The sequence below is a fragment of the Cheilinus undulatus genome, linkage group 12 (genome assembly GCF_018320785.1).
Source record: "Cheilinus undulatus linkage group 12, ASM1832078v1, whole genome shotgun sequence".
Lineage (NCBI taxonomy): Eukaryota > Metazoa > Chordata > Actinopteri > Labriformes > Labridae > Cheilinus > Cheilinus undulatus.
Window position 1 is genome coordinate 31,307,045 of NC_054876.1, and position 117,944 is coordinate 31,424,988.

At 38.7% G+C, this 117,944-nt stretch overlaps 6 protein-coding genes across 21 annotated transcripts; 3 read left to right on the forward strand and 3 right to left on the reverse strand.

Annotated features, from left to right (window-relative positions):
* Nucleotides 1–518: 518 nt before the first annotated feature.
* On the reverse strand, nucleotides 519–20,723 carry slc46a3 (solute carrier family 46 member 3). Of its 2 annotated transcripts, XM_041802162.1 has the most exons (7): nucleotides 20,616–20,723; nucleotides 19,698–19,910; nucleotides 17,887–18,769; nucleotides 15,469–15,552; nucleotides 15,090–15,246; nucleotides 12,466–12,616; nucleotides 519–902 (listed from the first exon to the last, which is right to left on the reverse strand). In XM_041802162.1, the coding sequence occupies exons 2-6, from the start codon at nucleotides 19,887–19,889 to the stop codon at nucleotides 12,505–12,507; spliced, it is 1,428 nt and encodes a 475-aa protein (XP_041658096.1). In that variant the 5' UTR covers nucleotides 19,890–19,910; nucleotides 20,616–20,723; the 3' UTR covers nucleotides 519–902; nucleotides 12,466–12,504. The 2 variants fall into 2 exon arrangements, with proteins under 2 accessions (XP_041658096.1, XP_041658094.1); XM_041802160.1 differs by lacking the exon at nucleotides 519–902 and having other exon boundaries at nucleotides 10,501–12,616.
* A 151-nt stretch (nucleotides 20,724–20,874) lies between these two features.
* synj1 (synaptojanin 1) lies at nucleotides 20,875–59,086 on the forward strand. Of its 13 annotated transcripts, XM_041800522.1 has the most exons (34): nucleotides 20,875–21,115; nucleotides 22,148–22,305; nucleotides 22,516–22,602; nucleotides 22,997–23,264; nucleotides 23,491–23,716; nucleotides 25,673–25,756; nucleotides 28,627–28,688; nucleotides 31,493–31,589; nucleotides 34,479–34,654; nucleotides 34,734–34,815; nucleotides 34,910–35,062; nucleotides 38,459–38,624; nucleotides 39,021–39,044; nucleotides 39,517–39,708; nucleotides 39,942–40,026; nucleotides 41,050–41,190; nucleotides 41,288–41,480; nucleotides 41,563–41,721; nucleotides 41,849–42,005; nucleotides 42,549–42,675; nucleotides 42,913–43,125; nucleotides 43,225–43,303; nucleotides 43,417–43,582; nucleotides 43,704–43,886; nucleotides 44,026–44,061; nucleotides 46,249–46,377; nucleotides 46,563–46,601; nucleotides 47,193–47,240; nucleotides 50,802–50,840; nucleotides 51,523–51,575; nucleotides 51,666–51,855; nucleotides 52,244–52,512; nucleotides 52,794–52,817; nucleotides 55,675–55,811. In XM_041800522.1, exons 2-33 carry the CDS (start codon nucleotides 22,182–22,184, stop codon nucleotides 52,812–52,814), a joined length of 4,068 nt encoding a protein of 1,355 aa, XP_041656456.1. In that variant the 5' UTR covers nucleotides 20,875–21,115; nucleotides 22,148–22,181; the 3' UTR covers nucleotides 52,815–52,817; nucleotides 55,675–55,811. The 13 variants fall into 13 exon arrangements, with proteins under 13 accessions (XP_041656456.1, XP_041656444.1, XP_041656445.1 ...); XM_041800510.1 differs by lacking the exon at nucleotides 52,794–52,817 and having other exon boundaries at nucleotides 55,675–59,086; XM_041800511.1 differs by lacking the exon at nucleotides 52,794–52,817 and having other exon boundaries at nucleotides 38,468–38,624; nucleotides 55,675–59,086.
* A 1,747-nt stretch (nucleotides 59,087–60,833) lies between these two features.
* cfap298 (cilia and flagella associated protein 298) lies at nucleotides 60,834–64,312 on the forward strand. 2 transcript variants are annotated; one of them, XM_041801175.1, is made up of 8 exons: nucleotides 60,834–60,964; nucleotides 61,246–61,403; nucleotides 61,735–61,902; nucleotides 62,889–62,956; nucleotides 63,040–63,198; nucleotides 63,390–63,521; nucleotides 63,632–63,727; nucleotides 63,818–64,312. In XM_041801175.1, exons 2-8 carry the CDS (start codon nucleotides 61,265–61,267, stop codon nucleotides 63,926–63,928), a joined length of 873 nt encoding a protein of 290 aa, XP_041657109.1. In that variant the 5' UTR covers nucleotides 60,834–60,964; nucleotides 61,246–61,264; the 3' UTR covers nucleotides 63,929–64,312. The 2 variants fall into 2 exon arrangements, with proteins under 2 accessions (XP_041657109.1, XP_041657107.1); XM_041801173.1 differs by having other exon boundaries at nucleotides 60,850–60,964; nucleotides 61,243–61,403.
* On the reverse strand, nucleotides 64,021–77,113 carry eva1c (eva-1 homolog C (C. elegans)). Its single transcript, XM_041801172.1, has 8 exons — nucleotides 76,665–77,113; nucleotides 74,216–74,409; nucleotides 73,844–73,967; nucleotides 73,293–73,445; nucleotides 69,828–69,971; nucleotides 67,965–68,042; nucleotides 67,779–67,883; nucleotides 64,021–67,696 (listed from the first exon to the last, which is right to left on the reverse strand). The coding sequence occupies exons 1-8, from the start codon at nucleotides 76,777–76,779 to the stop codon at nucleotides 67,314–67,316; spliced, it is 1,296 nt and encodes a 431-aa protein (XP_041657106.1). The 5' UTR covers nucleotides 76,780–77,113; the 3' UTR covers nucleotides 64,021–67,313.
* Nucleotides 77,114–81,896: 4,783 nt separating this feature from the next.
* haus1 (HAUS augmin-like complex, subunit 1) lies at nucleotides 81,897–85,353 on the reverse strand. The gene is made up of 9 exons (XM_041801865.1): nucleotides 85,168–85,353; nucleotides 84,899–85,073; nucleotides 83,600–83,735; nucleotides 83,379–83,513; nucleotides 83,170–83,293; nucleotides 82,489–82,554; nucleotides 82,323–82,394; nucleotides 82,115–82,162; nucleotides 81,897–82,018 (listed from the first exon to the last, which is right to left on the reverse strand). The coding sequence occupies exons 1-9, from the start codon at nucleotides 85,186–85,188 to the stop codon at nucleotides 81,974–81,976; spliced, it is 822 nt and encodes a 273-aa protein (XP_041657799.1). The 5' UTR covers nucleotides 85,189–85,353; the 3' UTR covers nucleotides 81,897–81,973.
* Nucleotides 85,354–86,883: 1,530 nt separating this feature from the next.
* mis18a (MIS18 kinetochore protein A) lies at nucleotides 86,884–113,500 on the forward strand. 2 transcript variants are annotated; one of them, XM_041800534.1, is made up of 6 exons: nucleotides 86,884–87,169; nucleotides 87,371–87,437; nucleotides 89,305–89,427; nucleotides 91,180–91,282; nucleotides 110,113–110,218; nucleotides 112,310–113,500. In XM_041800534.1, the coding sequence occupies exons 1-5, from the start codon at nucleotides 86,935–86,937 to the stop codon at nucleotides 110,191–110,193; spliced, it is 609 nt and encodes a 202-aa protein (XP_041656468.1). In that variant the 5' UTR covers nucleotides 86,884–86,934; the 3' UTR covers nucleotides 110,194–110,218; nucleotides 112,310–113,500. The 2 variants fall into 2 exon arrangements, with proteins under 2 accessions (XP_041656468.1, XP_041656467.1); XM_041800533.1 differs by lacking the exon at nucleotides 112,310–113,500 and having other exon boundaries at nucleotides 110,113–110,755.
* The last annotated feature ends 4,444 nt before the right edge of the window (nucleotides 113,501–117,944 follow it).

Here is a 117,944-nt window from a genome sequence, read left to right on the forward strand (position 1 = left end):
TAGAATCTTTGAAATAAAGGTTTTTCTCCTATTTTATGCATCTGTTATTCTTTTATCCTTTAAACATAAAGGAATATCATTTATGCGATACTCTTGTAAGCAGAACATTTACATGCTTTTAATAAGTTAGTTTAAATTTCTCCTTCTAAAAACATGATCAGGAGCATTAACAGAGCCATGGTTTAATGTTCATTGTGAAATAATTCTGAATCTGGATGCATGCCTTTGGAGTAAACTGTGTTTATAATCATGCACAGCAAACTTCTTTCCTCATAAGGGGATGAAGACTGAGACTAGCTTCAGCAGTAACCTTTCAAAGGTTAGTTTATGATTTTTTTTAACCAAGTAAAATAACTTGAAGGGGGGTTCTGATTAAGTGGCATAGACAGCTTTATTGGTGGTCAGGATTAAGGTTACAGCTTTGCTTGAGAGAGTGGAACAATGAAAATAAATTGACATAATTGGAAATTTGAGAACCAAAGCTTTAACAATGAAAAGAAGTTTCCTTAAATTGCAAATTGATACTGTAATAACATAAAGTGTGATATAAATAGACATGTAACCACAAGGGTTACAGTACAAGACAAAACCATCAGATTACATACAAAGCAGATAATGCAGTTTAGCTTTATAGAAACTGTGCGTGCAAAGATGGCTCGTAATCCAAATCAAGCTTGTTGTTTAGGAGCTGACAGCCAATAAAGCCATCATGTGCACGTCTGGTTGTCTACATGTGCAGCCATGTGTATGGACACACGTGTTCCCTGTATACTTGAAATTCATATGTTCGTGTGTGTATGTGTTTGTGATGTTGCTGGTAACTCACAGGGCTGACATCAATCACGCTCCGACAAGGGACAGATGTTAGCACTGCTCCAGCAGACACAAACACGTCTGAACAGCTGGAAGAAGAAGAGACTTCTTGAGAGGAAGATAAGGACAAAAACAACCCACAGGGAAGCAATCTGTGTCCTGAGACTCGAAGAAGCAAAATGCCTCTGCTTCAAGGCTTCACACACTGCAGGAGGCTTCTGTCTCAGTGCCGTACGACTGGAGATGACAATCAGAACAAAGAAAGGGCTCAAGGACGGTGCGGTAGTTGTACTTCAGCTGTAAGTTTTCACTCTTTGGAGAGGAAGAGAAGAGAGGGGGAGGTAGCCCAAGGGACTCTGAACTGTAAATCCACCATATTATCCTTGTATCCCTTCATCCTGACCCCCAGTATCTACTATTATCTACAACAAACGTGATTGAGACTTCCTCTCCCCTGTTTGGGGTCAGGACACTGGCGTGATAGACAAAATACAAACCTATATCAAATAACTGCCTTTATTAAAACTTGCTGTATCAGCTGTATCATTTGACTCCATTGTTTAATATCAAGGGATTTGCTAATTTAGACAAATGAAAGCAAAACAATAATGTTTAATGGGTCAGTGGTGGGGGATTTCCAGTCAGATTGTTGTCTGTTAAACTTTTGGCATGAAACTGAGCTGTAAAGGTGGATTAAACACTCATGCTAGGAGCTAACATATAGTTAATGTGGGTTTAGGTTAACCCTTGGAGTACCCTCACCACCTTCTCCATGCAGAGTTTGGATTTTTGACAACAGCTACAAAGTTCACCAATGCAAGGGGGACCAAATCTCTAAGAAATCATTCAATCAGCAGTTTGGCTTTCTAGGAAGCTGAAGGCATTGTTGCGAGAGCAAATTTATGGATATTTGGATGTCCACAAGTCTATGATGATGTCAATAGGAGGTATATACTGTATTATGAATATATTCATGCCTTTGTGCATTTCTTATGATCCTGTGTGTACTTCTGTTGAAAACTAAATCATCCCCTGGGGACGATAAATATTGACCAATCCAATAAAAACACAAAAAGTTATAACGGAATTGTGCCCTAAAGATCCGGATTAGTTGAATTGAAAAATAAGGATTTGGTTTTTTTTGTTAGAAAACACTACTTACACATGACCAGGGAAGGATAAGTAAAAAGATTAATCTTCCTGCCTTGTCCACAGGGGGCGCCAAAGTTGATACAGCCTGAAAATTTCTTACTGGAGCTTTAAATCTGAGGGTCATAAACAGAGGAGAGGATCCAGAAAGTCTGATGAACTGAGACACATTGCTGGCTTTAGTGCTTTCATGGGATTTGTTGAAAATAACAAAAACATAGAAAATAGCCATGTTTATCCTTTAATATATTATCATCCATTTTTGATTTTTCCAGGGAGTTCTGAGACCGAGCGTCCTGGACTATTGAATTGTTGGATAACTGTAAGAAAATATCTTGATATAGCCTTTGCTGCTTATTTTACTTTTGTGTGGGAAATTTCCACTGGCAGCCTTCGATCAAAACTTTAGCCCCTAAGCACTGCGGAAACATCGCTAATGCAAAGTGAAATGAAAATGCCTATTAATAAACCAGTGAAATCCTGAGGTAGCCAACAGCAGGCTGTAAAAAAAATGAGCTCATGTGAAGAACAGAGGCATGGGCTGGGTCGCAGAAAACCTGATAAATACAGATGTGACTGTGTGCTCACACATCACTCCACAGTGGGCTGGTTTACTGTTTGCCAGAGGGTTTACTGGCCTTGTGGTTCTTGTAATGTTAGAGTGAAACTGGAGAGCTTCTGGTTTGACCTGAGATACCTCTGTCGGTCAGTTTGAGAGCTTGTGTGTGTGTGTTTAGCAGACGCCACAACCAAATGCAATTAGTGTGAGTCTACTTAAGACACACATGACTGTTAATATACCCAAAGAGACAATAAACAGCCACATGGATAATTGAGACCAAAGGAAAAAGGAAGGCCATCCTAAGCTTTGCAGTTATAAGAACGATAAAGAATATTGTAGGGGAGTCGTGACAAGGATAATGAAGACAATAACTATGTGAGCAACTGAATGTGGCTCGTATATCCCTGTTATTCATGCCTATTCTCCTCCCATTCCTCTCTGATTATCAGGTCCTGACGTCTCATCCAGCAGCCTGATTAGTGTGACGCACTGAAGCAGAACCAGGCAGAACAGAGAGTGGTGTATTGATCGTCACGGTGACCTTTCCTTTGCCACTGCAGATGTGGGGGTTGTCATTCTTTAAGACTCCGACTCAACCAACAGCAGCCGACGTGGCAAAAAACAGGAATGCTGTTCTGCACAAATTACATTCATTGACTTCCAAGCAATGATTTGTAATCACTGTGGTCTCAGTGGGGTGGCAGCATAGCACAACAACCTTGACTCAGTCCTTTTAAGTAGGGGTGGGATAAATCAATATAACTCATCATGTTGATGGAAAATGAAAGCCTGCAGTCATGAAAGAGTACACGGCTTAATGAAGAAACAAAGCTTTAAGGTATAATAAACCAGTGTGGAGCTATCAGGGCCCTCTAGGTCTTTCTTTGCCCCATCACAACCACAGAGCCGATAGGCAAGGCTGCCTCTAAAGGGGGAAAAAGAAAGAGCTTTCTGAGGTCCAGACAAAAGGGTGGCCCATGGAGAGCAGAAAAATCCTGGTCCATTGTAATGCTGTGATAATCATATTTGCTTATTTTAATCCTGAATTTTCACCGCTCTTATTAAAGCAACAAACACTATTTATACTTAGTGATGTCATAATATAAAGCCTTCTTCAAAATGTAACATATCTTTTCTTGAAACAGAGTTACACATTAGTTAATAGTGTCAAAAATGAGTAAAAAAAGTGTCAAAAATGTGTTCAAAGTGGTTAAAATGTTTTTAAAAAGATTAAATGGGTTAACAGAAGCAAAGAAATAGATGGGAAGTAGCAAAATGGGTTATAAGTGACAAAATCAGGCAAAAAATAATTGATGGAGAGGGCTTACAAATTAGTATAATGGCTAAAATGGGCCAAAAATGGACCGAAAATGTGGTGAAAGAGGAATTATAATTGGCAAAAATGGATTAACAGTGCAAAAATGGATCTAAAGTGGCAAAAATAGATTCAAACTTGGAAAATGAATTTTACATGGGCAAAAGAATGGGCAGAAAGGGGTAATACAGGTTAAAAGTAGCATAAACAGGAAGAAAAAGTGGTAGAAAGATTAAAAAAGTGGCAAATGGCTTGGGGGGGAGGGCATAAAGGTGGTGAAAGAGGATTAAAAGTGGCTAAAATTGGTTGACAGGGGCAAAAATGGGCAGAAAAAGTTATGAAATAGAATTTGAAAGAGGTAAAAATGAGTTAGGTTATAACATAGATCATTAGTGGGGAAAAAATTGGCAGTTCTCACGTATCCTCCCTCTTAAGAATATCAATGGACTCTAAGGACTGTGCGTGAGTCATATCCAAGTATTTGGACTTTTGTGTACGTCGTTGGTTATTGTGCTTTTACAACATTTGCTTATATCTTTAGCAGTAGTTCCTTTATTTCTTCACGTCGATTCAGATTTGTGGTTGATATTACTCATAACTACTGACACTTATCAAAGTCAGCCAGCTGCCACTCACAGGCTCCACTTGTTTTTCTTTACCAAATATTTGGAAAAGGCAACAGCTGATGCACTGTAGGTGAGAGTTTTCCTCACTAAAATTAAAAATGTCCATCAAAATACAATGCAACAGTTGTATATGGTGCTGGTCGAACTTAAATTAAGTTACAGTAATAAATCAGATTTCCTTTTTTTTTTTTTTGTTTTGGTGGTGTTTTTTAAATTCATCTATAATTCTCCTGACAATAAATAAGTGACTGTAGTTCCTTGCACCAATAGAGTAACTTTGTTTAAACAGCATTACTTTGTTTGATGTAGATTTCAGATTGGGCCTTAAAGCCCACTTTAATGTCACTTTTGAGAATACTTGGCTTTCTTTCAATTTAGTCTAATGAGATTAATTTTAAATATGTAGGTTGATGCTACCTTCAATATCAAAACAAGTTTGTTATTAATAGAAAGTATTTTACAGCAATTAAAACTCATGTTTGAAAAGCTTTAACATGTAATGTAAAACTAAGAAGTTTTAATAAATTTCTTGTATTCATTGCAGCTCTGACTATTTTTATTTTACAGGTGAAGTGACTTTATAATGTATTTTGATGCATTTGGGAATTACAGTTTGGTCTTTGAACTATGTTCTGGGTTTAATTAAAATTGCCTATTATAGTGGAAAAAGTTTCCATAAAATATTTAATGAAGGTCAACATGTTATTTTTTGAGTGTGGGGCTCTGGCAGCCCAGAGCCCTGATGATAGATACCCATGTCTCCAGATGCTGGAGTAATGGCATTCTTAAAAGAGAGAACTCTCTCTGGGTTTGTTGTTTTCAGCTCTGTGTTCACACTAGCAGGACTGTGCTTCCTTCAGTCTGATTCACAAATGTATGTAATAGTAAAATATAATAATAAGGGGAATAATATGGCAGAGTCTGAAAGAATCTTTATCCCTGCAAACTTGACAAGTCCAGGTATCTTTCCATTTGATGGGAAATTAATCTGGTTGTCAGTTTGTCATATGAGTTGCTTTTTAATGTGGTTAGACTTTAGAGACCAATGAAGAAGTTGAATGAATATCCAAGGATTAAGAAAAAGCTGTGTGAATGTGTCTGAGATAATATGCAAGGGAAAGGAGATACACAGTAGATCTGTAGGGTGGGGGAGGTGGAGGTCTGACTGTAAAACCACTTCTGGAGTCTTAAGCACGGTCGGTTGGATGATTGGCGATGGCAAAGAAGAAAAGAGATGAGGGGTCTGTGGTTGAGGCGCACGCCAACAGCGGCTGTTATAGATCTATATTTGAAACAGATCACAAAAAGCCAGTCAATTCTCTCAAGTGAAGAAGTAGAGAGAAAATAACGAGGATGTGGAGAAGCAAGGCTGTAGGAGCAACAGGGGAATCAACGTTATTGGCAGTGGGGACTGGGAAAAGACATCTGGGGAAGGAGTGTGTAACCGCATAAGGACATGCGATCCAGATGGGACAGAAACAGGTACATTTGGCAAATGTGTTGATCTCAGTGAGATGAAAGCGTTCATCAAAGAGGGAGGACAACCGTGCAATATGATGAAGGGGGGAAATCAAAACAGTGATGTGAAGATTGTTGATTGCCTATGCTGTATGATTATAAGCCTTCAAATAGAAAGAGTATGACAGAAAAGGCAGTAATTACAGGTCAGGGAAGGAGCTCCTGGACTTTTAACACAAATCAACTAAAGCACAGTCTCCACCAACATAAACATACATAGCATGTGGAAAGCAGTGGATGACCGTAGCTTCAGGAAAACAACTCAGATTATCTGCAGTTCACTGACAGGAGTAGAAAACCAGTGCAGTAGTATGATAGTGTGACCCTTTCAGATGGTAAAAGGAGCACCAGGGAAATAAGAACATGAATGACCTCAAAATGCAACTGATCCTCTATGCTAATACCCCTTTCACATATGTACTGTACCCTTAAAATTCCTGAAATCATATGCAGGTACTGACGATTATTTTCACCCCTTTACCCTCGTCAGAGCAAAGGTAAGTAATTGCCTGGGGTCCCATGCTCCAAAGGGCCTAATGTAGCTATTATAGGTGTACATCAAATGCAAAGTGCACTTCTAAAACTACTTTGAATGATTAAAATGTGTAGTTTGAATGCATATAAGGGGCCAATAGTGAATTAAAAGCATCATAATCTAATTTGATTATCTGAAAGAGTCCCTTGCAAGTATATGCAAGTATATACAGCTTGGGAGAAGATTAATTTTCCAGCAAGAAAATGACTGAAGCATACAACGAAAGCTTCACCGAAATGGTTTAAAGACAACAAAACTAATGTTATAGATTTGTCGAGTCAAAGCCCAGACATTAATACAATAGAGAATTTGTGGCTGGATTTGAAAACAGCCGTTCAAACCGGATCCCTGAGCAATCTGAATGTTCCGGCAGTTTTGCAAAGTAAAATTGCAGTGTCCAGATGTGCAAGCCTGTTGAGACCTATCCACACAGACTCAGTGCTGTGAATACAGCCAAAGGTGCATCTACTAAATACAGATTTGAAGGGAGTGAATATTTATGTAGTCACTTATTTTACAAGACATATTTTTATTTGATTGATATGACTTTGTAGAAATTGTTCTCATTATATATATATATATATATATATATATATATATATATGTATATATTAAGTAGGGAAACTGTACATAAAGCAGCTGAATTTATCTCTGCTTATGGAAAATAAACATGGAATTCCCACAAAAGTCATCAGACACTTCTGAGGTATGTAGTCTATCAAGTAGAATGCACTGCTGACACCAAACTGTCACTAAAACTTCTGCTACTTGTCTTCTTCTGAGTTATTCCACCATTCAAAACAATACACCATGACGATGACACCTGAAATGTTAGTAGCGTGTAAATGTTGATGTAACTAGGCTACCTGTTCATACACAATCAAAAATACAGAATGGCTATTCAATGCAAACATAGCTTTTAAATCTAAGACTGTCTGGGATTGCAGGTCAGTTTAATTAAGGTTAAGGGTTAATTTAAGGTCTACTTAATCATACTGCACACTGCAAACTACACAGACTTAACAAGGGCAGTGTTTCAATTATGTTCTACTCCTCTTCAACTATGAAGGTGACTTTGAGCAAAAGTTGCTCAAAAGCTGCTCTAAGAATACTGCTCCTTAAAACTTTAAAACACTGAACTATCCAAATTCAGTGTTGAAAAGCAGAAATATCTTTCATGATCTGTATATCTCTCTGGGGTTGGTGTGTATAAAGAACAAGAAAGGAAATCTGCATATTAAACCCAACCCACATTCATATTAGTTGTCGTTTTGTGTAGTGAAGTCCCAGTGCTAGTGAGGCTGTTTTCACAGTGAAGATTAATATGCATTGAATCCTGGTGTGATCAAAATGATTGAATCACTCCAGACTGGGACATTCAGCTTTAGTCACACAAACCACCTCAAAAAGGTTATAATATTATAGTGAATTATCCCCTCTGGGACGTCGAGATAAAGAGAGGTCTGTTAGCAACTTCCTGGATCAACATCAGACCTAGGAGATGTGATGTGGTGTGGTGCAGATGATCACACTGCTGATTCAGCCAGCTTGGAAACCCGAAACTAGAGACCCCCGCGATCCTCTGCCTTTAAAACTCTACTGTAACCCCCTTTAATCCTTGAAGACACCACAACTGTCTCCCCCCTCTGAACTCCTCTTCACTCCTGGGAAAAGCTGCAAACTATCGTCACTGCTCACCACACCTCCATCTCTAATTTAACCAGAAAACCCACATTTGGTGCCACAAGAGACCCTGCCTCAGATGATCCCAATAATGTGACCTCCAGCACTGAGAGCTTTGTTGAAACTTTCAGTGTTGATGTTAGTGTTCAATCAGGCTGCTGTCACGCTTTCCTTACGGGTGGAAATCAAATAAGTGCACTATTTTGATCATACGTCATTCTGGTTTCCGTGAAAGATGCCAATTCAAACTACAAGGAAAGAAACGGCGCGTGCTCTCGATGGCATGTTTCTGCTTCAAAAATGTTCAAAAGATTGAATTTCTCTGACGTGAAAGAAGGAAGGCCTCATGTTCTCACACTTAACCAGCTTGTACTTCATCTTAGACTGGCTTTTTGTTGTTGATTTTCTTCACCACAAGTGTCTCTTTAAGACCTTTGCATGCAAGTCTCTTCTTTTAACACACTTACAGATAAAGAGGAATCAATATGCAGCCAAGAGACTGCATGTGATTCATCAAGGGTAAGTGTAATCAGATTTTGTGTGGCACATTCAGTGCAGATTCATGTGAGAGAGTAGCATTAAATTGCCGCTGTCTCATTTGTCTTTCATGGTGGCAGACGTTGGTGATATATATGTCTCTCTAACAGTTTGGTGGTACGGTTACTAGACTACAATCTGATGGGATCCATGCCAGGATGTGACGTTCATTTATCATCCATAAGGCACACGCTTTTAGCATGCTAACACACTTTATTTAAAAATAACATTCATCCCAAAGAAAGGCCCATGCTTGGGGAAAAAAAAATGACATTACATAAATGTCTGTATGCTCTTCTCTGTGAAGGACTGAGAATTAAAAAATGGGGTTAGGTTGGGGTTAGGAGATTAGCGTTAGTGTTACATGGCAAAGTGAGATAAAAATCTAGATCTAGCTATCAGACAGTTAAAATAAAACCTGGCTGCACTGGCAGGATAATCAAGTTTGTCATGGTCAAAAATAGAGAAGTCAATAGTCCCTTTGTAGCTAACAAAGAAAAAGAAGTTGCACTACGGAGCAAACTAGTATATGTGATGAACAGCAGAGTATTCATATATGTGACTGATCATTAATGATCCAGTATTAATGATTTTAGCACAGCAAAAAGGATGTGTCTTCAAATCTTCACTGAATGGCAGCATGTGTAGACCATCTTTGAAGGATGATGGTAAAGTATGCCTGCAATACTGAGGTGAGAGTGACACCTGGTGGTCAAAGTAACAATTACAACTTCACTCAACCTCCAGAGACACCTGCTTTTATTTAGAACACATTTTTAGTTTCTCCAACTTATTTTGGACATGATAAGTATAAAACATAAGCCTTGGGTTTTTGAACAGGAAGTAGTTTTCACTGAAAATTATGTCTGCATATGAGAACAACTGGCTTATTTTACTGTACAACACACACACAAAATATATTTAAAAAATGTTTACACATTTTGTGCGTGTTTGTAGGGAGGCATCAGTCAGTAAAAAATGGTGTTAGTTGTCAAGAGACATATGGTGTCATTTTTCTGATGATGATCCACAAGAACTTGTTAAGTCAAGTAATTAACAATATTATATATTATATGTAATATTATATATATCTATATCTGAAGTTGTGGAGGTAACCAAAAATTCCCTTCAAAATATTTAGAGATTTCTCAAACATAACTATCCCCTCAATTCTCCAAAGCTCTTAAAAAAAAAAAAAAAATAGATATATGCGTAAAATTGTCACCAAAAAAACTCTGAAATTTTCAGGCAAATTCCCCCAAATTTTAAAGGTAATTCCAGCCAAAATATGTAACCAAACCCCACAAAATTTACAAATAAATTCTGCAAAAATTAAATGGAAAATTATGCAATGTTTTCAAACAAATTCCCTCAAAAGTCAAACCAATCATCTAAAAATTATATGAAAATTAGGGAACATTGACAGTAAAATGACAAGTAAAATCCCAAACCAAATTTTTCAAGAAAATTTCAGAATATTTAAAAGCAAATTACCCAAACCTTTTTTTTGGAAACTCAAAAAAAAATTCAAAAATTTTAATAGCAGAATTTATTACTTTTTACAGGGAAGCCAAAATATAAAAATGTCCTCATATGTACATGCAGGGTCTCAGGGACCCTTCATTTAAAGGTATATTGACTTTGATGGAACAACATTAGCATCTTTTATATGTATATTGTATAAAGAAACACACTAAATTTTAGAGAAAATTTAAAAAATAGATTCACCTTTAGACTGCAGTTTTTGTGCAATTCATTCTGGGTAGTGGACACCCCTGGATTAAAGGAGTTTGGATCAAGGAAGTTTCAATAAATTGTCCTTTAACACTTTAGAGCTGTTGTTTTTACACTCTAATAAATAAGAGACAAGGTCCTAACACATCTGAAAGAGCACACAACATGTGAAAATAAGCAAAAGTTGTTAAATACTCAGAAATGAAATAAAGATAGTTAGATAGTAAAGCAGGAGACAGCTGATAACAGAAACATTGATTCTACAATAATATACAGCAATGCAGAACAATACTATAGAGCACAGCTGAACAATTGTTAATGATTTTAGAGCAGGGTTAAAACATTGAGAAATATTTGTTAAATCTTACCTAACATTAAAATAGTAATTTTAATTTAATTTTCCCATCATGCTTAAATTACTAAATTATTGTTGGAAATGGTGGGATTGTTTGCATATCTTTGCAGGCTGGATGTCTGATCAGTAAGTAGCCTTCCTGTGAGGATAAAGGTTCCCTGGAAAAACAGCTGATTCTTGAAAAATACAGGTCCAAGCCAATATTTCTAATCACATTCACAGTAGTTTTCGAAAGCAGCCTGACCAATCATTCATTCAAATTTAAAGTGACAGAGCATGTTCAGCTTCTAATAAAAATTTAAAAAGTTATTGCTGATTGGTTGGTTGTTTGAGTCAATGTAAGAAAGAGTCACCAGATATCCCAAACCAAACTTTTTCACTTAAATTCTTTTGTTTTATTTTTTAAGTGCTTGTACAAAGACGTGACAAAAACGACAGAAGAAAAGGACTCATATGTCAAAACCAAGCATGTTGCAAATTTATTCATTCATTTGACTCTGGCAATCTTAAAAAGGAAACAAAAAGTATCTTCCATGAGATAGCAATTTAAAGCGAAACCTTTGTGGTTACAGAACATTTAACTGCATTATTGTGGTCGAGTAAAGGTAAGACAACTTGCAAAAAGAAAGTCACAAAACACTTCATACAGTGTCTATTATGTTTAATTTTTTAGGTGCAACATGACCCCCCTCCTTCATATGAAATACAAACTCAAAAATGTTATTTTGATCCCAGATGTTCCTTATCTATATTCTTTATTAACAAATGCAAGTTAAAGTTTGCATTTAAAATGTTTAATCCTTATCTTAGAATTATGTGTGCTTTTTCCATCATAGGAATCTTGTTTGTGTTCTTCCTTTATTATGATTCCTTAGGTCAGAACAAAATCAGCTCAGAGGGCAGGCCAACTATAAAAATGTTTCTAATAGAGCACTGCTTGGTTCTTTTTAAACCTATTTCCTCACTCGGGGGATAACTTTATTCACTGTTTGTGTAAGGCTAACAAATGTAGCATAAATTCACATACACACTGCGGTACTTGCTTATTTTTGGTGATTTGAAATTTGTAAAAAAATGCATACCCTTAAAATTGTTTGACACATGGAATCTCAATAAAAGCATACAATGTTAGGGTATTGCTTGAAATTACTGCTTAGAAGATGAGCCATTAGGGCTAGTTTAAAGTCTTTCCTGACATGGCATTGAAGACAAAAGAGTACAAAAAAGAACCAGTGTCTGGCAAAACTGACTCCATTTCCACTGCTGAAACTGCAAAACATAGTTGCACACAAAAATGTGTGAAAATACATGAATTCCTTTCAAATTCATTTGTAAATCACAGACAGGCCACTTAAAGGCATAAGGAATTCCCAGCAAATCTCACACACTATTCAGAACAGTTTATTGATTTGATGCACACCTCTGAAATCCATTCATTGATATGCTTTGCATTCTATTTGTCTAATGCAACAACATCCTTTTAAAAATGTACTCCCTTTGTATTTTAATATCAATCAACTTCAAAAGAAAAACATCCTGAGCAACAAGACCAAAGATGAGTCTGCATCTTAAACTTGTGAAAAGAAAACAGAGATACTTTTCGGCAAAGTAACAAAAGCCAAAAGAGGATTTAAAAACCTTATAAAGTGCCGGTGAGGTGTTGGAGGTCTGTGCTGCTTAGCTTAGAAGAGGACTGTGTTCATCGAGAACTTCATTAGGGTTTTCCTCCACTGAGACAGGCTCCTTCTTATCCTCAACGGGGACATCCACTCCTATGAACCCAACCACCCTGAAATGAGGACAAAGTAGTGTCAGAAAAACAGAAAAGCAAGGGACACAGGCACTTGTATTATCTACTTCAAGTACATCAAACACAGCATTGTTTGACTAAAGTGTTTGATGAGAAATAGAATTGATAACTACTCTTTCAAACTTGGAGTTTGTTAAGTGTTATTTCTTGACTTTTTCCTTATTGCTAAAATCTTAAATGGTAAAAAGACTGCAAAAACTCTAATCTAAACAAATTTAAATTAGTGCAACTCAGTGAAAGTTCAAGCAGGAAGATTGTTTCTACTCATTCATTTGTCACCATGTGTTCATATTTCCCCCTTCTTCCATTCCACTCTCCTCCTGCTCTATTGATCAGTTGATTATGGGCATTCACTCTCTTAAGTACTCAGCCAATCAGATTCTGTCACAACCTCATTTGATCATTCATCATGCACCTGTCATATTTTAAATCTGTCATCCTCTCTTTCCCAGTCAGCCTGTTGTTTCAGTGTGAACGCTGCAACCCTCCTCCACCCCAGCCACCTCCATTCAGTTCCATCTGCATCTAGTCCAGATCCTCACACGACTTTTGCTCATCTCATCCTGCATGCCTTTGCTCCTCCTCCAAGCCACCTCACTTGTTCCTGGTCCAGCTTCTCATAAGTCTATTCCTCATCTGATCCTGCATCCCTTATCAATACCAGCATCAGTGTCTAGACTCCATGGAGGTCTAGCAACTCTGCCATAAGCCCAGATCAGTGGAGGGCTGCAGGGATGGTTGTCTTCACTTTTGTTTGCTGATTATATACAGTAATTGTTCACTACTATTGAACAACAATATGTACTTAATGATTTGAATGGGTGGTGTGAAACATGGCATAGCAAGGGACACAAGCCAGTGTCTGACAATGCCGGCTGGGTGTCTGATGATCCACGACCTGAAACACCTTGGTTCATCTCTCAGGATATTTTCTAGTTGTACATGCTGATGTTTCTAGAAACTTTTTTTTTTATATTATATTTTGATTAATTTCATTTATGTCTTTTAGCCTACCTTTCATACTCTTAATGTCATAAATGTTCTATTTTTACTTCTGTAAAGCATTTTGAACTGCTTTGTGTATGACTGGTGCTCTATAAATAAACCTGCCTTGCTTTTGTGTAATTATAATATTAGTGCTTTTCACTCTTGGTAATAAGAGCACCATGGAACAGTGTGGTTGTAAAAGTCAGGTAGTGGAAAATGGCTTCAGTGTGTAGAAGTTGTGTGCATCAGCTGTATTTGACTGACCCTCAACTCATCCCAGCTCAGACCAGTTCTTTGTTTTCATTTCCTGAGCAGTAATATCGTTCTAAGATTCCTTAAAGCAGGGGAAAGATTAGACAAAATCTCAGCGTTAACAGACTTTTGTTTTTCAGTTTTTGTTCTGTCTTGTTTTTGTGCACTCTCTTGGTTCATTTCAGCTTGTTAAATATAGATTTTTCTCATTATTATTGATCCCCTCTGCAAGTGTTCCATTAAAATCTTGTAGGCATCTTTCTTCAGCAATCAGTTTCCACCACAGTTGTTAAATCTAATGTGATAGCAGCCAGACTTTATTGTACTAGTGTACTAATCAAGACTTGCTGCAAAAAGATCATTCTTTTCACCAAAGAAAGGATTTTTATGTGTGCTCAGCTTGTAAAGTGAGATTATTGAACCAGTGGCTTTGTTATCCTTTGACTACTCAGAATAAGCACAGCATGTGACAGAAGTGGATACCCTTTTAAGAGTTTTGGGTGTCACGCTACACCTTACAGGCTGACTCAGCAGCACTGGTTTGACAGTAGTGTGACAATAGCATAGGAACACAGTGTACCTTCTAACCTTTTCTTTACATGTGAATGTCCATGTCGATGTAGAATTACACAGAAAAGGACAAGACAGAAGTACAAGTCAAGCATCTATTCAAAAAGGGGAAGTGTTTAGTAAGGGAAGTTGAATATGGTGAACTTAACAGTGAGGAGCTGGTTTCTGAGAACCAAAATAAGCAAAGCATTTCCCCTTTCTTACAAGCTGGTAAATAGTGACTCAGCAGGATAAATGGGCGGTGGTAATGCAACTCAGTCCACAGAGTAAAGCTGTATACCTGAGTCATATTTACACAGAATAAGATGATCTCTTTTTCCAGATTATTTCCCAGTAGCAAGACAAAGTAACTGCATTAATTTTGGATTCTTTTGGATCCCTCTGGTGGGACATGGTTATTTTAGGGGTTGTTTAAATTGACGTATTCAGGAAAGCTGTGAAAATGCATAGTGGTTCTTCACTGTATAAAACAACAACATGAGATGTGACCTATCTGCAGCTAATTTAAAACTACTAGACAATGATTTTTCTAGTTGACTAAAAACAAAGACTAATAGGAAATACTTATAGTACGCATGTTAATTATGTATACAGAAGCAGTAAAATATGAAAAAGCTATGGTCTGCTAACTTGATGAACTTACCCAATAAAAAATATAGGGATGACGCACAGCCCTGCAGACAATAGGAAGATAAAACCTGGGTACCATGATACCGTAGCAGCATATATACTGTTGAAAACTGCCACTGATACATTGCTGGTTAAACTCTCCAGAAAGGAAACACAGGCAAACAGGGCTCCTGCAAGAAAATACAACAAGGGACAGAATTCAGTGGTGCAAAAATTTAAAAAAAGTTTCTGTGAAAGATCTCTTTTGTTTTTGCTTTAAGGACCACACAATTGGAGTGTTTTATTTTCAAGTGCAAGGGTGAAGCTGCTGGGGCAGCAAACTTCATGGACTCTGACTCTACAAACACAAATACACGGTTCTGTGGCTCCTAAAAAGCTCTAAGAACACTCACCCTGCTCAGACTTTGAGATGATCTTTGACATCATGGAGCGCAGGACAGGGAAAGGAACAACAGCAAGGAGCATTGGCACCCTCACTGTGGAAAACAAGTTACATGGCTGATGTTATATCATACAGTACAGACAACATAATGTAGGCACTGTTATGCAGTCACATCCATTGTACCTGCAAGTATATACCTTCATAAATAAACTGTTTATATTTTATAACTCTATATCTTCACTCTGTAATTAAGAAGCTCATCATTAACATAATTTTGCAGTCATATTATTTTATGATACAATTATCTCATGTAATTCAGAAGATATTGTGGCTATAATAATCTTTAAAACCTTACAAAGTTTTTTGGTAACAATTCTGTCAATCAGTAACTTCAGCAGCCAGCCTGAGGGTTACTGAGTTTCAACATAATCAGATTTTTTCGATGGAAGTCAATGCCCTCGGGAAAGGAACTAGAAATTTAAAAGAAAGTAGACTCTTCCTCTGAAGCAAAATCCAAAGAGGAAACAGGAGTATTTGAGTCACTTTTATTGTCCTGCATAGGGCTAACGTTTCAATACCCACTGCAGCTTCGGCAGAGTCAAAAACAATTGTTATGCCTCTGATAAAGGCACAGTGCATGTGAAAATGTTAGTACTTTGTTTTTTAATACATTTCAAAAAGTGACTCAAGTGCTCCAGTTTCTTCTTCGGATATTGCTTGCAAGAAAGAGGCCATAAAATCATGGTTTATATCTCTAAGTTATTAAGTTTTATTCTGTTCTTGCTTCTTTGCTGATAAAATCTGTATCAACTTGTGATACATATTTTTTAATTTCACATGAAGTTGCTAGGTTCAAAATAAAAATGACCAAATGTCACTTGCTTATCAGCATAGGAAAAGCAGCAACATGAGCTGTTTCCATGTAGACTTGTGGAAGGGCAGGGGATCCCTCAACAGCCACACTGGCAAACATAAATTCCAACATAAGTACCAAGTATACCTGTTAATAAAGAAAGATTTATAGCTGCAAATTGTGTGTTTCTTGACAAAGTGGACCTGACATAAATGAAATGTAATATTTATAAGTAGATCTAACTAAATTAGATCTAATACAAATATTTTAATTAACTCAGAATAAGCCTTTTATTCATACATAGGGAGGGTCTCCTCCATGAATGCCGTCATCTTCAATTTTCGTATTTTGCATGTTTCTATGGTTCCACAGAAGGAACCAAATAACAAATGTACATTCTTTAAATTCCACTTGTTTCCACAGTACCCGCCAGAGAATAGAAAAATCTATTTGTAGACATTGTTGATAAACAACTAATAACATATCTTACTTCACATTTTCAAGTAAAATGGGCAATTTCTTAAATTAATAGTTCCACTAATGGGATGTTAAATCAATGAGCCCGTTAATGGTGATTTCCATAATGTGTTAGCATCAAGCTAACAAACCAAGATGTACATCCTAATCCATCTGAGCCACTGGCAATTATTTAAGTTGTAGAATTTTATCACATTAGTGTCTTTATGTGAAACTAGGCCAAGTAGAGCAAGACAGGGAAAGGAACGACAGCAAGGAGCATTGGCACCCTCACTGTGGAAAACAAGTTACATGGCTGATGTTATATCATACAGTACAGACAACCTAATGTAGGCACTGTTATGCAGTCACATCCATTGTACCTGCAAGAATATACTTTCATAAATAAAGTCTGTTTATATTTTATAACTCTATATCTTCACTCTGTAATTAAGAAGCTCATTATTAACATAATTTTGCGGTCATATTATTTTATGATACAATTATCTCATATAATTCAGAAGATATTGTGGCTATAATAATCTTTAAAACCTTATAAAGTTTTTTGGTAACAATTCTGTCAATCAGTAACTTCAGCAGCCAGCCTGAGGGTTACTGAATAAATCTGTGAGCCTGTTAATAGTGATTTCCATAATGTGTTAGCATCAAGCTAACAAACCAAGATGTACATCCTAGTCCATCTGAGAGTCACTGGTAATTATTCCAGTTGTAGAATTTATCACATTAGTGTCTTTATGTAAAACTAGGCCAAGTAGAGCCTAATCCAGGGTTTCATCTTTCTTTAAATCATAATATAAAGCAGTAAAATGAAGAATTGAGAGGAAGTTTCAGTCCTACAGCATGTCTTTTTTAACACCTGCCACCTTTGTATACTCCAATCATTGTGTAGGGAAATAAACTGGTGCCCTGATTAGACAGTTTTACTTCCCTGTTTTATGAAGAAACGACACTGAAGCGTTCCGTAGAACCCCTTTGGGCTTGGTAAGCATTTACCAAATGCATGAGGATCCTACAGTGATTTTTCTTCAGTAAACAGGAGGTTGAAACTACTGTACATTATAATTTTAAGCAGGACAAATTTGTAAGAGTTTTTCTCACCTAAAAACATGAGTAAAGTGGTCTTGGTGAACCCCAACAGGAGCATGCCTGATACAACGGACAGGACCCCTATCAGGACAATGACCAGCTGTGGAACACCGCAGTATGTGAACGCTGACACTCCTGCGAAACTGGCAAGGAACACGGTGGAGGACAGCGCTGCGCCGTAGCCAATCAGAATCTCAGTCCAGCAAAGTGGCTCATTAAGCTCATAAAGAGTGATCATGGAGATCCCCCCGATATAAGCAAAGGAGAAGCTAGTGAAGATAAGTATCAGCAGGACCAGGACAGTTTTACACCTCCAGCTAGCCCCTGCAAACATCTGGTAGACCCCGTATATCATCTGTTTCAAGGCTGATGGCTGAGGAGACCTATGTACATTGGCAGCATCAACAGGAGGTTTCTTCACAGTCTCTTCCAGGATAAAAAATGCATAAAACAAGACTAAACACTGACATAATGCTGAGGTTACAAAAGGCCAGTTAAAGCCAGCAGCTCTGAGGAAGTAGCCTGTAGATATTGAAGCCAGACCAGTCAACAGGCCGATCATCATGTCCACTCCAGCCATGCGCAGTGTCTTCTGTTGATGATCGTCGCACAGGTCTGCTATGTAGGCGAAACAGCCACCCAGAAACGTGCCCAAACCCCCAAACAGAGAGCTGAGGAGCGAGGAGCCAATGAGCAGGTAAACATTGAGCTCAAAGAAGGACACCGTCAGGAAGGTCAAGGTGTAGAGCAAAGTGCCGATCAAAGGCATGATTATTGTGATCTTGCGTCCTCCGCGGTCGCTGTACGCCACAAGCATGAGGGTGATGACCAAAGAGGGGATGGTGGAGAAGAGCTCAGTGTAGAGGGAGAAGAGAGATGCCTGCTTCTGAACCTCCTTGAAATGCAGAAAGAGAGAAAAATTAAGTTGTTAAAATAGACTATTCAGCTTTAGTAGCAGGCCTTGAAAGATAAAAGTGGCTTTATATGACCTACAAAATCCTTTCTTCAAACTACTACAGTTAAAGACAGAGGCATCTGATTGTCTAATTTAAAGTATTTCATGTTTTGTTTTGTGAATCAGGGCTAGAGGGAACAATGATTTGTATAGTGCTACAGGTGCAAGGTAGACTATTTTCAAACTAAAACAGGCTTTTCCAGATCAGTGTGTTTGTTCTCATTTCCCCTATCAGGCTACACACTTCTTTTAACATGATGTAAGACACACTAAAAGTCCCTTATACTTATACCACAGGAAAAACTTGCTTGGTCCTTTTATAATGTGGTATGCATTTCTGTATGAATTGTAGCTGCACCAGTTTTTCTGTATTTATATGAGTTAAAAACAGTCAACCTTAGTCAGAGTTTTACTTATTTACTTGTATATCATCTTATGGTGCACAGCAGAATCAGTACTATTTACCTGAGCTGTGTCGCAAGAAAACATTTCAAAGGATTATCTGACATTTTTTGCTGACTCACTGAGGGGAAGAGTTCAACATAGATACTGGGATTTTTTTTTTTAAAAATGCAGTTAAGAAAAAAATGCAGTTGAGGAAAAAGACTGCCCTGATGCTTTGCTTTTACAGCCTTTTTTTGGGCAGTTAAACTTCAGACACATGACACATCCACCATTGAGTCAGGGTCACATGCATAACTGTGCATTAAGCAGAAAACATGAAAAGGAGTCAAGGTTTTTCTGTCTTTAAAGTTCTGGAGAAATAGTTATGAAATATGTATTCTGACGAAGCTTGCACAATTTCTAATTCTACACTGGTGGATAGCAGTAAATGCATGTTCTCTACATGCTATGGGTAATGACCTACCTCATGGTAAAGCCCCTCGCTGCTGTTTTTGCTTGTGGCACATCTGGAGGTGTTGTCAGAAATGGGATAGGTGGTGTTTGTCAGCTGCTGCCACAGCCTCCGGTACACATACTGCTGTACAAGAGGATAGATGAGAAAACTAGAGAAAGCGTACAAGGCAATCACCGGCTCGACCAGGAAAAGACCCTTCATTTTTGGGGGCTGTGATGTTCCCTGGAAAGACATGAAGAGCAAATGTTCAGAGATGACAAAAAGTTCAAAGTAAAGGGTCTAAAACACAAGTAAATTAGATATGAAAGTTTTCTAATGCATGACTCTAGTACCCTACCTTGAGCTCTGTCTATATACCTCTTTTAAAAACTACCTCTTCCTTTCTTTTTACTTATATTTTGCACATTTTTGCAAACATATTTCTATTGTCATTGTTATACGTCTTATTCCCATGTTGCCTTGAAGTTGTTTTTGCCTTTGTGCATAAATGGAACATCTATCTGACAGTGTATTGATAGCATACTGACTTTTTACTACTAAATATGTAAAATTAAGTACATTTGAGAGCTCCAGATAGGATTATTTTGATGCAGCAATCAGCGTCAAGTACAGTGTGCAAAGGAAACATATGACATCCAAATTATTGTCCTTAGGGGATTGATCCGAGTCACAAGATGTGGTCTTCGTGGAAGCAAATGTAATATGTCTTTAGCCTTTTTTTTAAATTACGAAATAAAACTAAGAAAGATTTCGTAAAAGTCAGTCGGTTGTAAGTCAAATACCCTGCATTTTGCACTTGTTTGTCCCGTTGCTGAACAATGAGCTGAGCTATGACAATATTTGGATAACACAAATGGAAGGTACCAATAGCTCTACCTTGCTATGTTCTTTTAGTATGTTGGAAAGATAATTAAGTATAAAACCTACCTTGTAAACAGTCTCTCATATCATGTTTATGTTATGTCATCCCTAAACAGGCATACTGTTTCCGAGAGCAGTAAGGGTCGTTAATATACACGAAGTGCAAGGCGTTGTTATGAAACGCTAGAATTCCGCCTCTCACCATACACGATTGGTCGACTATACTCTACGGCTGCGTTCATTTGACGAACCGACTGTCAATCAGGGCTCAAGGCGGACGAGAACATTTTGTGACTTACCGTTTGTGTCACTAACATAACCAACGGGCATTTTGTATTTTAGAGTATTTAAAGAACCAATGACAAGTGTAAGTTTTAAAAAGGCTGTGAAATACTAGTCTAACGTTCTTTTATGTTTAATTTCGTGCATATCTTTTCAACACGCCTACTCAGTGCATTACGGTAACGTGATGTAGGCGTGCTTTGCGTCGGAATGTACCATTTTGGCCAACAAACCGGGAAGGATTTTGTTGTGACAGCGAAGTAACAACCCGGCGGGGGGACACGGTAAGACGAAATCTAAATCCTTTTTCTCTCTAATTAAATTCTCACTTTAAACAAAAAGGTACAGCCAAAATTATATATTTTTACGAATTATTTATGTATTTTGCCGGACTCTTGTGCATTTCCGTTAAGTAAATGCCAGTTTATCATCTCGGACGTACAGGTAGTACCACCATCAAGATACCGTCCGTTAGCAAATCATAGCTATCCCTGTGATTAATTTAGCTAACTCAGCTAACGTTACTAGCTAGCCTTGGGTACGTGGAGGGCAGCAGGCTGATTTCTCTTGAACATTGTGTCTCACTGGGCCTCTTATCTAGCATCTTGCAAAACCTCGCCTTAAATCAAGCTAACATGTAAACGTAAGCGCTAACTTCGCCTGCTGCAGTTGCAACGTAAAGTCGTGACTGTCCGTGTCAGGATGGATGATATTTGAGTCTCCTGGCCTAAGGTTGACGCTTACAGAGCTCTTGTTGCTTATAATCTACAGTCTAGAGTCCAAAACATTGTATTTTTAACATGTGTAAGCCTTAGGTGTATCCGTAATTTGTAATGTTGCTGATTTCGAAATGGCAGTTTTCTCAACAGTATGAATCACGCAGTTTTTTTCATGTTATTACTCAATAATATGGCGGGTTTCCCGAATTAATACGTCAAGTTTATATGATTATAACTTCTTTCTGAAAAATGCTATCTTTTGGTTCAGTCAAATCGTCTGTTATAGAAAACATAGGCATACACTAAGTGGATTGCACAGTCAGTTCAATGAATGTTGCCTCACACTCTCCCATCCTTTGAAGCCAGCAGTGTTCAATGACTAAATTGCAGCATGAGAATCAATTATAGAAATCAGAAATATTCTACAGTAACCACATTTGTTTAACTACATATCCTTAAAACAAAGGGTTAACAGTAAAAGGTCAAACGTCGATTCTCCCTCAGTAATAAACAGAGCATCATAAACTGTCAAATGTTGTGTCTGTCTGGGAATGCCTCTTATCAGATCCGCTGAAATGAATTCTCTTTGCTGTACAGGTCACAACATAAGTTTGCTCATCTTGGCTCAACAATGGCCTTCAGTAAGGGATATCGCATCTACCACAAGCTGGACCCACCCCCCTACAGTGTCATAGTGGAAACGAGGACCAGAGAAGAATGCCTCATGTTTGAGTCAGGGGCTGTTGCTGTGCTATGTAAGGCATCCTCTTGTTTGTTTGCACTGTCATGAGAGACTGTTTTAATTATCTTTTAACTTGAGGATGCTACTAAGGAATACAGCCATAGCAGGCATACAACAGATTTTAATGCTGAATCTGATTGTTTCTAGAGTCCGTTTAATGAGAGATTAAAGGAAGGGTCAAACAAACAAATGTTTACAATGTATTGCTTCTTTCTGCTTGCAGCTGCAGCAGAGAAAGAGGCCATTAAAAACACATACACCAAGATAGTGGATGCATATGGAATCCTAGGTGTCCTCCGCTTAAACTTGGGTAAGCTCCACTCATATCCTCCTTATTTGTTGCCTTTTTATTAAGTTTCCTAGATCCAGTACAGGTTCTGGTGCAACTATGATGACCCTCTGGTCTGTGTTGTCCCATTGCTGCTTACTCATAAGCTGCTTTTTTTCTGTCCTCTACATGACCTTGAAGGCTCATGTTATCACAACAAGGAAAAAGCAGTGTCAAAGATTAAAGCTTAGGGTTGCGGATGTCTGACTGGCTGGGGATTTTCTTTGAGATAATGACACCATTGTTTAATTAACCATTTGCTGTCCAGTCTCTTAAAACACATGTTTTTTGTATAAGCAGTGCTATAAATCTGTCTTAGATGCTTGCATACTCATCTCCGTTTCTTTTCTCCTACTGTTCCTCCTAACCTCTGCAGGAGACTCAATGCTCCACAGTCTGGTGGTTGTGACAGGATGCAGCTCTGTGGGGAAGGTGCAGGACTCAGAGGTTTTCAGAGTCACACAGACAGACTTTATATCACTGAAGAATGATCCAGGAGATGAGGACCGGATTGCTGAGGTACGAAAGGTCCTGAACTCGGGACATTTCTACTTTGCCTGGTCTTCCACTGGAATCAGCATGGATTTGAGTCTGAATGCACGTCGCAGGATCCTAGAAGACACGACAGATAACCGCTTCTTCTGGTAAGAGCATGAAATATGAACTGTTAAAGGTTATAGAGGTAATAGTTGGCACGCTTTGAAATCTCCAAAACTAGTAAAAATTCACTTGGTTCATGTTCTGCAATCTGCAGCTTTCTGATTCTGTAATTATGGGGGCTGTGTGGTTGCAACTGAGGTGTGAAAATTCTCTCTTCACACTGAATTTCTTTGTGTATTCACTCATTTGTCTGTCTTTATTTACCAACAGGAACCAGTCTCTGCATCTGCACCTCAAACACTATGGAGTTAACTGTGACGACTGGCTGTTGAGGCTGATGTGCGGTGGTGTGGAGATCAGAACCATCTATGCCGGACACAAACAGGCCAAAGCCTGCATTTTTTCACGTCTCAGCTCAGAGCGGGCCGGCACACGATTTAATGTCAGAGGAACAAATGATGACGGACAGGTGGCTAACTTTGTGGAGACTGAACAGGTGAGTCAGATGTTTGATAGGTTTAGATAAATGTGTTTCCATATGCTCTGTTGATGGCAACACTGATGTCAGGAGCCAGCCAGCTGGCCACTCAGTCCTCAGTGGGAAGCAGTGACGTATAGAACCTACCACAAAGTATTTCTTTTAAAATTTGACAATGTATATGTCTGTATTGCACCTGCAGTATGACAGTTGTGGTGGTCTACACGTTGTGGAAGAAGATGTGAGGTGTATTTGGAGGTGTCTTGTGTGCAATTACAGCAAGCACTGCCAGTTCCATTGTAAACATTTTGGTCGAGTGAGGTGCACTTTGGATTATCATACACTGCATGTGCTAGATTTGGATTAGCTCATTTAAATATGGGAGAAATGATGCTCAAGTGAACAGTTCAGTGTTTCCAGGTTTCTTTGCAAAGTGGGCTTCTGTGTAAATGCTTACTGGGGGTTGTACTTCTACTTTGCTGCTAGATTTATCCTATTTAACTTGTATCAAAAACACATTTGTCTGTAGAGTGATGGTAGAACCTCTGGGAATTCAGTTTATTTAAACACTGGTTATCCATTGACTGTTCTGAAACAAATCTGGTGCAGCATTCTGAAAAAGTACATTTTTTCTTCAGCCTTTTCCTCTGACACTATAGAATGAAAATGCTAAACAACAATATTTTTGAATGTAGAGATAACAGAAAGTTTAAAGGACAACACAGAAGAAGAGGAAGGGTGATGATGTCATTATAACAGCATTAGACATGACTGCTCAAGCTGCAGTCAGAAGCATTTTTATTTTTTAACAGTTTTTAGTTCCTCATTTACTAAACTTCAGTTTTGTCATTATTTCACTTTTTCACAGAGCCAAACTTATATTTACCAGTGTAACCTTACTTCACTAAGTTTCCTGTTGTGGAATATGACTCATTTGCATTTTCCATTTTCATAGTTCCTTTTTCAAAACACAAACAAAGGCCAAAGGTTAGTCAGAACTAGGGATGCATGATATTGTTGGCAAGACATTGATAGCGTCAACCCATCGGGGTATTTTTCCCAAATAATGCTGGCCAAATCAAATAGTTAGTTATGCATAAAGTTATGACCTTTCAGAGTAAGGTTTGACATCTTGAAATTATAAAACTGATAAAGTTTTAAGGTCTATACGAGTGTCTGTTCAGACTCTCAGTCAAACTGTGCAAACGACCCCTCTTGTTACCTATGTATGCATGTATTTTAATCATGCTAAATGAGTTTATTCTCAACATTTAAAACATTAATACACTGGTGTATGTGAGAAACATAGGCAAGCAAACTCCAACTGATGCACTTTTCAACTTAAAGATATGTGATGACTCAAAAATTAACATCTTTGGCAAAGTCTGAAAGATTTTGAAGAGTAGTAGTTTCAGGGATCTGTGCCTTGTTGGTGAGTTTTGTGTTGATTTTGAGTAAACACAGGATACTTGTGATTATGTTGGATTTTCAGGTCTCTTATCCTTCAAAATTACCATAACATTTGGTGTATTTAACCATAACTGTTGTTGTTGATGATAAATTATGTTTGCCTCTGAATTACAGCATCAGCAGAACACATAACAATGTAGCTTCTCTGTATAGTATGACATATTGCTTAGCCTTTATAATCTGTGCTCCTTTTGTGCTCAGCAAAAGTGGCCACAGACACATGATAGTTTTGTGTGCAACAATACAGTGAAGGCATTTCCCTCTCTCTGCACTACACAATCATTGAAGGATTAACATTTTGTCATTTTCTTGTGGTTTTAATGGTTTCTTGTGTAGAAAAAAAGACTCCATTCTTCTTCTTTTTATCCGATGTTGTTTTGAATGTGTGGTTAGCTTGTGGGTGTATATTTTTTCGCATAAAATGTTTTTAATAACTTTTTCTTTGATTTGGCAATTTATTTTCTTCAATATTTCTTAACCAGAATTTCCTTCTGTCTCATTCAGGTTATTTTCCTGGATGACAGAGTCTCGTCATTCATACAGATTCGTGGGTCCATCCCTTTATTCTGGGAACAGCCAGGAATCCAGGTAATGGAAAGCAAATCTTCTCTATAAAGCTAGCTTTTAACTGTGAATGTGAGGTTTTCATACAACGAACCACATTACATGAAGATCAAGAAACAGCACTCATGTTTGCACAGGAGTCCAGAACATTTTTTAAATGTTGTAGTTTTAGATGAGGCTCAGACACATTAAATGTACACGCTGAAAGTGTTAACACTGCACTCTGTTGAAGTCTGAGAAGAGCTCTTACAAACTAGAAAAATACTTAAAGCTCCTGTTTGGAAATATGGTTTGTGTTTATTTTATACCCATGGACAAAATAGTACTTCCTATACTGATTTTGTCCTACACATATGAAGTTAGGGGTTTTTTACATATAAAAAACCTACTTTTCTCTTCTCAAACATCAAGAACCCTTACTGTAAAAAAATTAATAAAGGCTGTTTAAGCAGAAAGAAGTTAATAACCTGCTTTGGTGGAGGGTTGTGGCATTAAAAACATAGAAATGATCAATATGCTTGCTTAACATCTTGCTTACTTTTGCTGGTCATAAAGATGCATTGATATTAGTTTAAAACCATATTATAACCAGTCAAAAAACTCCTCACAGGAGCTGAAAATACACGTTTCTTTGATTTAGAATCTAGGTCTCTGAAGACATAAATGAGCTGTTAGTCTCCTCACAGTTTTATTTCATATGACTGTTCTAGTTGTAACACATTTTGTCCATGCTGTGTTCAGAAAAAGTCCATTAAGGGTGTTTGGTTGCAACTGAATGAGAATCGGCACCCTAATGGTCTGGATGAGAACCCCCACCTGGTATAACTTTTACTTTTATCAGCTCTTTTTGGTGCTGGCGCTTCCATACTGCAGATAGAGGGTTCTCTGTACACTGTCAGAGACAGGAGGTGAAACCAAGGCAATTCCATTATGGATTATCATCATAGTACCTCTTTCTTTGGAGATTAAAAGCAGAAGGTAGGGTCCCCCATTCGATCACCATAAATAGCATCCTTGGCATTCTACTGCCCCTGTCCTGACATTGCACAGATATCAGATGTGGGGGAGGTTGATGATAGATGCAGTGGTTGGTAAAGGGCATTTTTCTGTTTTCCTCAGCTCCCAGACATCTTTGGTCAGGTGAGAGCCTGGTTTGAAAACATCCCCTAACCACTTCCCTTCAGATAAATCTGCTGATATCCTTCAGACACCTGGATGTGTGTTGATTTATAATCTGGAAGAATACGCTGTTAAATCTCTTGGATGGCCAGTGAAAGCCACGACCTTATTAGTCACCTTTTCAGTGCATAAGGTCTGTGGTTTGGTCAAAACACAGGGCAGTAGGCTCGGGGTTGTTTTCAGACAGAACTGTAGTCCTCTGCTTTTGTAGCATTGTGTCAGCTCCTAGTCCCCTCTACCAAATGTGGCTTTACAGGCTTACTCTGTCCTCCCCATTCTCTCTTATTCATACCCTGAGCAGGACGGATCATTTGAACCAGAAGAAGGGTTATGATATGTTACTTTACATTAGGAAAATGGTTGTCACATTTACTGCATAATACTTGTGGCATAGAATGACAAAACCCTCCTGGAGAAGATGCAAATAGATAGTAGGTTGGCTGCTTTTAGTGTTGTTTATAGACAAAATCTTAGTAAATGTCTTTTCTGCTTGTTTTGTGGAAAGTGCTATTAGTGGAATTAGTCATTAGTTATAAATGATTAAAAATAGCATCACAATAACAACCTCAGATATGATTTTTACTTTAATAGGACACTCAACATCTAAAAAAATCAATCAAACGTTTAGACGTGTTGAATTATCAGAGGAAATGCTTTGCTTAGTAGTTGCCATAGTGTGTTGAAACTTGATTAGTTGCACTCAAAGTGTCGTCTCCTATCTGTTAAAACTAAAATTGTGATGTGGTTTTGCTCTGACGTTTCCATCTGTAACCTGAGTCCTTTCTGATGCCATCTCAGGAAGTTATTAAATATGCATAGCATAGACCTGCACAGCAGGAGACTCAGAGTGTGGACAGAGTGACAAAATGGCAGCAGTATGGAGCAAAATGTCTAGCACTGACTCAGGAGATCCCACTAACTTCTGCAGATCAAATATGGTGTTTATAATGACTGATGAGGATAGAGCTAGACTGAGTTTACACTGCCTGTGGCATTAAAAGAGCAGGCTATGGAGGAAGAGGAGGCTGAGACTGAATGATGATTTGATTAGCTTCTTTGGATTCAGTTGATAACATGCTGCTAGATACAGGAAGAGAGGAGATGTGAAAAAAGAGAGGAGATGTATAAAAATGGAGAATGTTCTTACACAAATTCAGAGGAGTTGGGAAATGAGGAAACAAGTAAAGACCTGCATTAATGAGTGAGGAGATTTACTGCAACAGTGACTGTGCAAACCTCCTGCTCAGCCTGCCAAGGTGTGGTGGTACCTGCCTTTACTTCTCTAGAATTTCCTTTAATTCAGTCAGTAACAGTATGCTCTCAAGACGGAGAAGAGATTAAGAATATTTAGGTAAAACAAGTGAGAAAAGTCAGCTTTCAGGTCCAGTGAAGGTGTTGGAGTTGAGACAGACTACATTGTTTCTCCTCTGCTCAGTGTCATTGTCTCTTTATGAACAAATCTCCCCGTGCTGCCCCTGTGTTGCTGTTATCCTTTCATTCTTTTTGACACTTTAAAGTTCTCGTTTCCACTGTTCAAATATAATCCAAAATCTCTGTCCAAACTTCATTCTTCCCCACCAGGTTTTCTGGTCATCTGCAACATTTGTGTCCGCAGCATACTTTTTAAAGATTTTTTATTTCTTTTTTAAAAGGAAGGACACTGTTACTAGTGCCTTTTTCTTTTCTTTTCTTTTCTTCCTGTCACCTCTCTGCAGGTTGGTTCCCATCGTGTCAAACTCTCCAGAGGATTTGAGGCTAATGCACCAGCATTCGAAAGGTAATTAACTTGTACTGTACAGCGTGTTTGCACAAAGATTTTATTTGCCGATGTACTAGATTCCAACTGCTTTATCCATCCTCAGATCACCACTTATCTGTGGAGTAGAGAGACAGTAATACTACAGTATGTCTCCTGCTGTTACTGGCCCAGTGACAATAGAGAAAAGCTCTCCAGACTATAGAACCAGCGTTGTTAATTTAAGTGTGTCCTCAGAGGACGCTTTATTGTAAGAAACAGGAAGGACACATTAGCCGCCTTTGATTAACTCTTGACCTTAATAACCTGTATCTTACATCTATGGCAGACAGTAAAAACCCTTACTTGACTGTTTGCACATCTTTTGGATTTGAAATTATTGTATGGTTACTTAGATGTGCACAGTATGTTTTATCATAATGAGACAGTAAAAATTCACCACCAAAATTCAGCACATAATGGTTGCAAATGCTATTTATAAAATGAAAAAAGGTAATTAGATGGGTCTTTTGAAATTTGTTTTTATAGGGTAAAAATTATATCATTATAACATTTTTCATGCAAAATGCGGCCCCAAGTGCCTCACTAAAAGAAAAATAGAGTATTAAAGTAAGAATAATAATAGCAGTTGAAAGCAAACAGCACCCACCCATCACTAATGAATGGATTTACATTATATAATAAATAAAAGCAATGGCGCAGCTGTCATTTTCCCTCAAAGTCCAAAAGGAAAGATTTTACAGAATGGAGAGCAAATGGACCACATATGTCAAACCTAAAAAGCCAGATTTTACTTAGTTTTATAGAGAAAAACATCAGAATACAGTGTAATATTGACTTCTTTGTTATCTGTAACCTTTGGCCCGCTCTGTTTTTACTTTTGGTTTCCTTTTATACCTTCCTCTCCCTCTCCAATGTCAAAGCTTCCCACGCCCTTCTGTAAATAATTTACACTTATGTGTACTTAAATGTTAAATGGAACAGGAGAATTACAAGGGATGCACAACATTGGATTTTTGACAATATCTGTTACGCTAATATTTACAAATTAATTTTAGCCGATACCAGTATCTTTACCGATTCTTAAATGTAGTTCAGACCTAAAACTTCAGTCCTTAAATGGCATGATTTAAAGTTTGAGAATGAACAAATTAACAAATTTCTGTATTTAAAATACTCTTTAAAGTTTAAGGAATGAGTATTGATAAAGAAAAACACTTCAGCTGTTGTAGCTCTGTTGGTCTAGCCTAAAACTCCACGATTTTTTTTTTGCTCTTACCTGATGTAGGTACATTTTTACAGCCGAAATATCAGTTGTTTATATTAGTGGAAATGTTCACGTCTACTGACGATGATATTTCATTTTTTAAGTTTATATCCCCCAATACTGATATCGTATCAACAGTATAGTGATTCCCTAAAAATTACTGGAAGAGCTACTCTGCAAAAACAATTCCATTGTACCTCAGTACATATTTATCTTACCATTTTTTACAATGTGCTCAAGTGTACACAAAGCTGAGTGAACAATCTTGCAGTAATGTCATTTGATATTGCTTTTCCTACATAAAGAAAGAATATAAAATAGAAAACAATCAAAACAAACGAAATTACTTTACTAAAACAAACAATGGGATGATATTAAACAGCCTTATTTAACCTATTTAACCTAACGTGAGCCTTCTAAAGTGGAGTCATCTACAATTAAACATGAGGTGGATGGCTATTGCATGATACAATTAAAGTCTGTGTTGACCTTCTCAGAATTATCCTAGCTTAATCGTACACATTCATATTAAGATTACTTTCACTTAATCTGTCATACAGGAGCCTTGATGTACAAATGTGAGCACTAAAAGCTCCTGTGTGGTACAGATTGCCTAGTGTGAGTGCACCCTAAGAAGCTTTCTCCTCATTTTGAGAAACAATCCACATTTCTGCCAATGGTATTTGCTTTTGTATGTCATTTTGAGTTATCAATATTAATTTCATCCTCTTTCATAGCTATCTAAAATTTTATCATAGGGGCTTTAAGGTGTGTGTTTGGGACTGAATACAGGCCCTATAGTGAAGAATAATCAGCCTTGCTTTGTCCTCATCAGCTGTCTGCATCTCAGTTTAACATTACATGTTTCTGAAAAGCTATGCAGCACATGTGTGGTTCTCAAGTAGACATCTTGGACCTCAGAGAATAGCAGTGCTGAGCAAAAAATTAAAACCCTTTTTTTTTTTACTTATTGATATTTTCAACATGCCAAGACAGGCACATCAGATGGCACACCATTTGTATAATTCTAAGAATTAGTCATATTTTCACACCAATTGCTGGCAACGGAATTTGTCTTTTCTCAGTTATCTAACCAGACAAGATCTTACAACTCATTCTGTGTAATTTTCAGTCACTTTTTTCTTTTTTGGCTCGTCTAATTAGTCTGTGTAGAAATTCCTTGGTTGGTACATTGCCTCTTTTATAAACACAGTGTGATGGTTGCTGCTGCTGTTCCATCAATTTAGTTGGTTTAATAACTTAAGAAACTGTCTTAACAAGATCACACAAGGCTTTGTATCTTTTACGTAATGCACTCCCATACTTTTTAGATTCAGCGCTAAAGAAAAATGCCAAGAAATAGAAATGTGTCGCTGCACTGTATGCTGGCCCAGTGGTTGTAGAGACATGATCTGTTTGAGGCATCTTGGGTGTGTTTGCTTAAGGATTTCAAACAAGCACTTAGACTTTAATATGTTAGGTTAACTTCTATTACTTAACTAATTATGTCATTTTCTAATGTTTTCATACTTATTTTGTGTGTTTATGTGTTCTCCAGACACTTCACTGCACTGCGTAGGTTGTATGGTAAACAGGTGATCATCAACCTGCTTGGAAGTAAGGAAGGGGAGCACATGCTCAGCAAAGCATTTCAGGTAAGAGTCTGTGTTGTCTTGTGTAACACAAGCATGTACTTGAAGTCTTTTATATTCTTCTCCTGTGAAACAAACGTTGTCCAAAACACACTGGCAGCAGGAGATGTGAGCCTAAACAGGTGCTTTCTCACTGTCTTTGTAAACTCACACACTTCTGACTGCAGGGAAATCTTTCTGCTTTACATTAAAGAGGAGGTATTGTACTTTTCCGGTTTTTAAAACATAAATATAAAGTCACAATGTTGGGTGTCCATACTCCACATATGCAAATTTTCAAACCACAAGATAAACGTATGCAGCAGTAATCTTGGAATTAGCGTGTAAACTGATAAAAACGGTTCGTTGAAAATCTATGAGATTCTCCCAAGATGAGATTTCGATGGAGCAAACTGATGAGGTCATCGCAATAGGATCTCGTGACTGGTTCCTGCAGGGCTTGACATTAACTTTTTTGCTCACCAGCCACGGTGGCTAGTGGTTCTGCAAACTTACTAGCCACTCAGTATTTCTACTAGCCACAACTTTGGTGTTTGGTAACTCAGAGCTATATGCCAAATTTGATACAAAGGGTATGATATGACACACGTGCTCTACTTTCCCTCACCAATATGATCAATATCAGCTCTCCTTTTAATAAAGCACCTCACCATGTACATACGAAACAGCACACTACTGAGATATGGGTAGTCAAGACTCTTGACTCAAGAGTCAAGACTCTTATTTTTATTTTCTTAATGGATATCAAGTTTATACTAAAATTAAAATACTGTTAATCGGCTGTTTATTAGAAAAAACTTCAGCAGATTACAAGAACATCTCTAATTTTCACTCTGACAAATCTCCACCAGGGAATTAGCCAAAGTGTCCAACTTCTCCTGTCCTCTGCTCTATACTGTATGGAGGAAATGTTTTCATATGTGTGTCTAATACTGATTAGAATATCTTTTTAAATAATACATGACTTACATTTGGTGTGCGAAGCTCACATTTGGAGATCATTAAACAACTGATGAATAACATAAGAAGAGAAAAATTACTGTTTAGTTGAATTCTCTTAGACTCCTAAGTGATCAGTTACAGACTTTAATCCTTCTGCCTCTGTTTCTCACTGCCTCAGTGAACTGATTTAAAGTTTCAGAGTTTCTCTCGTCTTTTATAACCGTTAATTATCAATTTATGGCAAATTTATAATTAACCCTGAATATACAAATGTTTAAGAGTTTCAATAACATTTAAAGTATGCACACCTCTGCAGAGGTTTTTATCATTTAGATCGCCTTCAACAAACAAAGCGACGCCTTCAACAAACAAACCAACGGTCTGGCTCGCACGAGTGACAGAGACACACAGCTGGAGCGCACACACACACATAAACGGCGCTGACGCACATGGACAGAGAGAATCTTTAAAAGCAGAAAGAGAAAGTTCAGGTCTGAGTTTATCCTGCAAATTCTGAAACATTTTCCCTAAACAGTTAGAAGCCTTCAGTCTAACTAACACGTCAGTGTGAGTGTGTGTCCGTATATGTCTGTGAGTGTCTCGTTTGAGTGTGTCATACAGCATCAAAGCCCTCGGTGCTGCGTAAAATACACACGAATGGATGAAGAGACCAGCCACTTTTCAGTTATTTTGGAGGGAAATTTGAGCCTTTATGTGCCGAACAGCCTCTCTGTAACAAGCCTAAATCATAAGGGCTAACAGACAAACACTTTCAGAGTGAAGCATAAGTTGTGACACTGATACATTCAACCCGCCATCGTGGCGAGTCACGCTGCTACCCGCTATGGTCGAAATCCACCCTCATTTGGCTAGTTGGTGAGTGTAAATGTCAAGCCCTGGGTTCGTGGTTCGTCCGTGCTGCCAGCAAAGAAGAACAGACCGCCCCCACAAGGCCACTTAGCCATTTAGCATTTAGTAACACAGTAATTAAACATTTACCAAACAGATACGTCCTGCTCTGTCTTTCGCTGCTGCTAGTTTTCTTCCCCCCCCCTCCAAACTATCAGGGTCAGACTCCGGGTCTAACACGTACAGACGTATATCAAAATTCACCATATTTTACTCAGTCGGACCAGTTCATTCAAAGTTTTCAACTACTAGCATAACAACATTAGCCACATTGGAGGGGGCAGGCACAAAACATTGAGTCCTGCCGCCAGCCAGCCTCCAGAAAATCGGCCAATCCGAGGAAAGCAGGTCCGTGGAGGGAGGGTGCTAAAGAGACAGCAATGAAACGAAGCGTTTCAGACGGAGCTTAAAATAAGGGTTTTTCAGGACGCCAGTGTGAGAAAGATGAGGAGTTTTTTGAGCTGTAAACCATGTGAAGCTACTACGTTGGTGTGGGTAATGTAAAGCCTTAATAACAGGCATAATACCACCACTTTAAAGCTTTTGTAATCTGTTCAAAAAATTGAGTGGCAGTATTTTAAGGTCAGTATTTTCAAGTGATGAAGAGGCAAAGTTGGCTACAACTCTGCCTGCAAACTCAGACGTGACTTGGATTTTCACAGATCACTATCAAATATTTTCAACAATTCCAGCCAGTGGTTTTCAGATGGATGGAAAGACTTGCTGTCTGTCTCAACAGTGACAGAAATTTAAAGGCTCAATATCAGCGCGATTAACATTCAAGCACATGTTAATCGCAGGGTGTTGCAACATTAAAAAGGGTCTGTTGATTCGTCAACTGATAAAACAGGTTAATGTGCTGAGCTTATTCCAGATCGTTTCGGGTTTATATTGCTGAAGAATCAAAAATGTTGCACATACTTTGGTTTATTGCAAACCGTTGTTTTGCACATATAAACTACACAAATTAATACAACTTTTTTGGCTTTCATTTTGAATTAGTGGGATAAGTTCAGCTCCTTCCTGTTATGCTACTTTCAGAGTCACTTGAAGGCATCAGAGCACTCATCAGCAGTGAAAATGGTAAACTTCGACTATCACCAAAATGTGAAGGGAGGCAAGGCAGACAAACTTCACAGTGTCCTTAAACCCTCTCTCAGCAAGTTTATAGAGGAGTGTGGTTTCTTCTACTACTCTGGAGAGTCCGGCATCACAAGGTAAGTATTAATTACAAACATGAATAAATAACATGGAGTGTCTTTTATTCTGTCTGAATATTATATTCTCTCGATTTAGGACTCAGGGTGGGACCATAAGGACAAACTGCCTGGACTGTCTGGACAGAACCAACAGCGTGCAAGCCTTTTTTGCCCTTGAGGTTAGGAGTCTGATATATTATGTGATCATCTAGTGTCCACTATTTTGAAGAGACTATGCTTCAATCTAACCCCTTCTGGTACTTGCTTCACCAGATGCTGCCAAAACAGCTGGAGGAGATGGGTCTGACAGAGAAACCTCAGTTAGTGGCCAGGTTCCAGGAGGTTTTTAGGACCATGTGGTCTGCCAACGGAGACTCTGTCAGCAAAATCTACGCGGGCACTGGCGCCCTGGATGGCAAAGCTAAGGTACACTAACAATAAGAGCATGCATGTTAATTTACAGATTAATCAGTGAGGAAAACTACAATTATTAATACTTGCAAATGACAAAAATGGCAAATTACACTATATTGCCAATTATATTCGCTCACCTGTCTTGCATATGAACTTAAGTGACATCCCATTCTTAATCCATAGTGTTTAATATGGCATCAGTCCACCCTTTGCAGCTGTTAACTCTTCTGGAAAGGCTTTTCACAAAGTTTAGTGTGTTCATGGGAATTTTTGACCATTCTTCCACAAGTGCATTTGTGAGGTCACACACAGATGTTGGACAAGAAGGCCTGGCTCTCAGTCTCTGCTCTAATTCATCCCCAAGGTATTCTATCAGGTTGAGGTCAGGACTCTGTGTAGGCCAGTCAAGTTCATCCACACCAAACTCTCTCATCCATGTCTTTCTGGACCTTGCTTTGTGCACTGGTGCACAGTCATGTTGGAACAGGAAGGGGCCATCCCCAAACTGTCCCACAAAGTTGGGAGCACGGAATTGTCCAAAATCTCTTGATATGCTGAAGCATTGAGAGTTCCTTTCACTGGAACTAAGGGGCCAAGCCCAGCTCCTGAAAAACAAGCCCACACCATAATCCCCCCTCCACCAAACTTTACACTTGGCACAATGCAGTCAGACAAGTACTGTCCTCCTGGCAACCACCAAACCCAGACTCATCCATCAGATTGCCAGATAGAGAAGCGCGATTCATCACCCCAGAGAACGCGTCTCCACTGCCCTAGAGTCCAGTGGCGGTGTGCTTTACACCACTGCATCCGATGCTTTGCATTGCACTTGGTGATGTTTGGCTTGGATGCACCTGCTTGGCCATGGAAACCCACTCCATGAAGCTCTCTATGCACTGAAGGCCACATGAAGTTTGGAGGTCTGTAGCAATTGACTCTGCAGAAAGTTGGTGACCTCTGCGCACTATGCGTATGCACCTCAGCATCCGCCGACCTCGTCTGTCATTTTACGTGGCCTACCACTTTGTGGCTGAGTTGCTGTCGTTCTCAATCGCTTCCACTTTTTTATAATGCAACTGACAGTTGACTGTGGACTGAGGAGAGAGGAAATTTCACGACTGGACTTATTGCACAGGTGGCATCCTATCACAGTACCACGCTGGAATTCACTGAGCTCCTGAGAGTGACCCATTCTTTCACAAATGTTTGTAGAAACAGTCTGTATGCCTAGGTGCTTGATTTTATACACCTGTGGCCATGGAAGTGATCAGAACACCTGATTTAAATTATTTGGATAGGTGAATGAATACTTTTGGCAATATAGTGTATGTCAGTTAATTCACAACAATATGCTAAAACTTGCAATGAGGAGGCAATCCTAAAATTAAAAAAAATCTTTTAGTGTTGTTATTTTTTCTTTCTTTCATTTTTTCAAGAATAAATAGAGGACCTATTTAACCGTCAGACTCTCCAAACAAAATAGTCTTGAACCTAGGCATGGTTGATTAAAACAAACAAACAAACAAAAAAAACAGTAAACTGTTTGCTATAAATTAAGCAATTTTGCAATTTATCCTTATTTTTTGTAAGATGTACTTTAAATTGCAGAATCTTCTACCAGGGTCATCATAAGCTGCTTTCACACTTGCTCAGGATTTCAGAAAAACTACTCAGTTTTTCAGGGTGAGCTGCATTTGTGAACATAAACAGTTATTTTCCTCATTTGGACTTTAAGTTTCTCCTGCTAGCCCCATAGTGGAATCTCAGTGTGGAGTCTGAGTCAGCTGATATGAGAATGCAGCACAATGTAATAAGGAAAAGTCATTTTGAGTAAGCAGGAGGGAGTGGTGACATTTATTTCCTGCAATTAATGCCTGACCATAAAACATAAGCACATGACCGATGCAATCTCTGTGCAAAATTAATCTTCTGCACTATGTTGTCTGTTTTGATATTGTGATTCAGTTGACCTACACAGGGCAATGATAAAAAGTTAAATATATTTTCATTGTAGCATTGTGTAGTTGGCTCTGCCACTTCTGTATCGGTGATTTTACATCATTTTCCCATCAGGGATTGCTTCCTGTTGTGAAACACCTGTGAGAATAACTACATCAGGAAGATTTCAGGGGCAGACCTCCAGGAATTCTCTAGAAATTTTCTTTAGCATATTTGTGAAAACAGCTATTGACATCTTAGATCTGACTGATCTCTTAACATGATCTTTGCAGCCTAACATTTAATGCCACATTAATGTAAACTTAAATTTAAAAAAACACGGAAATGGCTCCCTGGTAACCATTGTACCAAAAATGCCTTTGTCCTTAAATTGTCAGACTAAGTTAAACTGCTCTTTCAACAAAGTTTATTCAGATTTTAGAAGGAAATTTGAATGAGACATGTCTTTATCCAATCTTAATTTCTAGCAACCTTTTTTTTTGTGTGTGTATGCGTGTCGCGCATTTTATGATTAATATCATTGTACACTATATCACTAGAAAAGAGGCATTTAGTGTGCCAGAAATTATCAAATTTGGGTTTTTGTGACCCAAAACATATATCAATTGAGGTATTCATTTTTCTCAGCTCAGGTCTTCATAAAAGGTCTTAAAAAGTCTTAAATTTGATCATTTTAAGTGTGTCGGAAAACTGTTTAAAAAAGCCATGCTGTGTTGTGCATTGTGCAGTGGCAGAGTTGATCCTCTGCGTGTAGAGCTGTGTGCTTCTGTGTCTTAACTCTTATGTGCTGTTTCTTTCTGCTGTCCTCTGGACTTCTCTCCCTGTGTGGTAAGTGAACGACCCAGTTGATGTTGTTTTTGAGCTGTGGGTCTTTCTGGTGCAGTATTGATCAAGTGTCTGTGCGTTAAATGATGATGATGATGATGAGGATGGGTTGGATTTGAGTGCTTGTTAAGAAAATTCCCTTGAGGTATCTCCATGATGCTTTCTGTCTTTACCTGGCAACTTTTGAAATCTCCACAGGGCTCTTTACTGATCTACATAAATACGTTAAAACTCAGGGGAAAAATGCATCTGTCAAAATGATCAGTTCCTTAATGCAGTATACTTTCTAATTGTTGCCTAAATTACTCGGCAACATCTTATGTCTGGAAGAATAACTCTAAATTTTCACACAAAATAAAAATCACAGCATCATTTTGTAAAATGTTGCACCTTGTGAAGAATTTTGATCCTTCCTGGTCTGTTGAAAAAGCTTTTCTTTTTTTTTTTTTTTCTTTTTTTTTTTTAACTTGGAAAAACTCCCTGATTATTTCCCTCTTTTTCTTCTCCTCCATTGCCAGAGTGGAAAAGATGCTCTTTTCCAATGCAAATGAAGTTATTATTAGTGTTCAAGATGGTTTTATGTAATCATTTATGAATCGTGTGTTTCGGTCTGTCTGTCTGTAGGCGGGGAAGCTCAAAGATGGAGCCCGTTCTGTAACAAGGACCATCCAGAACAACTTCTTTGACACCTCTAAGCAGGAGGCTATAGACATCTTGAGGCTGGGCTCCACACTCAACAGTGACCTGGCTGACAAAGCTCGAGCCTTGCTCACCACTTCTAGTCTTTACGGTAATTCCTTTCAACACCACTACAATGAAAAATAGATTAAGTAAACTTATAGTTATCTTGTCCAAGATTTACTAATTAATAATGTCACAAATGCAACCTTTTGGTTTACTTAACATGTTGCAACTTCTTAAGACTACTATTTTCTTGAATTCTTTAAATATTTTGACATGTTTTAACCCATATGTGTTATAACCATGTTTGACAGAAGCTAATCCTTACAATAGCAAGGTCTGTCCTCTGCTCTGTGTCAAGAGGGAGGTGTAATCTCCATGTGTCAGCTCGCTGTCCCACTTAGATTAATGCTGACCTCCTGCTCTGCAGGCATTATCTGTCAAAGCACTGGTTAACCCGCCCTTCTCTCCCTTCTCTCCTTGCTGGTCTTGCTCACAATCTTAGTCACTGAGCCGGTCTTACAATCAGGTATAGTAACTGATAGACTGCCCCCTGTGGATGGACCCTTTCATCACATAGTTGTCCTTTCATTTGTGTTTGCTCGTTATCATTTATAATCAAATGCTGGTAGTGGTTTAACCGCTGCCTGTTGCATGTTATTAGGCTTGTGCAAAACTGAATAAAAGCAAGAGGATGCAGAATTTTGCAATGAAATCTGACATCATTCAGTGTGGAAATTTACAGACAGAAATGAACCATTACCAAGGTTGATTATTTGAATGTTATCTGTATTTTAGCAATAGTTCTGCTTTGTTTCCTTTTTCCTACTTCCCATGTTTGAGAACATTGTTTCCATCTTCCTCTGTTGTATTTGAATGTTTTCCCCTTAGGTTTTTATTAGCCTTTTCCCATTTTGTTCCCCTGTATGCCACCCTTCCTGCAGAAACACTCATATACTCAACAATTTTACAATCTTATCACACCTTTCTCCCCTCTACAGCCTCTCCTAGAGTATTGCTGGGAATGTGCCAGAGCTACCAAAAATACACAAAGCCCAAGCAGATCAGGGTGTGCGTTGGCACCTGGAATGTCAACGGGGGTAAACAGTTTCGCAGCATTGCTTTCCGCAACCAGACACTGAATGACTGGCTGTTGGATGCTCCAAAGAAGGCGGGTCATCCTGAGTTTCAGGGTATGTTAATATACATCCATTCATAAATGTCATCTTAATGTTTATTTGCTGAGAATTAGATGAGAGGATTGGTATCACTCATGTTGTATACATTTAAAACCTGCAGTTTAATTACCTGGTGAAGAAAAGGGGAGAAACCGATTTTTAAACCTGGGAATCACTTTTTTCAAATTCAGTCATGATACCAGTCAAACAACTGTTGGTTTAACTTGTTCCTGTTTTTTTGTTCACAGACAGCAAAGCCAACCCTATAGATATCTTTGCCATTGGCTTTGAGGAAATGGTTGAACTGAATGCCGGAAACATTGTCAGTGCCAGGTATGTGCTCAATATTTCTTCCTTAGATAACTGACCTGGTTCTGTCACACAGATGATGCATGCCTGGGCCAGTGAAGATTTATCTCAGATACTAAATTTTCTCTTGCAATAACTATTGTCAAGATCAACTGTCTGGACCTGATTGAGCTAGACAGATTAGACTTATCCGTGCACAAAATCTTTTTGTTCTATGTCTTTTGAAAGAATCAAGTGGTATCAAAATTTTGCATGCAGGTTGTTTATTCAGGGTATATGCAGGATCTTAAAAAGTATTTGAAGTAGATTAATCAATTTGGCAAAAATCAAGGTCTTTAATGTAGCAGTTTCCATTTTTTACATTTGTTTAATGAGGTTCTAGGCTAGTTCTTCTTTTTTTTACATTTATTTTTAATCACAAGTGAGATTCTGATGGAGCTCCACCAACTTTTACATCAGTCTGCACACTTGTTTGTGTTCTAACCTGTCGAGCTGTCAGTGCATCCTTAAAAGCTTGGCTGTGTCCCTAGCTAGCAAGTTAACTATGTGACTGAATGATGTGTGAATGAAAATTATGAGTAAATGCAAGTTTTCTGATGAATGGTTGGAGGAAAAGGTGTTGGAGCAGAGACTGGGCCCAATACTTCTTAACATTTTACAGGATTTTGCAAATAAAAAGCAGCTTTCCAGTGAAGTTTTTACCTAGTGTTATACTAGCATACAGCCTGTGAATGTTAGCACTTCTAGCATCCAAAAGAAAACTTTATTTGCGTACACCTATTACGAAGATTATATGCATTTAATTGACTTTGTTATCATGTTTTCTTACAGTCTGCACAAAACATGCATAATACCGTATGACCAATGTTGCTGGGTTTTCAAAAAGGTCTTAAAAAAGAGAAATAAAGGATTCAGACACAAAATTATGCACATCATGTCTCTGACCCATATACCCTGTAATTGTCCCTCTGACTCATAATAAGTTTTGATCATTTTCCTTCCTGTTCTTTTTCTCCACCATGACTCATCTTTTTGTTTTGGTCTCAGCACGACGAACCAGAAACTTTGGGCAGCTGAGCTGCAGAAAAACATATCACGGGATCACAAGTATGTGCTGCTTGCTTCAGAGCAGCTGGTGGGCGTGTGTCTGTTTGTATTCATCCGCCCGCAGCACGCACCCTTCATCAGGTATGAAGAGAAAACTTTGTTGTTAAGAAATGATCTACTTGTCAAAGTCATCACAGGCATGATGTTAAATGTTTTCATCCCATTTAATGTCTTCCAGAGATGTTGCTGTAGATACTGTAAAGACTGGGATGGGTGGGGCTACAGGTAACAAAGGAGGTGTCGCTATCCGCATGTTGTTCCACACCACTAGCATCTGCTTCGTCTGCTCCCACTTTGCTGCTGGACAGTCACAGGTCAAGGAGAGAAATGACGATTACAATGAGATCACACGCAGACTCGGCTTCCCCATGGTAACAACTGTAATAAAACTAGAACGTTATGGATGTATTTTGCATAAAAGAAGCACAGCCTCATCTATCCTGTCTGTGCCAGGGTCGTCTGCTGTACTCACATGACTACGTATTCTGGTGTGGAGACTTTAACTATCGGATCAGCCTGCCCAATGAGGAGGTCAAAGAACTTATCAAACAACAGAACTGGGATGCACTGACAGCAGGAGACCAGCTGTTGGATCAGAAGAATGCTGGTTTGGTATGACTTAAATCACACATGCATGTTTACAAAGCTGATAACTTTCACTTCCTCTCCATAGAATAACACTGAACAGTAATATTGTTCTCTGTTTTTTAGCTTGTATTAATGCCAAAATATCTTACAGGTTTTCCGAGGTTTTATTGAGGGGAATTTAGATTTTGCCCCTACCTACAAGTACGACCTCTTCTCTGAGGATTATGACACCAGCGAGAAATGCCGTACACCAGCCTGGACTGACCGCATTCTCTGGAAGAGGAGGAAGTGGAACTTTGACAAAACAGGTATGATGGGGAGCCACAAAACCACTAAAGTAACCTCTTCCCTCAAATTTCTGATCTCTTAAAGTGATTGCTGGGTTTTTTGATGTGTGGTTTTGTGAGATACTTCTCATAAGCGGTGTACAGGGTTGTCTGGTGTCAAGATGATGCTATGAAAATATCCTCAAATGCAGCATATACCTAAATAGATACATTGTTTTGCTTGTAGAACTTAATTAAGTGACTACAGTAGAGGTTTCTTTTGACCCTGTTTGCTGTGGTACACAGCTAAGCTTCCATGTTGGAATCCTGACTGGCTTACCCAAACAAGGATTGTGCTGATTGCTGTTAGCTGTACACATATGACTAATTAATACCTCTTACAGTCACACTTAAAAAAAACTCTTTATAGCTAAAAAAAAAAAAAAAAACTCAGAAGAAAGTATAAGTTTTTTTGTTCTGTCTGCAGGCTTATGTTCTGTACTTAAAATAGTAAGTCTAAATTTGTGAAACAGTAGGACACTTTAGCCTGCTAGCTTTGTTACATATCATATTTATTTTTTGCAGCTGAGGAGATGAATGTAGTAGGAGCAGCTTCCACATCTGGAGAAAAAGAGGACAATCCTGAACACCCTTGGAGTCCTGGGACTCTAAAGTACTATGGCAGGGCTGAGCTTAAGACCTCAGACCACAGGTAAATTACAATATGATACATCAAAATGTGGTGTTAAAGCCAAAACTTCAGAATTTCCCTTAAAAGGCTTGGATGAGACTCTTAGAGATCAGATTTTCAGACAAGCAAAGAAGTCATTACACCCCTTTAGATTCACATATGTGTATACGGTTTTCTGTAATATTCATCATTTGCATACAAAGTCTTTAAAGTTACAAAAATGTAAGAGGTATCTCTTAATTCTTTGTTTTTTTATAGGCCTGTGGTGGCAATAATGGATGTGGACATCCTGGAGGTGGACCCAGAGGCTCGGCACCAGGTATACAAAGATGTCATCGCCTTGCAGGGACCTCCAGACGGCACCATCCTGGTGTCACTCTGCTCCTCTGGCCCTGACGACTACTTTGATGATCCCCTCATTGACGAGCTGCTGGACAAGTTTGCTAATTTTGGAGAGGTCATTCTCATCAGGTGAGACTGGCATTGGAGCACAGACAGACATGAATCCCTCTCAAACTATCTTTTAACAATGTTTTAACAACCATTTTAACAATATTCTGATTTATTCAGGTTTGTTGAAGAGAAGATGTGGGTGACTTTCCTGGAAGGATACTCTGCTCTTGCTGCTCTTTCTCTCAGTGCTTCCACTGTAAGTCATAGCATGTAAATTAACAACAGTGCAAAGCTTGTATTAGTCTGTTACACTTTTGCATCAGTTTTATAACTAAAAACAATGCTCTCCTCTCTCGTGTTACACTGTAGGTGCTTGGTAAGGTGATTGACATCCGTCTGAAGAGTCCAGGTTGGATCAAGAGTCTAGAGGAGGAGATGAGTGTAGAGAGGATCTGTGGAAGCATCCCCACCTCAGCCAGCTCCACCCTGCTGGCTGAGGACACTGACATGGGCGATGACGATTACGATATGGAAGGTGAGGAACAGAACCGTGTAGTTCGAAACATGGAAAATGCTCTTTGTTGATCATTTTTGTCTGACTCAACTGTACAGTTTGCTGTATGGACTTAATCCTGCCCTCTTATCTGCTGAATTAGGTGATGTGGATGAGGAAGTGGAGGAGATTCTTCCTCAGCACCTGCAACCCGGTTTAGGCTCTGGCCCTGGATCTTCCCCCCTCCCCTCCCCCCGCAGCAGTCCCTGTCCCTCCCCCACCCACGGTGAACCTGCAGCTCCAAGCAGGCCCAGTCGTTCTGCACAACCTCCTCGACCTTCAACAGGTAATTACAGCATTTGCAGCACACCTCACACCTTGAGTCAAGTTACCATCCAATCACTTGCTCCAACTCCTGTCTGCCTGCTGAGATGTAAACAGTAATTAAACAGTAATTTTGTTTTGTTTGTAATAAATGAAAGCAGATTTAAGTCCCGCATCACAGAGGAGAGACATGCCAGGTAAAATGAAAAGTGTGATGATTGCACTGATGTTTGGTGGTAGAAAGCTTGTGGTGTGTCTAAGTAAATTATGTATTTCTTGTAGCAAGGTGTTTTATGCTGCTGTGTTACAATGTGTGCAGTGTTGTTGTTTTTTCTATGGTCAAGACTGAATCACAGCTATGCACAGCAGAATAAAATTATCATAACTTGCAGTATTGAGATGATTGACTTTGTAAAAAAACACAAGCTTAGTCTCAGTGACAGCTATTGATTCATGAAGCAGGTTTTGGAAGCCTGTTAGGGGCAGTCGTGTTTTTGTAATCACTGTCTTAGACTCATTTTCAGTCAGCCTAGTACCAGTCAAAGAGCTGGAGCAGAGGCCTAAAACTTCCTGACAGCTATCCAGCCTATTAAGAATAACTCTTCTTTGTCAGATTAAAAATGCTCAAGTAGAAAAAGATTCACCTCCCAAAAAGTAAACATGGCTGTAAACTTGTTCATTTCTGCTGTAAAAACAAGCATTTAAGGCACACCCAAACTAAGTGACTCCTACTATGCTTGGTCCCCTTTGACCCCTAAAAGCCTGATTCTTTGTCTAGAACAGTGATCATCAACTGGCGGCCCAGAGGCCATATCAGGGCCCCCAAAGATCCCCATCCTGTCCCCAAAAGATGATTAAATTCAGGAAATGTGAGGGGGGAAAATGATTATGTTCAGGGTACCTTCTTAGAGTGATCAAATCAACACAGAAAAGACTAGACCGCAACAGTTTTATCAAATATGGCTCTATGTTTGATTAGTTGTTGTTTTTTTTTTGTTTGTTTGTTTGTTTTTTTTTGTTTTTTAAATCCCCCCTGTCAGCTATTATTAGTGAATATGATGCACAATAGTCATGTACTTATCAGTCCAGGTTAAAACTGATGTTTGCTTTGTCACCTTTTCACTCTATAGTCTTAGATAGTTTGATTTTTCTGCCTGAGAATTAAAACAAAAGACCAGTTTCCTCCATTTGTTTTTTACCAATCAGGTAATTGTCAAACCTAGCGATGAACAACATGGCAGTCCTAGAAATATGTAGCTGAAACATTTTGATTGCCCATAGACAATAAGGACTGATCTACTGGCTGAAAAATGACTAATGCATCTGTTAAGACAAAATCTGACCCTTGTACTAATGTAATTGATGACCCCTGGTCAAACAAAGTGCACTTCCTTTCCCCTGGCACAGATAGAAGAGGTGGGCTCTGGCATGGTTTGGTTGCTCATGCATGCACACAACCACAGTTGCTCAGTATACATTGATGTGATGTTTAAAGGGAAGCAAACTGATGCGCATCTTCAAACTTTGGGACGTTAGAGGGAAATTAACAATAATAATGGTAAAAAGGTCTTTATTTGTTTAGTGCTTTTAACAGCAGAGGTTTAAAAGTGCTTTGAAATAAATGATTTTAGTATTGAATTACAGGACAGAATGCCAATTTTTTTAAACCTCCTATTTTATTTATTTGTCACCTACTCTTATTTGAATTTATTGTGTTTTTACCATCTTTTTTTTTCTTGTGTCACTGAAACACCAGAATTTTTTTTCTTGGGGATCAGTAAAGTATTATCGTATCTTTTCTTAGTTTTTGAAAAACATACATAGGAACAAAACATATAAATCCAAACTCCAAAATAACCGGACCAGTAATTAAAGAACCCATTCAAACATACCAAACCAACACATTAACCCAAACATTTTACGAATCCAAAGAATACATTATGAGGACCCAGCAACATATGTAAACTGAGATTCGGAGGACCAAAAGATGTGAGATGTTAGAAAACAATCATAAATTAAAAACAATTTAAAAAGATAAGGCAATGCGAAGAGATAAAACAGTAAAGAGGAGGTTGAAGCTGTAAAACAAGAAAGAAAAGAAAAAAATAGGTAGAAATTAAAATGAGTAGAAACGAGAAAAAGACATGAAAGTGATTAAAATAACTCGAACAAGAGCTAACTGTGCTCAAGCATGCTTGCATTTGGAGCAATGTAACTGCAGAGGACTGGGCAGAGGGAACAGTTATTTTTATAATGAATCTTATAATGCATCTTTATTGCATAAAAGAAACTGGGCTGATGCTTCATGACAAAGGAATTTTCATTAAAGTTAGACTCTTCAAAAGTTCAAAAGGATAAATTCTTTATTGATCCTCTTCTTCCAGGGCCTCCTGTTGACTTCCAGCCCGGTGCTCCCACATCTCAAAGCATGGAGCCAAAACGCCCTCCCCCTCCTCGTCCCAATGCCCCACCAGCCAGACCAGCACCCCCTCAACGCCCGCCACCACCATCAGGTAGAGTATCAACCAACTGTCTTGCAACAAAAAACTGTCTAAAGCACACGTCAGCTAAAGAAAGCCTGCTTGTTTATAAATATCTGCGCTGGACGTGTAATTCTCTAGCATGTTAGAGTAAAAAATAACGAGGCAGATGCTTAACATTTTCACCTTTATCCCACTGCTTTGCCTCATTTCTGAAGGCGGCATGAGCCCCCTGCCAGGTAGAAGGGACTCTGCAGGTAATGTGATCACTGTAGAACTGTGTATGTGCTTACATTGCGCAAGCATTAAAAGCTGTGGCTGCTTTTATTCATTTACTCACAAAGAGAATGACACTACAATAGTGCTGACTCAGTAAGCTGTCATCAGCTCCTATGCTCAGTTCAGTTGAAGCAAATTACAATAATAACAGCAATAATGACACACCAGAGTCAAAGCTTGGGCCACAACATGATTTTCAACTTGCAGCCTGTGTTTGAGAAGAGACTTCTGATTGGAGCAAATGATTTTGGTTGCTGAGGCATGCTTGAGTCTAGGTTTACTGCTCTTAAATTAGCTAAGTGGTTATGAGAAGTTTAAATGTAGTCCTTCCCGTGCATCTTGTTAACATAATACAGGATTTGGGTTTGATATTGTTTTAGAAAATGTACTTTGTCGTGCAATATTTACAACGCCCCCTTTAGTGATATTTGTATTATTTTTAAGTACTGTGAAATTGTTATCCCTACTTAAATTTAAGTAATTAAAAGCCTACCTGCTAAGATTCTTTATTTTTATTCACTTTATAAAGTTCTTAAATGTAAAACACTGTATTCCTTCTTTGATTCAAGACTCTGGGAAATGTCCCAGCCCATTCCTGGGTAGGAGAGGCAGTGAAGGTAAACCATCACTTAGTATTTTAACATCATCAGATGATCCCTGTAGTCTGACATGCAGACATCAATTTAATTGATGCTTCTTTTCTTGACAATGATGTGTCACCATTGGCTAATTCTGCATCATTGTGGGCTATCATAGAGTTGTGTATGTGGGTAGAAGAGATGTGTTTTGTAGCTTGTTGTTGAAAGAAATCTTGCTTATTTTAATAAAATAAGCAGGAGACACAAAAGAGGTAAGATGAAGGTTGTATGAAAAGAGGAAACAAATTCATTCAAACAATTAATTTGCCACAAGAGGCAAATTCAGATGGATTTGTTGACCTTGGTTTAGAAATGAAATGGTCAGTAGGCTAAGTATTATATGTCGACAAGGCATGTATTTTTGAATAAGACTTTTTTTTCGATTGTAAACATTTGTATATAAAAGTCTAGAGCAGTGTTACTCAACCCTGCTCAACCAAAGAGCCAAATTGTTGAAAAATACCTTTGCAAGGACCCCAATCTAAGTGGTGAAATGTGGCAAAAACGGCTTGAAGTAGCAATAAAAATAGGTTAAAGGGGGCAAAAATGGTCCAAAAGTGGCAAAAACTTGGCAATACAATGAGAGAAAAGTGATTAAAATGGGCAAAAAGCAGTCAAGAGTGGCAAAATAGGGCAAAACATAGTAAACAAGTGGTATTTAATGACAAAAGGTAGCTAAATTGCTAATGCAAAAATCATGAAAAGGGGCAAAAATGGGATAAAAGTGGCTAAAAAAAGTTGCAAAAATGGGCAAAAAAGAAGAACAAGTGGTATTTAATGGCAAAAGGTAGCTTTAATGGGTGGAAAGTGCTGAAAAAATGTTGAAAGGGGCAAAAATGAGACTAAGTGGCGAAAATGGAAATAAAGTGGCAAAGAGAAGTGACAAAAATGGTCAAAAAAATGTGAAAAAGGGGTACTTAATGGCAAAAGGTAGCTTTAATGGGCAAAAAGTGGCAAAAAAATTGTCAAAAGGGCAAAATGTGGAAAAAGTGGCTAAAAGAAGTGGCAAAAATGGGCAAAAAAGTAGGGAAAATGTGATTTTTTTATGGCAAAGGTAGCTTAATTGGGTTAAAAGTGGCTCAAAATGGTGAAAAGGGCAAAAATGGGATAAATGTGGCAAAAATGGGACAATTATGTTTGATAGGGGTATGTATTGGCAAGAATCTAGTGATACGATATGTATCGCGTACAGGGCTGCCGATATCGATATTGTGATATTTTTGTGATTAAAAAAATATCGATACTGCATTTTAAAATATTGATACAGTATTGCGGCACGAAATATCGTGATATATCAGTGTACCGATATTTTCTAACACCTCTTATGTTTGACAATTAAAGCCTTCTGTATAAGTCTGGGAAACAAACTGATTAATGTGATTAACATCTGAGGTCAAAGTTTCCCTTGTCTAAGCTTTTCCAGGGGAATAATATTTCAAATTAAGACATAAAAGAGCCACAAATAATCACAAGAGCCACACGCTGAGTATCACTGGTCTAAAGCTAACTCTAGGTCATGTAAGTCTTGAACTGTAAGAGACTGTCTCACTCATGGTGGTGTAAAATAAGAAACAGTTATCTGCATCAACTTTGAGAGCACTGATTAGTAGAGGTGGGACAAAATATGGAGATGGTAGGGATGAATGACAATGGATTTTTTTCAGATTTAAGATATGCCAAATCTATACATTTATGCTAGCCGATACCAATATTGATACTGATATATAAATGTAGTTCAGACCTAAAATTTAAGTCCTTAAAACACATTCTAAAGTTGAAGGAATTAAGAGGAATAAAGCAACAGATGTCATGACATTGATTTGTTTGTTCCGCCTTAAACTTCACAAACTTATTCGTACCCAGGTTGTTGTAGTTAACTAAAACTAACTTAATAACTAAAACTAAAATTCAAAAATCATTTTAGTTAAACTGAAACTAAATAAAAACTAAGCTTTACCAAAAAAACGAAAACTAATTAAAGCTGCATAGTGGGCTTACAAAACTAACTAAAATGAAATAAAAATAGAGACAAAATATCCTTAGTTTTAGTCTTTGACACAGCCATACTGACTGGCACCGACACCCAAGTCTGGGGAGTGTAAAATTGCCTGATCTGATTGGTTAAGACTTCACACAGTGGTAGTTTTATGTCTGGAGTTGTATTTAAACATCATCATTAAGTAAATAAAATAAATGAAGGTTATCTTGTTTTGATATGTTTTTAAAAATGTATGACACTCACTCAGCCCTGACATCTACCTGTAAAAAAACTAAAACTAATGAAAACGAAACTAAAACGAAGCATTTTTGTAAAATAAAAACTAAACTACACCAACAAACCAGCAGTCAAAACTAATAAAAACTGGACTGAAACTGAACACAGAAAGTGAAAACCAAATAAAAATAGAAACTAATGAAAAATCCAAAACTATTATAACCTCGATTCGTACATACAGTCAGTATTTACAGTTGATATATCAGTTGTAAAAATAGAAAGCTATTCAAAATCTGTAGATACGATTATAATCTTTTTCACATCATCTGCCGATACCAACATGCAGACAATATTGTGCATCCCTAGGAAATGGCAAATTAATGTCATTCTGCCTTATTTAGTAGAATTATTAAATTTCTTATGCCAAATAATAATAACACCAATATATTTTTTTTAAATGAATAGATGTAATTTAAAAAAACACATGGTGCTCAAAACAGATTACTAACTGTGGTATGGTGGCACATATGACATTGAAATTATGAGATGAAATGTGATAAGAAGTTAAACCGGATTGCTGTAGTTTAATTCCTTAATCTTTTACTTGCCTTTTTGAAGATGTTAATGTTTTTAACTTTATCAGATATCATTATATATCATTGCATTTTTCTCTTGTAATATACCAGTTTTCACAAAATCCCTGAGTTCTGATTAGGGTTGGGCAATACATGGAAATTTAAATTAAGTCACTGCAATTTTTAAACTCAGAAGGTGCAATACTTTTTTAACCTGATGTGTTTCAAAATACCAGTTAAATATTTTTTATGCTTTACACATGGGAGTTATTTTGAAAGCAGTACTCTAAAACCATCAGGTTGTTTCCTGTTTCTGATACTTCATATTTGTATGTGTTGAGTTGAGAAATACACACTTCAAAACTATCATTATTTCCTGCTTTATTCATAATAACCAAGAATGTAGACTCTTGACACCATGTGTGTATTATATCATAATCTCAATTGCAAATTGCAGTATTGTCCAGTTCAATCACAATCACACATTATAACCAAATTGTTCAGCATTGCTTAAAACAGCCTTAAAGGCAGCATGGTTGCACTAATCCTCTATGATTAGTGGAGAATATTTCACTTCACAGGTAGATTTTCAGTTTCATCTCAGGCTTTACTGCTCTGCTGCATCGTCAACATATGCTCCTCCCAGTGCTTCTTGTAAACTGTAAAGTCATTGGGAACAGCTGTTGCTGTCATAAGTAATGCACTTTTTGTATAATGGTAATGTGGTTTGGTTTCCTTTGTGCTGCAAAGGACCAAAAAGCCCCGCTCTTCCTCGGCCAGATGCTGCAGGTGAGTGCCACAAACACTACGAGCCTCACTTAGCATGGATGAAGATGACAGAATATTATTACACTGTTTTGAAGGGTTCTTTTCCCTGGGAAAGCCCATTCTTAATGGGATTTACCTGGGATCTCTATAGCAGTCGTGACGTGTTTGTGCCTTTGTACAAACTATTCCTTTACCAGTCAGTCAGACAGGGTTTAGTAGCTTAGCCTTTTGGTGACTTGGCCTTTCTCCACCTGGCCTCTTTGTTAGGTGTGTGCGTGTGGTAGCTGTCACAGTACAGTAAGCGTGTGTATGCTGTTGGCAGGCTTGACTTGTGTTTGGTGACTGTACAGTAAACAGAAGCAGACATCTAAGTGTCGTGGGAACATGTGTGCAGACTCTGGGAGGGCTTTAGCCAGAGAATAGTGAAAGGAAAGGTGTGTGCTTACAAGCTGTCGTGTAGGGAGCAGTTGGCTCATAGAACAAGGCCTTCCTCTCCTCCTAACCTCCCGCAGCTCAGGAATGACTGAGTCATCACTGATAATCACTTTAGCCACTGGGAATTTGCCCTGTCATGGGTTGGGTGGGTTTTCACTGCTTTATTTTGTCAGTACATTACATCTGTCCCAGGTAACCTTACTTAAAACAGAAAAGTGTGATGCGTCCATTGCTAATGTGCTTGGTTTCTGTGTTTAAACTCTTTCAGGTCGGGGTCAGGCAGCAGTGGGGGCTCCTGGTCCTGGAGGTGTTTCCAGACCAGTAAGTTTTCAACTGTGTTCATTCATATTTCTTTTTCTGATTCAAACACAGTTTGTTAATTTCTCCCTCTCCTTCTCCTTTTTAATGTAGAATATCCCACCTCGAGCTGGGGTAATCAGCATGCCCCCTCAGTCTCGCCCGCCACCTCCCTCCCACCCTGGAGCACCCAGACCCATCCCAGAGGTGCATCCTGGGGCCCCTCGGCCCATCCCAGACACCCACCCAGGAGCCCCACGACCTATTCCCAGTGCACAGGCTAAACCTCCTGACCTGCCTCCAGGTAAAGAGTTGTTAATTCTGAGACAAGAATACTAGATTATTATCAATAGAGCAGAATAGACTATTATGATGGAATAGATTATTTTTATTTTAAAAGGCACAAAAAAGCACAAGTGTATCAGAATTTGTTTGTTGGCCCTAGATGAGCAAACAAAGCCATTAAAAATGGATCAACAAAAGACAAATATCTACAATATTAAAAAATGATCACAATTTCTAACAATATTAAAGCAGACACTGAAATAGGCCCTTTAAAGTATGTTTGTTCATGTCCTGAATCTTTAAGATTACAAAGGCACAATAAATAATTTTTCTGTGTTTTTTCCTCATTGTTTTGATAAGTGTGGTAGGGTAAATTTTTGTCTTAACTGTACTTTTCCCTGCTTCAGGTCCTCCATCTTCAGGACATCCTCCTACAGAGCCCCCTACAGCAAGACCCCAGATTCCCCCACCCATGCAGCCCCAGCCAGCTGCACCCCCAGCTCAGTCCCAACTCCCTGCACCAATGCAGCCCACACTGCCACAGCAGGGTGCAACTGCCGCTCCCCCTGCTGGGCCTCCACAGGCTCTCTCCTCTCCTAAACCCCCACCACGTTCTCGCTCCTCTCATGCTCTGCCACCTGATGCTGCCAAGTCTGAGACGGCCCCAGCTGCGCAGGTTGGTGCCAACTTTCTATTCATTACATTTTTGGAATTTCAGTATCGAACAAAGAACAATAACATCAATTGAATACACCAAGATGTTTCCTCTTGTATGTTATAGAATATCAATGCTCCTGCTCTGAATAGTATGAGATATGTTGTGCTAAATGATGATAGATATAGGAGGTGAGATGTAACTCCTTCTCTGCTCCTTTGATTCACTTCTGATGAGCTTAGCTGTCTGTGTCATTCTTCCTGCTTTTTGTCTCTCTGATACATTTGTCTCTCTCTCACAAGCCGGAGAAGCCCTCAGGGTGAAAGGTACTTTATATTAAACCACGTTTTTGTCTCATCCTCCATAGCACAACAGTCCTCTGCTCTGATGTTATTACCTCTCATACATCGCACCAAGTAATCCCTCCTCCATTATTTTGTAGTTGATTTGCCGTCCCTTTACCTCTCCTCTTCAGTTATTTAACCTGGATGTTTTAAGTCAGCTAGAAGGTCATATGTTGTTTTTGTGTTAGGCTCAAAAGTTGAGCATTGTTTGTTTTTTCCCCTTGTTGGTCAACATGCCAAACCATCAGTGACATGAACAGAAAAAAATATATATTAATGTGATTGTTGGCCATCAGTCGTCCTTTCATATCTGCTCACTGTGGTTCAGGTGTTGAGAGTGAACATATATGCAATGACTTCATTTTTTGGTTGGACATTTTTGTTTACTTTGCTTTATTTCCTTCATTTGTATCAGATATGGTGATTGTATGATGCACACACCAGCTTCCAGCAGTAGTCAAGATAGTAAATAAAGCACAATACATGTTTAAGATGTAGGAGTCTAGTAGCTTAAAGGTACCCTGTGGAGTTTCTGACCAGTGGATTAGTGTTTATGATCAAGTCCACTTTATTTTGATGCAAATAGAAGTCCATGAAGCAACAAAACATTAACCTTGCAAAGACAATGAATTCACCAGATCAAGGAGGTCCATCTTTTAAAGCATGAAGCAGAAATATTTGTGCCTGCTTTGAGGCCGAACCAACCAATCAGCATCATTTAAGAAGAAAGAGGAGGTAGCTATGAGATGGGTTTAGTTGTTCTGCAAGCTGGTAAACTATTGCGGCTGAGGAAAGGATTAGCTCAGATGTAGCACCTGTTTTATCACAACTAGACTTTTTTTTTTTTATTAAAAAGAGCAAATAATTAAATTGAAAGCGTTCATATCCAAATTAGATATTTTGCTCCGCTCCTGACCAGCTTCAGCATCAGTTTGATTCACCAACTTCCTCCACTTATAGTGAAAATGTTAACAGCTGCCTGTTTTGCTTGTGCTTTGTAGTTTACTCACAAGGGCTGCACATGCTCATTATGTCATTACGTCTTGTTCCTCTGATTGGCCCTTAATCAATGTGACAGACAAACGTTTTTCCAAGAATTTTTGAAAGGTTTTGCCCTTCCCAAACACAGACTACAGGCACTTTCCCAGATGGATGTAAAATATATACCATGCTGTAGATATGTGAAACAATCTCTCCAACAACCAGCTTAAAGAAAATCTGAGAAACAGTAGTCAATCACAGCCAATCAGGAATGTGCTGTATTCCACATTATAGTACTAAGATGACTCATGTCAAAGATTGGACATGTCCAATACAGTTGCATACAATAGAACGCAACAACAATACAATACACAAAACTACTATACCAAAGATGTAATACCATAAGATAGGATACTTGACGGACTCTGAAACCAAGGTAGTCTATACAACAAGACGAGACACAGGTTTAAAAAGGTTAAATAAGTTTTGAACCATAAATCATAGCCACTTACTTTTTGTCTCTTGCAGCCTGCCGTTGTGCCCTTTCAACGCTGCTTCATGCCTTCAAAGCTCTTCTGAAGGCTTTTCTAGTTAGCCTGGAACTTGGTTGACGTTCCAGGGCCTTTAAAGATTAAATCCACACCAGTAATTTTGTTATTGAACATCTTTTTTATGCATTTTGATTCTTTGTGCCACTAGATTTGCCACCAGATTGTTAGTTCACAACCGATGGCAAGCTGTTCCGTTGTTGCATCATGCTTTGCCAAACTGTGCATGTCTGACTGGGTAGATCCTGGAGGAGACAGCCTGAGTAGCTCATGATGGAGAGACAGAGAGGAACTGCTTGTAATCATGACAGAAATAAATCTAATGCAAAGAAGTGCAGGAACTTTTTTGTGAATATATATGGAGATTAAAAGATTTTTTTTCACTTTTTGGTCCCCAAATGATTGAAGAAAAAGTCTTTGTCATTTTTCTTTATGGTGTGTCACACATAAAAATCTTCAAGTTTTGATTTCTGTTTAGTTTCTCTTTTTCTTTCTTTTTTAAAAATAATTCCAGTGACATTACTGCAGCTCACATATTCTCAAAGCTCAGGTCATCCTGAAAAAAGGATGTTTAAAGCTTGACTGTGCACCGCATGGTTGATGTTTTACAATTTTTTTAAGACAATAAATCCAGGTGAGACAAAATGGTTAAAAAATTGCTTAGGAGTCAGAGGGTTAGTGAAAATATCATAATACAGTGATTCTGCAATCACCAGTGCATTACAAGGTGACCATTAACATTAGGATAGCCGATCAACAGAAGAAAATAAAATATCCCTTCAAAAGCTAATGTAATACAAGACTGATGTAAATATGCTTGATTATAGCTAGTTGTCCCAGGTAGATGTGGCCTAAAAGAAATAATAACTTGCAAGCAAGAAAATTGCATATTTCAGTATACATACTTTGAGAGGAGAGGTGCTGTCATGTTGCTGGTTTGATTTCAGACACCCTTTTAAATAACCCCTACGTCTTCTTTTGCAAACAACTTCTGCTCATGTTATCCTTATTAATGTCATTAGTCATATTAAGGAAAATCATGAAGTAGTGATGGTCGGATTAGCAGGGAGTGATGAAGGGAGTTAAAAGTCTGCTCTGGAACTGCTCTGCCTGCCACTGGGGTTAGTAAAGAAATGATGGACAGGAATATTTAACTTTTTTTTAGGAGGCTCCAAAGGGTATCTTTAAACTGTATAACAAAATAACATGGATCATTAGTTGGATAAACAGTAATAAAAGTGCATGGCTGATACTTGGACACATAATTTTTCTTGACATCTAAGTGACAGTTTATTATTTTTTCTCCTTAGACTAATGGACTGAATGGGATCCAAAGAGAAGCACAATGGAAGGCCGACCCCTTTGACACACTTGCACCTGACTTCCTCTCCTCTGCCTCGTCCACGTCCTCTTCCTCCTGGCACAACACCCAGTCCTTGACCAGAGGCTCCTCTCTGCGTGCACCCCCTGCCATTCCTGCCTCTAAGTCATCTTCCAAGTCATCCTCCAACACTCTTCCTTCATCCTTCTCTCTCCAGTCATCTGCTCTGTCTGACCTGCAATTCCTTGATTCATCATCCTCATCCTCTCTCTCCACACCATCACCTTTTGCCTCCTCTCTGCTCCCACCCCCACCGATCCCATCTCGCAGCCGCTCGCAAGAAACGCTCCGTGCCTCCCCATGCGCCTTCCCGACCGACCCGCTTCCTGCCAGACCCAGTAGCACCAACCCATTCACAGGTCCTCTGGTACAGCAGCAGCAGCGGTCGCTCACACCGGATTTTAGTGCACAACGTCCCGCCCCCACTCAAAATCTTCAGAGGACAATGTCTGCCTTTACTCAGCCTCTTATCCCAACACCAGCCCCTACCCCTGCACCCATCTCCCAGCTCCAAAGGACCATGTCCCTGTTCGGGCCAACACCCACTTCAGATCCTATACCTCCCTCTCTGCTGCGCCCCCTCCATCCTGACCCATCTGCTGCACCCGCTTTGCCTCTGGCGCCACCCTCTTCCCTTCCACCTGCCCTCGCTCCTCGTCACCAACTGCCTGCCCCTGCAGGGAAAAAGCAGTGGGTCACTTTTGATGAGGATTTTGATTTCACAATAAAAAACAAAACACCACAGGCCCCAGCTGTCCCCTCCAGGTCTCAGACTCTGCCTCAAGCCCCCTGCTACATGTTCGACTCAGAACCCGACTGGTTAACCTCAGCCACCTCTGTATTCCCAGACCTCCCTCCTCCCATTCCTACCAGGACTGCAACCACTAACCCAAAGCTCCCAGAGGGACCCAATGACGACTGCTTCTTCTCCAGGGAGTCCACAGAAAGATAGGATAACTTAGTGTATAAAGGGCATATCCAGATATGTATAGATCTATGATAAATGTGTATATGTTTGTGTATGTACAAAAGAGACAGTATTTAAGAAGTATAGACCAATCCCATTCTGAGCAGAGGATTAATGTTCAAGCAGTAACATGAGAAGTGTACAATCCTACATGTGTGTTCCAACACAGATGTTTGCTTGTGCCCTGATGTGTCAACTTATTTTGATATCAATCCATCTGATTTATTTGTGGCAGCAAATGTGTCTGTGTCCACAGTATATATACCCAGTCAATGTATAAAAAGTACATGTATACGCACAAAACGTGTGTGCAACCACTTGTGCAATATCAAAACATGTCTGTGTGGCTGTGCAGCTTTCAGTGTTACCTTTGCAATCGCTGGCTGAAGCACTGCAGATCACATCCAACCTTTTGACTGATCTGTAAGTCAGAGCCGGATAGTCTGAGCAGAGAGTTAGCACTCTACGTACTCAGCTGAACACTGCAGGTTTTACTTTTATCTTTGCTTTGACTTGCAAGGATAATGCTCTTTTTTGTCTGAGGGGTGCAAATTTAAGAGTTCTGCACTTGATTTTTATCATGAATGTAATTTGTTTCACGGGCATTCTGTCATTGCTTCACCAGACATCGTCACAGCCAGTCCAACTGTTCACTGCTGCAGGTCTGACACTCTACAATATCAGCTCATCTCCTTAAACCAAGAGGTTTTTGTTCTGTCATTTTATCCGTGAGATTTTACTCTTTGCATCATATATTTTGTAGCTCTATATTAAGACCTATACATAGTGATTATGTATAAAATGTGGGTTTTCAGTATGAACAATTCCTGCTTAACGTGTGTGATTGTATCAGTGGTTTGCAAAAAGTACCTGATATGCACTGAGATGCTTGTTGGTTGTGTTCTTGAGCGTCAAAAGAAGCACCTGCAGACTGAACAGATGAGAGAGGCTTTAACATTTATATTGTTTTCATCCAAAGCATTTAAGCGTTCTTACATTGTAAATTCAGAGAATGTGGCTCCTGGGTGCGTGTGTATTCTCCCAAGTACAACAGGATCAGTGAACAATGAAAGGGCACTTTTTTTTACTTTGTTAATGCAGAAGTCATGCTTTTAATTTCCAGGAACATTCACCCTAAATAATCTATTGTTGATACTGTGGTGAGAAGTAATGTGTTGTGTTTGAGGTGCATATTGTCCGTTGTGGTGTTTGTGTTTGAATGTGAGTGTGTGTACAGAGTTCAGAGTGGACTTATTCCTTATCAAGAAGTCTTTTCTTTTAAATCACACAGTGTATTTGCTTCCAGGTTCCACTATACTCACTCACTTACAACTAATTTTTAATTCTGCTCTCTAGCCTAAAAGAGCTGTGGAGCTGTTGCCCAAGGTTTCTATTCTCAACAGTACCTGAGTTTTTCTCTGTAGCAGTACCATAAGATTAGTCACTACGCTGACTGAATATACAGACTCAACTTTACTTTGTGCTTGAACCAAATGCACCACCAGATACACATTTCCAGTCAAGTGTTTGCTGTTTCTTTCCCGAGCGCACATTCCACACAGTAATGTGATTTTGAGTGTTGGGTGTCAAACTCTTCTTTATTGATCTGATCGATATCCGTTTTCTCCTAAGGGATGGTTAATGAACCCAGCTGATTTCATGAGGTGTGTGTGCATAGGTGATGTGTCAGTATTTCAATTTCAACCATACACTGCTGATGACGAGTTGAACTTGTCAGGGTCAATGTTGACAAGCAATAGTTTTGCTAAAGGATCATTGAGACTACAATCCTTTATTACATGACACATGCAAGATGTCAAATCAGACCGCTTCCCCCAAAAGCTTCAGAAATTATACAAAAAAATCTTTAAGGGATTTGATGGAGGATCTGACCCATGATAACTAATGCTTTTGCGCTTTATTAAACACAGTATAATAGACATATAAAGTAGTTGTCATTCACTGCACTGAAAGCAGAAGCTATCTGTGTAAGCAAGTGTATAAGGTTGCCTCTGCTTACATGTCGATGTCATCTGTCAAATGCATTTATTGTGTTATCCAAATGTGTGCAGTAGATAACTGGTTCCGCATTAACAGTAGGTGACTAGCCAGCGCTTTGTGTCATGTTCAGATTGAGATTTTATAGGAAAACAAATGCTCCTTTTGTGAGGTCAGTGTCCCTTTTTATGGCTATAATCCATAGTAAATAAGAGTCTGTGTTGTTGAACATATTGTACGTATTAAAGAGAAAACATGAAGCTGCGATTCATGTTAATATCCAACGTTCCATATTTTAAGTGCACAGCAGGCTGCACATTTATGTATGAAGCAGTTTATGTTGTATGTATGCAAAAATAAATGTATGTTTACCTCACTGTTGGCTTGTACTCTTTAATTGTATGTTATGGAAAAATCTCCCATGCCTCATATACACTATATTGCCAAAAGTATTCGCTCACCTGTCTTGACTCGCATATGAACTTAATTGATATCCCATTCTTAATCCATAGAGTTTAATATGACGTCGGTCCACCCTTTGCAGCTGTAACAGCTTCAACTCTTCTGGAAAGGCTTTCCACAAGGTTTAGGAGTGTGTTTATGGGAATTTTTGACCATTCTTCAAGTGCATTTGTGAGGTCACACACTGATGTTGGACAAGAAGGTCTGGCTTTCAGTCTCTGCTCTAATTCATCCCAAAGTTGTTCTATCAGGTTGAGGTCAGGACTCTGTGCAGGCCAGTCAAGTTCATCCACACCAAATTTTTAGAGATGTTTTCCCAGAATTATATAGGAGTTATTTGCATTAAGTTGTAGGGGGAATTCCTGAGAATATTTTTTTGGTAAAATTTTCTCCTGGAAAAATATTAGAAACTTGATGGGAATATATTTGGATGTTTGGGGGTATTTGTTTGGGCATTTCTTTAATTTTCCAGTGAAATTTGGTAGAATTGATTTGCAATGTGATCAGAAATTTAGGGTTTGAAATTCAGGAACTTCACAACATTTTTGAGGATATGTTTGTATATATGAAGAGTCTGAGTTGCAGTATTGAGGGAGGAGGGGTGTGTGGAGGAATTCCCCTTGATATTTTCCTGAGGGTGTTGTTTTGAATTTTTCTTAAATTCCATGGAATTATGTAGGAATTTACTTGTCATTTGGTTGTTTGGGGTGGAATTTTCTTGGAAGTGTCAACAATTTTTGACAAGTGTTATATTTCAATCCTTGGGGTCTTTTTAGAACATTTCACAGAAATTAGGGTTTCTTTTCAGTTTTATTTTAATTTTCAGGCATTTTTGCAAAATTTCTTTAATAATGTCTTGGAAATTTTGGAAAATTAGGAGGATTTTTTGGTTTTCAAACTCTGATCATTTAAAATAATTTTTCCAAGACCTCCAAAACTTTACTGGAAATTTAGGTCATACTTGACTTGTAACAGTTCTTGTGGTCTGTATTTAGAAAAAATAAACACCACACGTCTCTTACTGACTGACACCCATTCTCACCAACTAAATGGCCCCATACAAGCTTACTGATGCACAGCCAAAGCATATGGTCAAAAAGCTACACTACAGGAACAGGGCCTTCTGGAAATATGATGTGATTTTTATGATTGCTCCCTCGAATTTATGCCTCATCAGGTCCTATTGATCCAAAATAAGCAGGAGAAACTAAAAATTCACTTCAAACAAAAGCTTGGGTCGAATGAGGATACTGGTAAATGTTTTCTCAGTGGTTCACAAAGAAGGGGTTGAGAGACACTGAAGGGGGGTTGCAGGATGCTTTCCAAAAATACAAGAGAAATTTAAATAATTTTAAGTGGTATATTTTTTCCACTACTGAAATTTGTGCTTAAATGTAAGTGTGTATAAAAACTCCCTAAAATGCAAATTTGTAGATAATGCTTTGTTAACCGCCTCCAGGGATGGTGGGGATGCCCGGGACATGGCGCTATAGTTGTGGGGTCCACAGGCTGAAAATTTTAGGAACTCCTGCTCTTATTCTTTGTCCACACAGGATGGTGAGTTAGAACACTCAATCCTCAGCCCCTTCCTGTACAAGTTATTGTGTTAACCACAATGAACCGTTAGAGGGCAGTAATGTACTAGTGTTTGCCTGTGCATGCTCAAAAGAAGAAGAAGCCGTCCCCTTGTTGTATCTTTATCGTATTTTTAGCTAACCATGTTGGCGGTTGTAAAGAGTATGAAGCCAGTGTGAGCAGTGTATTCACCGTCTAATGTTGTGTCACTTCAGAGGTAAATATCACCGTATTTAGCCATTATGGAGAAACGAATCATGTGCATTTTAAGTGCATTAATTTTAATAATTTGCAATGTCAGTTAGCTTGACAAGCTAGTCTTGAGTGTTCTGGAAGAGTCCACACCATACACACCACTGTTGCTATGGTTACATTGTTGCCCTAAAGACTCCTGACCGTTGCTTTGAAACACGGACTCCCTTTTCTATGTTGAGAGATTATTGTTGGGAAAAAAGCAGCTGTAATTTTTGTTCCATGCTCTCTTTTCGGGGCAAGCAGGTGATAAACTTCTTCAAACATGGTGCAGCTGCATGTGAAGAGAGGAGATGACAGCCAGTTTCTTTTTAACACCACCGTGGACGCTCCTCTGGTGACGGTGATCCAGCAAATAACAGCCATTTACAACGGGAGACTCAAAGTGGACAGAATATGTTCAGGTGGATAAGACATACATTATTTTGAGAAGTGTTGTTAGGCTGCACTCACTCTTGCTGCTTTACTGCTACTTTTAACCTTATGCTGTAGGCCTGTGTCTGTTACTCACATAAGCTATATGCCAACTCATTTTCAAACCCTGATAAACCGGAACAGGAGGATTATATCTTTATTAAGCAGCTATACGTTTTGGTATATGCTAATTTTTTTTTCATCTGCTTTCTTAAACTCTCAGTGTTATACATGTATTTTTGTCTAGTGTATAAAAAGACATGCTCTTAATCAAGTAGCATGCACTCACACTGACCTGTCTGTATGTTAATGGTTCCTCAGAGATCCCTGAGCTCGCAGATCATGGCATTTCTCTCCCACCAAACATGCAGGGGCTTACGGATGAGCAGATAGTGGAACTGAAACTGAAAGATGAATGGGAAGACAAATGTGTGCCCAGTGGAGGGCCAGTATTTAAGAGGGATGAACTTGGGAGAAGGAACGGACATGGTGAGACTAGCTTTGTCATGATACCAGATTTTCAAACTTTGACATGACACTTGTAAAAACCAAACAATATTGACACCTGTTTTCACACCACTGCATCAAAAGGAAAAGTCCTAAGAACACAAAATCTAAAACTTTCTTGTCAAACATTGCAGGTGAACTTCTGTTACACTGTCTAAATTGCACAAAGACATTAGGCATTGTAGTTTCTGTAAAGTTTGGGTACTATGTAATTCCATCAACCATTAAAAATAACATAACATTTTGTTGTAAAATACATGGAATCAGTGAAAGTATGTGGTTCTAAGCTACTTATTTTAACAACAGAATTATCATAAAATCACATGCCTAAAATGATCTTTTATAGACCATCCTCTTCACAATAAGTCTGGCTGAAGTTAAGGTGTTATCAGAGTTAGCTGTATTGGCCAAGTATGCCTACGCAACAAGGAATTCAGCTCTGGTTAGCTTTGCTTTCGGTGTACAAAAATTAAATATTAAATACAAAAAGTAAATAATACTGAAAACATATTAAAGAAAATGTGTACAAGCTATTGTTAGGTGTTTTTTCTAGTATATACAAGTCTGAGTGCACTGATAGTATGGCTGCAAGATGCTCAAAGGGTGTAAGAATGCTGACTAGACATGATCAGAGGTATAAAATATGCAAGATGTGGGGAGATTTACATGAGGTACATAATATAATTAAAGAAAGTTGACATTAATTTGTGCAAATGTGCGTATGAGGTGAGACGTTTTTCCACAGTGAGTTTTGGTTGTTGTATTAAACTGCAAAATTTACCATATCTGAGTTGGCATTTATACATCTGATCAGGATTTCGTTGTGTGCCTTAGAATTTCTACATGATTTAAACACCATTTAACATAGCAAATGTGTCAAGTCGCCAGTGAGTCTAAATTAGATAGCATGCATGTCAATTAAAAATGGGGACTCCTGATAAAGATGTCTTCACTTTGTCCTCCTCCAGCTCCAAATGATAAAATGAAAGAGGTGTTGATGAAGACAGTGGAAGAAGCAAAGGCACTAATATCAAAAGTGAGTCTACGTGTAAACACTAAACAGTTATATTTGTTCACCTAACTGCAATATTTATAATCAAATCTGTATTTTTCTTTAAGAAACAAGTCCAAGCAAACATTTGTGTCACTATGGAGATGGTTAAGGAAGCGCTGGATCAGCTGAGGGGGGCAGTAATGATTGTGTACCCCATGGGGTTGCCTCCCCACGACCCCATCAGGATGGAGTTTGAGGACAAGGAAGATCTTACAGGAACACAGGTAAAAACATGGCTTCAGTTCCTTATTATGGCCAAGAAATTAGTTGTAGTGAACAATAAAGATATACGTATGTTACGGTAGTTATTGTTTGGTACATTTGAAGGTGAAGCTGTCCTCACTTTTTAACTCTACTTTTTTCATTCTCCTTCACTCCTGTGCATGTGCCCTCTCCATCTGTCTTCATACTTCAGGCATCTCTGCAGGTGATCACGGAGGACGAATGCCAGCTCTGGTGGGCTGCCAAAGAGATGCAGAGAGGGAAAAAACTGCAGGACTATATTGGCAAAAATGAAAAGACAAAACTTGTGGTCAAAATCCAGAGGGTGAGAGCCATATCAGCTGTATACTTTTGTGTTGAAGGGTAGCCAATTGAATTGTTTTAAGGTTTTAAAAATAAATGTAAAATATGTTTTCAAAATTTTGTTCCCCTTAGAAAGGACAGGGGGCACCAGCGAGAGAGCCCCTCGTCACTGATGAGCAGCATAAACAGATGATGATGAATTTCTACAGAAGGCAAGAGGAGCTCAAGGTATAGCCAAATTTCAATGCAACAGTTGCATATCCTGAAAATTGTATTACTGCTTGTACTGAATGTAGCTTTTTCTGGTACATTTTTTAGAAACTGGAGGAGGCAGATGATGACAGCTACTTGGATTCAGAGTGGTCAGACAGACAGGCGCTCAAAAAACAGTTTCAAGGCCTCACAAACATCAGATGGGGACCAAGATGAAAAAAACATCCTCTTAGAATTTCTTCCTTTGACTGCTGCTCTGAAGTTGTACTTTACAGTCCAGCATACAACAGAGACAAGAAGCCTTCTCATCATTTTAAAAAAATCTTTACTGCTGGTTTTATTGGTGCTCTTGCAAGGAATATTATATACAGCCAGTGTGTTCATATGCCTTGTTTCTAGACTAAACCTCCACACATTTTTTCTGCACTGAAATATGAAGAAAATCTCTGGACAGATAAATAAGACTAACTAGGTATTTCTGATTTATTCAACTTAAATCTGATTCCTGGGTTCCATCACAGATGTTTTTACTCTTTATTTTAAAAATGTACATCTTAGTTGAAGCCGTGAATGCAAAATTAAATTTAAGTTTGATCTACATTTGTTATACTTTTTGTTGTGCGTTAAAAATAACACAAATATAAAGCATACGGAACGATTTCCAATGCAGCCCTTGTTCACATCATGTTCATACATTTTATATTAATGGCATGTTGACATTCAGTTTAGTCTCAGAGGTAGTGATTCAGTTGGAACACAGTGTTACATCCATTGGAGTGCAGGGACAAGGATGCTACACCTTTCCTCTCTTTGTCTCCAATCAGTGACACGCACACTCCTCTAAAAGTCAGCGCTCAAGCAGCAGGAAGTTTCCACAAAGTCGATGGCCGTTCCAGCTCTGGTCCCAGCAGGGATGAGGAAGCCGTAGAGTTCAGAGTGAGTGTTTCATTCACTTGAGGGTTGAAATGTGAGCACACATTAACAGAGCCAATTCAGTGATTCAGAGAGGTGCGGCTGGTTTCAAGGAACACTTCCTTAACAAACAAAAAAACATCCTGTTTGCAAGGACATGTTGATGCAAAGACAAAATCCACCTTTAGTATGCTTTCTTCATCTATTTTTTTCCAAGAGACAGGTGTCAGTTGTGGGGAGAGAAAGTATCTATTGGCCCATGGTATGAATGACTTCCAATTTTCAATACCAACAATGTAATTTTACAACAGGGAAACCACTTTTTGGGTCCATTTTTGTCAAAGCAGTAAACTATAACATCTAAACAACTTAAAGAAATAACTGTCTCTCAGTAGTTAAAAAATACCACAGGGAATTGGAGATGCCACAGTGTTTCATGGTCCCTTGTGACAAATTTTAGGTGAAATAATGAAAAAAGATCCTTGTTAAATTCTTTGGTTTCTGGTTATTCATAAGATTCATTGATAGAGCTGCTTTGAAACCACTTTATGAGAAATAGGAGGAAATTTTTTATGAAATTTCATTTAAAAAATATCATCTGGTCGTTTCCCTTATAAGCTTATTTCCAAAAGTGTCAGCAACAAAAATAAGTTTTGCAGATATATTACTGTTTACAAAACCTTTTCTAACAAATGAATTAATTTTTTTAGCAGTGATTTTGTTTCACATTTACAGTCTTGCCTGCTAAATCAATCAAGCTGGATTAGTGTCTTATACAGTTACAATCATTTTAAGCCTGTCCTCTTAATCTTGGTACTGATCCAGTTATTTTCTAAACTAGTAAAAAAAAAAATTGAACTGAATCTGCCTGGGCCTGTGGTTCCTTAGGACAACAAATTTAAGGCCACATGCAAGGACAGCCCGCCTCTGAAATTCCTTTTCACACATGACCCTCACAGCCAGTGATTTTACCTGTCTGGTGGGAGAGAGGGGTGTATCAGGAGACAAAGGAGGACGTAAGGAAAATGCTGCAGTCTCATCCATGATTGTAGTTGAAGCAGCAGTCTGATGCTATGATGAAAATTTCTGCCTTTGTATAATGGCCCTGATGAATTCAGAGTATCAACTAAGGAGAGGAGCAGATCATAGTGGTAAACCTGACTTTGATAAAAGGGAATAATTGTGCAGGAAATAGGACATTCCAGACCTCCAGATGAGACGTAATATTTGTTATTATTTAGCTGCTAGTTGTGTTTATCAGCAATGCCGTTCATGTGTGTGTGAGAGAGGGATGGCAAGAATGGCATTTTCCCTGTTTGTAGCTTTTAAGGCATGATAAATTGCCATCTTACTCCTGTCTTATTCTACACTTCCAGTTAGTTTTGGCTGACCGCAGGGGTCAGCCCTACACATGGGTCTGTATGTGACTGCCTGACTAACTTACTATACTTTTAGAACCGTGCAGAGTTACATGAACAGAAGAGTAACAACATCTAAGGGTGGAGCACTGTGGGTACCTTGTTTGGGGGAGTAGGCGGAGCTACTCCTCTCCCCTGTCTGGCATTTCAACAGGCATCCCAGATAGTTGCAGTCAGCCATACACTAGGTTTAAACCTAATCTTGTTTTGCATTGAAAAGAAGGAAGCTGTTTCCATTTTCCATGTAGACCTTGAAGAGCCAAACTTTGATGCTTTTAAATCCAAACTCAACTTATTTTTCCACCTTTTCTTCCAAATAGCAGCTTATTCTTTCAGTAACTTCAGGTTTTGTGCTTGTTGATCCCTTAACTCAATTTGCATCCTGGCGAATCTGTGCTGGGCCCATGGTCTGTTCCTATAAAAAATATTAACCCCCTTGGGTGTTTAACCCTTTTATTGACTTTATAAATCAATCATGGTCAATATAATTTGGCTTTTTACATTTCATAAAAAAAAACTCTTTAATGTCAAGTGAAAACATATTTCTACTTAATAATGTAAACTAAACAAAAATAATTAAATAATGGACTACTTAAATATTCACACCTTCAAGTCAGAAAAAAGGGTAAAATATTCAAGGGGTGAATACTTTTTATAGGCACTGTAATTTACAGCCTTGGTGCTCTTCTACCAATGTATTTCTGTGCCTCAAGAGCTCAGGTATCATCTGTATGACTTTGGAGGTTGCTTGTCTTCTTCATATTCTCCATGTTTACATCATATATAATTATCCAAACTGTTATTTTACTTCCTTTACTTGCCCGTTGAGCCTTGAAGCTCTTCCTGACAGTTCTTACTGTAGACCTTAAAAGGTAGATACTGACATCTTTTACAAAGCCTTTGATGTCAGTTCATGATTCAAATAAAGTTGACATTCAATACAAATGTAATATAATGGCTTCCCCTAAATGACCAATGCAGCCAAGTAAGTTCTGAGCAGTAAACAGTTTTTAACCTACATTTTGAGCTTATTCATTGGTCAGTGTGAGTATATACAACTTCTGAACAATTACAGGAAATACTTTACCACCCATTTTTTAGCTTTAATCCTGGTTGACCCTTTAAAATGTCCAGTACTGCAGTTTCACGTGAAATTACATTCTTCTAAATGCCAAAAAAGTTGATCTTTTGTTAATCCAAAGCTTGGAGCTGCTGTAGAAGACTGAATAATTCCTGAAGGTGGTTAACAGAATTCATAGGTCACGGTGCGATTAACATGAGCTGCCGTTCAAATAAGAATTCATCCATATCTCCTGCATGATCATCTCTCTGCGCTCAATCCTCTCCGCACGTTCAGCCGCTTCGCTCACATACGTCACTTCCTCCCAGTCGTGTATCGCCTTCCTTTCTGTAGCTGAGATTAAAGAGCTTTCTGTCCCGTCTTTATCATCATCGTCCTCATCATCATCCTCATCATCATCGTCCTCATCATCCTCCTGACATCTTGCTGCCTGGTTACCAGACTTGGATGTGAGTCTGTGATCTCTGATTTGGCGCCCTCTGCAGGTCACTCGCACTGACACAGCCAGTAACGTGAGGAGAAGGCCGACACACACACTAGAGGTGAAGAACAGCGCAGCTGTTTCTGGATGCTCTATGGAGGAAATAAAGAGTGAAGAATTAAAAATATGGATTAGGTGTTTATTCCTGGGTGCTTAAATGTGTATTATTTTTACCTTTGATGTAAGCATAGGTGAGAAGAGAGTTACTCATCATAGCTCCTGAGTTTTCAGGCCTTCTTGACCCTTTGGAGGAAGGTTCCTCCAGATCTGCAGGAGGAGCTGTTGAGAAAATTCAAGTAACTGCAAAACTTTAAAGGCAACCAAAATCCTGAAGCTGAAACATATCGAATGACATGATACCTTTCTGTGTGGTGGCAGTAGGAGATGAGGTGGAGCTGAATATGTAAGGGTCTGCCTCCCTTAGTAAAGTCCGTGGCACTATTAGAAGAAAGACAGAGGTCAGTTGCAGGCTAAGAACCTGGCATTCCAGTGCTGTCTAAGGGGTCTCAGGGGTCAAAGTACATAAATGCTCTCTCATGTCAAAACATCAACTATGAAAGTTTTAGTAAATTGGGTTACCCAGCCTACTGAGTTGGCAGACTTCTATCTCAAATTACACTGAAACATTGGAGATGGAAGCACATGATTGGTTATGGTTACAGACTTTTAAAATATTTGACATATTCTGTCGCTATAATGATACATTTGTATTTCTTCAGATGGTTAGAGGTCTGTTAATATATAGAAATCATTGTAGAAAGGAAACTATAACATACATTCTTTTAATTTGAAATGTAAATGACTCAAAGGTTCAAAATGTTCAGGAATAGCCCTGGTAGATCACTTCAGCCAGAAGCCAGGTTATGGCTGTACTCACTGCAATACAATCCTTTGAGCTCTACAGCCGATGCCTTCATTTGCCACTTGCATGGTCAAAGTGTTTACGTGGAGTCCTTTGCACACATGGACTTCAACATTTTTCAGGGTAAGCTGCACGTATGAATGCAAACTGTTGAATTTTTCAACTTTGGCCAAGTCAACACATAGATGGGTATTTCTTATAATTTTTATGACCACACATGCTGCGTTCTTATAAACATTTTCATCCATGTGAAAACAGAAATACATTTCAGTGCAGTAAAGAGCATGCCGTGTCAAATGAAGTCCGTCCTTCATTGTGCGGGCAAAGCAGTTCACTCAGAGACAACAATGATGTCCATGAGATGCAAAATTTCTCACCATTTCTCTATGATAAAAATTTGTTTTTCAAAATTGTCCCCTTAATCAGGTCTTATCCTAAAAGGCAAACGCTGGCAGCAGGATCTGCATCCAAGGAGTTTTGTTTGAAGCTGCAGTAACTTCCATTCAGGCTCCTCTGCATGTCGCAATTATAAAGCTGGCACAAGCATGGCAATGAAATTAAACAGAGGGGAAACTGGCACAGAGTATGATGTTATAAGTCCCCCATTTTCAAAAACACCCAGCCACAAGTTTTAAAGGCCTTTTTTCCTTATATACCCCTGGTAAAATCTGGAACGTACTTTAAGTCATGTCTTGCTTTCTTTCCAGGCATGAATGCATGAAAAAGGCTGAGGTGTCTAACAACATCATTGAAAGCAGGTTTTATTTTATTTTAAGCCACTTTGAAATGAAATAATATGAAAACCTGGTCCATCCAAGGATCATATTAACAACAGTCTGACAGACCCACTGAATCTAGATTAGTCATCAGCATACCACACCCCACATCCAAACCTCTGCTAAACCTTGTCCCACAATAGATGACATTTTCACATTACAAATACTTTTTTCCAATTGTGCTGATAAACGGTGGACAAGGCCAACACTGACTGCTTTGTGTGAAATGGAGCCAATGGTGCCAGTCAGAAGAATTTTATCAACCCCAGCCTGACATCAGATTTCTACACTTTGATATATGAACAATGCCGCTGTATGACCTCACTGGCATCTGTGCCAATCATAGGAAGTGTACCAGGATGTGAAGCTCAACCCACAAATCTGAGCTGTTATTCCCCCACCATTTCCCATGGGGTTGATATGATAAGAACAGCTGATGGCAGAGATCAGCAGATAACACAGTAGGAAACTACAAATGTTCACTGACTGATCTATCACATAATTAATGAAGGCAAACACAAAAACAGGCATGATGTGAGCTACTGTTAATGCCATGTAAACCTGAGGAAGCAGAAAGAGTCGTACCACAAGAATAGACCACGCTGAGATACTTCCTGGTTCCTGGAAAGCAGGGGTCCCGAAAGGTCTGGTTGCTGACAGCAACAGTACACTTCTGTTTGCTGTAGCAGGACCTGGACACCAAGTGTACAGCCTCGTGGTTCAGGCACTCTGTAGGGAAAAGCAAAGAGCCTGTCTTTAATACTCATTCATCTCTGGGACTGAGCTCATACAGCTGTAAAAAAGGAACCAATGATTCAGTGTTTTGCATGAGTTTGGTTGTAATTTAACTACTAAGAAAACAACTTCTCTAGCAACCATCCTTTCCAATCATAGCAACAGTGAACTAACTCAGTTCATCTTCCTTCTAGAGCTGTGGTGTTCAGATGGGAGATACATTGCAATCTTGTACAAGGCCATTTGTAAATGCCCTTTTCAAAGCAGACATAGCATTCATACCAGGAAAAATAACAGGTGTATCCAGTACCATTAATGATGGCTAGAGCAGAGACAAATGGAATGCAGCCATTATTAATGTAATTAGTTACACCTGTGCTTTTGCTGCCTTGGAGATATCAAAACACGATCTGTGGGAAAAGACTGCTGTACATCACTGTTTTTATTTCTCATTTGTTACGTCTACCTTTATCATAGCTAGGCCCACAGAACTGGCTGAGCCCTGAAAAACCCAGAGAATGAGTGCTCCCCCATTGTGATTTTATTGATGATATCAATGTAAGTTAACCTTGCAAAGCAGATGGATACGCCGGTTTCCGTGTTTCTCACTGGCAAATCCATCTTGCAAAGCTACCATCTGAACCGTTTGGGCTCGGTTAGAAAGTGACAGGACCAATCAGTGATGAGGGGCAGTGCTTTCGGGCGGGCGCGGCGGAGTCGTGACGTATGCAAGCAGCAACAAGAGGCCAGTGCAGAAATGGCAGAAGACATTAGCGTGGATGCTGCCAAAGTGTCAGTTTTATCAGGACTTGACGACATTTCTTCGTTAAAAGAAGAACAAAGAACTGCACTGAGTTGTTTTCTTTAAAAAAAAAACGACAAAAGTTGTATACTGACATGTCTACAGATGCCATGGTTCGCGTTATGCAGTTCTCTATGGATTCACTCCTCAGTAGCTGCTACGTCATGCGTTTTGTTGCTCTGATTTGCCCGTAAAGATGCGACAGACAGAACGTTCATCCAATCACCCTCTGAGTTTTTTCAAAGCCTCTGCCCTTTCCCAAACGCTGTGTAGGAGAGGTTTTCCAGATAGATGTGTGAAACAAATCCATCTGGCGTGTCAGGTTAGATGTATGTGTGTTGGATCAGCAGCATGGCTAACAATTCCCTCATTTTGGAGCTGGGTTCTGATGTTAGAATTATTTGTTGGTGCTACTTTTTAACCACTTTTCAACATGTTTTCTGCCCGTTTTCTTACTTCTTTTTACCTCTGTTAACATATTTTTGCAGTTTGCTGCACCTGTTTAGACACTTTTTTGCCACTTACAACCCAGTTCTACCACTGTACCAAACAAATCCATCTGATGTGTCAGGTTAATCTTAATCTTCACCAGTTTCAACCAATTTTTGCCACTTTTCACCTATGTTTTGCAATTTGTTTACTTAATTTGGATCCCCATTAGCTGTACCCTGGAGCATAGCTAGTCTCCCTGTGGTCCAAGCTAAAAACAAGCATATTTACAGGCATATCATATATACATTTAAATTTACAAGAAAGCCCCACAGTCTGTGCAAACCATTACATTTTGGAAAGAGAATTAAAATCATACTTTACAAAAATCCAGAAACTTATAATATCCATATAACTTTACAATAATTTTTGTAAAAAAAAAAAAGTAAATGCAATTATATTCTATTAAAGTTGTCTCAGCTTTTTTGGCTTCATTATTTTCTTATGTGCACATTATGGCTTAGCTTTGAAGTCTGACATTACTTTCCAAATAGTCCTGTTCAGTGTACTAATCCACATTGTTAACATCACCCATAAAAAGGTGATGCTGTTTTTAAGAAAAGGGGTTTACATATGAAAAAGGTTATATTTATACTATAACATGAATACATAAATGAATAAAATATTTTTGTTGCTTTGATAAGAGTATCATTATTCAGGTTAAAATATGTATGTCACTGATTAACTTTACAATGGACCATGATTTTGTTGATTATCTCTTGGCCCCTAATTTTGAAGGGCCCTATAAAGCCCCCCCCCCAACCCCCCACCCACACACACACTTTATGGGCAGCCCTGTTTACAGCTACATTAAACACAATGTTTTTTTAATCATAAACCATTAAATTTTACTCATGGCATTGTCTGCATGAAGAGTTTTCATGCATTAAATGATAAATTGGAAGGGCCCTCTTGGCGATTTTATAGTCATTTGAGTGAATGGTCATTACCCAGCCTTCATAAAAAGTAGAGACTGGTAGTTTTTAAAAAGTGTTTGGATTTCCAATGAATTGTAATTACAATATCTTTGTACCCTGTGATTAAATAAACATTGTGACTTACTCTGACCAAAATTTGGAAAACTAAATTACATGCAAACTACGATTTTTAATCTCCCTTGACATAAGGTTTAATAAACAGGATTTTCAATTCTTTTTCCTGTGTTATGTGCACACACATGCACAAGTATGGGAAACAGGGATTCTTTGATTCCCATGGCATTTTCATTGCTGTGATTCATCCTCACATGCAAATGCACACAGGAACGTGCATTAGCATACACGCATGTGCGTGCAGGAAGAATAGCACTGTTTTCAATGTCAGTGCCAAGTGTGGCAAATTTCTGTGGAAGAACCACACACTGAAAGGTTGTGTGTCATGGCTTAGAGGAAGACAGAGACTTATAGAGGACAGTTTGTCCCATCCATCCATCCATCCATTATCCCCTTATCCTGTTTGGGGTTGCAAGGGCTGGAGCCAATCTCAGCTGCCAGTGGGTGAGCAGCGGGGTACACCCAAGATTGGTTGCCAGTTACAAGGCTGACATGTCGCAGTTTTCTGTTAAAATCAATTAAATTTTAAGAATTGAACTAAAAACTCTTGACAGATTCATCAATTTGTCCAAGGTGCATGGGTGTCTGTGTGAGTTCCCATAGGTTGCTTTAGTTTGAGGGTTCTGTAAATGTCCATGCTCGCTCACTGTCACAAGTTACCTGAACATGCAAATACAGCACAAACATTTTCACAGTTTACAGTGCAGACAGTGTATTAAAACAACCAATAGGGAGTGATTTCACACTACTCCACTGCTCATAATTCTCCAGACAAGGCTCTCGTCCTGTTATATTCTACTCAGTTAAAGCTATTATTCTGAGGTTTCAGAATTAATTTCTAAATCATCAGATTATTGAAAATGTTCATGTTTTCAGCTATTCCCTCCTACTACACAGTCAGTTTCCCCACTGTAGAGGAAAGCATCTGTGAAATTCCACATGATGAAAACACTGTCTATTCCGTTGACTCACCAAACGGGGGTGGTCTGGTCAACTGTGAGGGGCAGGTGTCAGTCTGACCCAGACTTCTCCCATAGACAGCTGCATAGATGATCAGAACCTTGGGGGGCTTACAGCGTAGGACCATGGTCTCTCCATCACACACCACATGTCTTTTGTGTTCAGCTGAATAAAGTGAAAAACAATCAGGATAGAGCTTTAATGCTGATGATGTCAACAGGAAAGTCAGGGATGGGGTTATGGGCCAAAGAGGAGTTTAAAGAGACTGGTTTAACTTCTGTTGAATCAGGTGGCACTGCACTAATTGTGACTTGAACCTGTGTGCTAAAATGCTCTTTACTATGTGCTGCTCACTTTACTAGTGGATTGTTTGTTTATTTCTTTCGTGTATGCTTCTGTGGAGGCAGCTAAATAAGTGCAGCTCTTGAGTCCAGGATAAATTCCCCCTACAGGACAATAAATTGCTTTTATATTGTAAAAGACTATATTGCAATTTAAAGCAGCATTCCATGTTATATTTCAACACCTCATCATATCATATCGTATTGTATGTAAATGCTCACTTGGTTTACACTTGTAGTCCACGTGGAGGTATTTGGTCTTGCCAGGGCAGGGGTCCTTCCCAAACAGCAGGTGGTTGACAGGCAGCTGACAATCTCTGTGACTCTGACACTCTGACAGCAGCTTCTGTACAGGAAACAACAGATAGACTCAGCATTTATCAGCTTACAGCTGAAGAAAAACAAATCAGATGCAAAAAAGATGAAGCACAAACTATGTGGCAAATGCAACAGAGTGGTGAGTTCACTATAGAATAAAAACAAATATAGAGAGAAAATTCCCCCAGTAAATCTCCCAAAATTGCTAAGCATCTACCTTTGCCCAACAGGACTAGTAAGAACAAAATGTGCTGTGTTTCACATTATGAAATGCACCTGTAGAGCAGTAAAAGCAGAGCAGCTGTAGTTGTGGGCTCTGTGTGGAGGGTCTGCTCTGCAAAGCCGTGCCTCTCCGCTCCCATAAAACGCAGACTGGATGGAGATGGTGGAGTGGCGTGGGCAGTGGAGTCGTAGAGGCTGTCCGTCACAGGCCTGAGCAGAGTGGCTGGTGATGATCCTGGACAGGTAGTCTGTTACAAAGGAGGCACTAGTTAGGCTGAAATGCAGAGGGAAACATGCAGTGGTATAAAGGGGCATTTCACAAGATTTTAGTCATGATCTTCAGTTTTTTTCATCATGAAGAGTAAGACTGTCAAAACCAATGTCATATATATTTCCTACAGTCTATGGTTTTCACTTAACCATACTACTATACAACCACTTAGACAAAGCTTTGCCTTGAAGGGCCAAAAAGGTTCTACAGTTACTTAACTTTACAGGGTTTGGGGGAAAAGCAGAGAAAATGTTGTTAAAATGGATTTGAATTTTGAAGCACTAAATTACAACATTTGTTTAATAGGGGTTTAAAAAAATCCCACTGTATCAGTGGGAATCAGCAGGTTTGTTTGGCCTCTTATGAGCTCTTGTCTCGAGTTGCTTTGGAAAACTCCTCCATCAAAGTGCTGACTGCCAGACCTTTTTTCCTGGGTGGTAAACTCTGCCAACTGGCAGCCAGCTTAGCACTGTTTACTTGTGTGTAAATGTGATAAAGTTACACCTAAATAAAAGGCCCATTTTGAGGTGTTTGCAATGTGTGCAATGTTATGCAGATGTGATTGAATTTATTTAAAGGGGATTTGGAGAACCATTTTCTTCATTTTCTTTTTAATTTTTAGGCCCAGTGAATTAAGATATTTGTGCTGGTTCAATGATACTATACACCTCATATCTAAAACTCCACTTTGCTACCCAATATAAGATAAAAAGAGCTTGAGAAAATAACCAAAATGGACTCACTGTCACATGAGTAAAATAAAATACATACATGTACAGTATGTTTCTTTGGGGCCTCTATACTGTATATCATATACTTTTAGCAACATTTCTTTTTTTTAAGATTTATTTTTGGGCTTTTATGCCTCTACTGACAGAGAAGGACAGTGGACAGAATTGGAACCCAGGCTGACTGAGTACATGGGGCGCACCTTAAACCACTAGGCCACTTGCACTCCATTAGCCATATTTTTTTGAGAGGGTCTGGCTTCAGACTGTACATCTCTGATGACCCCTCTTGCAGGCCATTCATGTCAGAACAGGAACACACACTAAAACTTTTGAAATAAAATCAGATTAAACTTCTGTTTCGGGACAGGCTATGGGTTAAGGTAAAGGTTGGCTACCAAGAGTTTAAAGTTAGAAAACTGACCTTCAAAACCTGATAACAAAACATTTAATTTAAAAAAAAAAAAAAAGATATTATAGACAGCGGAATTAATACATTTTTAAAGCAGCACAAGGTAGCCTGGGTTGCAACATAGCAGCACCACTGGAAGTAAAGCCAAGTAAATAGTCTGCTTACAGGAAAAAGTTTGATCTCCATGAAAACATTCTAACTAAGCTAAGGTAGCTTATGTAGCTCTGTTAGCTGCTTAGCTATACAGATACCGAGGTTATATAGCTAACAGAAAAAAAATGAAGCTAACTCACAAAGCAATTAAATAAACTACCTGGCTACATTATATTTTTGCTAAAGCCCACGTTGCTGACGCCCACATTGCTAAAGCCAACATTGCCAAACCTAACTTAGCTACGATGGCTTATGTAATAACATTAGTAATGTAGCTAGCATGCTATGTTGGCATTAGCTTAGGCAAATGAAGCTAAAGTGAGCTACTGTTCATGTAACTACCTTTAAAATGGATCTATACATAATTTAATCCTGGATTAGACCTCTGACCCTTTCTCTGTTATATTTATTAAATGTTGCTTAGTCTGTACTGCTTGTAATGTCTTAATTTAATGAATGTAACTTCCAGATTTTGTTTATGAATTAAGTTGATTTTTTTAATCTAAACTTTGAAATATGCTACTGTCTCTGATAGAGACAGCGACTCACAAGAATGGTCTGTGAGGCCACTGAAATCAGATTTGTGACCCACTTCTGGGTCCCACCCCACCAGTTGAGAACCACTGCATGAGGCAACTCCACTCCCCAAACTATGTCCACATGCTATGTTAAAAGTTGTGCAAAAATAAGGATCTGATGAATTGCTGAAATTTCATGAACATCAGCACACTGAAGAAGCAGACTACACCAACCTTATCAGCTACACCACACACCATATTAACACACGTTTCTCTCCCTCACTGTAGCTATTAATAAACCACTTAAAAGAATGCATGAGAAACAAAATCACTTGGAGGGCTTCTAAGGACAAACTCAGATTCATGCCCTCGTCCTCCCCCAGCCTCATCTACATCTTTATTACCACTTCCATCATCTTACTTGAAAAGTCAGCCAGTCCATTCATGCGTCTGGTCCACAGCAGTAAAGTCAGGTAGAAGAGGCTGTGACTCCAGTCAAGTCCGAGATAAGGACGCGTCCGGTTCATGACTCGCATCTCCCGTCTCTGAGATCATATTAGAGACACTAAAAGTTCACTGGGAGCTGAAGGACTTTAAAATAACCGAGACATCGAGGTTAAATAATTCAAGCTCCGTCTCCTTGAGGTACCGCTTCATCCATGTATCTTCTTTACAGTTCCCCAAAACAGACCCTGTTCATCGCAGTAAGGACCACAGAGGAGGCTGGAAAAAGCAGCTGCGCAACAAGTTGTTCAAAAGTGACACAAGAGCGGATTTAACCCGGCTCAGAGTGACTCTCCGGTCGGACTTTGTTGCAGCTCAGCTCCGTAGATTCATGAATAAACGCATGTGGAAACTGAAAGCGTCTTACAGTAACAGCTGAGTGGGAATTATGGGGTGGGCGTGGCTGATAAAACTATTTTAAAGGGAACAGAGGGGGGCTACACTCAATGGAATGACGCACTGCCAGGTCCATTTATGTTTTTTTACCCATGAAGCACACGTTTACTTTAGGGATTATGGGAAACGGCTTTGCTTTTTCACTACTTGAAGATACCTTGGTTTTGTTTATTTGTGTTTGGGTTGTCTTTTCAAACTCCCTCTGAGGGGTTTTTAGTTGGTAAGATGAAAACTGAAATTAATGGTGCCTCTATATAACCCCCAAAGCATACAAAACCATCAGCATGAAGACAGATTTTTCTGTGGAGTTTAGTCATGACTGTCGCCTAGTGTAGCTGTTAGAGAAGGAGATGAGGCCTTTTTTTTTTTTCAAAATTTGCAAACTTTAAAATAAGGAACTTTGGGTAGACTGGAGATGATGACAGGAACTTAATCATGGAAAAAGGACATTGTAATGGATAGAAAAGGAAAAAAGGGAAAAGTAAACATGTGGTGCAGTTGAGTTTTGACTTCAGCTGTCAGGGTGTATTTGTTTACCAAAGTGAAACTTGGTATTAAGGTGCAGTTGTGTACTAATGTAACATTACTGTGGCTGCAGGGAGATGCTGCCATGGCTTAATCACTGTGTGCTGAAGGGACAATAAAGCACAACCTTGCATAGTACATGATTTTGCCAGACTCCATATATATCATCAGGCAAATCCATCTTGCAAATCTCCTATCTCCCATCTTGCAAATCCACAAGATTTGTGCTGGACCCAAAAACGGTTCGGAACAATCAGCATCATCTTCTGAGTACGAGGCAGTAGCTACAGGAGGGGTGTAGTTAGTTGTACTGCAAGCCAGTAGTAATGGCTACCTCCAGTGTAGCAATAAGCTTGGAAGTAGTGATAGTATAGCGCCAGTTTGATCAGAACTGGACTAGACAGTCTGGCTGCAGACTGTAGGCTACATCGCTGAGACACCATCTCTTTCAGAAAGGAAGTGCTGTAATTTGTACAATTTATTTCCAGTTTGAGATTTTTTAAAGATCAACTTTATTTATAAAAAAGTCTTGCAGACATTACAGACTAATTCATTCATTCATTATAAAACAGAGAAAAAGGTCAGAGTTCTAATCCAGGATTAAATTATGTAAAGATCCATTTTAGAAGGGGTTACACAGTAGTTGGCGTTGCGATCGCTACCTATGCTAGCTACGTAATTAACATTGCTACATAAGCCAGTGTATTTAAGTTAGCTTTAGCTTTAGCAGTGTGGGCTTTAGCAAACAGCTAAAGCTAACATAGCTTACCTAGCTGCTTTGAGAGTTTAGCTTTAGCTGCTCAGCTATGTTGGCTACGTAGTTACATTATCTACATAGTTTATGCAACTAACGGAGATACGTTTGCTGTATTCAAATGTTTTCATAGAGGACAGGCTTTTTCTTGAAAGTAGACTGTCTACTCAGGTGTATTATGCATTTTGTCATTAGGTTTTGTCAGTCAGGTTTTTAACTTAACTTTTGCTAGCCTAACTCATACCTTAACCCTTACTCTAACACTCAGTGGAATTTAATTACATTTTATTTTGAAAAATTTAGCTTGTATTAGCTTGTATTTTGGTTCTGACAGAGTTCTGACTTAGATGTTGGAGACCCCTCTCGAACTGGGCCACATTTCTTTACTAAATAAAGTGCCAGGACTAGCATGAAAGCTTTGTCATGATGGAAAAGATGTTTTGGCTCTTCAACATTCATGAACATGCTCTATAGCCATTAAATTGAAAACACATACATTTGTGGATAATAGGTATATAACATTATTTTATAACATATGTACTTTCAACTGAGTTTGTAATATGTTTAATGTAGTTGGTAGAGGTAATTCATATTTATTGGGAAAAATGTGTGTTGGTCTTAAAAACATACAGGTTAAGTCGGTATATTTTTTTGAAAAAAGAGGATATGAATACTTACCTTGGCCTGAGGGCAAAAATACCATAGAACTGTCAAACATTTTGCTTAACAATGTTGCCAATAAATAAGATATAAGAAAAAAAAGGGAAAAATTTACTGTGTGGGTGTCTATCTGGGTCCAAAGTCAGCTTCATTGGTAAATAAGTGTGTTTTCTTTTTCTAGCCAACAAAGATCAAGTCCCAAGCGAACCATATTTTGATTCTGTTTCTTTTCATAAACTGTCGATGCTCTTACCATGGTGCCTTTGACTGAATCAGGGGGCCTACTGGGTAAACTGCTCCCCAGCCCACATCCATGACCCACTCCATGGTAACCAGTCAATCTACATGTCAGACAGCAGAGCAGACCTACAACAGTCAACTTGACAGAGACTCTGAGGTCTCCACGCTCGGCTCCAGAGTGGGGGAGAAGTGGCAGGAGGGAGGAACCGAGGGGTGATATTTTGCATACAAACTGGACAGCAGGCCCCCTAGTTGTTTCTATTCTCTGTGCTTTAGCTTTAGGCACCTAGGGAGTGGCTCTAAACCCCCTTTCATGTGCTGTTATCCCTCCAAAGCCTGTTGAATTTTGTTGTCAAACATGAAAAAATGTTTTTAAGACAAGATTCAACCATGTAGGTCAAAAAGCAAGAGTTACCCCAAAGAAGGGTACATAAACATGCTTAGATAAAATTACCTTACCTCAACAAATATATGTATTTAAGAAATAAATAGATAAGAAATTTCAGCATAATGTCTACAGTGAACATAGCTGTCATAATAAGACTGTAAAACATTGTGTTGTTTGTTCTTTTTGAATGTTTTAACTCACAGACGCCTCTCTGTGTTTAGGCAGACAGACAGTCTGTGCATTCAGCAGACAAACTTGATAAAAGGGAAATTCTCCCATGACATGTTGTTAGAACTTGCTCAAATTGGGATCACAAGCCCTCAATTTGACTGTACAGTCTTTTAAAGTCAAGACAAAACATCTGATTAGTGTTGATGATGTTATGTAACAAACAGGAAGCAGAGGAGGTCAAATACATAGGTAGGTCCACTCAGGAAAAGAGATGGATTCTCCTTTTCTGAAGGAAAATTTTCTGAAATATTTCAGGGACCTAAAGCTGCAAGTTATTAAAAGCTCTAACTGGTATTTTTATCAGGTTATCAAACAAATAAATATTTATGCTAGTAGCATAAAGATTGACTATTAAACCATTAAGACCTAAAGCTGCAATCATTGGGTAGCTGTCGGCATAGTGATTAATATGGAGATAATCTTTGAATAGAAAAGATTATTCATAGGTCATTCGTTTGACTTTTAAAAGAAAGTAAGGTTAGGATAAAACACACACAACTAAAACACACATGATAGAATTAGCAGTGGTACTGGGTTAACCACTGGGGGGCACCAAAACGGATAAATGAAAAATTCCTCACAGGAGCTTCAAGGCTCTTAGTCCACAGCTGGCACACTTTGCACTGGCAGCACCCACAACCAACGTTTAAGAGTGCTTTTCATCACTTTTTATTGTTGCTAGGTTACAAACATTTGACTAGCTTGGTGTACTTAATATTTTTCTTTGTACAACAAACTTTAACCATGAGAAGAGATGCACTGGCTGTGAAGATAAGGCCCAATACCAATGTTCCAAAAATGTATTTAGCCAACACCGAAGGGTTTTCTCAACCTTTCCTACCACCTAAAAAAAACCCTCATCTCTGAATCAGCAGTTAGGTATACCAGATCAGCACTAAAATGACTGACACAACAGATAGACATTTTGAGTTTCTCCTCTGACATGTTGACAAAACTTGTATCATAAGTCCCTCCCCTTTTTTGATTGGTGAGTAAAGGACAAGTGACATTGACAAGTGTGGCACTGTTCCAGCAGTTTGGAGAGTGCTGTGAGCACATTAAGAAGTGAATAAATAATGCTAAGGGTGTAAAGGATGGTTAGGTTACCAGTGACGGCAGCCACCTGCCCCGCTGCCTTATGGGATTTCTCTGCTAATTAGGCCGTGGCTGGCAAGCCATGGAAGGAAGCTGAGGCTTGCGGATAAAGAGAGGTGGAAGGCCACAGACTCCTTCAGTGGAGGACATATTCAGGTAGCCCAACTCTGATTCCAAGACAACAGAGGACCATTCCAGAAAAGGAGGGATGGCTGCATAGCTGAACTCTAATAAAATGTCTGCATGAGCACTGAAGGAGGCTGCACCGAGGCATCAGGCCATGGAATACCTAGTTTACCTACCTAGCGGGAAGTCAGCATACATCCATGGGCTAGCAGGCTCGGGGTGAACTTTGTAAGCCATGCAGAACAGAAGAGCTCGATGACAGAGCGTGGGGAGAGGGAGCGGGAACATAGAGACAGAAAAAGGGGTCATTTAGCAATACCTACACATGGCTCTGTCCCAGGCAAAAGACACATTTCTCACGTCTGTCTGTAAGATTTACTTTTGAGGGGCTTTTGTGCCTTTTCATAGAGAGGGACAGTGGATAGAGTGAAAAACTGGGGTGAGAGAGAGGGGAATGACATGCAGGAAAGAAGCCACAGGTTGAACTAGAACCAAAGGCACCCACTCACATGGATCCCAATCTAACCATGGGTTCTCCTGCAACTTATTCCATAGATATGTAGTCCAAAAATACTACAAAGTGGGTTTTCCATGGTATTTAACCTTTAAAATGCAACATGCATGCAGCAATAACCTTTATTTGTTAAAAAAAAAAAAAAAAAAAAAAACTTATGTAGATTCTCAAACAAAACACATTTTGCAGATAATGACTTGACACAGTATACACCATGAAGTAGAAATATTTACTTTATTCATTTTCAAATAAACACATAAAATCAGAAGCCCGGAACAAGACGTTTTTCAAAAATCCTCATTTGAAATCCACATTCATCTCAAGTTTGGAATCAATTGCAGCCTGTAACAACAAAGCAATGTGAAATTAAACAGAAAAACTATTTATTTATTTATTCATTCATTTATTTATGTCTTAAAAATATAAAAAAAAACTCACCAATTCTCTTTTTGCCTCCTCTATTTTCACCTGAGCAAGAGATGGGCTCTGAGGTTTAAAGGAACAAAAACATGCCTTTTAGTCATAACTTCAAACATAAAACTGAAGATATTCATTTGGTTTACTGAAGTCAAGTGTACACCATAAACAGGTGATGTGAAAGTGTTTTGGCTGTTGAACTAATACAAAAAACTGCAATCAAACATACTGGGCTTAAGTCCATATAGGGCTCCAGTTTCTTCTGCAAAGGGATTATTTCCTGTTTCAGTGCCGTGACTTCCTACAGAGAGAAAAATGAGACGGCTCATTTCAGATGCTGGAAAGAGAAAGTTTTAGCTTTTCATCTGTGTTGCATGTGTAACAGCTGAAGTTACCTCAGAGAGCTGTACAATAGCCTGGTGTGTGAGCAACTTGTCCATGTTCCTCGATTGAAGTTTAGCCTAGAGGAATGATAAATAGAGGGTGAAACAGCAGAACAAGACCAGAGCTTTGTCCTGGTTTCTGACAATAATACAGAGGGTGTTAACTGTTGGCCCTGTCCACAGCATCGGCTCAGCGCCCTTAACCTAAGGCAGCAACATGATGCCAACATTATACCCAGGTCAAACCACAAGCTGCCTTCCTTTAACTCCTGAGAGGAGCTTTTAACTGGTTAATAAAAACATAATGGGGGAGACAAGACTCTTGAAGCATTCTGGGATTGGTTACAGCAGTTGGTTATGGTTATGTAAACACTGGTTTACTGTTTAGTAAATACATCTCATGGTGTACAGTTTTTGCTGGGAAAATTCGGACATTCAAAAGAACATATCTTTCCTACATATCTGCTCACCCTATACGTTATATCTAGTGAGGCAAATCATTTTATCCATGCTTCTTCAGGCGGCACAGCAAATTCGTATTGGTTCAGATTTTCTACAAGATATATATATTGGGGAAATAAAATTGTGCATTCTTTAATCATCTCAGCTATGTTTTTCAACAGCAGTGTTTGTAACCGTGAGTTAGCACCTTAATGCATGACTCCTCTTACACAATGCTGCTAATAAATGTACCTCTGCTCTCTCCCGTCTGTGTCTGAGCTCTTTAGCCTTTGCTGCAACAAAATCCATGTTGAGAAGCCTCTCCTCTGCTTTAGCACTCTCCACTGCCTGAGATTTCACTGTTTTGTTGATATCCCTGCAGAGGATAAAATACACTTATCACAAACACACCAGTCTAGGCAATAGCTACACCAACATGCCAAATTTAGCCATGTGCTTACTCCTGTAAATTGCCCCGCAGTACCAGAGTAGTACTAAGTCTCTTCCTGAGGGCTTTGAGTTCCTGCTCAAGTTTCCTGTTTGACTTCTCAGCCTCCAGAAGTTCATTGGTTAAGTTATTCACTGCTGGCATAAAGCTAGAAAAGACAGTTTGGTGAGAGAAACATGAGACAAAAGAAAACAGTGACTGATAACTGACAAAAACAGTGCAGCAGTGATGTACCTGCCCAGTGATGTGTCTCTGACTCCAAGCACCATGGCAGTGTCCACTAATGCAGACACGTAGTCAGAAGCGGACTTCGACAGGCCTCCACAGGACAGACCAACACCTTGCAGAAGAACATCTCGGACATGAGCATCTAGATGATAGAGACACACTTTAGTCCTGTGGAAATATAGTTTATATCAGTGGTTCTTAACTGGTGGGTCTGGACCCAAAAAAATGAAATTCTGTAATTATATATAATGTAGTAGCCTGTTTTGCTCTCTCTTTTTCTTTTTTCTTTTATTTTTTGCTGTTTTTCATTATTTCTTAACTACAACATTTCTCATTAATGCAAGTAAAATTGAGAGGTTGGAACTTTCCAGAAATTTGGGTTGGGCTTTCTCAAAAAATCCTGACCAAATTCAACAGAGGCCCAGCTAGTTTATGCTAGTCGTCTCACAATTAGTGAAATGGGGTCACCTGAGTGCAGTGAATGTGTCTCAAGTGATGGTAGTATAAAGACACCTGTGTCTGGAAGGCCAGTCAGTGGTTATTCAGTATTCCTGGCTACTATTACACTATGAGGACAAAAGAACACTCCAAGCAATCCAGAGAGATGGTTACTGAAAAGTAGGGGAGAACAGGGTTGGTTTTCACACTTTTTACTCTAGTGGGAATTTGTCATCATCAAAACATCCATCAGTTGTCATTCCTATTAAGTTAAAGCTTAAGGTGTTGGCTTGAAATGTGTATCCCTCTCCACTTATTGAAACAAAGAAATAATTAACTATCAAAGACAGTGATTTATTGTACAAATATATACATATTTTATTTAATTGACATTACTTTGTGAAAAGTAATGTCATATAGTGAAAACTATATTGATCATGAATGTTTTACCCTGTAATTGATTTTGTAAACCATTCATGATCAATATAGTTTGGCATAAAAGCCAAACTATATTGATCATGAATGGTTTACAAAATCAATTACAGGGTAAAACATCCAAGGGGGTGAATACTTTTATTTAAAAAAGATAGATTATTTCCATATTGTGATTTTAATGCCTGCAACTACTTCCAGGGAGTAGCTGTTAGATTAGTAATATTTCATAGATCATTCTCATTATAGGTAATACATTTGATTTTAGTGCAATGTCGATAACAATGTTAAAACAACTAAAAATAATAATGGACAAAGCTAGACCATTGCAAGCTAGTTGTAATAAACAGCACTCATCCTTTAAATTACATCAACATGCTACTGTTCCTCGGCTGTCTGCTCTGGTATCTAGCCCAAACAGAGTATATCTCTCACCCTCAGCCTGATATTCTGCTGTTTTCTGTTTGAGGTCTTCAATAACGAGAGCCGTATCACTGCACCGGGCTTCACTGGACTGTGCCAGCTGGTACAGTATGTCCACTGTTCTGGTGTTGACCTCAAAGTGTGGCACCGGCTGGTCTCCAAACACTGAGCTGAGCCAGCTGTTTACCTGAGAGGTGACATGAAAAGCATTGTGTAAACAGAAGACAAGAGCAGTCACTGCATTATGTTTAAAACGGTGTCGGAATGATATTCAGTTTTACCTTGGTGATCTTTTCACACATGGCGAATAGAAATGGGATTAAAACTTCAACAATGAGCCACAAAAACGTCCAAGTAATCCAGCAGCATCAAGAAAAGGAAAAGTATAGTGTTGTTTATAAGTTTGGCGCTCTAAGATTAATTCGAACTATTTCCGGGTTAGCAGCTAACGAGAAAACGGAGCAAGTCTTACTCCAAAATTGAATTAACTTTTGTTTATTTTCATTTTTTTTTACAGAAACATAACTGGCAAACAATGTGAAAATAAAAAGCAAGGGAAAATTGGATGCGAAATGTAGATATAAAAGCGCTCTTTGCAGGACAAAAGTACTTCCGGTTCAAATTCACTCAAGGCTTCCAAAGATGTTAAATGGATCAAGACATTGCTCCTTCTTAAACCATAGGTCAGGAATTCTGAAACACTGCCGATAAGAGAGTTAAAAGAATTAATAAAAGCTATTAATCTACTAAAATCAGTCACATGCGAAAACGCTTTCCTCCATTTTAAGGTAATGAAATCATTATCTCTGAGTCATGAAGTAAGTTTTTGAAGATTAAATAAGAAATAATACTGCGCTGTCTTTCTTTATTAGTTCCAGGTGTGTATCGGATGTCACCAATTTAGAAAAAACGTATCAGCTCCTTTTCCCTCTATGCAACCTATGCATAAAACGTCTTGTATAATTCTGAGATAGTGATGTCTTTTTGGTACATTTACTAGGTAATTAGCTCAAAGTTAATAAAAGTTCTGGAGACATGTGAAGTACCTTTAGGCATGTTTGGGCCAAAAATTGACCGTGAAGTAAGGCGTACATGTAGCAAGTCATTGGACAGGAAGGGAATTGACACACCCCAGTTCGTGCTCTGGATGTCCTTTAATATTACAAGAAGCATGGGGAAAAAAAGTCCCCACCTTCAGGAGAGAGTAACGGGTGGATGTGATGAGCAAGCACAGCCTAGGGCAGTGGCTTTCAAACTTTACTTGCAAAAGGCACACCTAAGATTTAGCCAACATCTCGAGGCACACCATGCATTCATGCACAATAGCCTTTTAATGTACTTTGAAGTATCTTTGTGTACACTTCAATAGTGTTCTTTCTTCCCCCTTCAAAAGGGCACAAACTGCCTGATGTTTTCCTACATGTTGGGTAGGAACTGAGGAAAAGTTTACAGTTGGAGCTATTCATTAAAAAATAAAGGAAGAAGAATATAAAAAGCGAGATGTGGGGTTTGAGAATATGTAGTTTTTAATACAATGTTAAAGATTTTTTATACAGCATAAAGTGTATTAACTCTCAAAAGTATTCTAGTTTTTCATTTTGGCTAAGTTTGTTCAATTTAGTCTAAGAGTCAATTTTCCATGTGATCAGGAGAGACATTTTTTTATTATAATCTAAATCTTGAATAAAGAAACACACAAACAAACAAATGAGAATATTGTTCTGCTTTCTTACTTCGTGGTGTTCTTACATACAAAAAACAATAGTGTAATCACAAACACAAAATATTTTTTAGAAATAAAATCCTTCAGGACTAATAAAATGTTAAATGAATTGCGCACACCCATTTTCTCTGACTTCCTAAATTATAACATTAAATTAACCTTAAAGGAAAGACAAAAAAAGCATTTTTTGAGACTACTTTGAGACACGAAAGCGGAAATACACAACAACTCATGTCTTGCCTCGTTTGGGTACTGCTTGGATCTCTACGTCACTGCCAACCGCCCGCGTAACTTTGAAGCAGCTTGTTTTGAGAAAGTCGTAGACATGGCGTCGAGAGAAAACCCGTTAAAACATCGCCAAAAGAATGTAAATGCCACATTTGAAACGTACAGTGTAGACTCAACCGTCGTCGAAGAAAAGTTGTTTGGTCATGTTGAAGAGGAAGAGGACGTTGACGACGGACCTGTAGTTTTCATCTGTGGGAAGTGTAAGCTGCCTATTGGAGATTCAGAGTCCTGGGATGGAAGTGAAGACGGACAAAATCAGATAAGACTGAAAAGTGGGTCTGCTGTTAAACTGTTAGCTTCTCCTGCACCTTTAAAATGTGAAATACATTACTAGAACGATTAGTAACCTCAGTACCTTTGTTCTGTTAAATTTATTACGTATCTGGATATTTTTTTCTGCTAATGTAGTTTGAAATGCACGGTTTACTCATGTATTTCATGCTTATGACATACTTTTGTTGTTTTGGTCTCAGGGGTCACTGATAATGTCATCGTTGGAAAGGAGAATCGCCTGTGTGAAATTAGCAAACGAGCTGCCTGGTATGAAAGCTGTGCACAGTAAAATGTCATGATGATTCTTCAAGCAAAAGTCCAATACGTTCAGTTACTTGGGCATAGAAATACCACAAAAAACTTCTGATGTTTTAATGTAGAATTGCTCTTTATAACCCCACAAATAATGAGATGTCCCATAGGGTATCTTTTGTTTTCAGTCTTTAACAACATCTTCCGTTTTTTTCTTGCTACGTTTGCCAATTTTTTTTTTAAGATGTGTTGTTGGCTTCAAAATTTAAAATTTAAAACGAGCATGCAATTTAACAAAACAACGAAAATTTGCGGTTTCAGCAGTTGAAATGTTTACTTTGTACTATGTTAAATCAAACGTGGGCTTCTGACACACAGTGTCCCAACTTTTAAAAAGGACCCTGCATGTTATGAGTTTAACAGATTGACATCAGTGTCTTTCATTTGTATGTCCTACAAAGAAACACACAAGATTTCTCTCTATGTTTTTTAAACATAAGAAATATATATGTGTATATATGTTGTGTAATGAGAGCACAGTAATACAAAGATAGATTAAAGTGAATAGGATATGTGGGGAAAGGAACAGTACGACCATTTGACATCATTACCCCAAGAGCTTTATACAACGGTGGCAGCCCTCATGTGAATATCTTTTCAAAATTTTCTTAAATGTAAAAATCTTGTTTCTCTGTACAACATACATCTAAAACAGGGGTGTCCAAATTATCTCCTGGGGGCCGAATGCAGTCCATTTTGGATTGGCCTTACAATAAAACAAAATATGGCCCACATTAAACAAATATTTTCACAAGTAAAATGCATTGATTTGACAGTTTTTGACTAAATTAATTAATAATAAATTAATTATTTGGCTCGTCATCCATTTGCTAGCCATTTAAGCATACCCAATCACAAAGCATATTTTAAGCATAGGTTGGTTCTACCAACTTTAATATCCTCAAGGTGAGGTATACAGAGGACCCCCTCAATCCTTATATATTTCTTTATGGGGTGTGGCCCTCAGTGGAAAAAGTTTGGACACCCTGATCCAAGAGACACTAATGTTAATCTGACCAGTTTAAAATCTTTTAATAGGCAGGGGTTTCTATAAGGAAATGGGGTTGAATGAATCTTAATTTACAAGCTGATCATGTTTCATCAAAATTTTTAGGGTATCCAATTCAAATGATATTGCCACCAGGTCACTGAAGTAAAATTAAATTTTTTTTAAATTAAAGTAAATTCAACTCCCTGTACCACCCCAATCACATGCTTCATGTCGCCAGGTTAAACATAATTTGCCAACCCCAGCATCATAAACTACCCAAGCCATAGAAACTATTATGTTGGTAATAAAATGTTCCACTCGTACGAAAAGCACAGTACAGAGTGACTCTTTTTAGGAGCATGATTAAGTAATGTAGGATTCAAGTCCAACATCCTATCCTGTATTAACCTACTGTTAAATACACCAATCAGCTACAATGTTGTGGCCATCTTTGCATATTATACTATCCAGTGCAACAGCTCTACCTTAAATGTTACTTTTATAAAGCATCAACAATTTCCTGTTTTGTCGCCTTAGTCAGAAAGCTGATAATTGTACTTTCTATCAATATAAGGCATAGTTTAGTAAAGGTTCACTTTATGGTTGAGCTGTTGTATTGCATGTTAGATTGCATGAGATTGCACCAGTTGTCATGACGTTATGAGATAACCATAACCACACTTTAATCACAATTTCCCCTCTTACCTAACAGCCTAAGTTGCCTAAAGCTGCCCACATCTTTAATAAAGGGGATTTTTAATGTTGTAAAAAAATCAAATGTAAGTTTTTTTATATGTGCACTTACATATCTTTTAAAATTTTCCTCTGCAGTCTAGTCGTTGATCTGACCTGTCGAGGCTGCCGCTCTGTGCTCGGCATGGTTTATTCCTCCACGCCCAAAAACATGGACCACAAGAGATTCACTTTTTGTCTCAATGTTGCAGACATCGACAGGTGTGTTCACGGCCAGGATTTTTATTGTTTTCGAGAGGAAATGTTAAATAATGGTTGACAGTTATTAAAGCATGCTTTCTGCTAATTAATGATTTTAACCTTTAATATAAAATATGAGTATAAATCAGGAGAGATGTATACCAACATTTCAACATATTGAAAGGCATGCATATGCTCATTCACTAGAGACAGCTCTGTTTTGTCGACATCATCATGGTGTTTTTTTATTGTAACAGAATTTAATCTATTTTATCTTAAAAGATGAAACCATGGACTTACATTAATAAAGTTATATCAAGACATCATCATGACATCTGCTTGAAAATCACAGTAAGAGTTAACTTGAGGTAATATTACTAATTGCAAACAGTAATTTTAGTAAACAGTTTCATGATCACACTTCGGATTATGGCTTTCACAAATGCTAAATGTGCTTTACCTGTGTGATCACGCATTTTCTCCATCTTGAAAGAGTTTAGCAGTGTAATATGATTTTGTCAGGTGACTTGGATGAAGTGAAATCAAGTATTTAAGTACAGGAATGTCACATCTGAGAACCACACAGAGTCATCTAGTCTTGTCGTTATCACAAATATTGCCAGGATAAGATCTGCTCTGACTTTAGAGAAACAATTCGTGCTTTTATCTCTTCACGTTTAGATCACTTTAATATTCTTTTAATCGGCGTAATGCATGATTTAATAAATTGACTCAAAATGAAGCAAAATTCAGCAGCAAGACTTTTAAACAAAGCTAGGATAAGTGTGTGTTACATCTGTTTTAATGATCCTACACTGACTGCCAGTGTCTTTTAGGGTTAATGTTAAGTTTCCTACTCTTAAAGCACGTCATAGTCTAGTCCTAAAATGTAAATATCTGAGGTGCTTTCCTCTTACCAGCCAGTGTGCAACTTGAGATGCTCAGGCAGGAAGCCCCTCTCTGTTCCCATGATCGAGCGTTTGCCGTTTGGATACCCTGGTTTCTGAATGACCTGCCTGAGGATCTCAGATCGGCTAATCGTTTTCTTCTCTTCAATCACTTTTACATACAAATCTTAACTGAAAGGCCTTCTTGTAAATTTTGTCTTATTCATAGTGCCTTTTTTATTTTATAGATTGCTTAATTCAACTAATGCCTTCTGTGTTTGTCTTTGATTATTTAATCTTATTACTGTTGTGGTGTTTCTATTTTAAATATCCAGTTGAAATGTGTTTCATTTTAAACTTTTTTCTTTTAATTCTTTTTTTATTCATTTATTGTGTTTTTATTGTAGGGTTTTGATGTTTTGTAAAGCACTTTGTGACTTTAATTTTGTTAAGAGCTATACAAATAGTCATGATTATTATTGCATTAATAATTAATAAAAATGTATTTGAATGTCACTCTTTCCTGTTTTCTGGGCTTTGAAACCCAATAATTACTCTTAATTTTGTCAACCCTGATTTTTCTTCTTCCATTTAAACAAATTAGCTATAAATATCTTTAAACAATCTTTAAATTAAACTGGCATGATAGCAAAAGGTAAACCATACAGATAGTAAATTTAGTTTAAAATGACAAACAGTACTGATTTTAGAAACAGAAATTCATTGCTATACTGTGGATTATGACTCACAAAAAGCCAAATATTGTCCACCTATGTACTGCTGAAGATTTGTGATTTGTATTGAATTTAATCGGTCTTACTGTGGATGTTAATTTTGTTTGCCTCTTTATTTTACATCCTAATACCCTACTGTGTGTTGTTTTCAGTTATGTGCTGGGCTCTGCGAGCCAGATGTTGGCAGCAGAGGGCCCCAAAGAGCAGCCGGTAACACTGGAGTACAGAGGCACTGTTGAACAACAACTGACAGAGGTAATTTATTGCTGCTGCTTTTCTTTGTCTGCTTTTCCTCATTGAATATTACAGTGAGATTACATTTTTTTTCTTCCTCTAACTGACTTATATTTTTTCAGCTAATAATAATAAACATGACTGTCTTAGCATATAGATAAAGTTTAACTTTTAATTGTAGGAGTAAATAAAATGATACAAAACTACAGAAAATATCAAAACATACCCAGTTGTAGCAGGAGAGAGTGATCTCTGTGTTAAGCTGTCGTGCCAACAGTGCTCTCACATTGCTTTAGAGCTGCTCTCTCTCATTGATTACCAATGCTCAGGTTGTTGTAATGATGACATCAGCTCAGTGCTGGGAAGCCCTCGCTCCTGTGACGGTCAGACGCTTGTATCAGACATTACCTCATCTCCCCATGCCATATTCTGCAAGGTTATTTATTTTTTATTTCAATTTAGCTTTTCATAAAATAAAGATGTGTATTTTTTCAGTTTGTTTTAAAATGTAAAACAGTTTTCTTATGTTGGTTTAATTTGCACTCAAGATTTCCTTTATTTTTCCCCAGATAAAAGTATTATTATTGAAATTAAAGGTTTTTATTGACAATTGGAAAAGTACAGTGATGCTGAAAGTTCCTCTAAATCACCCTTTGTCTGAAAATCCACAAGGTTCACTAATTGGCCAGTAGGTGGTGGTAGTGCGCAGGAGCACCTGCCAGCCCTCCCACACTCTTGCACCAAGGACAATAGCTGTGTTAGGAGCATGTTGAGGAATCTTTGTGAGAGAAAAACATGTTTTGATCATGAAGTGTCTTTGTTGCTGTAGCTGGATAAGCAGGATGGCATTTAGTTTGATTTGGCAGTCATCTCTGATTTCTTTCTGAAGATGATAAATGATGACTCGGCTGGTGTGATGTTAATTATACAGCAATTTATCTTACAGACGTATAGCTCAAAATGAAAAGAAGAAAAACCCAAATACTCACGTGAATTCCTGCACACGTAGCGTTTGTTGTGGTTATTATGAAGGGTAAACATCAGTGTATGTGTTGGCATAGTTTGCGCCATGAGTTCATTTTTCAAATACAGCTCAAAACAATCAAAATTAAAAAAAGAAGAAAAAACCAAATGCTCGCGTGAGCAGCTGCACAGGTAGCGTGCTTTTTGATTATTATGAAGGGTAAATGTCAGTGTATGTCAGGGATCATCAACTCCATTTGCACAAGGGCCATGTTTTTCTTAACAAACACTGTTGGGGCCAGACACTGAAATTAACTACAATAAAATCAATATATTGGTCTGTTTAACATATTCTTGTAAAAATATTATGTCCTTTCACAGAGCCTTTAGCCTTTTGAGATCAGCCCCTTGGTGACTGAAATATTTAACCACATATTTCTGGCCCCCTCATGATGTCCGTTATTGAATTTGATACTAATATGATGTCATAACTGGCAAAAAACGCATAGAAGATACAGATCTTCTGTGTAGGTTCTCAGAAAGGGAAATCGCACTGTCAAAGGGACTTGCGTGGAAAATTAATGTGCAAAACTACCGCGTTAATCAAGATAAGACTGTTAAAAATATGTTTAGCATGCGAACTACAGTCCTCCTCTATCAATAAAGGGATAAAAGTCCAAAAATCTATCTTTAAAAACATCTTAAATTGTCGAATGTTAGTTATCTGCAGAGGGCCGGATGGGAAGTTGTGGGGGGCCTGATGTTGCCCTCAGGCCGCCAGTTGATGATCACTGGTGTGTGTGTTGGCTCAGTACAGTACAGTACAGCTCCCCACCCCCGCCAAAAAAACAACAAAAAAAACTAATACTCACGTGAGCACCTGAACAGGTAGTCTGCTTTTTAAGTTATTATGACGGGTAAATGTCAGTTTATGTGTTGGCACAGTTTGCGCAATGAGTTCATTTTTCCTGTACAGCTCAAAACAACAAAAGAGAAGGAAAACACAATGCATCACACCTTTATTTTTTTTTCTAACTGGGAAACCGTCCAAGTGACAGTTAAAGCAGCCTGATATTATCTTCACTCCTTTGTTTAACGTGTATGACCTGCCAGAAGAACTACATTACTGCATGTACTGACTCTTTAGTTCATGTTAGGACTAAAAACTCACGTTTTTACTGTCATAAAGTTGCTGCACGTGCCGTCAGACAAAGGGTGTGTAAGCACACTGTATAGAAAAACAAGCAGGCTTTTCTACATGCTTTCCTCATATGTAGGTTACCACTTAACTCCACCTCAGCTCTGACATACTTAAGATCTTGTTTTGAAGATTAATCTGACTCTGCACATTGATTGTATTAATGTTAGTGGTGGTCTTATAACCGCCATTCAGCGTTGGTCGTTGGCACATTATAACAAGATTTAAAATCAGTTTTCCTTGATTGTCCGTTGGCATACACTTCAAGGCTTCAGTTTTCATTTGTTTCCACCATTTCTTTTCACTCTGGGCCCGGAGCTGTTTTGCAAGCTTGAGAATTAAATTTTCTTTACAAAAAACAGAGCTTGACAGCAATAATTTCCAGAAACTGACATTGCCAGTCGCTTTAGGAAATTGGCAGCATAAGTTGCCATATTTTGCAAACATTTTTTTTACCATGAGATAAACAAACTGTGAAACTATCCTCAAATAAATACACGTGGAATAGTTTGTGCTATAAGGCCAAGCTAAACCAGTGATTCAGTGGTTTATATTTGCGTGAGAGCTTTTTCTTTATTGTCATATCTTCACAGACTCATGTACTAGTAGTAGTGGTTTATTTTGAATCATACACTAGTGGACAGGCATAAGAAATACATGTACAAAAAACCAAACAAATGAACACTTCTGGATTTGATTTACAAATCCTCAATGGAGTGAGAAAAAGTTCAAGAAGATAAAGACGTCTCGCACACTGCAGGGCTCCAAAGATACAATTGTTTATTACACCAAATTGGTAGTGTCACCACCATCTTATTCACCCCTTACGGGTGACTAAAATGGCAGCGTGAATGGACGCAGCAGCTCAGAGCTCCTCCATTCAGTGTTCTTTTAGTCTCTTTTCGTCAGTTTTTTTCTTTTGTTTCAACCACAGTCTGTCGGGCAAACATCTCCTACAGCCAACAAGACCTCATTTTACCTGGAATACAGAGAGTAGGGACTGTTACAACAGAGTTTCTCCATTCCCACAACATTTCAGCGGACATAGCCAGGACACCAGGCTCTCCATGGTTCGTAATACCAGCGAAGAAGAGGAAACGACGTTGTCGGGACAGAAAGCGGAAAAGGGGCTGCAGAGCCGATGCATGGGAGAGGCCAAGGAAAACACCACACAAACCCCTGCTCCCCAACCTTTTTCTCACCAATGCCAGGTCCATTGTGAACAAAATGGATGAGCTGAGGCTACAGCTGAAAGAGAACAGACTCATCAGGGGCAGCTCAGCTCTGATCATCTTGGAGTCGTGGATTCAGCCAGCAATCCCTGACACTGCTGTGGAGCTAACAGGATGCATCCGGCACCGCCATGACAGAAACCAGGACTCACAGAAACAACGAGGTGGGGGTGTCTACATTTATATTAGCAACAGATGGGCTATTAACACTAATTAAGACTTTAGACAGTCACTGTTCTTTAGACTTAGAATATCTGACATTCAAATGCAGACCTTTTTTCTATGCCGTGAGTTCTCATCGGCTATTCTGATCACGACAGTGTATATAGCTTCCAATGCTAAGGCTAACTCGGCTCTTAGCCTCCTACCTAGTGCCATCAGCACCCAGCTAAATAAATATCCAGAGGCAGTACATGTAATAGTGGGGGATTTCAATCATGTAGACTTAAAAGTAGTGTTTCCCAAGTTCCACCAGCATGTAAACTGTGCTACACGTGGAAAAAACCTACTAGATAAAGCCTACTCCAACATTAAAGAGGGATACAGGGCCATACCATCACCCCGCCTAGGCCAGTCAGACCACATATCCCTGTTCATGTTACCAGCCTACATCCCCCTCAGGAAAAGAGACCCCCTCACCTAAAAACTGTCAAGACATGGCCTGATGTTGCCTCCTCACAGCTACAGGACTGTTTTGAAAATGCAGACCGGAGCATCTTTGAGTCCCAAGACCTGGAAGAGTACACAACATCTGTACTTTCGTACATCCAGTACTGCACAGACACAGTCACCAAGGACAACGCATCCAGGTGTATTCCAACCAAAAACACTGGATGACAGGAGAGGTCAGGACCCTGCTGAGGAACAGGAACATTGCCTTTTGGTCCCATGACATGGAACTGTACAGTGTAGCCAGGGCAGACCTGAAAAGGGGCATCCGACAGGCCAAACAGGACTACAAAACACAAGATTGAGGACCACTTCCAGAGCAACAACTCAAGGCAGGTGTGGCAGGGGGTCCAGAACATCACAAACTACAAACCCAGACCCAATGTTGTGGATGGTGATGCTGCACAGGCAGAGGAGCTGAACTGTTTCTTTGCCCACTTCGAACAGACATCAGAAGCAGCTCCATCTTATCCAACAGCCAACACCAGCCACTCCTTCATGGTGGAGGAACATGACGTGAGGAGTGTACTAATGAAAGTAAATCCCAGGAAAGCAGCAGGACCTGACGGTATCCCTGGCAGGGTACTAAAAGACTGCGCAGACCAGCTCACTGGGGTCTTTCAAAGATATTCAACCTGTCCTTAGCTCAGGCCAATGTCCCATCCTGCCTTAAGTCCTCAACTATTATTCCTGTCCCAAAAAAGACCCCCATCAGCAGCCTAAACGACTTCCAGCCAATTGCTGTCACTCCAGTTATAATGAAGTGCTTCGAGAAACTGATCAGAAGTCACATCATCCAAGGACTTCCACCCACATTTGACCCTCACCAGTTCGCATATAGGGAAAACAGATCAACAGAGGACGCCGTAGCCATAGCCCTCCACAGCACCCTGACCCACTTAGAACAATAAAACAGTTATGCCAGACTTCTTTTCATTGACTTTAGTTTGGCATTTAACACAATCATCCCTAGCAGACTGGTACCGAAACTAAACAACCTTGGCCTCCCACATTCCACCTGCCTCTGGATTAAGGACTTCCTCAGCAACCGACCACAGAGATTCAGAGTAGGGCCCCACCTCTCCACAGCACTCAGCCCCAACACCGACTCCCCACAAGGATGTGTACTGAGTCCCCTGCTTTACACTCTCTACACAAGACTGCACCCCCGCCCACCCAGGTAACTCCATCGTGAAGCACGCAGACGACACGACAGTGGTCGGGCTCATCTCAGGGGGAGATGAATCTGCGAACAAGGATGAGGTAAAAAAAAAAACTGTCGTCATGGTGCAGCATCAACAACCTGGTCCTCAACACAACAAAGACTAAAGAAATAATAGTGGACTTCAGGAGAAACAGATCTGACCCTCAGCCCATACACATCAACGGGGAAGTGTATAGGGGGTCTCGGACTTCAAGTTCCTGCGCCTGCACCTGAATAATGACCTGACCTGAAAAACCAACACCACAGCACTGATGAGAAAGGCACAGCAGCAACTCCACTTCCTGAGGGTCCTGAAGAGCAACGCCCTGGCCGAGGAGCTGCTGGTGTTTTTTTACAGATTCTCCATTGAAAAGTGTACTGGCATACTGCATCCCAGTGTGGTTCTCCAGCTGCACTGCTTGGGAGAAGACAGCTCTCCAGAGGATCATCAACACAGCACAGAAAATCACTGGCTGTGCTCTCCTTTCCTTAGAGGAGCTGTTCAGGTCCTGCTGCCACAGGAAGGCCCTGGGCATCCTGAACGATTCATCCCACCCAGCACATCACCTGTTCCAACTGCTACCCTCAGGAAGACGGTTCAGGACAATAAGGGCCAAAACTACCAGACTGAATAACAGCATATCCTAGAGAAATTTCATTAATATATGATAATTGCACCAAATGGAACTGCGTACAGTTTTGTTGTACCTGTGTACAGTGACAATAAATTATTCTGATTCTTACAAATGTGGCACCATTAAAAGGGAAATAAACAGACTTTACAACGGTATAAGATTTATTGCCAAGAAGCATTGTGACATCCAAGAAATTCCCTACCAAACACAGATTTCCTTACTTTTTGTGCTAAGTTTAGTGAAAAAGACCACAGTTGATTTTGACACAGTTGAGTGACTATAAGGCTATTGAACACGATAAGTGCTACCCAGGAGCTCAAAATGCTTTTTTCTTTCAGAGGGAAATTTTGTAGATTTAACTCCATCCTGAATTTGATCTTCAAGCCAGTTAAGCAAGGCTCTCATAGAAGGAGAATTTGTTTTCAAAGGAATATAGATATGCTAGTTATCTGCAAAACAATGAAAACAAATACTGTGTGTTCTAAATGAATGCCAGGGGCAGCATTAAATAAAACACAGAGAACTGTTAAGAATGGCAACAACTGTTTTTTTTTCCAAGTCTTTTATCAAACAAATAAGATGGTTTCTAATCCTTGACATCAGTTGTGAAGAGTTTCTGTGGCTCCCTGTTAAAATTATCAGGGCCCAACCACCAACAGGTGTGAAAGCCCAATTGAATTTGAAGGAATTGTTCTCTAAAAATGAAAAGCTAATTTGAGGGTTGTCACATGCTAGAAAAAAATCCCCCAAAACTGGTGCAGGTGCTTTGCAAAATGGCTCAGCAGCACCCCTAAAACTGATCCCAAATTCAGGTTTGAGCAAGCATGAAAATCTTGGTCCAGATAACCAAAACAGTCTGTCATTGTCATGGTGAAAAATGAAGAGGAAATGAGTCAAAGATTGCATTTCCATGTTTTTCGCCTTTTCAGAAGTTTTACATTTTAACAAATGTGTCCAAAAAAGCTTCATCTGATTAGAAGAAACGGAAGAGTCAGCACTCAAAAATGTCATTTGATTATGTTTTATTTCTCGGTCAGGCAGTAGACAGGACAACACAGCACGTTTCATAGAGCTGGCTTCTTGTCAAAACGTGCAAGTCTTTGTTGGTGTTTCACGTGAAACTGGGATTGTTTAGTTGGCATCTATTTTGCCATTCTTTATCTGACTGACTTTTGCAATAGGGCAAAGCTGTGATTACAAGTCAAAGTTTGAACAGTCTTTTGGCACCAGTAAACAAATAATTAATCACAGCTGTTAGGGGTTTGTCAATACTAACCAAACTTCACAGGTACAATAACTCTCCCAGCCTAAAAACATTTATAGATTAGATTTTTGTCAGAGCACTCCTGTCTAGTGGAAGTTACTTCTTCTGAGCGGTGATTCTTACATTATTGCAAGGTTTATCTTATCTCTCTAAAGAATGATTTTAAACATCCTAACACCTTTGCCTTACAGTTGCTGAAAGCTCAACAGTCTGCTCCAAACCCTGCTGTTGTGGCAACGCAGTGGCCATTATGAACAGGAAGCTGCTTTTTTTTTTTTTTGGTAAGATTTATTTTGGGCATTTTTGTGCCTTTATTTGATAGAAAAAAGAAGCTACAGTACTGCGTGTAGTGACTCTTTAGTTCATGTTAGGCCTTAAAGCTCACCTTTTTTGCTGTCCTGAAACTGTCAAAGTGACAGTTAAAGCAGCCTGATATTATCTTCACTCCTCTGTTTAACATGTATGACCTACTAGAAGAACTACATTACTGCGTGCACTGACTCTTTACTTCATGTTAGGACTTAAAACTCACGTTTTTACTGTCATAAAGTTGCTGCACGTGCCGTCAGACAAAGGATATATTAGGGCAATGTATAGGAAACCAAGCAAGCTTTTCTTCGTGTTTTCCTCATATGTAGGTTACCACTGGTTTTGAAGGTTAATCTGACTCTGCACATTGCTGGTATTAATGTTAGTGGTGGTCTTATAGCCGCCATTCAGCATTGGTCATTTGCATATTGTAACAAGATTTAAAATCAGTTTTCCTTGATTGTCTGTTGGCATACACTTCAAGCTTCAGCTTTCATTTATTTCCATCAGTTCTTTTCACTCTGGGCCCGGAGCTGTTTTGCAAGTTTGGGAAGTACATTTTCTTTACAAAAAACAGGGCTTGACAGCAATAATATCCAGGTTGACATTGCCAATCGCTTTAGGAAATTGGCAGCCAATCCTTTGCCTTAAGTTGCCATATTTTGCAAACATTTTTTTTACCGTGAGATAAACAAACTGTGAAACTCTATCCTCAAATAAATACACGTAGAATAGTTTGTGCTATAAGACCAAGCTAAACCAGTGATTCAGTGGTTTATATTTGCGTGAGAGCTTTTTCCTCTATCATCATATCGTCACAGACTCATGTACTAGTAGTAGTGGTTTATTTTGAATCATACACTAGTGGACAGGCATAAGAAATACATGTACAAAAAACCAAACAAATGAACACTTCTGGATTTGATTTACAAATCCTCAATGGAGTGGGGAAAAAGTTCAAGAACAGAAAGACGTCTTGCACACATCTTTCTGTTCTTTGCCAGTGTTTTTTTCTGCTCAGCACCTGCCCACCTTGGTTTGGATGTGCGTGTAGACTTTTTTCCAAAAAAGTACAAGAAGAAAATGAGGAAATGCATGTCTATATTGTCCGTAGTGTATTTATTTACTCGACAATATAAATAATTTGCAACCCTATTTCCATTTTTGACAAAAAGAGCCTAATGTCACTTTCAAACTTTGATGCTGAGTCCTTAAAATTCTGTAGTTACTTTTGCAGTGAGTGGAATTAGTGTCACATTTTTCTGGATGAAACTCTCAAAGAGATCAGTATATTTTTGATAGGTACAAATACCTATACCCCTCAGAGTTTAGTTCTCCTCGAGGTTTCTGCCTGTTAAAATGATGTATTTCAGGGTGCAGATGGCCTTGTGGTTAGGTCGCACTCCATTTACACAGGTGGCCCAGTTTCAAGTGGATCCTTTTCTGCATGTCACTACCCCACTCTCTCATCCCTGTTTCCAACTCTATCCACTGTCTTCCTTTGTGATTAAAAGTATAAAAGCCCCAACATTTATCTCTGTTTCCTTTTGCTAAGTGTCTGGATTTAGTTAGGCCTCTGAAAATTATTTTAAAAACTGTTGAAAGTAGTTAAAAGTAACCTTCACGGTTTGTGCCACAAGCCTCTGCAAACAGAGGTGGAAAAAATCCACACCTAATGTACTCAAGCAAAAGTGAGGTTACTCTGGTTAAAATTCACTTAGGTAGAAGTTAAAATACGGATCTATAAATCTACTCAAATATTGATGAAAGGTCTTTAATTTAAAGTTTACTTTAAGTACTGAATACTGAGTAGCTACTGATAAGTTGTACAGTAGAATATGATCCTCCCTTATTGGCAATAACTACAAGAGAATATACAAGTACAGCAGTTTGTTCAGGTAAAGTCACACTCCTAGAATAAAGTAAAATAAACAGCAGAATTGCAAATGTTAATTAAACTCATATATAAACATAACACTTCTAAAGGTGTTAAATATTTTACAATATGACAGAGCATCAGTAACTCTTAAAAATCTGTGGCAAGGCGTGTCTCCTCTAAGTCAGCCTCATAACAGGACAATGCATACTGATGAAGTGTACACACTATAGATCCATTAGGAGCACCTAAAGAAACAGACAACTTCTCTAACTCAGTTGATAATTTCACCCATGGTGCAAATGTGTCTCAGGAAAAAGAAAATACACCAGAAACATGACCAAAAGAACCACAGGGACTACTGACAACATCAAACACAACTAATGCATAATAAAACATATTTCGCACCAGGGACAGGGTCTACAACTGAGGGCAGAGAAAAGTCATGGTCTTCCACAATAAGCATAAAACGTGAATGAGGTACAGCAACAGAACAGCACTTTCCAGTAGCAATTCCCCTTCTCTTATGAAACCTCAGGTATTTACGCCAAGGATTGATATGTTGTGTCCTTCATGGTGCCTCTGTCATAGCAAATGGCACAAAAGACACGTCTCACTGCAACTATAAAATGTATGATTTCTCTGAATTTGAAAACCATTGTTAATATTTGACAGTGAAAGTTTTTGTCATTTTTTAAACTCATGTAGACATCTTTGGTCAAAATTCAACGTATTGTACCTTTCAGTTTTAGGAGATAACTTTTTGGGATTTGATATCTAAGACATAAATTCAAAATGTATCTTTATATCTAAACCTAGCACAGTAAGTAAGGACATTGTGTTTTTTTTCGGAGGGAAATTTTGTAGATTTAACTCCATCCTGAATTTGATCGTAAAGCCAGTTAAGCAAGGCTCTCATAGAAGGAGAATTTGTTTTCAAAGGAATATAGATATGCTAGTCATCTGCAAAACAATGAAAACAAATACTGTGTGTTCTAAATGAATGCCAGGGGCAGCATAAATAAAACACAGAGAACTGTTAAAAATGGCAAAAACAGTTTTTTTTTTCCCAAGTCTTTTATCAAACAAATAAAATGGTTTCTAGTCCTTGACATCAGTTGTGAAGAGTTTCTGTGGTTCCCTGTTAAAATTATCGGGGCCCAACCACCAACAGGTGTTAAAGCCCAATTGAATTTGAAGGAATTGTTTTCTAAAAATGAAAAGCTAAGTTGAGGGCTGTCATGTTCTAGAAAAAAACCCCCAAAACTGGTGCAGGTGCTTTGCAAAATGGCTCAGCAGCACCCCTAAAACTGATCCCAAACTCAGGTTTGAGCAAGCATGAAAATCTTGGTCCAGATAACCAAAACAGTCTGTCATTGTCATGGTGAAAAATGAACAGGAAATGAGTCAAAGATTGCATTTCCATGTTTTTCGCCTTTTCAGAAGTTTTACATTTTAACAAATTTGTCCAAAAAAGCTTCATCTGATTAGAAGAAACCGAAGAGTCAGCACTCAAAAATGTCATTTGATTATATTTTATTTCTAGGTCAGGCAGTAGACAGGACAACACAGCACGTTTATAGAGCTGGCTTCTTGTCAAAACGTGCAAGTCTTTGTTGGTGTTTCACGTGAAACTGGGATTGTTTAGTTGGCTTCTATTTTGCCATTCTTTATCTGACTGACTTTTTGCAATAGGGCAAGGCTGTGATTACAAGTCAAAGTTTGAACAGTCTTTTGGCACTAGTAAACAAATAATTAATCACAGCTGTTAGGGGTTTGTCAATACTAACCAAACTTCACAGGTTCAATAACTCTCCCAGCCTAAAAACATTTATAGATTAGATTTTTGTCAGAGCACTCCTGTCTAGTGGAAGTTACTTCTTCTGAGCGGTGATTCTTACATTATTGCAAGGTTTATCTTATCTCTCTAAAGAATGATTTTAAACATCCTAACACCTTTGCCTTACAGTTGCTGAAAGCTCAACAGTCTGCTCCAAACCCTGCTGTTGTGGCATCGCAGTGGCCATTATGAACAGGAAGCTGCTTTTTTTTTTTTTTTTTTGGTAAGATTTATTTTGGGCATTTTTGTGCCTTTATTTGATAGAAAAAAGAAGCTACAGTACTGCGTGTAGTGACTCTTTAGTTCATGTTAGGCCTCAAAGCTCACCTTTTTTGCTGTCCTGAAACTGTCAAAGTGACAGTTAAAGCAGCCTGATATTATCTTCACTCCTCTGTTTAACATGTATGACCTACTAGAAGAACTACATTACTGCGTGCACTGACTCTTTACTTCATGTTAGGACTTAAAACTCACGTTTTTACTGTCATAAAGTTGCTGCACGTGCCGTCAGACAAGGGGTATATTAGGGCAATGTATAGGAAACCAAGCAAGCTTTTCTTCGTGTTTTCCTCATATGTAGGTTACCACTGGTTTTGAAGGTTAATCTGACTCTGCACATTGCTGGTATTAATGTTAGTGGTGGTCTTATAGCCGCCATTCAGCATTGGTCATTTGCATATTGTAACAAGATTTAAAATCAGTTTTCCTTGATTGTCTGTTGGCATACACTTCAAGCTTCAGCTTTCATTTATTTCCATCAGTTCTTTTCACTCTGGGCCCGGAGCTGTTTTGCAAGCTTGGGAAGTACATTTTCTTTACAAAAAACAGGGCTTGACAGCAATAATATCCAGGTTGACATTGCCAATCGCTTTAGGAAATTGGCAGCCAATCCTTTGCCTTAAGTTGCCATATTTTGCAAACTTTTTTTTTACCGTGAGATAAACAAACTGTGAAACTCTATCCTCAAATAAATACACGTAGAATAGTTTGTGCTATAAGACCAAGCTAAACCAGTGATTCAGTGGTTTATATTTGCGTGAGAGCTTTTTCTTTATTGTCATATCGTCACAGACTCATGTACTAGTAGTAGTGGTTTATTTTGAATCATACACTAGTGGACAGGCATAAGAAATACATGTACAAAAAACCAAACAAATAAACGCTTATGGATTTGATTTACAAATCCTCAATGGAGTGGGGAAAATGTTCAAGAACATAAAGACGTCTGGCACACATCTTTCTGTTCTTTGCCAGTGTTTTTTTCTGCTCAGCACCTGCCCACCTTGGTTTGGATGTGCGTGTAGACTTTTTTCCAAAAAAGTACAAGAAGAAAATGAGGAAATGCATGTCTATATTGTCCGTAGTGTATTTATTTACTCGACAATATAAATAATTTGCAACCCTATTTCCATTTTTGACAAAAAGAGCCTAATGTCACTTTCAAACTTTGATGCTGAGTCCTTAAAATTCTTTAGTTACTTTTGCGGTGAGTGGAAGTAGTGTCACATTTTTCTGGATGAAACTCTCAAAGAGATCAGTATATTTTTGATAGGTACAAATACCTATACCCCTCAGAGTTTAGTTCTCCTCGAGGTTTCTGCCTTTTCAAATGATGTATTTCAGGGTGCAGATGGCCTTGTGGTTAGGTCGCACTCCATTTACACAGGTGGCCCAGTTTCAAGTGGATCCTTTTCTGCATGTCACTACCCCACTCTCTCATCCCTGTTTCCAACTCTATCCACTGTCTTCCTTTGTGATTAAAAGTATAAAAGCCCCAACATTTATCTCTGTTTCCTTTTGCTAAGTGTCTGGATTTAGTTAGGCCTCTGAAAATTATTTTAAAAACTGTTGAAAGCAGTTAAAAGTAACCTTCACGGTTTGTGCCACAAGCCTCTGCAAACAGAGGTGGAAAAAATCCACACCTAATGTACTCAAGCAAAAGTGAGGTTACTCTGGTTAAAATTCACTTAGGTAGAAGTTAAAATACGGATCTATAAATCTACTCAAATATTGATGAAAGGTCTTTAATTTAAAGTTTACTTTAAGTACTGAATACTGAGTAGCTACTGATAAGTTGTACAGTAGAATATGATCCTCCCTTATTGGCAATAACTACAAGAGAATATACAAGTACAGCAGTTTGTTCAGGTAAAGTCACACTCCTAGAATAAAGTAAAATAAACAGCAGAATTGCACATGTTAATTAAACTCATATATAAACATAACACTTCTAAAGGTGTTAAATATTTTACAATATGACAGAGCATCAGTAACTCTTAAAAATCTGTGGCAAGGCGTGTCTCCTCTAAGTCAGCCTCATAACAGGACAATGCATACTGATGAAGTGTACACACTATAGATCCATTAGGAGCACCTAAAGAAACAGACAACTTCTCTAACTCAGTTGATAATTTCACCCATGGTGCAAATGTGTCTCAGGAAAAAGAAAATACACCAGAAACATGACCAAAAGAACCACAGGGACTACTGACAACATCAAAACACAACTAATGCATAATAAAACATATTTCGCACCAGGGACAGGGTCTACAACTGAGGGCAGAGAAAAGTCATGGTCTTCCACAATAAGCATAAAACGTGAATGAGGTACAGCAACAGAACAGCACTTTCCAGTAGCAATTCCCCTTCTCTTATGAAACCTCAGGTATTTACGCCAAGGATTGATATGTTGTGTCCTTCATGGTGCCTCTGTCATAGCAAATGGCACAAAAGACACGTCTCACTGCAACTATAAAATGTATGATTTCTCTGAATTTGAAAACCATTGTTAATATTTGACAGTGAAAGTTTTTGTCATTTTTTAAACTCATGTAGACATCTTTGGTCAAAATTCAACGTATTGTACCTTTCAGTTTTAGGAGATAACTTTTTGGGATTTGATATCTAAGACATAAATTCAAAATGTATCTTTATATCTAAACCTAGCACAGTAAGTAAGGACATTGTGTTTTTTTTCGGAGGGAAATTTTGTAGATTTAACTCCATCCTGAATTTGATCTTAAAGCCAGATAAGCAAGGCTCTCATAGAAGGAGAATTTGTTTTCAAAGGAATATAGATATGCTAGTCATCTGCAAAACAATGAAAACAAATACTGTGTGTTCTAAATGAATGCCAGGGGCAGCATAAATAAAACACAGAGAACTGTTAAAAATGGCAAAAACAGTTTTTTTTTCCCAAGTCTTTTATCAAACAAATAAAATGGTTTCTAGTCCTTGACATCAGTTGTGAAGAGTTTCTGTGGCTCCCTGTTAAAATTATCGGGGCCCAACCACCAACAGGTGTGAAAGCCCAATTGAATTTGAAGGAATTGTTTTCTAAAAATGAAAAGCTAATTTGAGGGCTGTCATGTTCTAGAAAAAAAAAAACCAAAACTGGTGCAGGTGCTTTGCAAAATGGCTCAGCAGCACCCCTAAAACTGATCCCAAACTCAGGTTTGAGCAAGCATGAAAATCTTGGTCCAGATAACCAAAACAGTCTGTCATTGTCATGGTGAAAAATGAACAGGAAATGAGTCAAAGATTTTCATTTTCATGTTTTTCGCCTTTTCAGAAGTTTTACATTTTAACAAATGTGTCCAAAAAAGCTTCATCTGATTAGAAGAAACGGAAGAGTCAGCACTCAAAAATGTCATTTGATTATGTTTTATTTCTAGGTCAGGCAGTAGGCAAGACACAACAGCACGTTTCATAGAGCTGGCTTCTTGTCAAAACGTGCAAGTCTTTGTTGGTGTTTCACGTGAAACTGGGATTGTTTAGTTGGCTTCTATTTTGCCATTCTTTATCTGACTGACTTTTTGCCATAGGGCAAGGCTGTGATCACAAGTCAAAGTTGAACAGTCTTTTGGCACTAGTAAACAAATAATTAATCACAGCTGTAAAGTGCTATGCCAGTTCTCACCAAACTTCATGGGCACAATAACTCCCAGCCTAAAAACATTTACAGATTAGATTTTTGTCAGAGCACTCCTGTCTAGTGGAAGTTACTTCTTCTGAGCTGTGATTTTACATTATTGCAAGGTTTATCTTATCTCTCTAAAGAATGATTTTAAACATCCTAACACCTTTGCCTTACAGTTGCTGAAGGCTCAACAGTCTGCCCCAAACTCTGTTGTTGTGGCAACACAGTGGCCACTATGAACAGCAGGCAGCTTTTTTTTTTTTTTTTTTTTTAAGATTTATTTTGGACATTTTTGTGCCTTTATTCGATAGAGAAGGACAGTGAATGAAGTGAGTGAGTCAGAAACGGGGACGAGAGCTGGCGAGAGACACGTAGTAAAGGGCCTCAGGCTGGATTCGAACCCGGCTGTCCGCCTACATGGGGCGTACCTTAAACCACTAGGCCACCTGCACCCCAGTTAGCTGCTTTTTATTGGCTTGACTGGTAGGATTTTTGCAGATGATGTTATACAGCAGAGTAGAACTCCCCTTAGGTGACAGGAAGTGATTTCTGCATAGAGAAATGTGACCAAAGAGGTCATTGAAAAACAATCCCAGTGAAATGGCAGCAGGCAGGGATTAGATGATAAGGAGAGAAGGTCCGCACACCAAGGAGGTCCCTTATCAGGCTTTTATTAGCAAATACATTTGAGTGAGGTTTTGAGCCCACATGCTCTTCAGTCGGATCCTGCACCTTATCCACTGATGTGCATGTTCCACCTTGGTTTTTCTAAGCAGGCAGGAATTAGAAAACCAATCTAATACCTGGATGAACACTCATGAATTTAGTGTTTTCACAAAGTGGTCTCTTTGGTTAAGTACAGTTTTGCCATGTTTTACCTTATTCAGCTCTGATCTTACTCATGTACCCATTTAAGACATCAAGATCTTTTAGCTCAGCTCAGTAGAGCTGGTTGTTTGACTGCCAAACAGCTCCTCATTTGATACCAGTTTGGCTTTTTTAATGTGGATTAAATAACAAAAAAGGATGGAAAGGAAACTGGCACTCAAATGGCAGCTACCTACCATGGCTCACATTAAAGAGCCATTCAATAGAACAGGCCCATTCCTGAACAACACGTTTTCACTTGGTTGCTCACCCTACAAAGTTTATTCAGATTGATAGTATATCACTATTTCAATGAACAGCATGAAAAGTTTATGGCAAAATTAGAATTTCTTAGTATGTTGTGCTCAGCTAGCCTCTTAGCTCAGTTCGAGATTCTTGTCTCCTTTTCATCCTTTGATCTGGATAGACGATGCTGGATGCTAAGGGGTCTGTAGGACTGAGAAACTTGTGGTATCGATTGCCTCAGTTTTGACCTCTGTTCACTCCTCTAACTCTTGAACAAACAGGCTCAGATGTACATAGAAATGCCTACATTATTGTACATTTCCTTTTGATATGACTGACACGGTTCATTGAGAAGTCTCACTGAAGATTACAAATAATTAACTGACTTGCCATGTAACAGGAAGTTGTTTCAACTCTTAATTTGCATTGTATAATTTGCTTCAAAGTTTACATGTATGACCAAGTCTGCCCTTAAAACCTGTCACATTTCTAAATACTACATATGCCCTAATGGCTGGGAGGAAGAAGTAGAAACTCCAAGCAAGATCAGATCTTTAAATTTTGTGTTTTTGGTATTAGTCCTTGACTCAGCATAACTTCCAAACTTATCCAGCACCTATTGCTTGACAGCCAGTACTACCTATACAATGTACAATGTGGTCATAATTTAATCTAATTACATAATTTAAGTTATTAGACACCTTTTAGAATCCTGTAGCTCTGGATTATGTACATCTGGCACAACTTCACCAACTACCAAGGTGCATGGAGGATGAATAAAGTCTTGAAGGAAACAGAAAGCTTCAGCAACATTTGTAGAGAATAATAATTTGTGCAGCGTGTTTCTACTTGCAGCCCTGGATGTTCCTGATGAAGGCTATAAGCCGAAACACGTCAGTCTAATAGTGTTGTTCTCTGAACTATGAGTGTTGCTTGAGCTTTCTGTTTTATCCCCACCTGTGAGAATCTTAATAGCCTCTTTGTTGCTGTCAAGCAAATGCCAGATTAAGGCCAGGACTGATATCAAAACAGAACATTTAAAGAAGATCTGAGATTTTGCTACTTCCTACCGCTAGGGACCATTAGGGCATGTCGAATTTAGAAATGTAACTGGTCCAGGGCAGACCTTGATCATACATGTAAATTTTGAAGCAAATTATAAGTTGTAAATGAGAGTTGAAACAACTTCCTGTTACATGGCGAGTCAGTGAAATATTGATCTGCAGCAAGACTTTTCTATGAAACATCTTAGTAAAATCAAAAGGAATTGTAAAGTTAGGCATGTCTGTCCAAATCTGAGCTTGTTTTGTTTGACAGCGGCATCTTTCTTCTCAATCCATAGCAAATTATTTTCTGTGGTTAAGTCCATGTTGTCAGTCTACTAGAAGCTCCTTAGTTATTTCAACATAAAGCAGATCTCTTTCAAGACAGGCAGTCAATTGCCATTAGTTTAAGAATCCAAAAATCCAAAATGAAACAAAAACAGTTTTGAATGCAAAGCAGTGAGATTTTGAAATGGGGAGTTTAATAAAAATTAACAGCAATTCTGAGATTGTGATTGTGAATAGTTTGAAGCGCTGTGTATGTGTGCATGCATGACCATATGCATATTTAGAGCTCCTGTCCTGCTGTGCCTCGCTGTCCCGCAAAAAAAAAACACTGTAAATTGACAGACAGGGTTTTTATATAAATGTCTCAAAGCAAATAGATGACAAACTACATTGCTGAATTCATTGAAAATCTTTAATCAAAGGCTGTTAGTGCAGCTTGATATTATAAATCGCATTTCTGATGTCTTCCCTGCGGCAGCAGCAGTTTCAGCCATTATAAAGCATTACACAGCTGTGGATATATCCTGATAGTCTAGTTCCTTTTGTAGGTCATAAGAAGGTGTCAGTATTACTTTCAGTCTTCTTCATAACCAGTAAAAAGCCCTCACAGCAGCTTTGATATTAGGAAAAATTGTTGATGATTTTGTTGTAAGGAGATAAAAAGTATTCAGGTGTGCCTTTACTCATTGCATTAAATGAGGAAAAGGATTTTGTAGGCAAACACACCTATGCCTTTAAAGTAAGGTATCCTATAAAGTTGTTTAAGCTCAAATTGGGGATGGTAACCTGTATGAATATTTTAAATGATACTCAGTCTCGCACTCAAGAGGTCTCTTTGTCTTCAGCTTTACTGGATCTGACGAAGGTGCTTGTCACCCCGCCGCCATCGTTAATGTATTCTGTCTGTCTGTCTGACCGACTGACTGGTAGACACTTGTTTGGGTTTTTTATCTTGTACACTCGCTGACCTGTTCTTCCCCTACCCCTCCCCTCTCCCACTCTCTCTCCCCCACTTCATACCCATCCATCCCTGACCACTGCCCCTCTGGGTTTCGTCATTCCCCCTCTCTTCCCCCCTTCTTCCTCCCCTTTTTCCAATTATCTCTACTCCTCCTTTCTTTCCTCCTCACTGCTTCCTGCTGCTCCCTTCATTTCCCACCTGTCCATTTCCTCCTTCCCTGTTTATGCTCCTTCTTATCCTGCCTTTTACACCCTTACTTTCTGCTTTTTTGTCTGCCACACTGAGCTTGCTGTTCATCTTCACATCCTCACCCTGACCTCTCCTCCCTCTCCCCTAGATGAAAATGCTGGTGTTGTCCATGGCGCAGAGGTTGGAGGAGATCGAAGTCGGCCTTCAGGAGGGATGTGACGAGGCGTGACAGTGATGGACGCCAACCTGTCGGGGTGGGTGCTTTCTCCAGGAGGGCGTAGCATCCTCACCTTCACCTCTACCTTTACCTTAATGTTTCCTCGTCTGGGTTTCATCTCAGACTCATTCCCTCAGTAACAGGTTTTTGTTCAACAACCTGCAGACACTCACACTCGCATAGCTTCCACTCGCCTTTGTCCTGATTACCGATGGTGAAACAAAGAGCGCCTGCACTTGTAATCAATCATGTTGTCAGCTCAGCTCCTGGGGCTCGTGGCACCATCTTCTGCGTTTGTGTGTCTCAGTGCCAAGTGAATGTGTGCTATGAGCTGAATGTTTATTTGTGCAGGAATTCATCAGGCAGGCTGCAAACTCAGCACAATGCTGTATTGATCGGGCCACTCGAGGCCACACACACTCAGACACACACATTTAGCCTCACATTTTTTTCTTTGTTCTCTTCCTGGAGCATGGCGCCTTGTAGGATTGATAAATTTAAGCCTTTCGTTGCCTTGTTGTGACCAGACGTGAGCAGCATTTCAACTGTATGTAATAAAAACCCTTTCAGATTGCACAGTGAGGCACATGTTCGTATCATTATTCAGTTAGCCGGACTGTTATGTCCTTTTGGGAAATATTCAAGGCCCTTTTCAAAAATTTACAGTAGTAAATGTGTTAATTTCTTTTTACAAGGACTTATCAGATTTTTAGGGCTGTCAAAAGATTTTTTAAAAATGTACTGGGATTCTCAGAATTTCTGTAGTTAATTGTGATTAATCCCATCCGTTCTATAGCATTTTGAAATTCCAATATTTTGCATTTTGTGTCATTTTGTATTTTTCTGCTGTCTTAAACTGAGGGAAGCTGACTTCCTGTTTGGATTCAGACTTGCTTTCATGGAGCTCAGCAGTGTGGTTTAAGAAGTAAAGTTCCCATTCAAAGCACTACAGTACCCACGATCCTAGAGTGTCACAGAAATGTCTCTGATTGATGAGGTCATCATAGAAATGTCAGTAACACGTTAGTTTAGTAAGCACATGTTATTTTGTGAGTAATTTCAGAGTATTTATCTGGTAATTTGATAGTAATACATCTAATTATATAATATAATCTCAAGAATAAGGTTGTTTTTACCCAGTAATAACTTGGATGTTAGAAGCAACATAATGGTAACTAGTTGTTGTTTTACCCTTACCCTAACCCTTGTAATAATGTGGCAATTCCCAGGTAATTAGTTGGTATTTTACCGAGTAATTTCTTAGAAATAAGAAGACAGTCTTTCTATATACATACTTTGTAAATTGTTAAGAAATGTTTTCAGAAATTACCTAAAAATGTACATTTACATTTTGAAGGAAAGTATAAAGAAACTATCTAAAAATTACATGGAAACTATGGGGAAAGGACTCACCTTAATTTAAGGGGCTGATATGCAGAAACTACAAAAACAAATCATGAATTACGCAGGAAGTTTTTTTTTTTAAGAAAATGTAAATGAAGACTATCAGAAGTAAACTGAAAGTTACTTTAAAATGAACCAGGAAGAACTCACTTTAATTTAGTGGGCCAAAATAAAGATTACTTTCTACTTACTTTGGAATTATCAAGGAACTAATATAGATAAACTATCATCTTATTTCCAAGGAATTACTTGGTAAATTCCCACTAATAATAGGAAGTTTCCACAATATTATGAGGAGTTATTAATACCTTATTACTAGGCAAATACTTCTTTAATATTACCATATTTCCAAGTTATTACTTGGTAAAATTCCAAGTAATTACTAGGTAATAACTACCTTATTCTTGAGAAATTACTAGATGATTATACTTAATACCATAAATTACATTAGCAGTTAGCAGCGATTAGCACATGCCATTTGTATTGACATCAGAGTGGAGAAGATAAGCCTGCATGAAACAAAACTTGTAGAAGAAGAAGGCTTTAGTGAGCTGATGATGTTTGCCGAGCCAGAGATAAAGCCACCATCATGACTAGCAACAGCTACAAGAGTGGAACACATGTATGAGGAAAGCAGCATGTCATTAAACTGACGGGTACATTAGACTCGTAGATAGATCTTTCCATGAAGTCAGATGTCACTGTTTGCTATTTTCTCTCATAGTGGCATGCTTTGGTCTGTGAAGAAGTGACGGCCATGGCTGAATAAAGTTTGGACTGATTTGTTCATACTATGGAGCTCCATGTTTATGTTTTCATGATATTTACACAGTTAATAGCCCTGGGGTTTGAAGTGCTGATGGACAGAAGAAGATAAATAAAATAACTGACCAGGCCACCCACAGCTACATGTGTGATGTTTTTTCAATATTGATTATGATTTGCACATTCTCATTCATTAAGCTATGGGAGCACATTAGCACTGAGAATACAGAGACAGTCTAGCTGCAGACCGTTAATTTCAGATGGCCACTCTCACAGACCATTCATCTGAGAGGCAAAACTTTTGAAGTAAAATCGGATCAAACTTCTGTTTAGGGTTAAGGTAAGGGTAAGAATACCAAAAGTTAAAAACCTGACCTGCAAAATAAAAAGTTTAATGAAGCAGAGTAAACAGTCTGCTTACAGGAAAAAGCTCTTCCAGGAAAAACATTCAACTGCAGGAAGCATGTATTATGTAGCTCAATTAGGAAGCAACGTAGATAACAGAACTACAGAGCTGAAACTAAACTCACAAAGCAGCTATGTAAGTTCTGTATCAACCTCAGCTTTTGCTATGTTTGCTAAATCTCATGTTTAAGCCAAATTAGCTATTGATAATGGAGCTAATGTAGCAATGGAGCTATATAGCTGACATAGCTAAAGCAAAGCTTACAAAGAAGATATGCAAGCTATGTTATCCATGGAGCTACATTAGCTTTAGATATGCTAAAGCTCACGTTGCTTAAGCTATCTTGGCTACATTGGTTACTGTAGCTAATGTGAGGTACCGTTTGTGCAACTACATCCATACATAATATATTCCCATATTAGATCTTTGATCTTTTTCTGTTTTATTTATGAAATGTTGCTCAGTTTGTAATGTTTGAGATGTGTTTTTCATGAATGATGAATGGTCTGCAGCCAGAACCCTTTTAAAACTACATTCAAATTGCATCCATTGCAATTAACTGCAATAAAAATAAATAGTGCCGTAATTGTGAACCATGATTAATGCAATTAATCTTGCTAGCCCAAAGTTAATTGGTATGGCTTTGTGTCTTCAACCAATATTGTCAGTCATTCCCAAAACTGTCTTTTTAATGTATGAAGTTCTTATCACACTGACTTGTTTTGTGCATCCTTAGTCAATAAAAGCTGGTTTTGTGTGTAATAAAGTGTCAAACTGTTTAAAAATAAGAAGGTAACTAAGCTTCCTACTCTTCTAAGCTTTAACAAATAATGAAACCTTACTGTTTAAGACCATTTTAAACAATCAGGATAAGCTCTTTAAATGTTTCTCTTTCTTGTACTGCTTCACTGAGATTGTTTGGGATCAGAGGCTGATCCTGCTTTCTAATTAGAAGTATTTCATGGATTTAAGAGTCAAAGTTGAGGATCTTTGCTGTTTTTAGGGGTGGGGGTGATTATATATTAAGTGTTTATTTACCAACTGACCTCTAATGTGCCTAGCAACACTTTTTACCAAGGCGGGAAATGAGCTCCTCGCTGTACCACTTGCCCTCCCTCATCCACGAGGTTTCATCAGCCGCACACAGAACAACAACAGTTAGACATGGCCAACCAGCACGCTGTATCCAAGGGCAGGTTGCGATGGCAACTGTGAGCACGTGCTATGCTGAGTGCCTGTTGCCATCTCGTCATCATGTTCACCGCCAGAAGAACAGCCATCCAGCTCGCTGGCCGGCATGCCTGTCAACAGACGTTATACCCCCCGCTCATGCTCAGACACACACGCGGGGGAGGAGTCCTGAATGAACCCCCCTCTCTCCCTAATCTCTGTGTGATGTTTTTCTCTCTGCTAACCCCACCCTTGCCTCTCTTTTTACCCTCCCCCCTCCCTCTGCTGCCGGGAAAAAAATTTCAAAACAACAACAAACAAGCCGCGTGGTTTATGTTGTTTCTGGTGATGCTGTTGTTGTGGGTGGTGTTTTTCTTCAGCCGGTCTTTGCTGTAAGGATGGGGTGCCTGCATGGATCCAGCACAGAGAGAGGATGATGCAACCCGGCTGGTCAGCCTGCTGTCCAGATGTGTGCTGCTGTTCCGCCCTGTAACAGACCCATTCTGGAAAATTAGTCCCTGTTTGTTTTCTTGTTTGTTTGTTTGTCTGCTTATTTGTTTGTTTGTTGTTCAGTTAAGAGTTTAAGAGCTCAAAGGCTGATATCAGTGTTTAGTGGGCGTTGGTGAATGGCCTCTGAACTCATTTAGCTGTTTTATATATAGACCCAGTGTTGCTTGATGCATTGCACTTCTGAGTGCAATTATTGCACCGGTTTCACCCCGTTCACCCCCCGAGTCTCAACCAATCACCATGACCAACGCACAAACACTCACACGCATCACTCAGTACATCCACACACTCGGGGACAAAGGATGAATAATGCAGAGGTAGTGTCTGAGTGAAAGTCGCCTCCCCTCTTTCCCTCCTTTTTCACCTTCCCTAAGCAATAAGGAAGCAATGTTGCCATGGAGGCAATGAAGCCTCGGCGCTATCAGCCAATTACAGCCGTCCCTGTGTGAAACATCGCACCAATGGCAGCCTGATCTGATGCTGCTGTTGCCACAGACACTGAAATGTGATTGGCTGAGCTGAGCTCTTTGATTGAATTTCTGATCTTGTTTTTATAGAGGAAAAAAATAACTGAAGGAGTGCCACCTGTGTGCCAACTTACAAAAATATGTTTGTTTTTTCCATAAAATGAAAAGGATTAGGCTGAAAGGAGAAACTGATTGTTTGAGGAGTTTAACAGACCTAAATAGTGAGCCACTTTTTCCTCTCTTATCAAGTGAATAATTAGAAAAGTGTTTTTTTCCTGGCTTTTAGAACAGTCTGGGGTGTATGTGGGTTTGTAATATTTGTCTAAATATATGAAAAAATGAATTTGATGGAAACATCTTATGAAAATGCTCCTTTTCCCCCTTTTTGTAATTTCTGCCTTCCCATCATTTTTTAGGTTCCCCCCTGACAAAGAGCCACACCCCACCAGTTGCTCTAGCATGTTTATGACCATTTCGAGCTTTAACTCTTAAATCTCCACAACACTCTCTTGGTTGTGCATGCCATATCTCAGCAGCAGATTTTTCAAATTTAATACTGTCATTCATGTTAATTTATTTAAACTTAGGCAGCTTTGTAGAGGAGATAAAACACTCATAGAAACGTATTTTCTGAAGAAAAAAATGTCCAGTTTTAGCTTTTTTAATATATTTTCATCACTTTCATGTCCAAGTTTACAACATTTTCCAAATTTTTTAACACTTGGAAAAAACAACTCATGAATATATGACTATACTTTTTGAATATATTTTTTCAATAAGATAGTAATTTTTAAAAATCTGTGTTGTTTGTGTTCTTTTGGAGGTCTTCTATCTAATACAGTTAGTCTAAAGCACTGTCCACATGGGATTAGTATTACCTGTGGGCCTCTGGTAATTTATGAATAACCATCTGATGTTGGTGTTTGGTGCCATGCTTTTGCATGGAAGTGAGTCTGTAATATACTCAAATTTACAGACATTTCTGTAAGGAAAACATGCAAGTGCCGCATGGCTGCAGGAATGCAAATGCACAGTCAATTCAATTTCTGAAGTTCATACAAAAAATGTGATGTGCACATCATGCTCTACAGATGGTATCTCTTTCATGTGCCCTATACATAATGTTTACCAGAGTTTCCAATAGACAATGTGCGCTTACGTGTTTTTTCCCTTTATTTATATAAGGGCTGTGTATATATAAGGGCTGTCAAGATTATTCGCATTAATTGTAATTAACTATGATCCAAAGCACACTTATTTCTTTAAATCATGATTAATCACACTTACTTTTCGCTTTCAGCAAACATGGTTAAGCCCCCGCAGCATCTCCCTGCAGCCACAGTGATGTAACATACAGTGGTGTGAAAAAGTATTTGCCCCCTTCCTGATTCCTGAGTTTTTTTGCATATTTATCACACTTAAATGTTTCAGATCATCAAACCAATTTTTGTATTTCACAAAGACAACCCAATCCAACCTCTCTGGCCCTGTGTGAAAAAGTAATTGCCCCCCTTGTTAAATCATGAGTTAACTGTGATTAACCACAGTTTTTGGAAAGTTGAATTCAATATCACTGGCCACACCCAGGCCTGATTACTGCCAAATTTGTTGAATCAAAAAATCACTTAAATAGAAACTGTCAGACAAAATGAAGTAGGCTACAAGATCTCAAAAAGAAATGCATCATGCCACGAGCCAAAGAAAGTCAAGAACAAATGAAAAAACAAAGTGATTGGAATCTATCAGTCTGGAAAAGGTTACAAAGCCATTTCCACGGCTTTGGGACTCCAGCAAACCACAGTCAGAACCATTATCCACAAATGGAGAAAACAAGAAACAGTGGTGAACCTCCCCAGGAGTGGTCGGCCAACTAAAATCACTCTGACGGTGCAACCACGACTCATGCAGGAGGTCACAAAAGAACCTAGGACGACATCCGAAGACCTGTAGGCCTCACTGGCTTCAGTTAAGGTCAGAGTTCATGACTTAACCATAAGAAAGACACTGGGCAAAAATGGCACCCATAGGAGAGTTCAAAGGCTAAAACCACTGCTGGCCAAAAAGAGCACAAAGGCTCATCTCACATTTTCAAAGATACATCTTGATGATCCCCAAGACTTTTGGAGAAATATTCTGTGGACTGACGAGACAAAAGTTGAACTTTTTGGAAGGTTTGAGTCCCGTTACATTGGGCGTAAAAATAACAGCATTTGATAAAAAGATCATCATGCCAACAGTCAAACATGGTGGTGTCAGTGTGATGGTCTGGGGCTGCTTTGCTGCTTCAGGACCTGGACCACCTGCTGTGATTGATGGAAGCATGAATTCTGCTGTCTACCAGAAAATCCTGAAGGCCAACGTCTGGACATCAGTTTGTGCCCTCAAGCTCAAGCGCTCTTGGGTTATGCAGCAGGACAATGACCCAAAATACACCTGCAAGTCCACCTCTGAATGGATCAAGAAAAACTAAATGAAGGTTCTGGAGTGGACCAGTCAGGGTCCGGACTTAAATCCAACTGAGATGTTGTGGTGTGATCTTAAACGGCAGTTCATGCAGGAAAACCCTCCAATATGGCTGAGTTAAAGCAATTCTGTGAAGAAGAGTGGGACAACATTCCTCCACAGTGATGAGAAACACTCATCACCAGTTATCGCAAACGCTTGATTTCAGTTATTGCTGCCAAGGGTGACACAACAAGTTATTAGGTTCAGGGGGCAATTACTTTTTCACACAGGGCCAGATAACTTTGGATTTTTCCCCCCTTAAAAAATTAGATAATCATTCAAACATGCATTTTGTATTTACTTGGGTTGTCTTTGTGAAATATAAAAATTGGTTTGATGATCTGAAACATTTAAGTGTGAAAAATATGCAAAAAACTCAGGAATCAGAAAGGGGGCAAATACTTTTTCACACCTCTGTAAGTCCACAACTGCTCCTTAATGTCTTATTTCTCTTTAAAAACTCACAGACAGCTCAGTGGACAAGCCAAACATCCCTTGAACCATGTGTTATCAAACATTTACCTTTTTGTTGTTCA

Excerpts from the sequence above, each read along its gene's own strand:
- synj1 (XM_041800510.1), top strand. The coding sequence starts at position 22,182 with ATGGCCTTCAGTAAGGGATATCGCATCTACCACAAGCTGGACCCACCC. Across the intron at positions 28,689-31,492 it reads AATGCACCAGCATTCGAAAG|ACACTTCACTGCACTGCGTA; the intron begins GTAATTAACTTG and ends TGTGTTCTCCAG. Across the intron at positions 34,655-34,733 it reads GGAGAGTCCGGCATCACAAG|GACTCAGGGTGGGACCATAA; the intron begins GTAAGTATTAAT and ends CTCTCGATTTAG.
- mis18a (XM_041800534.1), top strand. The coding sequence starts at position 86,935 with ATGGCGTCGAGAGAAAACCCGTTAAAACATCGCCAAAAGAATGTAAAT. Across the intron at positions 87,438-89,304 it reads ATTAGCAAACGAGCTGCCTG|TCTAGTCGTTGATCTGACCT; the intron begins GTATGAAAGCTG and ends TTTCCTCTGCAG. Across the intron at positions 89,428-91,179 it reads AATGTTGCAGACATCGACAG|TTATGTGCTGGGCTCTGCGA; the intron begins GTGTGTTCACGG and ends TGTTGTTTTCAG.
- slc46a3 (XM_041802162.1), bottom strand. The coding sequence starts at position 19,889 with ATGAAGGGTCTTTTCCTGGTCGAGCCGGTGATTGCCTTGTACGCTTTC. Across the intron at positions 15,247-15,468 it reads CATCTCAAAGTCTGAGCAGG|GAGCCCTGTTTGCCTGTGTT; the intron begins GTGAGTGTTCTT and ends ATTTTCTTGCAG. Across the intron at positions 12,617-15,089 it reads ATCCCTATATTTTTTATTGG|GGTGGTTGGGTTCATAGGAG; the intron begins GTAAGTTCATCA and ends TCCTCATTTCAG.
- haus1 (XM_041801865.1), bottom strand. The coding sequence starts at position 85,188 with ATGTGTGAAAAGATCACCAAG. Across the intron at positions 85,074-85,167 it reads TGTGTGAAAAGATCACCAAG|GTAAACAGCTGGCTCAGCTC; the intron begins GTAAAACTGAAT and ends GTCACCTCTCAG. Across the intron at positions 83,514-83,599 it reads AGAGACACATCACTGGGCAG|CTTTATGCCAGCAGTGAATA; the intron begins GTACATCACTGC and ends TGTCTTTTCTAG.
- cfap298 (XM_041801175.1), top strand. The coding sequence starts at position 61,265 with ATGGTGCAGCTGCATGTGAAGAGAGGAGATGACAGCCAGTTTCTTTTT. Across the intron at positions 61,404-61,734 it reads AGTGGACAGAATATGTTCAG|AGATCCCTGAGCTCGCAGAT; the intron begins GTGGATAAGACA and ends ATGGTTCCTCAG. Across the intron at positions 63,199-63,389 it reads AAGATCTTACAGGAACACAG|GCATCTCTGCAGGTGATCAC; the intron begins GTAAAAACATGG and ends TTCATACTTCAG.
- eva1c (XM_041801172.1), bottom strand. The coding sequence starts at position 76,779 with ATGCGAGTCATGAACCGGACGCGTCCTTATCTCGGACTTGACTGGAGT. Across the intron at positions 74,410-76,664 it reads TGGACTGGCTGACTTTTCAA|ACTACCTGTCCAGGATCATC; the intron begins GTAAGATGATGG and ends CCTTTGTAACAG. Across the intron at positions 67,884-67,964 it reads TACTGCCACCACACAGAAAG|CTCCTCCTGCAGATCTGGAG; the intron begins GTATCATGTCAT and ends TTTTCTCAACAG.